This window comes from Prinia subflava, chromosome 9 (genome assembly GCF_021018805.1).
Source record: "Prinia subflava isolate CZ2003 ecotype Zambia chromosome 9, Cam_Psub_1.2, whole genome shotgun sequence".
NCBI classification, from domain to species: Eukaryota; Metazoa; Chordata; class Aves; order Passeriformes; family Cisticolidae; genus Prinia; species Prinia subflava.
In genome coordinates, this window is record NC_086255.1 from 8,161,170 (window position 1) to 8,305,348 (window position 144,179).

At 40.7% G+C, this 144,179-nt stretch overlaps 3 protein-coding genes across 3 annotated transcripts; 1 reads left to right on the plus strand and 2 right to left on the minus strand.

Moving 5' to 3' along the window:
* Positions 1 to 1,108: 1,108 nt before the first annotated feature.
* On the minus strand, positions 1,109 to 22,374 carry CASP7 (caspase 7). The gene is made up of 7 exons (XM_063405291.1): positions 22,265 to 22,374; positions 20,997 to 21,109; positions 6,244 to 6,392; positions 5,277 to 5,405; positions 4,621 to 4,796; positions 3,159 to 3,297; positions 1,109 to 2,630 (listed from the first exon to the last, which is right to left on the minus strand). The coding sequence occupies exons 2-7, from the start codon at positions 21,107 to 21,109 to the stop codon at positions 2,407 to 2,409; spliced, it is 930 nt and encodes a 309-aa protein (XP_063261361.1). The 5' UTR covers positions 22,265 to 22,374; the 3' UTR covers positions 1,109 to 2,406.
* Positions 22,375 to 28,345: 5,971 nt separating this feature from the next.
* Positions 28,346 to 75,868, plus strand: NRAP (nebulin related anchoring protein). The gene is made up of 42 exons (XM_063405292.1): positions 28,346 to 28,571; positions 28,839 to 28,933; positions 29,655 to 29,742; positions 32,091 to 32,195; positions 32,737 to 32,841; positions 33,526 to 33,633; positions 34,479 to 34,583; positions 35,122 to 35,229; positions 36,191 to 36,295; positions 39,045 to 39,149; positions 40,840 to 40,956; positions 42,311 to 42,415; positions 43,389 to 43,496; positions 44,199 to 44,303; positions 46,511 to 46,609; positions 47,125 to 47,229; positions 48,802 to 48,909; positions 49,726 to 49,827; positions 50,315 to 50,512; positions 50,731 to 50,835; positions 53,095 to 53,193; positions 54,219 to 54,323; positions 54,782 to 54,889; positions 55,518 to 55,829; positions 56,861 to 56,965; positions 59,034 to 59,132; positions 60,939 to 61,043; positions 61,414 to 61,521; positions 61,952 to 62,065; positions 63,386 to 63,583; positions 64,921 to 65,025; positions 66,037 to 66,135; positions 66,962 to 67,066; positions 67,428 to 67,535; positions 69,122 to 69,433; positions 70,215 to 70,319; positions 70,985 to 71,083; positions 71,203 to 71,307; positions 72,820 to 72,927; positions 73,591 to 73,902; positions 74,145 to 74,297; positions 75,474 to 75,868. Exons 1-42 carry the CDS (start codon positions 28,500 to 28,502, stop codon positions 75,573 to 75,575), a joined length of 5,214 nt encoding a protein of 1,737 aa, XP_063261362.1. The 5' UTR covers positions 28,346 to 28,499; the 3' UTR covers positions 75,576 to 75,868.
* HABP2 (hyaluronan binding protein 2) lies at positions 75,045 to 118,319 on the minus strand. The gene is made up of 14 exons (XM_063406429.1): positions 117,576 to 118,319; positions 85,931 to 86,075; positions 85,147 to 85,296; positions 83,969 to 84,076; positions 83,434 to 83,550; positions 83,058 to 83,177; positions 82,208 to 82,379; positions 81,703 to 81,791; positions 81,352 to 81,583; positions 80,329 to 80,471; positions 79,843 to 79,977; positions 78,189 to 78,334; positions 77,113 to 77,313; positions 75,045 to 75,533 (listed from the first exon to the last, which is right to left on the minus strand). Exons 1-13 carry the CDS (start codon positions 118,317 to 118,319, stop codon positions 77,137 to 77,139), a joined length of 2,478 nt encoding a protein of 825 aa, XP_063262499.1. The 3' UTR covers positions 75,045 to 75,533; positions 77,113 to 77,136.
* Positions 118,320 to 144,179: the final 25,860 nt, after the last annotated feature.

The following is a 144,179-nucleotide window of genomic DNA, read 5'->3' on the forward strand; positions in this document are numbered from 1 at the left end:
TGCCTATGTCATGACAAGGTAATTTCAGTATTAGTCTTGGCTCTAAGTGAATTTTTGGGATTCTCTCCAGAAACATTCAGTGTATCAACAATGAAAGTGGATTTACACACTAAACCATTTGGCTAATCCTGCAGATGGCAAGGGAATTGCTTTCTGATAGAAAATAGTCATAAATTTGGTCAGGGAAAAAAGCTAAACCACCCTGCAGCTTTGCAATGGCTACTCAGCAACCTGGCTGTGCTCGAGGGAAAGGGTCAAAATTCCCACCCTGAGTGGGTTCCTGCAGGCTCATGGGCTGGCACAGCTCTCACCTATGTCAGTATCACCACTCAGGGCTGGTGGCTGTTGGTACACAATTTTCCTTTGAAATAATATTATTTTTTTCTGGACACGATCTAAAGTAATGCTCATCTAGCAGAGATCCTGGTCCTGACACAAGGGATGTTTTTCTCTCTGTCTTTCACTTCTACTCTGAGTTAATCTTTCCATATTATTTTGCTCTCTGGTGGTGTATTCAGGTATTTTATGCTGATCTTTCTATAGTTCACATATTAGAACTGGCCTGAAGGATAGCTCTGGAGACAGGGGAATATTGTTCACAGAAATTTAAAAACAGGCTAGACCTCAAGCAAATAAACACTAATGAACTATAAAGACACGAAGGAGATCCAGAGAAGTAACAAATACTGCAATTTTGTCTGGCCATCGTAAACCAGGAATATCCTTAATGCCAGAAAATAACTTAAGATGGAGCTATTTGGCACTTTCACATGCACTACTAGAGCACTGTAAAATTTACTGCATAAAGGACAAGATTAAGCACTGGTAGAACATGGTATTTCCAATAAAATACTTCCATTAACTTTGGTTTACTCCAAGAGAGGACGTGGCCTGTCCAACCCAAGTCACCCAATGCCAAATCACTTTTCTAACCTCCTTTCCACTGACACTGTAAACCTCCTCCTGAAAAGATGCCAGAGACCACCTGCATTCTTTAGAGAGAAAGGGACTGGGATATATCTTGGTTGGTTATTTTACCAGATCGAGTGACAAACATGCAGATATACAAAGGAAATTTTTTTAAAAAAGGTCTTTATTGGTGTCATGCTCAGTATGTCAAAGCACCGTTTATTTAATTCAAACAACTGTAAATTTGTCTTATGAAAAAAATATATGTCACATTATGTCACAGTATTTGTAAGAAAATAAACTTAACAATTTGGTAACTTGGCTTTAATACTATGCACTTATTTTCTCAGAAGATTGCAAGGAGTATAGGGTACATTAACTGGAAAAAGCATGAACAACTAATTCTTTATCAGGTTAACCAAATCTTTATACTTACTTTTTGATCTAGCTACCAACTAAAGTGAATATAAAAAGTAGAAAGGTAAACATCACCAACATAACTCTAAAACACAAAATCAAGACCATACAGTAACTAAGAAGGCACTTCTGATTTCTGATTCAAGTAAGCATTTCCAGTTTTGGTAAAACTCCTCACAACTAGAAGTTAAATCTAAAACATACATTTGTTACTGGAACATATAATTCTACCTTTTCAACATTAAATTTTAATGTTTTATTATAAAGCCTTTTCATTAAATTTTTGATGGTTCAAAAGTTTTGAATCAACAAGCAGACATTTTTATTTCTGCAAGCAGATGAACTGCACCACCACCATTTCAGGTTGTTCTCTCAGTCAATTGTCATATGCAAGGCAAAATATCTTTACAATGGCACTTTAATATGTTATCATCCAACTAAAATTTGTCAATCTTTTAAGATTTTGATTGTTCTATTTGTTACATTTCTATAGTGTTCAGGCAAATAATCTAAAAATATTGATTTTTGATACTTTCATCTTATGCTAGAATGATGACCAAGTAAACTGACTTCCAGACTGAGCACAGAGCAACCATTGGCCTTCATTAATATTATTAATTAAAAGGAAATTAATATATTAGACTAAGAAACACCCTTTTAAATAGCTACAAACTGTTTTATTACTGGACATACCCATAGTATGATGGTCTTTGGAAATTCACAAGGAGGGTATGGTTCCACGAGCTAGCAGTAAACAAGAAGGAGTCTGAAGACTTTTTGTTTTTATTCTTAATTTACAATCTGCTTTCTGGGGAAAAACTTCATGGGTTACTGACTCATAACATCTTCAATAGCCATAAATCATGACAGCCACACTAAGGGAAACCAAGATACAATAATTAGTAGCAGCTGTCAGGCTGGCCCACAGCTTCTTTAAAATATTGCATATTGTCCACCCATGAGATACCCCAACTTACACAACACAAAAATCTAGTGTGATTACATTTCTGTTACTAAGAACGTGTTACTCCTGTCTATAATCACATCTCCACCCAAGATGGGCTGCATTGCAATGCACTTTCAGAAGTAAAGCTCCTTGGTGAGCATGGAGACCACGCAGGGGATCTGCTTCTTCTCGCTGAAGCGGGGGTCGTCCGACTGCGATTCGAAATTCGTGGCCACCACGTAGTTGACCCGTGTGAGGATCTGCATGATCTCAAGCTGCTTTCCATGCTCGTTTAGCACAGAGCACAAAGACTGCACAAACCAGGAGCCTCTTCCAGGATTTCTCCAGGAGTAATACCCTGATGGGAAAGACAAGGAGGAAGATACATGGAGTTATTTTTCCTCTTTCGCGTGAAAGGTTCTGGGCAAAGATTAACAATGCACACACAGAAAGCTGAACTCTTAACAGTTGTGTCACATATCCTACTTCATTAAAGTTGAGAATAATGTATATTAGCTCTCCAAACCTCACACTGCTTAAGTACCATTCCACATTTTGGCATTTGGGAATGTGCAAGAAGTAAAATTACACAGGTTTCCTTTCTGAGAATAAGTTTTGTACTGTAACTATTGCTCTTCCTGCCTTCATTACACATTCAACACACCAGGATATGGAAGGGCAGGATTCCCAGAAAACAGAACTGCCTTAGCCATCTGTAATCTCCCTTTCCTCTAGCCCGGGTGGGAGGGCTGGATACTCAATGTACCCTTTGTGTTTTTGTCCATCATTGTACCATGTACCATCAGTGGGGGTCCATCTCCAATCCAGCCACTATGGATGGTGATTTTTCAGACTTCTACCCCCACCCTGACCCTCTCTTCCTTACCTGGCACCGTGGAATAAGCAAACAGAAAATCTGCTTCTACTGGGATTTTGTATCTCGGGTTGGCATCTGTCTCCAGGGTGTCATTGGCAGGTCCAGAGTCAGTTTGTATACCTTCATCAAATTCAGAGCCTCTGCAGGCCTGGAAGCAGAGAATATAAACAGAATGTTTCCAATTGTTCTAACAATCACAATTCATCAAAATTTTTTAAAGGATTCAGTTCTAATCAGTGCTTTGCATGTTTTAAAAGCAGAGATGCAGTTCTGGGGGATAGCTGATTGTTCAGGGATAAAGTTACTAGGTTCCCATTTTAAAAAATACCCATCTTGTAAGTAGATGGAGGCAAAGGTGTTGAGGCTGTGCATCTCAGTTTTTTGTCAATAAGTGCCAAGTCAGTGTTGGTTTATTCTAACCATGATTAATTTTGCCAGTCTAAAGTCATTCTCAGCAATTCAATTATTACTTCATGCCGTGTCCAGTGTGACTTCTGGACAATTTCTTGACAGTGGACTCCACAAGTGGAGACTCTACAGTGTGGGCCACCCTACAGTGTTTGACCACCCACTATAAGTATATTGCATTTTTAATATTTTCCCATTTATCTCTTTGATTCTTAATTTTCTCTTAATCATGGGTTTAGCTAAAGGGTACACTGGGACAATGGTCTGGGTGGGTAATTTTCAGCTCTTGATCAGTAGCTTTGACTGACAGCTCTTGCAAAAGAACAAGTCTGACTGGCTTATATAACAGGGCTGGTTGCCTTTATTAAGATAATTTTAAAGTCTATAAAGTAACCATTTCAAAAGTGTAATTAGAAGAAACATCACTTTAGTAGTATGAAGAGTCTAAAACAGTTTTCACTTTGAGGATGAGGATTAATTGAAGGAATAGCCTAGGGAACACCACATCTGCTGCAACTCTTAGATGTAAATAATACCATGTATTATGTAAAAAAGAGAATTTAGACCCATGATGTGTCAGTTAATGCTGTTTGAAACAGCTGTCTTTAAAATTTTAAGTAATACACAATCAATTACATGCTAATTTAAAAATGCAATATAAATTTTTAGGCTACTAAGGAAAAGAAAAATGTTTATTTTAGCAGTAATTTGTAAAGGTAGCCTTAATTCAAAGAGACCTGGACAGTATTATTCCTACAGAAAATCATGTACTACTGTCCTTAGCTCTGTCTGCACTAAAGTGAGTTTATCTTTCCTCTTCAAAATTCATATATTACCAAGAGAAACCATGTAGGAATGACAATGATAACCTGTGAATCTCGTATATAAATTATCTTTTAAAAACAATAATTTTACCCACAGACAACTTCTGTCAACACATTTTGTCACAAAACCTGCAGCAACATTCAGTAAGTCAAGCTACAGGGTTCTTCTAGGGCAGACAAACAGCAGAGCATGTTCTCCCTGCTGCAGCAGTGGATGCTGTTCACCTTAGGGCCATTACCTGAATGAAAAACAGTTTGGGTTTGCCTATGAGGCTTTTACACTTGTCTCCCCTGAAGAGAGCAGTCAGACTCTTGATGGCCATGGGTCCATCTGTGCCATAGATGAGCCCCTCTTCCCCATGGCTTAGGAGGATACAGGCAAAACAGGCAGCATCACTGTGGTTCTCCTCAGCAGCTGGAAGGCAAACACTTGTGAGTCAAAAGGAAACCATGTTTTAAATGGAATTTATATTTAGCACACATGTTTTTCAGAGGCTAAATATGCACTGAACTACTACTGTCAGGCAAAAGAGGGAGTGGATCATCTTCTACACCTTTTGTGATGAGTACTTGGGAGTACACGGGTGCATCCTTGACTTGACTCTGAGTTTAGCCCACTGGAATCAACAGGCTGAACTCCTTATCTGACAAAGCTCTTCACCTAATACACAGGACAAGTGCTTCACAAGAACACCCTGCATTTCTGAATTGATGTTGGGGGATGAGGTAGGGAGTTAAGCCCAGTCCATTCAGAAAATAAATCTTTCCATACAGAAAATTGCACATGTGGGGCCTAAGCAATCTGCTCTACTTTAACCTGCTGTGAGCAGGATTCAGTGACTTCCAAAGGTCTGCTCCCCTCTAAATTAATTAGTCCACGATTCTGAATTTTTACCTTCCTTCAGAACTTTCTCCATAGCATCGCGGCTTCGGTCATTGTATACATGAACCTCAAACCCTAAGTTTTTAAAACTCTTAGCAAGATCTCCAGCATCTTTGTCAGTGCCATTGCGTGTGCCCATCCCTGCCAGAAAACAAAAAACATGGTTGACTGCAAGTTATACCACTCAAAATGATGCACGTGTTCAAAGGCAAATGTTTAAGATTGTAATTGATAAACTTAATGTCTCAGTGATATGCTTTTAAAACAATCTTCTAGCAGCACTGAGAACAAACTGTGAGGTTTTGAAAATAATGGTACGTTCAGTGTTAACACATATCTTATCCTGAAAAATGCAACACAGGACCTCTAAGGACGATCCATCTCCTTTTGGTTATGCAGTGCAACACAGGCACAAAGCAGCCCACAGAAAACCTGTTGGAAAGTGTCCCTATTATAGCCACTGAAAGGAACTGATGCAGAATCTGGGGAAAACAGCTTACTGTGTTTGCCAAGTGTACAGGAAAAATCCTACAAGCCTGAATATAACACAAGTATCTGTCTGCCTTGAAACCACAGGTGGTCTGGAAAGTTAAATGCGGGAGTGTGAACACAGCCCACCTACAGCTATTAGCTTTTGTAGCTCGTAGCTGTAGCTCAGGAACAGAGAATTTATAACATGGGCTGCAGATGCCAAAGTTCAAATTTTAACAACATATTTTTAAACTCTGGAACAAAGGTTTAGTTTGAAGTTGGTGTAGCCAGGAGACATGGTCTTTGAGACAAATACTGAAAAGATGTCGAAAAGAGCCACTCTAACATAAGTATTAGAGAACAGGAAAAGTTTTAGCAACAACTATTTATCAAAAAAGATAAAAACATTCATTAAAATTCCATGTCCTAAAAATAGAATACTTACTGATTAAAGAAAGTATAAAAATTCTATGGTCTGTAAAGAGCACCATCAAAGAAAGAACATTACCTGTTTTGTCTTCAAAATTTTTGTTGTTTATAATAATACATTTGCCAACTTTCTTGTAATCCATATTATACTGGAATGTGGGTGTAACAATTCGGTACTGATTACTGAGAGAGGGCTTTGGCTGCTCTTCTTCTCCATTCTTCCTTTTTCTAGGTGAACCAAATGAAATTATTGTTAGTGACCAGTCACATGCATGGCCTATTTACCGTAATTCAAACCATTTGTGCAGCCCTGCCCAACGTTTTTCCTTCTCTAATATTTGTTTTCTTCATTTACATTTCGGATCAAGGCATGAAATCTTGTGATTTCCACGAAGTGATTATTGTGTGTGGATGGATTCTGATAGGGTGAAATAATCTGGAGTGAACTGCAGCCAACAGCAGGACACACAGATCCTGACCCAGAGATAAAACAAATGGCCTGCATGAAGTGAGGCTGGCAGTAGCCTTTTGCAAACTGTTTCTGGACATATTTTATTATATATAAGTAATTAATGTAAGGACAGATAGATTTGCCTTAATAGCTATTCCAGGAACATGAAGATATGCAGTTTACCCAACTATGTGATGAGATTTGTTTACAGAATCCCCATCATCCCTAAATTCTGTGCAGATTGAGACTAAGCATTAGGTAGTTTATACTGATAAAGGTTACAGATTTGAACAAGTCATGTGTTAATTTGGTCTGCCAACCAGCAGCCTGAACCTTTGCAGAAACCCAAGCACACTTCAATGTAATCACTGATACCTCAACTTCATGTCCAATAAGAAAAACCAAATCAAACCATTATAATAATTATGTTAACGGATTATATTAATAAATCTTCTCTGGTTATATGACCGTGTACTGATCTTTTTGCTATGTACAAGAGTCTTACATTGGATTAGAAAGAGATGCCAAGGGATGGCACAGACACTGCTCACAGATTTAATCTAAATAAAGCATTAACCCCAAATCAATTAGAGCCAGCATGCACACCTGAAGTACAAGTATGAGGAACTCAGCAGTACTTGCTTTTAGAGGGGGACTTTTTTAGTCCAAGCAGGTGGCTTCAAGTGTGGTTAAGATTTCCTCAAGAAGAACTGAAGTAAGAGCCCATAAAGAGTCTGATTCAACCTCAGAATTATAAGCAAGCTTTGGAGCTGGTCCACTTAAAAAACAATGCTCAGGAAAGGGCAGAAGAAGTTATTAGCACCTCTCTTATTTGTTCCTGCATCCAGCTTCCAGTGGTATTTATTGCTGATGTCTGAGAGGAAAATATAAACTACTTTCACAGCACAAAGAACTCTATAATACAGTTTGGTTAAAAAAAAAATAGTTTTTTCCTATAATCTCAATTAATTTAAGTACTTTCACTATTCTCATTCTGACATCTTCCTAAAGAATTATTAATTTATTTGCTTCAATAATAACCTGTAGACATGAGATTGCTATGAATTGAGTAAATGTTGTTTAGGTAATCTATTTTCTTACCTGCTTGATTTAACAATGGTTGTCTTTCAGATTTAAGTGTCCTCTTTTTTATCACTAAAGGACAAGACTAATTGGAATCTATAATAAACCTTCTTTAAATGATTCATCATGTATAAATGCTACTGCAATTCAATTTCAAAACAGCTTCTTCTTATCTTTGAGTGCCGTCATGTTCCATTATAAAGGGCCAAATTAAATAGCTGCACCTGGCAGGCTTTCATTATACTCTCTTTACATGTGACCATCTTAATATCATGTCCTCTTGTAGACCTCCCTTAGAGACTGAAAAACAAGATATTGAACCCTATCTACTTGAGAACTATGTCTGGAAATACAGGGGGTTTTTTTCCTGCAAATTGAAGTATGGATATTCTCCTTGCATATGCTTCTTGAGGGCTCTGGAAGCAATAATTAAACATGCTTTGCCTCAAGAAAAGATTTTAACCAATTCTTAACTAGTTATTTTAAAGAATTAATCAGAGCTGTATGATGCTGATATTACATTTGACTTTCAAAGAGATCTTGGATTCTTAATTTAACCTAAAATTCCCCCTGCTCCTCCATCACTAGACAGTTCTTTGTCAAAAAGCGAAAAAGAAATTTCAGAACAACAAATAACCACCCAGGTTCATGAAGAGGCATTTCCTCAGCCCACAGATTCCAGTTTCTACAGATTTATCTGGCTTCAGTGATTTCCTGAAAAAGTTTTTCAGACAACAGTGGCTGTTACAGACAATATTATATTTTCAAGGGGATTGTGCATGCATTTCTGTTCATGTCTAACCCATGAACAGCTGCCAACACTCAGGGATGGACCCATTTGAGCAGGATCACGTTTGAACTGCCTGCTCTTCTGAAATGCTGGAAGTGACCTAATCCAGCCCAGAAATGAGGCAGCCACATTAGCCTCAAAAAGCCTCGCTGGAAACAGCAGCAAGGGTTAAGTGGCACAGCAATGTAGCCACGCAAGTTCTCTGAAACCACTTCACTCCCAAGTTCAATAGTTTGCACTCATTCATGCAGAAACACTCGTGAGTTTAAGGGATGTAATTCCTGCTGCTGGAATTCTCACAAGCAGCCAGAAGCTCTGTGCCAGTCAAAAAGCCACGAGGCAAAAGCCACGGACAAGCCTTGGCAGCACATTGCCCCATTCCTTTACAGAGGACACTGTGGTTTTATTCTAATGATTCCTCCCAAGCCAAACAGGTTAATGAGATACTAAAAAAAACACAGCACGGTTACGCCTATCACTTCTTTACTGGCAGACAATAAAAAGTTCCAGAAATCTTCTGGCATCAGTCCAAACTGAATGAATAAGGGAGCAAAGGCTGTGGATTATGCTTAGCCCGGACCTGCAGTCCGGACAGAAATTGTTTTTTGAAGATTCTGGTTCCTGTGCCAACATAGCACAATATGGGACCTCCCTGACTGGACTACACTAACATTTAATGTCCAACTTTTCAGATTCAACAAGCTAAATCAGACCTTGTAATGATAACTAATAAAGTTATAAATCAGTAATAATCAGGCCTCAAGGGAAATCTGTCAGTGACAGGCTGGCTTAATCTTTTTATCTGAACTTTGAACTGGATACCTGCTAATATAAATGTTTACTGCTGTTCTTAGTAAGCTTTCTAATTACTGTATTTTCTAAAAGGGTTTCCACAGATTAGTTATATGGAGTTATAAAATGTTTTAAACTATGTGCCCTCTGCTTGATTTCTTTCTGCTTCTCTGACATCTAGTGTCTTTAATTTCCCTCTTTTAGGATTCAAACTTGTCTGGACTAAACAGAAAGTTGAATTTCATGACTGTTTACTCATTCTTCAGGTCTCAATTAGAGCTGTGCCATTATTCCTTACACAGAAATATTCTCCCCATTATTGCTGTCACGTATTTCATGTTCTCTCCCTTTAGTCAAAAGTTCAGCAAAACTGAAACTCCACTCTGGCACTCTCATGTAGCTTGCACATTTTCACCCTCACCATCTCTAAATCCAGGCTTTAGGCTTGCCAAAAGAATCTTTGGGAAGGTGATTTCATCAAGTCTAGGCTCAGCCAGTATCAACCCTGTGAAAATCATTATTATCAACTTCTCACTTCTCAAATATAAAAATAAAGTTATCTATTCTGTTTATCATTTTGTAACTGAACTTTTAAATAGTAGGAGTCAGGTGTTTTATCAGCATGAGTGGCTAAAATTCTGCCAAAGTCCATGAAGATACCTCACTTGCATGAGGAGTGGACTTGATCATCTAAAGGACTGCTACTTATTACAACAAATCTTCTCTTATACTTGGAATAAATTATTGTTTCAATGTGATTCAAGATTTAAGGATAAAAATGTCACCAACAACATTTAACTATACCTAATGATGACTTAGAAAAAATAAAGCAATGTCTCTTAGTAGCTGTGATTTTCTTTCCTTTGACTTCCTTTCTACTGGCACCTTCCTCAATTCCTGCTGCTGCCATATATTAGCAACATAATAAGAATCCACGTGCAGGACAAAGGCTTCCTCGAGGCCCTGTCTTTATTAATCTAATATTCACCTACTCCTCTGCCTAGATATTTAAGTGACTGCTCTTTTCCAGGGAGAGTTGTTCAAAAACACTAAAACTGATATTACAGAGGGATATCTAGGTAAAAAAAAAAAAAAAAAAGCTATAGATATAGTCCCCTTGTCCCCTTCTTTCCCAGGAAAATTAGGGTCTTTTGTTGCTGTGCTGAGTAACTGTAAGCAGATTAAAAATTCTACAATTCTATACTATTTAATTTTAGGGAGCTGACATTCAGAGTTGAGTGGAAAAGGCCACACTGATTCCATTCATTTCTATTTGAAGTAAACCCACAAAAGGAGAGAACTGTGTCTTACTCTGCTCTATGCAGTTCAGTAAACTTTGCCTTTCCTTGATAAGGAATATCTCAAAACATTAAGACAGTTTTACTCTGGCTTCCTTCTTTTATACAATATGCAATATAATCTTTGAATAACCGATAACATGTTTCTGTTAAAAAAAAAATTTTTCCCTTAAAAACATGGTGTCTTTGGAAAACACATCACTTCAGGATTCCTTCTGGAGTCCAAATGCTTTTTTGGCATTGGTGAATACTAGTGAATTTTATTCTAGTTTCTGTCACATTCTCAGCCTTTCTGTTGAGTCTAGGCAAGATTACAGCAGTGGACATTACAAATATTCTCAGGTAATCCATTGACACCCACCAGAACTTTCATACACTGAAGTGGTGTGAGATGCAAGGTGTCTTAAATTGCAATGCTCTTTAATCTATTACAAACAACTGAGAAGTCTCCCTTAGGACTTTTGGCATTTGGGGACCTCTTTACAGGCTTCATTTGAACAGGTTTCCCATTGATTACATAACTGTGGAATGCATGGGACATTACATGAGTTCTAAGGCCTCTAAAGAAACTCACATAGCTTATATTGCTGATTTATTTTTGTGCAGTTTGTGTGGCTCTATGTTGCTCTTTCTGTCTAAAAACCCCACTCCTTCCATTGTTGCATGCACAGTATAAATTATATTTGTGACTACTGCTCATCACAAATGCTGCTTGCTCTCCTGGGGGAAAATCGTGGACTGGACTTATTTATTTAAAAAGATTGTGAAAGGATAGACAGAAAACAATGAAAATGCAAACAAGATCGTGTTTGAATTCACAAGGCATCTCTAAACTACGTGTAGTAAATCTGAGTGTGCTGGAGATCAATTTAGTTATTAATAAAAAAAAACTGAACAGGAAACAGAATTTATCAATTTATCAAGGGTCAATATTTTGTTCTATGTTTCTACCTTAGCCTCAATAATTGGTGGTCTGATGTGGGTCTGATACCTCCATAATTCATATATGATGCTTTCTGATGATCATGCATTAAGATCTCTTACTTCTACACAACCTCCTCTTCAAATTACCAGTTTTAATACTTTTATTCAGCTTTAATACCTTTATCCAGTCTAATTTCACTGTATTTAATACACCTCTAATTACTGCACACTCTCCCCACTTTGAATTTTTTTTTTAATCTTGAACCCTGTTTGCAATCTCAAGCCAAAGACACTTGTTAAACCTGACTAGAGTCTTTTAGATCTTAAATTCTCTAAGCCAGACTCTTTGCTCTTTGTCAGAAATGTTTTGGCAGTGTCACACAGATTTAGAACTGCATGCAAATAACAGATTATCCCGTTGCCTTTTTCCATTAATATTGCATCAGGTTGGCAGAACAGCAACATTTCTGGACAAGAAGAATGTGTCACTACTTGAATTGTCTTTTATAAAAATGAATATTCCTTTACTGTTAAAAATCAGAAAGCATAAATTATGTGGGATAAAGACTAAACCACAAGGTCTTGACCAAATACTAAAACTCTATTCCAGTGCATTTGAAAGTGCATACTCAGGCTTGAAAATTATGTGCTAGTAGAGAAACCGAAAGAAAAAGCTTAATAGTTGAAATAAAAGTCTCCTGAGGAAAAAGGGGCAATACTAATTGTATAGGAGGAAGTTCAAGTAAGCATTGCATACTTTCAGTTTGCCTATTACAAATGTTAGCTAAGGACTGCTGACTCTGATAGATGAGCACCAACAAAATCACCAGTCCTTAGAAGGTTATTTTAAAACATATTCCAGATAGATGAAAAAAATTCTAATATTGAAGTCAGGATATTTTCCACACAATAAAAAGTCTTCATTTAGTAGAGAGAAGAAAAGTGGTCCTACAAAACTGCACACAGAAGTGCCCCCAAAAGCATTTAAAGATTATTTCACCTACATTGCTTACCATAGCACACAGATGTCTTACACAAAAGGCATGAAAACTGACAGCTGCAATTTAGATTAGCAAACATAAACAACACAACACCACACACACATATACACACACACAAAACAGTGTTCCAGGATTTCTGTTCCCTGTCAGGATCTTGTTCCATCTGTTAAAGAAATTCAAAATCTCAGTGAAACACGCTAAACTGATAATACTGGAGTCTGAAGTTCCTATTTATTGATGATTCATAAAGTCTGTGCTGCCCTTGCCTATTTATAAATTGCTTTGCTGAAATGTCTAAACACTGAAAGTCGTTTTTGGGAATGGGTGGAATAAAGGGAAATGGCCAGTGTGCTTCCTGGAACACCACAGGCCCAGTGAACACACTCCACTTTCCTCCTGGGAGCAACAGGACTGCTCAGGTAACAAAATAATGACTGTAAATGTTCTCAAGAACAGGGCCATAGGAATTAATCAGCCTTCAGTTTCTTTTTGAACTTCCCATTAGTTCATGGCTTCTTAAGGGCATCTTTGGAATCAGATTCTCAGCTGACTCAACAAAGCCAGTTTGAAAGGCAGCAAAGGTAAAGCTTTTTCCTTGAATGAACCTCAAGTTAGGAACCTACCAGGACAGTACCTCTTGTTCATTTGGGAACTCATGTCATAGGCCCTTCAAATAATTGTAAACACAGTAATTTTGAACAGAAAATATTGCTGTAGCAGTATCAAAAGAAAGGACTTAAGTAAATGAGATTATTTCCTTGAACTTATCAAGATAATAACTAGAGCTGGGAAGGACCTAAGCTATCATTAAAAAAATTCTTTCCAAGACTGGACTGAGTTCATTCATCCAAAAAACCAATATCATACTACAAACATACTTTTGTTCTTGATATGACATATGTAACAGATTTCACAGAAAATTTGCAAAATACACCACTTCAATTTATTTAAAGAAATCCTGGCATTTCCCTAAATTCCCTAATATCACATCCAAGAGTACAACACAGAATAAAATATATTTATTAAGACCATATGCTAGCTATGCTTTGCCCAATTAACTTGATGAAAGGTATTAAACAAACCAAAATGAGTGGTGCTTCTGCTGTTGAATAACTTCAGGAAAGTAACTCCGTAACTCTAGGTCTTAGTTTTAGCATTACAAAATGAAGTCTAAACAAACTTATTTCATAAAGCAATTGCATATCACGTGGCTTCTTTCCAGGGGGAGAGTAATGCAAAAAGTGATGCCCCATGTTCCAACCAACTGAGCCAATCTCAGTGTCAATCCTGTGCCCTGTGCTCTGGGGTGACCCTGCTCCAGCAGGGAGCTTGGACCAGATGAGCCACTCTGGTCCCTCCCAACCTGACCCACTCTGGGATTCTGTCCAGCAAAGCAGAGAATAATTTCAAAATGCGTGTTTTGTACATCTGTGCAATGTTTATGTCCAGAGAGTGTGGGTTAGCTTACTGGCAGGTGCCTCCTGGAAAGAAAATGCATGAAACAAAGCCATTCTTACTGTAAAGTTATTGTTTACACTCTTATTGTAAACCTCCACTATGGAGGGTTACAGTGGATCTCAGTCCAGAAACAAAATCCTAACTTTGATTACTGCACATTAGTTCCCCTGGCAAGAGAAAACTGCTAGTGCCTCTGTATGACTATTCAACATCAACTGAAACATGGAATACGTTTTAAATACCTCATTATAAGACATTTTTCAGACCTTAAACTACTCTCTAGCTTTTTTGTTCCATTTCAGTTTCAGATCCATCTCCAGCTAGGAGACAGAATCTTCTCTAAAAACCTGCAAAATTGAGAAACTCAGTCCAAGACAACTCACAGTATAATGTAGGAGTTGAGCTGTTTGAAAGAACAAGCCTCAGATTATAACTTCTGGCATTCTTTGTAAATGTCTTTTGAAGTTCTGACAGTTAATCTAAATATGCCTTCCTGGTTTTTTTTTTAAGTATGTGTTAGTGATGGCCTTAACTAATTCAAATCAAAACCATGACTGCAATTTAATTTATTATACACAAATGAAGCAGATCAAGTGCATTGGGACTATGCTGCACTCTGGACTCTAAGCCAGCTGCACTCTGGACAAAAAGTTTCAGCAGACTAGTATCTAACATTGTCCACATGTCACAAGAGTTAAAAGAAGACAAAAATCAAAAGAAAAGAAACAGGTAGCAGGGCTCTAGTTTTGTGCACTTAATATTTTAGGGTCACTTACAACCCACATGACAATTTTGTGATGTGATGCCTGCAAACAGAGTTCTAAACTCTCAATCATCACTTTGTAATTGAGATTCAACTTCCCAATTAGCTGCATGGTATCTGCCATGCAGGCCTCACAATACTGGATGCAATATAATAGCCAAAAAGCATTCAAAAGGTAAATTTTTACAAATAAAGAATTTTGCTTGCTGAAAGGCCTTCTGCTCATTTCTAGAAAACCTGCACATCCATACCTTCTGTGGGTGTTCTGGAAACTGAAATCCTGCATGATCATACCCTAGGCAGTGTAATGTACATAGGCAACTGAAAATTATATGAAAAAAAGAGATGAAGCTTCTTTTACCTTTCATAAGTACTAACAGAAATTAACAGGTACATATGGATTGCTTGAAAAATGACTCAAAATAAAGCAAGTCCTCCAAACACTAACGTTCAGAGAACACTCTGGAAAGGATTAGCAATTACAAAATGCCAGTGGAGCTATGATGAGCTAAACGAAACTGTTTTGGGGTATAAACTCATGATTTTTCCCACCAGGTGGCAGAGAAGGAAGGAGGTGAATAACATTCTACAGTACCTTGGCTCATCATCAAACAGCACTCCACACTGCATCTGCAAACAGCTTCAGGCTGTCCTCAGGAGCCAGTCTGGTGTGGTGTGGCAGTGCTAGGAGCCCACCATGCTCGGGCTCACACTGCAGGGAGGAGGATGGATGCTCTGTGTGCCAGGCTGTGTCAGCAGTGGGTCACGCTGGACTGTTCTGTGGGGCCATTCACACCCCGGGGACATCACCCTGCAGCTGAGGTCATGCAGGCTGAGCCACCTCTGCTGACAGGCACAAAACAGCTCCCAGCACTCATCCTACCTCTGCTCCTATGTAAGAGTGCAGGAAAATACATTCTGAGATGGAGGTGGGACAGCAGACTTCACTTACGTCCCTCATCCTTCTGTCAAAAGCTAATCCACCACGACTGCAATGAATATTCCCAGCAAAATTATGCAAATTATCATGCATAGTTTACAAAGCCTCTCTGGACTTTAATTAATAGAACTACTTCCTACATATTTACCCTCAAACAGTTTTGGTTTATTGTAAATTTGGCTTAAATTTGTTTGGATTGCTCTGAGAGCTTAAATGTCACACTACAAAATAGCTGTCCTCCAAATTCTGTGTGATACAGCCCAGAGTTTGCTGCAATGAAGGAAATAAATTATTACACTAAAAAGTAATTAGGATACTTGACTGTGATTACTTCAGATACAGTTCCTGGATAATCCAGTGTTTGCTATACTTCACATTAAAAAGTCTCTAAGGAGACTGGAAACAAATATTGACTGTGAATCAATGAGTTTTTGTAATACAGACTAGAAACCATTTCGAGATACTTGGGCTTTTCCTATGAGGTAAATTACATCCAGTAAGCATCCAAGGGAAAGTACACGCACTGAGCACAGTTTCCACTCATTGTTAAATACTCCTGCATTGTCCTCCAGAAGCTGAGCTCCAGATCTAACACAAATTGCTTTAATAAAACAACAACAAACAACAAAAAACCCCCAAAACACACACACACACACCCACCAACCTCCCAAACAAACAAACAAACCCAAACCAAAACCACCTCTAACTTAAAAAAAGAGTAATAAAAAATGAAATATCCCTGTTGATCCTTGTTACAATCTCTTAACTGTCTCTGTAGGAACTTTTCCAGGCCATAAATTACTTCTGAAATCAAAATTAAAATTATATTGTGATAGACTTTGGAGCTGTGACAGTAAAAGGAAAGATCATCACCCATTTACAGGACAAACTAAGGCACACTGTGACTTCCTTAGAGACATTAAAGAAACATGAGGCTGAAACAGGAGGTCAGCTCAGACATCTGAGTTGCAGCCCAGAACATAACTTCAGATAATGATTCATCAGCTGTTATTTGCTTTAAAGTAGCCTGCTATTTTTAGTCTAGCTAAGGATAAAAGAGATACTTTTCTTAGCAATATTTACTTTGAAAGGTCTATAATGTTCTGACACTGAAGAATGTGTAACATAATGGACAACTCTGGAAAACATATACATCTGCATCACTGTGAAGCTGTTCTTCATAGAAGTTCTACCTGAAAAGCAGCTTCTTTTACAAATCAATATAAAAATAAGCTGCTGGTAATCCCCATACAGGCACTTATGAGCTGGACCTGATGATCCTTGTGGGTCCCTTCCAGTTCAGAATGAATGTGATACTGTGAAAAGTGGATGGAAAATAGATCCCCAAAAACCACAAGAACAACAAAAAAACTTAGCTGCAACAAAGACAAGTTTCTATACCTCTTACAACTCCAGATCTGAGGTTCAGCTGAGGATGAATCTCAAAAATTAATATTTATTCTCTGAAGGACAGGGTTATTTATGTTGAGAAATATGACTGTACTGAGACAAGGGCCATGAGGTTAAAATAGACAGCCTGTGGTAACATCTTTGCTTCCCCACTTTGATGTCCTGCTACCCAAGTAAACACTGTACACATGAAAAGAAAAGGTATATATCCATGAATTTTCTTCATCTAAGTACTAATTTACAAACCTGCTAGATATCTTAACAATATAACTATCACAAACATTGAACTGCAGAAGGCGAGATGCACACTGGCATTTCCAGGAAAAGTTCAACTTACTCAAAAGTCTCAAACTTTAAAGTGGTGTGGCTTGACAGAAATAAATATCTTACAGATATTTTGGATTTGCAGTGTTAAACAGCTAAAATATTCTTGGTGACCACAAAACCTCTCAGATTACTCAGTGGGATTTTCTTACAATCCATTTCATGTCCTTGTATTGAGGGCACTATAGAATCTCACACTTTAATTTGTAACTAAGTATTTGTAAAGATTTTTAAATAGATATTTGCATTGTGTTTTCTGTTTCGAGATGAGAAGGGGAATATTGACTGTAAAATGAGGCAGTAGGGCTGAAGCAGATAAAAGTAACCAGAAAACAAATGGTTCTAGACAATTAAATTAAGATAAAACTGGTACCTAGATACTACTAATAACAAAATTCTTCTGCATTGTTTCTTCACTGAAGCCCACGAGCAGTCAGGATTTTTGACAGTGCAAATGCAAATCTACCAAACCTTGGGAATTTCTGGATGCAGAAATTTTTTTTTTCAAAAAACCCCCTCAACTTGAATTGGATTACACGAAATCTTAGCTCTACTTAACACAGTGCAACTGCAATTTCATTCCATTTCATGTTACATTAGCTTTCCCGGACACTAAAATGCATTTGCTGCTATCAATCTATCAATAAAACACAAAAGATACCAAATGAGGATACTGAATCATCCTGTAGAGAAGCAAGACTTTAATTAAAGCCTTGAAAATGTAAAAGGAGCACACATAGCATAGTAAAAACCCCCAAATTTGTATTTGGAAAAATCGGGAGAATCTGGGAAAAATTCTATTAGTTAGCTTAAAAAAAAAATACACATTTGAAATCCTTAGCTGAATCTTTCTTTAAACACGTTTTAAACTTTTTTTGGTGCACAGCCTTGCCAGAATGTGTCCTGATATTTTTGCTTTCTGAAACGTAACTTTTTGCTCAAGTGCAACACAGTCTATTTCTGGTTCTTTTCACAGTACACAAAATTTATACCCTCGTGCCATCTAGTGGCTAAAAAAAACCCCTGGAACCAAACACGGCTGGCAGATTTAATCCAAAATTTCTTCCAACTCTTTTCCCCACTGGACAGTTTTTCTCACCAACATTAGCCAAGTATTAGTGCTTTTCCAAAGAGAAGGGAATATGTGGAAGATAATTCCCCTAAATTGTTGAGATGTCAGAAGAATCTGCTCATCCTGGCTTGTTCTCGTGGCCTCCTTGGTAAAGCAGCCTCACAGACTTCTCAGAGAGAAATATGCTGTAGTGAGTAAGATTTTAATTTACTTCTAGTTATTGCTCTGACAGGGTAGATCTGCAGTCTGAGAGTGGTAAATTGAAGCTGTGAAGCTACTGGAAACAGCTGGTCTTTCTGTACAGCTTTGAATTTAGCTTCTCGATGCTCCGCTCTCTCAAATTAAAATTAATGTGCTTATTTAACATCACAAGTTACTTGTGTTCCTACTGAACTTACATATGTTAAGCAACAGTACATGAAATGCAGTGAAGAATTTAATTGAGAGTACTGCAAAACAGGTAAAGACTGGATTGATCAAACAAACAAAAAAAGGGACAATAAAATTGTAGTCACTCTAAAGCTTTCTAGACACCTTATTTAAGATACATTCCTTCATGCTGCCAAAATGAAACTTTGGCAATCAGGACAGAGAGCCACACTGGTTCAAATAAAAGTACATCTAGCCTGGGGCTAGAAATGAGTCTGAAGAAAGCAAACAAAAGAAAATGGAAACAGAATATATTCTAGCAGAGACCTGGCTTAGGAACATCTTCACCAAAGCTGTTAACATCTGGAATTTTCTTCCACACATACATCTGATCTCTTCAGAAGTTAACTTAAATCCTGACATCAGCATATGCCCTGGCTTTAAGTTCTACAGTGACATTCTGCTCTATGTTAAAATTTACACCTTAACACTTGTTATAAACCAACTACATGAAATTTTCACTGGATGTCCCCTGGATTCCCTGCGAGGCACAAAGAATGATCATTCTCTCTTCACTTTCTCCTTTATTACAATCACAGTTTTAGATCAGATCCCATCTTCATTTATGCTCTCACATTCCTCTCCTATCTTCCTTCAGGCCAAAGAGTTTTAGCTTCTGTAGGACAAAGACCTTGTTACCATGCTTGGATTTTTAAGACCTTAATTCTCAAGCACCTCATTCCTCTTTAAGCGGCCACTACTTTCTTCAAGAAACTCTGATAGATTTCTCAAATGTATTTTTTGTACAAAATCTAAGTTGGATCCTCTCAATTACCTCCTATTTAATCTGAGCAATTTTTTACTTCTGAAGAAAAATGTTGCAAATTGAATCTTCAAGGAGTTCCCAAAAGATGAATGCCTCAAACTGATGAATAGCCAAATTATTTGAAAAAAATTCTTATGGAAAAAAGTCATAGAAATGCTGATTATTGCCTTTTCTTTGGAAATTATTAACTTTGAGTTGCACAATTTAATAATAGTATTAGCATATCACCTCTTATAAAGAAGACCAAATCAAATATCAAAACACACATTTTATAAAGTTGAAAAGAAACCTTTGAAAAATATTTGACAGGACTTAGAAACAAATGTTACATTTGTCTATTTGTTAAAATTAATAATACACGTACATATCATGAAACATATTTGAGGAATGATAAAATGAGACAGAGAAATACAGTGATTTGCTTAACAGCACATCAGAAGTCTTCTAAGACCAAAGCATCTTCCCTCACAAATTTGTCACCCCTATTAAACTCACAGAATGAACAGCAAAAATAGAAGTATGTTAGCCATGAATTATACTGCTCACTTTAATGTAAATTTCCAATAGCAAAAATAATCAAAACCTCTCTGTAAATGCATTAGACTTCACATTAAGCATCTCTTGCAAAATCTCACTAAACACAATGTGAAGTAGCCATTTGCTGACATTTATAAACTTTGCATGTTCATTTTTCATCTTTTGCATTTCCAATCACATTTATCCAGTGTTTTCAGGAGTACAGATGAGCAGTAAATAGTTCCTGCTTCCCACTGATTTAATGAAAGTAAGCTTATGCTTCAGTGAGACTACTATGCTTTAAAATGAAAGGCTTTTCATGTGTTCTGTAAGGGGATGCATCTCTAGACTTGGTGAGGCTTCTTTGTGCTCCAACCTAGATAGCACATCCAGGCTTTAAAGTGACTTAGACAGCCAGCAGGGGATTCCAGTGATGCTGGAGATTAGCTGAGCTGAGTGCAGGAAAATAGATAATTAATGGCATATTCAATTCCCAGCTCCACCAAAGGTCAGTGTTTAAGATGTGGGGCTATAATTGATGCTAAATGAACTTGGTGGTCTCTTAGCTGCCAAATAAAACTTACAGGAGATATTACAGGTTTCTCTGTAGGGAGATGCTATAAAGAAATGCTTTAGGGTACAGACCAGATACATTAAATTCACACAATATAAACCACCCTTCTATCCAGGCCACCAATAACATTATGGACATGGCAAGCTGAACACCAAATCAAACCTTTTTATGTTTCTTTGATTCAAAGGGTACCATGGCAGCTGATAGAACAACAAGAACAGGAGAACAAGTAGGAGCTTACCTTCCAAAAAGTGAGAACCTGCTGCTTCTGTCTGGCCTTGCATCAACCACATCACAGCCATCCTCATCGCCTGCCTCTGCAGCAGGGACATCACCATGCTGATCCTCCATCATCTACAAATAAAAGTACAAGAGTGCAAGTGTCCCTCAGTGAGCACTGACATTTAGGAAATACTTCTGAGAACCAGATTGTTTATGGTCTGGTTTACAGAAGATACATGTGAGAGTTTTAGGCAGTTTTATTATATAATACTTCCTCAAGAAGGAGTGGCTACAGATTCTGGTCCTGAATTGTTGTGGTGTTGCACGTGTTCAGCCATCTCTATTTTCTTGTGGCAGTTACCAAAAGGAACTCGTTTAATACCACTCTCAAAAACGCAGATCACAGGAAAATTAAAAATAATTTTATGGAGAAAGATCATAGAATCATAGGATACAATCATAAAATAGAATCAGAATATTCTGAGCTGTAAGGGACCCCCTGGGATCATTAAAGTCCAACACCTGGCCTACACAGGGTAGTCCCAAGCATCCCACCATGTCCCTGAGTGTGCTGTCCACATCAAAGAAGTAATTCCCAGAAAAGTTTTCCATGGTCTGGAAAGAAGTGTGTTGGGATGGAAACAAGGGCTCCTGTGTTTTCATTTGCATATACACAGCCAAATGTGTGTAAGTGAAAGAGCCCTGTGCATTTTAATTTAATCATTAAGCAGTTGGGAAACTTCAATAAGAAAGGACAGCACAAGGATCTGCATCAGCTCAGCAGAGAGAAGGGACCTTCACTCAGGGTGGGAGGCACTGAAACACCCGGTCTCTGGTTCCAGATTTTCATCAGGAAAGCAGCAGCGATTCCTGCCCCTTCCCCATGGTTAGGCAGATTAAATTTGCTTTTACCATCCCTTTACTGAGAAGAGCACACGTTTACATGGAAAACCACGGCGGACACCGGGCAGCAGCTCAGGGGCCAGCAGTGGCTCACGGCTGCACCGCCCGGCCGGGGATCAGCGGGGCGCTGGCAGGGCTTTGGGAGCCCCCGAGGGCAGGAACAGCTCCCAAAACCGGGTCTAGGCTCGGCTTTGGCAAACACACACACACACACACGGAGGGAGCAGGCCGCAGGGCCGAGGGGACGCGCCAGGGAAGCGGGGGATGCCAGGGAAGGATCCGCAGCAAGGAACGCGCAAGGAGGGAGGAGAGCGGGGCAGGAGAGCGGGCAGGGGCCGGGGGAGGCAGGGGCAGGGGAAGGGCTGCGGAGGGCCCGGGGCTTGCCTTGGTCCTGGGTCCGGCCGGGCGGGAGCGAAAGTGAAACTTAAAGTGAAACTCAGAGCGAAAGAGGCGGGCGGTGCTCCCGGGGCGGGGCGGGCTCCCCTGGCGTGTCCCCGTCCCATCCCTGACCCCATCCCGGACCCCATCCCTGTCTCTGTCCTTGTCCCATCCCTGACTCCATCCCGGACCGCATCCCCGACCCCATCCCTGTCCACGTTCCATCCCTGACTTCATCCCTGTCTCTGTCCCTGTCCCCATCCCTGACCCTTGTCCCTATCCCCATCCCGGTCCGTCCCTCCCAGCAGAGGTCTCTGGCACAGCCCCCGGACCCTCCTCGCTCCCCAGGCAATGACAGCCACATCACAACGAAACCCAAATCCCCACTTTTTAACCACTTTTTAATAGCTGTGCTCCGGCACACCCCCGCCAAAGAAGAGCTGAAAGTTTCATGGTGACACGAGATTGTCTAGATCTAAGGAAATTTTTCCCCTTATATAAACTTCAGTGGCATTTCCTTATCCTCCCAATTATTCTGCGTGTTGCATCTCTGCTAATTACGATGTCCCACAGCGTGGCAGTAGCGTCAGGCCCAGCAGTCCAGCACAGGGACTGAAGATTGGCACAGTCTTGCTAATTACTCCTGGATGCAGGCTCCGATCCTGCAAAATCACACACCTACCCAGCAGTGCGTGGTGTTTAACATTCACTACCTGAAGAGATTTACATCAAAGAGACATTTTTCAGAGTAACTGCCTCCTAATTGGCACAAAACACAGGCATGGTAACAAACAAGCCTTTGCCTCCCCACAGGTCAGTGCCTGGGTGTGATGGAGGAGCTCTTGGTGTGTGTGCACGCTGCTGCTGCCACTGCTCCCTGCTTCCTGGGGTTGTGCCTGTGGATCCTGGCTGGAGGCTTAGCCAAAGTTTTCTCCTGAAAATCAAACCAAAAGAATCCCATGGCTCCTCTCATGCCATCTGTCAGCTGCTTCTTTTCAAGGAGACAGCGTCGCTCCCAAATCCATAATGGATCACCATGGACTGCCGAGACACTGGAAATGTACAGATCAATTATCTTATAAACATTTATCAGGAGAGGAGAGGAGAGGAGAGGAGAGGAGAGGAGAGGAGAGGAGAGGAGAGGAGAGGAGAGGAGAGGAGAGGAGAGGAGAGGAGAGGAGAGGAGAGGAGAGGAGAGGAGAGGAGAGGAGAGGAGAGGAGAGGAGAGGAGAGGAGAGGAGAGGAGAGGAGAGGAGAGGAGAGGAGAGGAGAGGAGAGGAGAGGAGAGGAGAGGAGAGGAGAGGAGAGGAGAGGAGAGGAGAGGAGAGGAGAGGAGACTGTAATCATCAGCAGTGACTGGCAGTGCTACCAGTTCTGAAACTCAAATCAATCCAAATATGCTTTTCTGATGATGCCTAAGGATGTTACCCAGGAAATACAGGAACTGTTGTTTTCTATATATTGATGAAAATGTTTACCCATTGCAATCTGATCACCACAGCCAAATTAGCAGACCTAGAAATGGCTTTTTTCTCAACATTATTGTATTGCTATCAAAAAAGTGGTCTGACAATGCTTGCCAATTTTCAGGAGTTTGCTATTAGAATTGATTATGGGGAGTTTCTGACTCAAACATTTGATGAAACTTCTATTTCTATTTTCTTTTCACACTGGTTGCTGGCATTCACAAAGAGAAAGTTTGATTCCTCAGTGTGCTGCAATACCTTTCTTAAATACATGTTAATTTTAATGCTTTACAAGGTTCTAGACTTCTTTTTCAGAAAATCTTGCTAGTTTTCAATATGGAGTAAGGGGAAAATTAGAAATATCGTAGAAATAGAAGGAAGTATCTTGTTTCAGGTGATTGTCACCTAGGAAAGGGTCAGGAAGGAAAAAAATTCCCATGTGGAATATGGCACAGCTGGCTGCATACATTAGTGGGCAGGGGGAAGAACCAGCCATGTGATTCCTACAGCATCACCACTCCTCTCCTTTGCCCTGGAGACTCACTCTCCTCCTTAAAAACATCAATAATGGAGCCTTTGACTGGATATTTGCATGGGGGAAAAAAAGGTGTGCATGCAGCTGCAGGATGGAAATGGGGCATGCCTTTGGGAAACTGAAATGTGGATGGCAACTGAGAAGAACCTGTCTGGAAAATAACTGTGTCCTGTGTTCTGCACTACATCTGTGAAAACAAGGGTGGGGTTTTGTGAGACCTGGGGGCAGGTGTGGAGGATTTGAATAATTCACAATGTGTTCCCTTCTAAACAACAGTTGTTAGATTTTCGTGTATTTTGCAAGAAAGGATAGGTGGTTTTGATATGCTGTGAGGAATATGGGGGTAGGGCAGAGTGATTAGGTGACACCACAACTTTCTAGAATTCTGTAGAATAATGCACCTCAGTCAGCTTGATACATGTGTTTTGTTGGGGTTTCTCTGTAATCAGGCAGAGATGGTCTGTTGCACATGCCATATTTTATGAGTTTTAAACTTGAGTCTTATTTGGGTTATGATACACAACAAATGGGCATTTTTGGACACTGGTGGTAATGCGAGCTCCGTTCTACATGCTTTTCACACTTCAAGCTTTTAGCTTAGATTGTAGCACATCCTCACCAGTTCTTTCTCTGCTCCATAACAGTGATATCTTCTTGGCCCCTTGGTTCTTTTTTAGACTTCTCTCTTACTTTATCTCACTCTTTTAGAAGCATTTGCAAAACCCCTACACTCTCAGGTTTTCCTGGCAACGAGGGGAAAGTGCAAGCATAAACACTTTAATAATGAAATATAAACAGTTATTGATTGGTTTCCAAAACAGCAAATATGGAAAAAGGAACTGCACAAGTTTGGAAGGTGGTTCCTTAGAAGATTTTATTCAAGTCTTGGGAGATTTTGGTGCTGATAAATCTTTTCCAGTTTTCTTTCAATATTTTTCCAAGCTGCATTTGCTACTAGGCTAAATTTGATTAGCATGGAGAGACTGTATGAGGCCAAAGGTCCTGAGCCCAGGTAACTAATTAACCACAGGGTTCAGAGAAGGTGAACATAGACAGGGCTGGCTGGGTGCTTGAAATTTTACAGTCAGCTTTTACCAGTGCATAAAACTCCCATTTTTTGTAGTGAACCAGCACCTTTGGGGTTCTTTTACAAACAGAGGGTTGCCATAATTTGTGCTGTTTGGTTTCCTGTTCTTCATGTGGTTGGAAGGGCTCAGCTTCAGCTCAGAGTGACAGAGGAGTTGACCCTGACTTGAATGTCTCTTAAGAGGTTACTTTGTGTAACTAATATGTGCTTTTCTGTAATCAGATTGAGGATGCAGGCATGCTTCAAGTTTTCTGTGCAGTTAATTCAACGAATTTAAGGAGGCTAGAGAGGTAACAATGTTTCTTCCCACTAATTTGCACTTTCAAGGTGCTGTCTCCTTGTACTTTATGTGTAACCACAGTACTTTTAAACCACATTGATTAAGGTTCTACTGTTAAGTAAAGCCTTTTAAGATTTTCATTGATATCAAAATCTTTTATGAGGCCTTTACTAAAGGAGGAAAAAACCACAATGAGCTTTTAACTGAAGAGAAAATGTCTTGCTAAGATTTGTCAAGATAACAAACTTGCAATGGTTTTGTGATTTAATTCCTTGCATGATCAAAATGCAGGGCATACTCTGTAATGAGACCATTCAATGTTTGTTTTTTAATAAACTCCCTTTTCTGTTAGCAGCTTGGCTTTAATCCAGGCTGGTGAAGAAAAGGACAGTTTTGGGTTCTCAAAAACAGTAAAATCTTTAAGAGACTCCAGCAGAACTGGTGTACAATGGGTGTGAGGGGAGCAGTGTGGCTGGGAAAGACAGTAGCTGTAGAGGACACTTCTCTTGAACATGCTGTGACTTGGGAGAAGCAGGAGAACTTGGAAAATACATTTGCTGACTTCCAGCCAAGCTGGCAGTACCTACAAAAAAAACCCCAAAAGCCCACAACCCAACAGGCTTTGTATATCTTGAAATGAAGTAGGGTTTATCTGTGAAATAAAGGGCTTTATCTGTCTGAGAGGCCTCTTGGGAGGAACACAGGGTCTCATTCCCTTCAGGCACATCTGTGTGCTCTGTGGGTTCACAGTGCATGTGGACAGCATGATGGAGCATGCTGGAGTCCTCTCCAGATGATCCGTGTTCAGGTGACTCCTGGATGGATTATTTGATCTGTAATTGCCAAATCTTTATGGTTTTGTGTGGTTCAGGGATGTCCTGCTTTCACCACCTCTCTGAACTCATTTCAGGAGGGACTTAAGGCGCAGGAGCAGGTCATGCACCCTTATTCTTGTTAAAGTGTGAGGCAAAGGCTCCAGCATGGCTTCAGACAGCATGGAGACAACCAAGACTGTCTAGAAAATACACAGTGTGGTGACTCTGGGAGTGGATGGACACAAAGAGGTGACAACTGGAAGTGTGCCAAGTGCTAAATAAGGGGGGCACATCCTGGCCACTGTGACCCTAATGTAAGTCACTTACATAAACAGAATGGCAATCTGGGACAAGATGCAAAGCTGTGTGAGAAGGGAACTGGAAGCCTTCCAAACTATTTTGGTTCACAGGTGTGAGCGGGATAAATATTATTGTGATGTAACTTGGTCGACATAAATCTCTCTTGATCCCAAAAAGAATAACGTGAAGTAACTCAGCAGTTGTTTTAATATAAGAAATTATGTTCTGGGGACACTTTTAAAATATGAAAATTCATCTGTTTATATGCTGATATTAGTTACTTTGAAAGGCCTTAAATGTTTTCAGCACTTTGTACCACTGCTCTTCAGATTAGAGACTCTATTTTCAGCACACCAGTTGCTGACAGAACTTTGTGCCAGTACATTGTCAGCATTCAGTAAAAGTAGCAATAATAAGTTAAGCAGAACTGCATATCTCAATAGAGAGATGAATAGGAGGCTCTCTTAGCATACCCAGAAGGTTTAGACAGAAATTATTTTGATGGAATTGTCTGCAATTTATAGAAAAGGGAAGTGCTTAGCAATATCCCAGGACTGCTGCAGGCAGTGGACCAGATGCACGGATGACTGAGTAGACTTTTACTCAGATTGAGATAACTCTTAGCTGTGTCTCAGGGTTATGGAGCTCTGCAGCTGGAGGTGTTATGACTGAGTGAGACATAAATCTTAAATCCTGACCATTTGTAGCTGGTAGAAATTAATAGCTTCTTTTGTTCAGAGCAGACTTCACAACCCTAATAGCTTGCTTGAATACTAATATCAGACATTCCTTATCATTTTCTGGTGAAGGAATTTTTATACTCTGATCTATTCCAGCCTACTCGTGGTGAACACTGTTAAATGGCTGCTTTGTTCATTCTATTCAAAAGTAAATGGTTCCTTTCTGAAGTTTTTCCTGTAGGAGAGAGAAGTTTGGATTGCTACCATCATGTTTGGAACTCTTTGAGATAAGAGGCTCTGCCTGTTTCACAGTGCATCCTCCTACACCTGGAGATGAAGTGACAGGTGGAACAAACAGGAAGATGTGAGAAAAAGAGTGTGCTCTGCTCTGCTGACATAATATACAAGGTGATACTGAGCTGGCATCAAGGGAAAAAATTAATGACTTGTCTGTGACCATGGCAGTGAACTTCAGAATCCACACAGGGGCCAGAAAGCCTCAAACTCATCTCTGGCCTGGATCTCTGGTGGTACCTCCTGCTATGAGGCTGCTCCTAAATACACAATACTCCCCCCATGAGGTCACTTGTTTATCAGGGTGAGGAGAAACTAGTGGTACATTGCTGCTGCTGTATTAAAGGTTGTATTGCAGGTTTCTTCCCAAATTTGCCCTAAACCAGGACAATACTTTTCTCTTCATCCTGAGCTTATGACAGCAAAACTGAAATACAAAATGATCAGGCTCTAACATTCACATGGATGTGATTTGTTTCTGTGAGTTCATTCTTCTATTTAGAGAAAGATATTGCTGCCCTCCCTTCTGCACTGACACAGTTGCCAAAATAACCGCTCTTACTAACTGGCAGCTTTAAAAGCCAGCCTGCAGCTGACTTTGAAACAGAAGGTCAGCAAAGGGAGCAACAGACTTCAATTCAGAGCTTTAATGGGAGCCATTGACCACAGCAAAAGGCCTTGACTGGAGTGTCTAGAGTGTGCTTTGCACAGGCCAAAAAGTCACTTTCATACTCTTTGAACCTTTTGTATAAACCTATATATTTTTTACTCTGTGGATTTCAAGATGAATGTGCAGCCGTGTGCTAGATGTGGCTATGGGGTTTACCCTGCTGAGAAGATTAACTGTATAGATCAGGTCAGTTCTCTTTCTTTATCATTTTGGACTATAATAAATGTACAGATTGGCACTTCTAACACTGTGCAAATCTCTCAGTTCCAAAAGTTCTGTGCTTATAACTGGGTTCACAACTGAAATGAATTAATAACATGTATATATTTCAAGAAAAAAATAGTCAAATTCATTAAATGAATGTCAAGGATCAATAGTGAGATTTTAAACTTAGCAGAATAATAATGAAATACAAATCTTGTCTGTTTGGTTTCTCTTTTGTGGCATTTCCAGACATGGCATAAAGCCTGTTTTCACTGTGAAGTGTGCAAGATGATGTTAACAGTAAACAACTTTGTAAGCTATGAGAAAAAGCCTTACTGTCAAGCGTAAGTGTGCTTCCTTTTTGTTCTTTTTGTCCTTTTTCCCTTTTTTTTTAAAAGGAAAGGTTTATTTTGGCTAGTCAATTTCATATAATGGAAGATCACCATTTGGATTCAGTCTATCCCATGTGTGATGTGAAATTAGGAACTGTCAGTGCCTTCATGCATATCTTTGGATTTATCTGAATCACAAATGATGGGAAGCTCTTTTTACCACACATAAAGCTTCCTCATTTGGCCAGTGTGTTCAAAGATATCAAATTAAATTCCATTTATGTATTGTGAGAATAAAATAAAACCAACCACAAAATTCAGTGCTTTCCAAATCAGTGGTTAAGGGTTAACAAGGTTGAGCTAATCATAAGGAAAATGTATAAAATGCAGATTTGGAGTTGGCTTGTTCTAGGAAGTTTTTATTTTATAATGATCAATTCCTGTCAAATTTGTCAGCAGAAAAAGGAGAGATGACAGTTGTTTTTTATTCTATTATTCTCTTTTGTTATTAGAAACACAGCATTGATATGATGATCATTAAAATTAATTTTGCTCTAGGCACCTACTCCCTACAATAATAACTTGAATGTAATCTAAGCTCTCTCTGTGAGTGGGGGAAAAGTTGTGTAGAGAGGGGTGGAGGCTGGTATTGTGTTTTGAGTACTTGAACAGAACCTTTCTGGTGGGCTGTTGGGTACATTCCTAATATCCTTTTACGCGTTCCCTTTTCTAGGCACAATCCAAAAAACAATGCATTCACAAGTGTATTTGAGACACCAATAAATATGAATGCAAAAAAACTGTCAGAAGTGGTAAGTGAGGTAAGAAGCTTGAGGGTCAAATGTGTTTGTTCTACATTTTGATAACACATTTATGCCTCTTGTTTCGTAAGTACAAATATGTGCTTTTTACTTACCTTCCTGTGTTCTTTTAGATCAGTAAGATCTCAGCTGGCTTTGAATCATAATTTTTTTCAATGTGAAAGAAATCTTAGATCTGGATTTGCTTCTGCTTTCGGAAGCAAAAATTGATGGGAGCTGCTCACCTGTGTATCTGATAATCTATACAGAAGCACAGCTCACCCAAACTGCCCGGAGCTGTGTAAACTCAGCGGATAAGCAGGGTTGCACAACCCCTGGAAGGAACAACAGAACTCATCAGAAACTGCTGGGAGGCAACAGATGAATGATAACCGGGTGGGAGGCAGGCAGCAGCTCCCATAAACGCTTTGTGGTGTGTTCCCGCGGTGGGGACAGCCGGGTCCGGGGGTTTTGCGGGTTTGGCCGGAGGTTTGGGGACAGCCCCGGTCCGGGAGTTTTGAGGGTTTGGCCGGAGGTTTTGGGGACAGCCCCGGTCCGGGAGTTTTGCGGGTTTGGCCGGAGGTTTTGGGGACAGCCCGGTCCGGGGGTTTTGCGGGTTTGGCCGGAGGTTTGGGGACAGCCCCGGTCCGGGGGTTTTGCGGGTTTGGCCGGAGGTTTGGGACGGGCGCTGCTGTTCCCCCGCGGCCGCCGGGGGCGCTCGGGGCCGCCGCTCCCGGCGCCGTCCCCGCGGTCCGCGCTGGCTCTTCCGGCACAGCCTCAAACCCGCACCCCTGAGGATCGATCGGGTGAAACACGAAAATACGGGAACCACCAGCCAGCGATGGCCATCTCACTGTTCCGCATAACGCTGTTTCCTTGAGCGCCACGTCTTTCTGTATTCCGCAATAACCTTACTCATTGTGAATATATTTCACAGGCAAAGCAATGTGCTTTGGTGTGATTAGCCATCGCTAAAATCAACAGAGAAATTTGCATTTCTTAGATTATGACATGCTAAATTCATTCTGATGTCCTGTATTAGCTGTAAAATCTTGGTGCACATGAATAGCCTTAGTCAGACACTGTGTCATTCATCATTTTGTACAGCATTCTTATGCCTCAGTTTTTGCAGTATCATGGGCTGTAACTATTTCAGCAATGACTATCTCACTTACTTTAAACTGTGTGTGACAGATCTGCTCAGGAATGAGTTTGGGATTACTGCAGGTTCTATTTCTGGTTTAGGCAGTGATATGAGACTGATACTTCCAGTGCATGTGAGTACACAAGCCAGAGAAATTATAGCTCAAAGATCACTTTCCCTTGTTTTATACACCTTAAAGACCTTCTGTCCTTTTCAATCACACAATGAGGTTCTGTTCCAGAGAGAAAATTGCTAAAGGTAGTAAAGAAGCTGATTCTGCAGTACCTGCTTAAAGGGGAGTACTTTTGTAAAAATAGTACTTTTGTAAAAATACTTTTGAGAGCAGGAATATTTTTCCCTAGTAGATGTATAAAATAATGATAACTTGGGAAAAGGCTTCACTTGCTATTATAGAATTCTATTGTTTAATATTCAAGTTTATTTCTAATGCAGAAAATAGACTGTTTCTTCAATCCCAACACCATGTTCTCACATAAGTCTTATGTTGAGACATCAACTGGAATGCAGAGATAAAAATTAGGTCTCTCTCTACAGAATTCCTGTATTAGCAGGTAAATGATTCAGCTCTCTGCACCTCTGTGCCTTATTTGTAAATGGGAATAATGGTACATGTGCTCAGTAACATTTCTGTCCAGTCAGTTTAAATTTCCTACTCTGGGTTTTTACAGCTGAGGAGTGATTGTATAACAGAGCTGTGATTTCAGTTGGATTTCTACATGCTATCATGATAAAAGTAGCAGTAGGAACATAATGACCCAGGACTAAATACAGTAGTCACTTACAGATGCACAGTTAGGATATGAGACCTGGTGGACACTGTGCAGGGAAATAGGAGAGTAGAATATTGCTCAGTTGGTAATAGTTTTTTCATCTAATGCATTGGCACATCCTGCTTAAAATTTCTTAGGGATTTCAATTCTCAGAGATTATTTCCCCCAAAGTATTATCTAAGGAGCAAATTATTATTTCAGAGTGTCATGCCAGTTTTCAGGTGTAATATGCTGCTCCTTTAGAGATGTGCAGCTCCTACACTGGCAGAAATCTTAGGCAGAAGCTGGGAGTGGACTAGAAAGCAGAGTTTTGGCCTTAAGGCTAAATGTGATCATCCCCTGAGTTGTCTCCCCTCTTATTCTTCTCCAAAGGGGGTGTGTGTTAATATGTACAAAGAAACTACTAAAATAGTTATGATCTTTTTTTTTTTTAGATAAAATACCAGGAAGAGAGTGAACAATTCAAATCAGTCTTTCAGTGGGACGTAAGGTCCAGAGAAATTGAAAATGTCTATAAAGCCCAACAAATGGCTACCCAGGTAAGAAATATCCCTCGAGTCTCCAAGCCAGCAGCCTGCAGGACACCAAGGATTGGCCCTGGCTGTCCTGATTGTTAGGGGTTTAACCATGACATTTCAATGCTAAAAAACCCACAACTCTTTGCTTCTCATTTGGCTAAACTTTTGAGGTGAAACAGCTCAATTATAGCTTAGGATAGAAGAATCTGAGGGTGAGGAAGGAAGTGTGTCTACAGTCAGCTGTTGGGGCTGCTGCATGCACAGCCATACTCTATGTGTCTCCTCTCTACTGGCACTGGAGCTTCACAGCAGGTGATCTGATTCCCAGGAGGTGTTATTTGAGTTTCACTCCAGGATCTGAGATCCTGTCATCTTGATGTCAGTTCTTGCTGTACAAGTTCTGCCTTGGCACTCTGAAGGGATGTGGAATGTAGGCCTTGTGCTGCACAATTTCACTTCCACAGTACTGTGTGCTTCCTTTTTTTTTTTTTCCTGTCAGATCAGCTGTTTGAGTGTTAAAAGCAGGGTGAAGATAGGTAGTCATTTCGTTCCTGTTTTGTAGAATGCTTACTATGCTGCCTACGAGGAAGGAAAGTCGTGGTACCCAGGAACAATCCCAGATCCTGAGATGGTCAAGATAACACAGGCACAGAAGGCTCTGACTGATGTAAGTGGACTGATGTTTGGCTTTATTTTCATGGTCTATCATATTCTGAAGACTTACAAATGCATCAAAGTCAGTCTTTGGTAAGATGTCACCTCTAGGCTTTGCAGGAAGAATATCCCGAGGGTCTGTCACACTCTGTTCTTTGTGAAGATGTTGCCAAAGGAGAGACTGACATGTTTATTTCTGTCAATAACAATACTTAGCCATGCAAGCAATTAAAGTCACGTAAGAGTTGTATTGCCATCATACATTTATGTATTTATGTAACTCAGGAGCACTTCAACTGCTGACCAGACTGAGGTGATCTGATCTAGCAGGCAGTGCTCTTCCTCTCAGTAGAGCAGAACTCATGATGGAAAATGTGTCACATTTTCCACAGACCAGACTTTTCACTGACTGAATTTCCACGACTGATGACAATCACTTCTGAATTATGACTGTGTCCATACAAGGGGTTAATGACCTAATCAACACAGGCAATTAACAGTGGATAATTGACACAAATGAGAAATGTTTTCCGTTGTATGTAGGAAACAGCTGTAACTAACAAACTTACAAAGTGTAAGTCCTTCAATTTGTTTACTTTTAAATAAAGTGATACATACCTTTAGGAAGCAGGCATGAAAAGAGGAATCACATTAAAGCACAGTGGATTCTTCTCTAATAAACAAATTCATCTTCTAGTTTCAATATACAGAGGAATATGAGCCACGAAGAGGCAAAGGCAGCTTCCCTGCAATGATCACTCCAGGTTATCAGGTTGCTAAGAGAGCCACCCAGCTAAGCAGTGATGTAAGTCACAGGGGTTTTAAATTATGTTTTACACTTCTGAATTTGGAGAATCCTGGGCTCAGGCCATTCACTTGAGATGTTAGATTCTATGGTGAATATTTGTTATACTGTTACAAAGTGAGAAAATGTTAACGTGATGCAGAAAACAGGGTTAATAAACTATTTGGCCTGGGAAGACAATCATATAGAGTAAATGACAATGTAGATATTTCCTGGAAAATGTAGCAACTTTTGCCATAATTTATCACAACCTGAAAAACATTGTGATTCTGAATGTTCCTTTACTGAAATTTCCTCACTGAAATGCTCCTTTAATTCATTACCTTTGCTTTCACATTAGGGCTTTGTTCATCTATGTATTTACATTTGACATTTTTCACTTTATTATTTGACATCAAATAGCTGTAATATTGAAATTAATTCATATACAATCTGCTTTAAATTTACGCACAGAAAATTGTTTATTTATAAAAAGAACCATTCACATGAAAATGATAAGTAAAAATCCCATAAACATGATTTTAAAGTATTGCATTGTTTCCTGCAGATACTATTTACATTGTCATTGCAGTATGATCTTGGGACATTAACGGCTATTCTCATGGTATTTTAATCAAATGTATGGCTCATATAAATCCAGTGAAAATTTGAATATCTGGGTCCATTTCTGTCTGTTTCTGGTATTCACTTAAAGGAAGTTGGGCTTAAATATATGGATAGCCTGACTGTGGGGAGTGCAGAGTTGCTCATTTTCTCTTGAAGCCTTTCTCTTCTCATTTTCTGATAGGAAATAGACTTTTGCTGCTTGTTGTTTGTAATATGGATATATATTTTTTCCTCTTCAGGTGGAATATAAGCGTGGACATGAAGAGAGAGTTTCAAAGTTCACCTCTGTTGTAGACACTCCAGATATACTTCATGCAAAGGCTGGAGCACATCTTGCAAGTGATGTAAGTAAAACAAAATAGATTGATCTGCTTTCGGCTCTGCAAGTGGTTCCTAGGGTATCTATACATTACTTGAAAATAGGAACACAAAGAAAAATAAAAATTAATGTTTTAAAGGCAGACTTGTTTTACCATTAACCATTTAATACTTAGAGTTACAAAGACCGCATTCAATTTGAGGCCATTTTAGGCTGTCAGAACAGAAGCTGGGGAACCAGTCTGTTCCTCACCCAGCAATTGGCTGCCATAAAAATAAAGAAAAACCTGCCTGACTCTAATGTAAATAGAGCAGGCATCTTGCAGACACCTTGAGTATTTTCTTTAAACAAATCTTTTCATTCCATACACTGAACGAAACAAAGGGGCCATGCAGAAGGTGTGGGATTGTGTAGTTAAAGACCAAATTGCAAAGATTCAGACTTCATGGTTCATCTTCCTTTTGGCAGACGACAGCCTGACTTTGCAGCTTTAAAGATTGATTATGTGTGCAATCAAGACACATTTCCTCTAATTGCTCCTGAACTGTCTTGAATTTTTACAGCTGAAATACACAGAAGACTTTGAAGAACGGAAGGGAAAAGGCAGCTTTCCTGCTATGATCACTCCAGCTTATCAAATAGCCAAGAGAGCAAATGAATTAGCCAGTGATGTAAGTGTCCACAGCAAAGTCTCTTTTGGGAAAGAAAATGTTAAACTGTCTCATAATTTTTTTTACTGGCAGATATTCCATGAGCATGGCATACTTACCTTCATTGGCTTTCTGTTCCTTTCCAAACATAACAAAACCACAACACCCCCCTACTCTTTAATAAGCACCATAAAAGGTCATCAGTATCCCTTCAAAATATACAGTTAATTGTGCTTTGTTATTGGAAACTGAAAGAAAAGCTCTTTTTGTTGGAGAAGATAAAGCATGGAAGAACATATAACTCAAAGGAAGTGAATTTAAAACATTATTAAGAGTCATTGAGGAAAATAAGAGATCCGTAATTTTGAAGGTAAAAGCGAGTGACTCTAAAACAATTACATGTTTTTGTTTGCCTTTGATCTGTGGAAAACCCTTCACTTTTGTCAGCAAACACACATGGTGATTAAAGGGCAGCATCAGGTTACAGGCATTGTTTTGACTTCAGCAAATGTAGTGCAAATCTTGGTCTAAACTTGAAGGTTGATTGCCTAAAATTCCCTTTATCACTGGGGATAAAGCATCTTTCAGAAACTACCCCATTTATTGATGGAATTCAGGTGACCCTGTGGTAAAAAATGCTCTGTGGTCACCGTGTATTTGCATTACAATCAATTCTATTTTTTTAAACTGCTGGGGCATCAGGGATTAGCCACTGTTAAACTGGTGGTGCTGAACACACTGAACCAATGGTCTGGGTTGAAATGGCAAGTCCCATGTTCCTAGTGCATTATTAAAAAATACACCACTAGTTCTGTGTTTATATCTTCAAGTGGCATATTTGACTTGAGCAGCTTGGTGGCGATGGGGATTTTGACAATCCTTTATTGACAACATGTGCATGTCATTGGTTGTTATTTATTGTGCAGCATCTGTGTACCAGACTAAACTCACCCGGATTATTCGTTTCCTTTTTTCCTGTTAGGTAAAGTATCATCAAAGATATGAAAAAGAGATCAAGGGGAAAGCCAGCCATACAGCTGGAGCAGATGTTGCTCTTGCAAGAGAAAATGTAGATCAATATGGACAGGTATGCGACATCTGAGAGTTAGCCATGCTGATGTTGATCATTACCACAGCTGATTGCTCAAAGCTTTAGAAACTAGTGACACCTCTTTTCACTTTGTTTTCCTGTGGGAGAAAACAAGGTCTCAGGGGAAAGGATGGTGTGCAAACAGCACTGTGCTCCTGAAGTGCAGTGTATCTGTCACTGGCACCTAAAGATGTGACTGCGAGGTGGCTGCACTGCCACTGCCTGACCCTTTTGGTAGGGCCATTCCTAAAGACTGACCTTGGCGAATTTTATCTGTGTGATGTACACACTGTACATTTCTATTGTGGTGTTGTTATGCATCACACTGAAATGTGTTTACTCAAGGAAATATTCCCATTCCATGAACACGGTTCAGTCAGGAGAAAAGCGAAAGTGATGTGAAATGGTAGTGAAATGGCAGAAAGTTGACAGATAGGTAGGTGCCTTTTCCCTGAGGGGTGTTTTCACAAATCTTAGGAACTTTGCAGCTCTAAACATTTGTTAACAGAACTGAATGTCTTAGATACACAATCTTTTAGATTCCACCTCCTCTACAAAAGGGGTATTCTAAGCCTGACAAGCTGTAGTTTGTATTTGTGGAACCAAACAGGCTTTAGTCCTGTTTTGGTCAGTGGCATTCCTTTTGCTTGTGTTTCATTTTGAAGGGAATACAATTGGTTTTGTGGTTGCTCAAAATGCACCCGAAGTTCTATTCCAATTAGGTTAGGGAAATAGCACAGCTAAATAGAACTGAATGCAGCTAAATGGAATTTGAAAGGAATTGAACAGCGGAGTTGTATAAAGAAAATTATATGGTTAATCTTAGGGGGTTTTGTCCTGGTCCTCAGTAGGTCCATATAACTTGGAGAAATGAAGAACAGGAACTGTATTTCCTAAAACCTTTGGTATTTTACATTTCTTCATTTCTGTCCAAATCTACATTTAGTATTCTATGGAAAGCAAACCATCCTTGAAGAATATGAGTTTGGAATTGTAGCAATGAGTCTTCAATTAGTTCTGTCTTTTGAACTGCTACAACTTTTAATAGGAATAAACAAATAAAATGAATTTGAAAAAGCCCTAATTACATTTCCAAGCATTAGAATGCTTCTGTTTTAGAATTAATTTAAGTTTTCTTTCTTTGAAAGTATCTTTGAAACTTCAATCATGGACTTCAAATTCGATTTTAGTTTTAATCTTTACAGATTGGATACTGATATCATTAGTCAAATAACACAGAGTCACAGAAATTAATGGGTATTTCTGAGTAAATTGTGACTTAACATGGGTAAAGGGATTAGATTTCTAACTGTTGAGATCATCAACAATGAATTGAGTGTGCATTAGACAGATATATATAGATATACATATATAAATGTACATATTTATATATATAACATGAGAAAAATTAAGGAATCTTACCATAAAATTCCTGTGCTGAACATCTATTTTGTTCATGTTTAACAACTTTAAGAGTTACTAAAATAGTTTTCTGAAACTTTGAAATATGCACAATAGTAGAAATTATATTAAAATATATTTAAGAAAGAAGCAAAAGATGGGTTGGTCTGGAGGATTCAAACTCATTAATTGTATTTTAAGAAACTAACTCAGCTGATTAATCAACTATATCTTTTTTCTATGCCTGTTTGTAGAATAATTTAATGCCATTGTGACTATGGCATCATATTTTTCACAAACTTGTGGCATGAGCTATTTTAAAATGTGACATTGATGGTGCATAAAATGACCTACAATGGATGGTTTTGCATTGAGAACACACAAAAGAGATATCCCAGATATTTGTAGTCCTTCCTGTCTGCTCTCTATGGCATTCTTGACATGCATTCTATTCATGGCACTTCTATTTTCACTCCAACTCCCTCTTTACTACCAAAGATTTACAAAATATTGCAGAGAAGACACATTACACTATATCTCACTTGTTTGTGTTCTTGTTTGTACTCCATATTCTCCCCAGATCTTGTCTTAGAAGGCTTTGGGATGATTATTGTCCATTACAATCTGAAAAAAACCTCCTGTATTTTGCTGTTTAACTATCTAAATGGCTTTCAAATTGTCAAATATTTACACATAAACTTATCCATAGATGGATTTAAGGGTGTTATTTCCACAACAATTGGGTTTTTTTAATCAGACAAATGGAATTCTGTGATTTTGTTCACTAAGGAGTTTGGCATTTTGAAATCTAGGTATCTCTGCTTCATTTATTAATCCCTCTGCAAAGGACATCACTGCACTAAAGAACTATTATTTTTGGTCAATTATCATGTGAAAAATGGCCATGGAAAGATCAAACAGCTTCTGTAACACCAGAAAGGAAGGCTGATCCTATGTTAAACTTGTTAACTTTAAGCAAGTCTCCTGGCTAAACAAACCAATATCTATTTTTGTAAAATTCCAGGGAAACATGTATTGGAAAATAGAGAGGCAAGCAGATATCTCTGTAAGAAGTGAGGTGAGATCAGAAGGGTGTATGTCATTGTGCACTTGAATGCTATCCTGACCACAGCTAATCAGCTACCTAAATTTCTTTTCGTAGGCAGCTTCAGAGGCATAGGTAACTTAACAGATCAATTTATTCTTATATTTTGGTCATTTTTTCATTAAAAAAAATCACTGAAGCCATGAACCTGTCTACTAACAAGGACTGTGGGGCTTTGTAAAGTAACCCATGGCCCCACCTGCTCAAGTGTGATGAGTAAATACTCTGAATTTTCTTCAGGGATATATGGATGAGTTTGAGGAACGCAGAGGGAAAGGAAGCTTTCCTGCTATGATCACTCCAGCTTATCAAAATGCCAAGAAAGCAAATGAATTGGCAAGTGATGTAAGTATGAAACCTGAATCAATACAATTCATAAACAATTAAAACCAGCAGTTTGTCAGAGCAATGCCTGGGAGGAGAATGCTAAAACTGCACTTGAGAAGTAAACAAAAGTGACATTTCTCTGCGTTGCTGGGAACTGGGTGGCTCAGGGGATTAATAACATCCATTAACAGAAGGGGGCACAGCTCCAACTTGCATGAGGGAGGAGATGGATGTAGCAACTAATGGGGATCCCTACTGTTAGGTTAACCCTCCTGGCAAATCTGCACCTGTATTATTAATGAAGCCTTCAACTGCCTTAATCATCCTGTGGACTACTGTGGTATTCCCAGTAGTGAATAAATGGAGGATGAATGAACTGTACTGGGTTTGATATTTTGATGTATCCTGCCTCTAGCACAAAGCAAGTCATATGGAGGAAAAGAAGCATAGAGTATGCCATTGTCACTTCACAAAATGGGCTTATTTCTGGGCTGTGATTTTTGGTTTTGGGTGTCAAACTAAAGAACTGGCAAAGAGGTGGTGGTGTGTGATTCCTCCATCCAGCCCATTAGAGGGCCTCAGCCCCATTTGGGGAGACCATTTCTGGCAGTGACAAGAAATGGCTCAGTCTGCAGGTCAGTGCCCTGTGGCTGCTCTGAAGGGTTCCTGTGAGTGACAACTTTTGTAGTGTGGACACCTGTCCCCAGTGGGGCTGTCTGAGCTGATGAGCTCAGTCTGTCTTCTGGGCAGCTAACAGATGGTTGAGTGCTTCAGCTTGTGTTAGTCTGGACTAGACAGGAGCAATAAACTGGAGTGAAAGGGTCAGTCATGTTCTGTTACCTGAGCTTACCACTGAGAGAATATAAAACACTTCAAATCCTCTGTGACCAAACCCAGTTTGATGAGAAACTCAGTGATCCCCCGTTGGAACATGAAACATTTAACCTTTCTAGATAAAGACCACAGTTTCATAGGTTTCGAAAGTGCTAATGGTCAGTAGTTTCCTCATTAATTTATAATACATAGAGTAGGATTGGTTCATGGCAATGAACCTTACCAACGTGCCTTATGGTTTCAAAGGCTGAGGAAATGTGTGAAGATGTGGAAAATAAAAACAAAACACTTCACATTTCAGTTCATGTAAAATAATTCATAAAAGCTCAAATACTACGTATTTTTACCCATCCAAGTCCAATTTACATCAATAACCTGATGTCTAAATTAAATTTAAAAATCCCTTATTTCAATCTTGATTTCGTGGAGAAATATTGTGTCCCTTAGACACACTAAAAATACAAAAAGATACGGCTTCTCTAAAAAGCTGGGTTTTACAAAAGAAAAAGTTTGCAGAGCCCTTGATGACCATCTGTAATTCTCTGACTAAAATTACATACTGAGGATTAACTTCATTAATAGAAGAGCACACAAGCTCCAGCCAAGGATCTGCTGGTAATCTGTTCAAGCTGTGAACAACAACCAGTGCTGTTTGGCCTGTGTCGAAAAATTACAAAAACTGCTACCTAGTAAAATGTCTTGAGAGGGACTGTGAAGGGCTGTGGGGCTTTATTTGGGTTATTCAAAGTAGTAAATACCATTTACTTATCAAAGCAAGCACAGGAAAGGTATTATCCTGGCTCATGAAGCCAGTCTAAGTAGTAAGGATGAAAAGGTGCACATCTATTTTATAATTCTCGCTGCTTCTTTTCAGATAAAATACAAGAAAGATCTTTCCAAGATGAAAGGTGCAGCTCACTTTCACTCCCTAACAGCTGAAGACAACTTGGTCCTTAAACAAGCCCAAAGTGTTAACAAGCTTGTCAGCGAGGTAAGGGCTTGAATCGATCTCTTAACAAGTTTGGGAGCAGCTCATACAAACATTTGTGTTTGATGGGTGAGGACTGCAAGTTGAAAAAGTGTTGTTGTTCTTACTTCATTGTACATAACAAAAATCATCTGCATGTAGCACAGCAGCTGGAGGGAAAAGCTCAAGAACAGATCTTCAGGTGCTGCGTTCTGGCCCTTCCTGTCATCTCTGTGGAAGTGTGGGAAATTAACCCCAGCAGAGTGATTCTATTCTGACCACATGAAGAATCAAAATCTGAAAAAAAACCCCACCCCAAACCTGAATTGTGCTTTTAATATGATATTAAGATATAATGCATTAGGATGAATTGGATGTGTACCTTAGAGTGTCTTAAAGTGTATTCTAATAATCAAAAAAATAAGAACAGAGAAAATTTATCCCATTCTGCTTATGCAGATTTCTGTTTTCTTCCATCATGTGAAAGACTGTGAGTCAATGATAATTGATTCTTTTTCTGCTTGGTAAGGGAAGATTGCAAGAGAATTCTCAGTAGATTCTGAATTATTAATTTATTTATAGTGTCATATCAGCTATAAAACTATTAATAAATGTGAGTTTCTAGAACTTCCCCATGGCAGTTTAAAAACTTATACTCTTGAGATGTCAAAGTATAAAACCTTCAATAATGAAAAACCCCTGGAAGTAGGGCTGGAAGGGGCCTCCTGGGCCAATGATTCCTGGCTCCTGCTGCTTCGACACAGCATCTTATAATCCTCCTATTCCAATTTCTAGCCCACATGTATTCCTGTCCACTTTATTAGCACTGTGTTTTGTGCTAGCATTGCCCTTTAGTTTAAAAAGTTCTTCTCCCTGCGTGGTTACTTTTCTCAGAGGTTTACAAATACACCATTTTCTTCTCTCTGCCTTTGATTTCCCCGACTGAGCAAGCTGAGTTCTTCTCATCTCTCAGTCTTTCACTGCAGCTGTTACAGGCTGAGTACATGTTCCTTAAACAGGAATGACTGTAAGAGTAAAAAGCTCTTGCTGAGGTCTTGCTGGAATCTGGTACATGACACATTTGCTCCACACTCACCTTAGAATTTCTTTGTATATCATTTTTTTAATGTTTTTCCTCCTGTAGTGCACTGTCTTGTACACTTTGCAGAGGATGAAATTGCATATTTTTTGCCTATAAAATGAGAATTGAGTAAATGAAAATTCTCTCCATATTAATTTTCATCATATGCCACCTGATGAAAGCCATGTATCAAAATCTCTGAACAGTGGGTCTGCCTAATAAAAAGTGTGTGAAGGAGCTTGATAAAGCAGATTAGGGTTTTACCATAGCTTCCCATTGTGCATTTTTGTCACTAAGGTGGAGTACAAGAAGGATCTTGGAAACAACAAAGGCTACAGCATGAACTACTGTGACACTCCACAATTCAAGAATATGAGCAAGATCTCAAAATTCACCAGTGATGTAAGTTTTCAGTACCTCGTGTGTGGCTTGCTTGCCCTGGTAGCTGCTGGAATCACAGGTCATCTCTGTGTGTTTGTTTCAGATAAATATGTGCTGGAAACGTGATTATAACTGATTTTAGCCTGGTTTTGTGCAATACTTATCCTAGTGTGTCCTGATGTATAGCTGGGGCTCATTTAATTAGGATTATGACAAGAACTAGTATGGTATTTGGAAGAGAGGTTCCTTACCATGTACTGCTGATGTGCAGAAGTAGCAGTTAGTTGTTACTCTTGTCTGTCATAATTATTACTTATTTCACTGTGCATGTCCCTTTCCAGACTGGACAGGTAGGCAGAAGGTACTGCACCAGAGTTCATGCCAGAGAGGAACATAATTACTGTGTGCAAATAATCAGTGTTAATAATGATATCTCTTGTTCCTCATGAAATACAATTTTGTTTCATGCTGCCTCTTACCATTCTCTGAAATCCCAGAGGAGGAAATATTTTGCCATGCAGCTGAGATGGTCAAATGATCAATTTTTCTTGTCAAATCCCCCACGCTGGGAATGGCAAAAGATGCACCAAAACAATCCAATTTTGTCCATTTCTTAATGTCTGAATATTGTCTCCCTGAGACTTTGTTCTAGTAGTTATTTCTGATGAAATGCAGATGTATCTCCTTTGTGTGGCACTCAGGTGATGTAAAGAGCAAGTAAATGATACCTTGTAGAACAAGAAGCTCATGGAGGGTTTTAGCTTTTATTTTTTAAAGTACCAAGGCTGCTGTGGACTAATGAGTTCTTGTATTGGAGAAATACTAGTAGACCAGAGCTGTAACAATTTGTCTCCCTATAGTAAAATAGGGAAACTCTGAAAAGCTGAAACTCTTCAGTAGAAAAGTTGAATATATTTGCTCAGAATTTTTTAATTTTTTTTTTTTTTTTTTTTTTTTTTTTTTTTTTTTTTTTTTTTTTTTTTTTTTTGTACAGCTTAAATACAAAGAAACCTACCAGAATGAAATGAAAGGTCACTATGTGGGCATTGGCATGGACAAGAGGATGCTCCATGCCATGAAAGTTGGCAGCTTGGCAAGCAATGTGAGTCCCTTTTAATCACACTTTTATGGTTGTTGCCTGCTTGTCTTTCAGTTTTTCTACAATTAAGTTGATAGAAAACTTCAGATCAGACTGTACTGGGGATCTGATGGGTTGATAAGTTGAGAAGAGGGGAAATTCTGGAAACCCTTTTGTACTGTTTTATGGCTCACTGTGTGGAAGAAGTTAAAATAAGAAATTTCAGTGATCTGGCAACATACTGAGATCCTTCAGTTTTCTTTGACATCAGTAGGATGTTGAAAGTTGTTTGCCACCTCCCCCAGGGTCAGACCTTTGCTGGAAAAAACAGTCTTTAATGAAGATTTCTGGATTCCAATTTAATTTACTGGGTTAGTCAAGAAGCTATTTCATTACATACCATACCTTCAAGTACATTATTTACAAATCTGTAAGAAGCTTGAGAACTAAGCAGGAAGATAAAAGAGATGTGTCATAGGTGGAAGTTAAGTTAATGCTCCCACTGTTGGCATTGGATTAATTGAGAAGCTGAAAAAGAATCAATTAGTGGCTAAACTATGCAAATAATTTCATTTTCTTTGTCACTCATGACATTGAACTTACTTTGTTTCTTGTATTTAATATTAATATTATTGTTTCTCCTTTCCTCTTGACTGATAATTATTCAAACAAATGACAGCTAAGAAAAAAAAGAATGATTTTTTTTTTGTTCTCCTTGTGTTTCAGATAGCCTATAAGTCTGATTACAAACATGATGGTGTTGACTACAATTACCCAGCTACTCTCACTCCCTCATACCAGACAACAAGAAAGCTGGTCCCTTTGAAAGATGTAAATAATTTTATGGTTTTGTTTTTGTTTTTTTGTTTTTTCCCTATGACTTGCATAGCTCATCACCTCTCTGTAGGAGGGATTGTGACAGATTGCATGTGTCAAATGATGGTTTAATGACAGGAGCAAACAGCCACTGCTAGCAAAATTAAAGCAAGAAAGTGCAGTGGAAGAGGTCTCAGAGCAGGAGAAAGTGCTGCCATGCCCTGTCATTGCTTCAGCTCAGCACAGATTGTGGAGAGGTGTGAAATCAGGGATTTCTGTGGAAGAGGAGCCCCCTGTGCCTGGGCTTGAGCTGCTGGTGGAGCAAGGAGAGGAGTTTTGTGTGCTGCTGTGGCTGTGTGTGTCCTTCAGGCAAATGAGGGGTGGCAGTCTGTGCACCCTGTGAAACTTTCACCTCTCACAAGCATTAAAACTTGACTGATCTCTTCTACCACTGGCAGCTCACCCTGTGCCTCAGTTGGGAGCACAGTCACCAGGCATTGCTTATAAAATCAGGAGGAGAGCAGCAGCTCTGCAGGGCATTTCTGACTTCCTGGAGCACATACATCCCGTATTTACATTGAAATGGCAATAAACCAGGAGAAATATGCCATAAGAGGTCAATAACATTATGTGAGATTTATCTGGTCCTAAACACCTCTTCCAGGACAAGGATGGTAGCATGAAGAGCTAGAATTGGGAACCCCAATCTTTTTGAGTAAATGTTGGGTAAACTTCAACTCTGAGATGAACTATTGCCTCTACAACAGTAATTTCAGCTTTGCCTTTGTAAAAGCTGAAAACAGCAAAATTCAGTGTTTGATTGCTTACTGTGTGAGAGAGATGTGTTCTTAAAAAGTTCAAAGTAAGCATAAATTCATGTTCAAAATGTGAAAAACATTTCAGCAGTTCCAGTGGCTCTACAGTTGATAGCATCAGGGTGTGAAACACGTAATTCCATTGTCCACAGAGACTGCACCAGTCCTGATCTAGGATTTTGGATTAGTCCCAGGACTTGTGTGCTCCCAAATAACCAACATGCTTACTCTGAACTCTTTTAGGAATACAACTCTCTCATACACTGAGCAATCACAAGTAGCAATAAATACACAGTTTCAGCGGAAAAGAAATGATCCCTTTGCATGGAATTAAAATTCTTTCAGTCTCTGAGGAATGCACTCAAATGCACTTCAAGTACCTTGATCACTTTGCACCTGTGAGATAATTCAGGCCTTTTTTCCTAACTTTAATCATTCTGGCAAAATGAGGAAGTTTGTGTGAGGATACAGGAGATAAGAAGGTTTGCATTGAAATAGTTTCAGTGACTCAAAGTCTCCAGAAATATGCTCTACTTTACTGGAAAGAAATGTTCTTAAGAAACTAGTTTTATGAATGTGATTTGCAGTGTTTGCAAAGTGGTGATTAACTACAGTGAATATTAATGAGGGCCTACAGAGAATAATAATTGTGGTTTGCAGTATAGCAATGAGTCCTTTTGCAACAACAGGTTTGAAAGGAAGCTTCATATGATTTTTTTTATCATGCATAATTTGGGGCTTTAATGTATTTATTTTATAACTTATTGTTGTTGCTACCATATTAATGTGTTAGCAATTTAGTGGGTTCCAGTCCTCTTGATGGCTGACATTAAAATGACTTTTTTTGTACTATAAGTATGTATTTTTCTTTTCTCAACATCCACACAAAACTCTGACCACAGGGAAATTCTGTGGTTAATTTATTACATTAAAACTCAATAAAGACCAAATATAAGAGAGTTCATTTGCTCTACCCAGTGGTACACTGGACAAATCTCTTCATAGACAGTTACAATAATTCTTGGCTGATAAACATAAAAATGGACAAAGAGTTGGTTAAAAATATGAGCTTTATAGCAATGATTTGGGGGATTTTATTGCAATGATTTGCAGCTGGTGCTGCATATTTGTAAGAATTTGTTGGTTTACAGGAAGGAATTATAAGTGAAGTAATTTTCAGAGTGGGATAAAAACTGTGAAACTTTCAGAGCACTAACTCAGATCTCATCCAAGAGATCCTGGCATTTTTTCTCAGCTCTATTTATTATGGTTTAAGGAATATTTTATCCAGAGTATTAGTTAGCAAAACTTAATCTATGCAGTCTCACATTTTCCAGTCTGACCATTTCTTCCTTTACTGAATCTTTTTTTTTTTTTTTTTTTTTTTTTAATTTTATTGTATATTAGGTAAACTACAGGCAAAGCATAGACAAGTTGAAGTACAGCTCTGTTGCCAGCACTCCACAAATTGCTCAAGCCAAAATAAATGCGCAGCAGCTCAGTGATGTAAGTTCTGCCATCGTTAGCCACCATTGTTTGTTAGAATGATGAGATAATTTAATTTCACAGCATTTGTGGCTTTATGTGTTTTATTCTTGACAGTTCTTCAGCAGATTCATAGCCAAACCAAGAATACATATTGAATGAAATCATTTTCAAAAATGTGGCAAGCAAACCAGTAGATCTAAAATTTGTCTCCACCTTTAAGATTTGTATCAGTGTGCTTTTTTAAGAAATTATTTTCTGTGTGTTTATTAAGGCAAGGTTTTAAATTGTATCTTTTGTACTTAAAGATAATCAGTAGCTCTTTTATTTACAGAATAAGTTTCTACTTTCAATGCTTTCAATTACCTTCATACTTGCATCACATATTCCTATGAGTATATTTATAATTTATGGCACAAATAACCTGAAATTTAACAACAATCAATCAGTCTAATTATATTAAGAGTATATTAAGGTTATATTTTTATTAAGTTAAAAATAACTGAGCTTCTTGCCAACTTTTTCAACAAATGCAGTTGAACTACCGAGCCCAGTATGAGAAGACAAAAACAAATTACACTCTACCTCAGGATGTACCACTGCTAGTGAAAGCAAAAGCCAATGCTGAATTATACAGTGAGGTAAGTCAAGCCTTGGGGAAATACTGGCATTTATGATGCTCTTAATAGACTGGAATTAATATAAAGATAATGACGCTCCTTCTGGAAGATTTAGCCTTTATCATTTGGCTTTGTACTAAACAACACGAAACATGGAGCCCAGAATAGACAGAGATCTGATTTCAAGGACAGTGAAACCTCTAGAATTTTTTTCCAAGATATGTTCAGATTAATTTCTTTAAATCAGTAAATAAGTATTCACTTCACAAAACTGACTGCTTCTGATGTGACATTTATATGAAGAACCAGAACATTTTCACAGTTTTAGTAATTCAAAGTCCACTGAAGTCAATGGAAAGAAAGAGGGACTTCAGCCAACTTGGATCAAGCCCACTGTTGCTCCATTCATAATTCCTGGAAATAAATAGTGATTCACTTAGAATCTTGTGGGTTAAAACCAAGTGCATGCAGGAAAAGCTGAATTTCTATTTAATTTTTAAAGTATTTTCCAGGCCTCTATTGTCATAGATAGTTTTGGAGAAAAAAAACCCCAAGACAAAGGAGTGCAAAATGAGGGAAAAAACCTCCAGATACTACTGGTGTGACTTCTATTTTTTAACCAGTTTCACGATTTTTCATGGATTTGAGTTGTCATTACTGCAAGTTTTTTGTGCCTTGTGCTTTTCCTGTAAGTTTTATTTGAGTTGCATTGGCAGAGTGTTGTGGAGGATCATTCTCTGCGACTGTACTGTGTTGGGATGCATGCTCATTGTTAAATACTGGTAAAATATAAACATGCAAAAAGCCAAATCTGGAAACTGGGGCTTCATGAAAACCTTCTGCCTTCATTAGGTGCATGCATGGTATGGATGAAGGCATATTTGATCTTCCTTTAGTGGAATTTCAAGTGAAGTCTTCTAAAAGAGCTTAAAAAATGATTACTGTGAGTTCCACTAACATTCAGAAGTTAGGGATGTGATTCCCATGGATTTCACTGGTGTTTGTGAGGTAGTGTGGCTCATGAGTGTGCTTTTGAGGACAACCTCATGGTCACAAGGGCTGCTTCACTGACTTCTGTTTCACACCATGGGGTTACCTCAGTGCACACAGGCTGGATTCCTTTTGAATCCTCTCCAGGAGCTCCTGTAAAGAGCTGCATCTTCCAATTCAGTGCATGGGATTGACTGGTTAAAGTTTGGGGGTGAGAAAGAAAAATCCTGCAATGGGTGGTGTGTTGTCTGGTTCTTAGCACTAGCTCTTCTGCCTATAGATCACCTCCTATAGAGCTATACTATTTGCATAGGTAGACATAACCAGAGGCAATTTTGAAAAACTCTCCATATCTATCTGAAACTGAGAATTATTGGTGGATTTTCTGGGACATTAAGTGCCTGTGAACTCCAAGAATAAAATTTTGACTCAATACTAGACAATTATTTAGCTCAAAATGACAATGAACTGTGACTTAAGAAGGTCCCAGTTTGTGGACTGAGCATATTTATGCCTCTGTTTTTCTCTGAGTAATTTCCACATTTGTTTGAAAATCCTGGGTGTTTATGTGTTGGTGACATGTTGCTGTCTTTCCTTTCTCAGATTAAGTACAAAGAAGGCTGGGAGAAGAGTAAGGGCCAGGGCTTTGAAATGAAACTTGATTCTCTGCCTTTACTTGCTGCCAAAGCTTCAAGGGATCTCGCCAGTGATGTACGTTACATTTAGTAACCTGGGAATTATTCTTTATATAAGTAGCTATAGCACAGGGAAATAAAGCATAGCTTCATCTGGATTTTTAAATCCTGCATGTGGCTGTCCATCTTTCTCCATGGCTCACGAACAGTTGGAAACTTTCTCGGAGTCTGCTGTGAAATTTAACTCTCCAAAAATTAGTTTTTAAAGATGATGTATACAGAGTAAAGCAAAATGTACACAATCAACCCATAGTAAAATTCAGTGTTTTGAATTGTTTATAGCCTCAAAAATAGTATTATCGTCTACTACAAAGAGAATACATATTTCTTTAGTCTGCTTCCTTAACATAAACACATGTATATAAAAAAAAATTCCAAGCAAAATCTTTCTAAACAACTTAGATCAAGATTTTTAACCTATGGAGAGGCAGAAAAGGGACATACTTTTCCTGCAACTGAGAAATGTTCAGCAGGGGTGGGGATTCTAAAATTCCACCTCATTAAAAAAATCAAGACTTTAATTCCTTGCTTGGATTGATTTCTTATCTTTGCCTCTAAGAGCAGATATTTTAGCTAATCAGAAGAATTCAAGTTTGTAAGCATATTCACCTCAGAGGGCTAAGCCTTAAAGAATGAGGTTAAAGACCTCATAAATGAGACTGACCTTGCATCTTTGGAATATCTGAGAAAATCTGGGAAATTTGAAGTGACCATGAGAGAATCAGATTAAGCTCTTCTAAGTTTTGACCATCCAAATAACCAGCTAGAAACATATTGCTTATCTCATGGGTAATTGGAGATATTCTTAGATGTACCTTGGCTTTTTGGACAGATAAAATATAAAGAAGAATATGAAAAAACAAAAGGAAAAACAACTGAAACCAAGGATTCAAGACTTTTGCACTCTCTGAAGGTGGCCAAGATGAGTAGTGAGGTAAATTATTTCTCTTACTCAAAAGGTGTTTTTCATAATTAGGAAACTTTCAGCAACACTATGTGATCTACCATTGTTGCTGCTCTACTGGAAAAAAATTTTGGAAGAATTTAACAAAATTGGTTTCCTTCACCATCTGTTAATCTGCAATGATTGCACAACAGGGGATTTGGGGCAATGGTGTCCTTATTTTGGGGCAGGAAAAGAACATCCTGTTGAAACCTCAATATGAATAAAATATCATTATATTAAAACCTCAATATAAACACAGAACTTTCAAGTCTGTAAGGGTATGCTTGAAAATAAGATGTTCTGTAATAGAGAAAATGTCTCTAGAATCTAGAAAATTTATCCTGGCATCTGTTTAGTCCCTTATAGGACTTGATTGCTACCTGATGTGTTTGGGTTTTTTTTTTTTTTGCCTAATCTGTGTAAGGACCCCAACAAGAGGGGTGACTTCAGATAGTTTTGTAAAATCTATTTCTAGATTGCCTACAAAAAAGGTTTTGAGGAGAGCAAGGCCCATTTCCATCTGCCCATGGATATGATCAACCTGAGGCATGCTAAGAAAGCCCAGGCTCTGGCCAGTGACTTGGATTACAGAACGAGGCTCCACGAGTACACAGTGCTGCCAGAAGATATGAGGACCAAGTGGGCAAAGAAGGCCTATGACCTCCAGAGTGATGTAAGATGATGTACACTCATCTTAACTGTTCAAAACAGTACAAGAAATTATAATGTTTTCCATTTGATGTTAATTCTTGTCTCATATGAACACTGTCTGATTGTACTATGGCTTTTAAAAATGTTTTCGCAATGGCTTTGAAACTGGAAAGGGTGCACATGTTCACTTGCAAATATATACATGTTCCTTGTGCTAATGAATGTAATTTTCCTCTGCAGCTCCAATACAGGGCAGATCTGACATGGATGAAAGGAGCTGGATGTATCACAGAAGGAAGTCTCAATATACAACAAGCCAAAAAGGCAGGAGATTTGGTCAGTGAGGTAAGCAAAGTTCTCAGGTCTGTTGTTTATTCAAAGGTTCATGCACATTTATTCCATTACATCATGTGGAATAGGTAAGGGATTCCTCACAAGGAATATTTGAGAAATGGAAAAACTGATGGGCATAATTCAGTTATTCTATAGTTTAGAAGATCCTGGGTTTTCCCTTTATATAATTATCAAAATAATCTGAGGTAGAAATCCCTGTAGTTGCGCTTCCACCTCTTTTCATTATTTTGTCCATTTTGCACTCAGTATTGAATTTCCATTGAGTTTCCTGTGCTGCATGAAGTCCAGAGAGGCTTTAAGGAGCAGTATTGAAAAATTAGACATTTGTTAGCCATAGTTGAAAATTTCCTTGCTCCTTGGCAAGCTGGGGCTGTGACTTTACTGGCAGCTTCAGCTTTTCCTGCTTTTCATTGCTTTTGCTTTAATTCTTGGCTTTGCACTGCCTTTAACCTTATGATAGTAAACTTCCTCAGCTTCTTAGCTATGGTTGAGCAGCCTCACTAGTGCTAGGAAAACTAGATAACAGAGAGAAGAATAAATTAGGGGAAGTTTGACAAGAAGGATAAAATCCCACTTAGTTCTGGAAGGAGGAACAGAAGCCAGTTAGTTACTGGCGATCACACTATCTGACACCTTGGGTCTCTGACATCCTCTCACTACTCCTACAAGGGAAAAACACGTCTTAGAAACAAAAGAAGAGCAGCTACCTCAGATCTGGTGTCTTGCTATGGGTGGGCTGACATCTGCTTCTGGGGTGTGCTGTGGTAGTAATCACTTCCACAACAATTTAATCCATAATGATCTGCCTTTTCAATCCAGTCCTGTGCAGGGCCACGAGACAGCTGACAGTCACTTTAACTGGAGGCTGGTGGATATTATTTTAGAGATCTCTGCTGCCATACAAAGCCTGGTATTTTGTCATTTCTTTGCAGGATGTCACTACATTGTGTTCCATGCAATGTGACAAAACATGCTGTTTTTAATCTGCCTCCCTCCCTTCCAGGTTTCTAAAATAAAGCGATGAGCACCTCTTTGAAGTGCTGCGTGCTTTTTTAACTTCTGTTTTGTGTTCCCCTAGCAGAGACACTGTGTAAACTGATCTGTTCACCCATCAGTTCAAACAGAAGAATTTTTTTTCTCCTGAAATGCCAGATAATGAAAAAAATGCATTTACACCCTTTCTAGGTGGAATGTCCCACTTCATGACTGAACTGATAGAATAAGAATTCAATTAAATTCTTACATTGTACAAGAAGTGTTAGCTTGGTCTCCCCTGTCACACTGTGGTCTTGAAACAGAGTCCTGTCTCAAAGAAAGAAAGGATGGTTAGCTCTCTCTCAAATCAGTGGTGCCAAAGTTTGAGGCAAAGACTTTAATTTAAAACAGGCCTGTTCTAAAGCCTTATGAAGTCAATTAAAGTTTTCCATTCACTTCAGTGTGTTTCAGATGTAAAACAAAATGTGAAATGGAATGAAACTGTGGACAGTCTTATTTACCAAACTAAAAATATGCACATTTGTCTATGCACAATTGTCCATTCAAATGGATTTTGTATAAATGCTGGCACCAGAGGATGAAGAAAGAACAGTATTTTTTCCCATATCTGAGACTTGATCCTTATGGAGGCCTCTCACAACTGTTCATCCCAGAAAGGCTTGACTGCAACGTCTATGCCTAGCTCTGTGTTGAAAAGAGGAAGGTTTTGAGAGGATGAGGAAGATTTTGAATCCAAGTTACTTTCCGGACTCTGAAATTGCTCGCTCTAATTTAATTATCATCTTAATAACTTAAAAATGTCTCTGTAACAAATGTTCGGTGATTTGAACCACCCCTGCATGTGCTTGAGAAGTCTCTTGTAAGGAAATGAGATGTAACATTGACTGTGTGACTTATCAGCTCTCTTGGGCCCTGATATGTCATACCCAGGTTGTGAACACCACTCACTGGTTGGTGTGCAACCTAGGTCCTGTAAGATATGTAGACACCACATCTGGCACCAAAGATACTCATGCCTGCAGTGTCAGCAGCAGTGCATTTGGCACACACTTGTGCACTGCCCTCCTCACCTCAAAATATCAGCAGGGGGTAGCACTTGGAAGCTTATCTTGTTGAAACCTGTGCTAAAACTGTCTTGGGAATTTACAGGGCACTTCTGGCTCTATCACTCATGTATTTTTTAAAAGTGATACCTTTTTGGGGGAGGGCAAGTACTGTAGAAAGTTTTGTGTAACTTGCTTTAATTTGCTGTAGAAAAAGTACAGGCAGAAGGCTGATGCTCTGAAGTTCACCAGTGTGGCTGACAGTTCTCAGATCAAGCATGCCAAGAAAAGCCAGGAACTTCAAAGTGATGTGAGTCCTTGAATGAATTTGTCTCTTTGCAAGCAGCTTAGGCATGATGTGGTCATTCCTGACATATGTACACCAGTGTAATGGTAAGAGACCCCAGTCATGAAGCTTTTCAACATATAATGCTTCTTCAGATTCATTCTAAGGGGTTGTATTTGTTTATTTGATTAATTCCCTCCTTGAATTCTTTGGACTAGAACAACAGCAACAAAAATCAAGCACCTTTGGGAATGGGCTCCAGACTCTTGCTACTTATCTCTTGTGTGCTGGGCAAGCTGCCTTTCTGTGTGTGCTGAAATCAGAACAGTAACCATAGTTTTAGAGCTTTATAGTAGGCACTTCTTTTCCTGTGGGATGCAAGAAACGTAACACTTTGTGAAATGGGGCATATTTTCATAGTTTTTCAACAGCTTCTCCAAGAGCTTCATGGGCTAAAACAGAGCAGTTCACTTCCTTGCCGTTGTAGCCCTGGGATATAAAATGGGGATGATTTCTACTCGGATCATAAAAAGTCCTTGATGTTTCCATTCAAAGTTGTAATGTTAGTCCTCACTGGAGTATTGTGTCAGCAATTACATTTAGGTCACAAATGATCTCAGCAGATTCAATTGCTTGGTGTTCTTCATTTCATGCATAGAATTCTCTGTGTCCCATTAAAGACTTTCATTCTACCCAAGAAGTAGCTGCAGTTTAACGTTGGGTGAAATATGTTCTTGCATGCATTTTATATAGAGTATGAATTGCTGTCAGCTTTATAGCTAGATAAGTAGCTAACTTTGGGAAATAAAATTAAAGTGTCCTGATATATGTGCTGTTTCACAGCTTCCTTGAAATTTAACCGTAAATAGTTTGGTCAACCTGACTCTGTAGGTCAGTTTAAACTTCATATTTAACACAACAGTTCAAGATGCTAAAGAATAACTTTCCCAAATAAGTTAACCCTTACAAATCCTTGAATATTTGGGGTGTTTTAACCAGTATTCCTTCAACATTAAGGCTTGTTGACCTGCTTTGCTTCCTGTGGACAGGTTGCCTATAGGTCAGGGAAGGAGCAGTTTCTTCATCAGTACACCATCAGCAAAGATGATCCTGTCTTCATGCTGGCCAAAGCAAATGCTGCCAATATCAGTGAGGTACTGTGTGATTCCCTCACTCCTGTCAATAGTTACAGCTGCTGTGAAATACTTGTTCTGTAGGTAAAAGCTATGTTCTCTCTCAGAGAGGGTCCTCAAGTTTTAGGTATAAAAAACTTGAAATTGAATTCCATGCTCCTAATAAACAGTAGTCACATCTGCTGTTCTGAAGACTTGCCACATCTAGAGTTTGAAGCTGTGCATTTTTCACATGCTTCCAGGTGAGTGGCACACTGACAGTTTCAGTGGAACCAGTGAGATATTTGGGTTATTGCAGTAACCACAGTGTCCATAGTTACAGGATGTAAAGGAAGACACCAGGATCTGAGCTGTAGCCATAAGGGTTCTGGGCATGGAGTGTAGGAGGGACTCATTACTCGAGAGCTTTCACTGTGACTATAGAACAAACAGAATGGATTGATACTAATAAAGAAACTGTGCTGTTGTCATCTCTTTAGAAACTCTACAGGAGTAGCTGGGAGAAGCAGAAGGAAAAAGGATTTGTGCTTCGTTTGGATGCTTTGTCATTCTTGACAGCTAAGGCAAAGAGGGATCTGGCAAGTGATGTGAGTATGGACTCCATCAGCCTTCTTTTTTCTAGGACAGCTGACAGTCCAGGTTGCTGCTAGTGTTGGGGATGTGTCACATATGTCTCAGTGCCCTGAGCCACCCTCACTCGATTCATGCTAAGGAGCGATGGAGGAGTTGTCTGGGTGATTGGCATTCTGTAATTAGTCAGAAGGTTTGCTCTGAGCAATTCAGAGCTTTTCCCCACATGCCTGACTGTGTTTTCCTATTCTCATTGTGACCCAAGGGTGAATTTTAGTACTCAAAATGAAGTGGAAATCTCCTGTGAAGCATCATAACTTAATATGTCTATTCCTGGCCAGAAAATTCCTGAAAGAACCTTCTGACCTCTGTGCCTGAAGAATGTTGTTTTTCCTAGAGAGAACCAAAAAGAAAATATTTCCTTCTTATGCATTTTTGTGAACATATTATTATCAAGAAAGGGCTTATCCTTTATAGACACTAATTTCTAAGGCATTCCAGTTCTCTTTTGCAAATGATCCTCTTACTTGCTTGTATTGAGGACCCAGCATGCCACACCACTGACAGACCATTGCTTTACTCCCAGCAGAGCTGTCAGTTTGGCAGCTTAAATCATTTACTCTTGGTCTATTTTCCTCTTCACAGGTTAAATATAAGGAAGGTTATGAGAAGATGAAGGGTAAGCTCATTGGAGTAAAAGCTGTGGAGGAGGATTCGCAGATGGCTCATTCCCTGCAGATGTCAAAGCTGCAGAGTGACCTGGAGTACAAGAAGTCCTTTGAGGGCACAAAGAGTCAGTTCCAGATCCCCATGGATATGGTTAACCTTGTTCATGCCAAAAAGGCTCAGAGTCTGGCCACAGATATAGGATACAAGACATCTCTCCATCAGTACACAGCCCTGCCTACTGACAGAAAAGTGGCATGGGCCAAGTGGGCCTACGGATTGCAAAGTGATGTAAGTCCAGAGTGTAGAGATTTCAATACCCTCTCATCCAGCCCTTCCTCACTTAGGGCTGACTTTCTTCAGACATTTATGCTTGTAATGCCATGACATCTTTATGCCCCTAATTTTTCAGCTATTAAAGAATGAATATTAACAGTAAATATTAACCACTTATTTCCCCATATTTAAGTGGTGCAGTGTTTTTGAGGAGGGTTATAACTCTGTTCATGAGCATGGCTTCTTCAAAGCCTACTTCAAATGCTAATAAAACACTAGGATTCCTATATGATGTACATTTATTTTTGTTTCCTAATGTGCAGGGAGGTTAAATAATGTATGGTGATAAAATTGGTGATAAAATTCCATATGGAGACCACATGTTCAGCTGTAACCATCGTATGAACTGTCTGATACTGTGAACAGTTGTTAGACTTTCCATTCTGAGGATGTAAGTCAGAACTTTTCAAGGAGACTGAGATAGAAATGTGTACAGGCCTTTTTGAGGTATGACTGCTGAAACCTTTGTGACATTTTTGAGAAACCTGACTTACAGCCAAGCATTTGAAATTCAGTAGTGTTGGTAGGAGAGATTTAGTGAGGAAAGTGAGAAGTGCTCCTGTACTCTTGTTCCTTAAAGATACATGGAAAAAGAAACAAAACAAAATGCTTTCTCTCCAGTGAAAAAAAGAATATGGTTTGGGAAATGCTATGCATCATTTTCTTTTTATTGCAAGTCATGGATGATCTCTTAAAGAGTGCTCTATATAAAATACAACTAAGAGTAAAAATTGGAAACAACAGTAAGGTGCAGACCACTTTTAAAAATGACCTTGCAAGGCATATTGCACAGTGCTAGTGAGTCCTTATACTTCTATTTCTTTCTATATTTTTTTCTTTTTGCTTTCCTTGCAACTATGCAGTAGTGAATAAAACAAAAGAAGGCGCTAATTTGACTTCATTGTTGTTCCAGAGATGTCTGAATCCTTTAATGGCATTTTAAGTGTATGAACACCAACAATAGGACATTTTCTTTCCTTTGTCAGAACCGATACAGAGCAGATTTGAACTGGATGAAAGGAGCTGGATGGATAGCCACTGGGTCATTAAATGTGGAACAGGCTAAGAAGGCAGGAGAACTCATTAGTGAGGTGAGATTTCATGACAGCATGTAACAGAATTTGCTGCATAATGTGTGCAAAATGTCTGTATAAAATTAAAATAATTTCCACTCAAAGGGGAAAGAAAAAGGCATACCACATGAAAGCCCTCAAAACCAGGGATAGGACTGGTAATTAGAGGGAAACCAGATACCAAACACATACCAGTAGGAGTCCATATAGCCTTTGCAAAAACAAAGTAGGTGACAAATGATATTATGAATAATAATGGCAATCAAACAGTGCTCAATTGCTACCCACTAGCCCACCTTTTTAATGAAGCAAAACAGGAGAGATGATGAAAAGATGGAGCCACTGGACCCAGAACCTTCTTTTATAACAGATACACGTTTCCTTCGTGCTCATTTTTCATATATATTCACGCTAGCTATTGAAATTCATATAGATATCTCTGTCTGTAGCTATCAGCCCAAGTAGTTTTCATCCTTATTTCTCCCTAAAACCAGTATCACTTACAGGAGAAGGCAGACTCCAGAATACTTGGTGCCTGTCCCATTAGGCCTTCAAATGAGGTTCTGATGGAAATGGTTAAAAGGTTTATAATATTCTGTTTCTGTTATTTCAGAGGTAGTCCTGCTGGCCAAATCTGTTGCTGTAAGAGATTGAATCCTGTGATTTTTCAATAACTATGATGCAGGAATCATGTGTCCATTCAGTCTGTGGCATATCAGAAAATTACAGTCATCGTTTCACGACTGATTGTTAACACTTTTTTTCCCCCCCATGTAATCATTCATTGTGAAGAAGGATGATTTTTTAAGAGACAGTAAATGAGATCCTCAACTAGTATCAAGCAAGGCAGCTTTATAAAAGGCTGGTACAGTAATGCCAGCTGGAATAGTAACTGTGAATCTGTACGGGTATTCCATTTGGATGTTACAGTAGTGAAAACTGCTGAGTTGGAATTTGATCCCCTAGGTTGTTCATCTCAACTTTTTTGTGGGTACTAAGCAATGTTAGATTGCTTTGAGCCTTGTCCCTTCATACATATAGTGACTAGTCCTTCTAATATTGTTAAAAGACAATTGCCAGAATATAATCTCGAGCAATTTTATGCAGAGATGTTCTGGTCAGCCCTGCTTTGACTCCAAATCTGATTAAGACAAGGCATAAACCACTTTTGTTCCCTATTAAACTCAGTAAGATTGCTCACTTTTAAGATATTACTTTTGGAAACCAAAACAGTATTTATAAGCTTATAATACTTTAAAGTGCTTATGTGTTTTACATTGGTATTTTTAGTCTTCAAAGGGTCAAGATGTTGCTTCAAACAAACTTCTGCAGGCCACAGCTCTGTTTAAAGGAAAATGATAATCCATAAGTTTATCCCAGGCATTTGGAAAATTTAATATGTGCTATTTGGAGAAGTGATAAGGGTGTTGATGGATTTAAGACAACTCCTGCAGAAAGGGAAGCTTTTAATGACTTGGCCAAATGGGAAAAGTGTCATTTTTCCATTGAACTGCCTACACCTTAGTTATGTTTATATAACAAGACCAAGAAACTCTCAGAAGCTACTATGAGTCCTTAACAGCAAGCAAAATTAATATCATTATCTAGAAGATACTCCATAACAATTAGGTACAGTGTCAATGACTGCACAGATTTGCTGCAGGTTTAAGGAGGCAACCTAACCCCCTAAACAATAAGTTAAATAGTTGCCATTATTAACACACTACAAATGTCTATCACTTCTTGCTTAAAGGAACTATAAATTAAAAATACAATTGGTCATACTCTGTTTGAAGAAATGTAGAAAAGATTTTTAAGTCCTGAGTTCTGGAGTATTTAGGTAAGCAGAACCTGATTTTGAAATATTTTTCTTATATTTAAAGATTAATATTAATTGGCAAAAGGTTATTGTTAAATTGAAACAAATATTAATCTGAAAGTACCTAAGACATAAAGATGAGGAAAGAGGAATAATAATTATGTTCACAAATTCACTCTAATCTCCAGCAACCTATGATTTTTCTCTTTCAAATAGCATGAAAGAGCAGCACAAAATTCACAGCTTTGATCTTTTTCTGCTCAACAGAAGAAGTACCGTCAGCATCCATATGCTTTGAAGTTTACCAGTATTAAAGACACTCCTGAGATGATCCAGGCTAGAATTAGTTATAACCAGGCTGTGGATGTAAGTTATAATGTATATACATTATGATTATAAGAGTGGTATCCTCTTTGAACGACCTGATTGAAGCACTGGCTTTCTCTCTCTTTCTTTCTCTGAGATTATCCTTGGGAACCATGAAACTTCTGTATTCTGGTGTGGTGCATCCCACAAAGAGCATGTTTCTAACTTGGATTGGGAAAAGATCCCACAGAAATGAATGGGATTTTCAGACATAAAGCACTTTCTGTCCCATTTATTTTCAGAAGTATAATTTAGGAGTAAGACTGACTTTTGACTTTTAAAGAATTTTGGCCCTTTGATATTCATTAAAGAAGATCATGTTTGGGGTTCTTTCCCCTTTTCAAACAGATCTTTCAGATTTCAGTTTCTGCATATTCTTTGGAAACAAAACATAAGGCAGCATGACAAGGAAGGAAAAATAAATTATTTCAAGCTGTCATCCTGCTGAGAGAGAAATCCAGGAGGGGAAACCTTAAAGGGAAGAATTGAGGCTGTTTGGTGTTTAAACATGTTTATTTTTAATAGAAGAGCGATTTAAAAATATTGTAGACTTAACTGGGATAATACAGAAGTGAATAATAAGCAAAAGTCACTCAAAAAAGACAAGTTTCAAACATGAGAGGATGTTTTATTGTGAAAATAGATATTTTTAAAGTGAAGGAGAAGATGAAAGACTTTGTGTAAAACACATGCTATTGTAATACTTTTGGTGTCTGTGCCTTTGGTTTAATTAATAAGATCCAAAAGACTTACATCTCAGGCAGGATAAATATAAGTCATTTTCTTCCACTGAGCCATAGTCAAAATCAGTCTGGTGCTCTACTTCTTCACACTTGGAGTTCTCATTAATTTTCCTCTTATGGAGCTGCAATACAAGTGGGCCCAGCTGCTAAAAAACTGTCAGATAGGTGAAATGGAGGGGTTAATTCTAATTTAGAGTATCTCAAAGTCTCCTGCAGAAATAATAGCCTGGGAAAGGCAAGTCAGGTGCTCCAGACAGGGGTCATATTTAAGGCCAAATAAAGGTGTCTGTCTGTACCCATCTGAAAGTTATGGTGTCAATGTAAGAAGAAAACTGGGCTAGCAAAGAAAAATAATATGAAAAGGAGAACTCAGCCACTGCAGGGGAAGTTGCAGTCCCAGTTAATTGCACAGGACTCCTCTTACCTCTCTGCAGACATCTGAAAGTTATCTGGTCCTGGACCAGCTCTGTGTTCTTCCTCCAAGGGCTGATGGGAGTGGCACACACAGACACCTCTGTGATGGATAAATCACCTTCTGAGGTGTTTAAATCTCTGTTGAGCACCCCTTTGCAACTACCTCTGGAAACAAATTTGGAGTAATTTCACAGATAATTACCATCCCATTTATCAGCTAAAATTGAACACCTTTGGAGAGGTGTTTGGGGATCTTCAACTCCCTGTATTTCTGTGGAATTTCAAAGTGTTAGTGGGCTACTCATTGCTGCACACCCTTAACCACTACTGTTTATTTTTCTTCTTCCCACTCACATATGTTAGAAGTTTTATCAAATTAATATTCAAATATCTGAATTTTAATATACATTGATTTACACACTCAAAACTTCAAGGAGCTCGTCTCTAGCATACTCTAGCTGATAAGTGTATCAGACTCCCAAAACCTTTTGAATCCATTTTGACTGATACAATTACCTGTATTTACTAATGCCTCTGCTGCTTTTCTGTAGTGTTTGCTTTCCGTAAACTTAATTGTTAATGTTTTTGTTTGAACTAATGATTGAACATGTGGAGAGTACTTGCTACTGAAATTCATCTCTGTTTGCAGAGGCTGTACAAGGAGCATGGAGAGAGTATAAAGCATCAGTATACACCAACGACAGATCTTCCTGAAATCCTTCAGGCCAAATTAAATGCTATGAATATCAGTGAGGTATAAACCTGACCTTTAATATTTTAAAGGAAATTGCAAATGTTGCTAGTGCTTTGATATTTGTCCTAAACAGGAAATTGTACTAGATTTCTTTCTCCAGTAAATGATCATTCTATGGTCTAAATGTTTCTGAAATAATGTGAGAAATCAAAATTCTTATCCAACTTCATCTACATTAGAATGATTAAGAATGAACAAACAGTCTTTTGTCTTGCAATAATATCTGTTCTGCATTGAGTTTCATTTGTTTTTGCCCTCTGCATTAGAATAGAACGAAACTCATGTGGTGACACTTCTAAGGTCTCATTAATGCTGCCATGTCAACCCTCTGAACAACAATTCCTCTTTATTTCTGTTCCATATTTCCTAGACTCGTTACAAGGAGTCCTGGAGAAGGATGAAAGATGGTGGCTATCAGCTGAAACTGGATGCCATCCCCTTCCAGGCAGCAAAGGCTTCTGGTGAAATCATCAGTGATGTACGTGAGGGTTCTGCTGATACTGTCCAGTAGAACGTGTCAGTCACTCCAGACTGTGTCTGCCCTCCTGGGTGACTCTTGATAGAAACAGCATGTCCAGCCAGCTCTGCATCTGGGACACATCTGGCCTCAGACTAGTCAGTGGTGCTTTTGGAGGTGCAGCCCCAGTGAGGTGGTGTTGGTAAATAAGCAAAGGCAGGTTTGTGAAAGCAAAGCTGAGCAGTTTACCAGCTGCAGTGACTGGACACTCACAGGGATTGCAGCTGGGCGAGGTCTTCCTCTAACCCACTAAGGCTTTATTCAGATATATTATCTTACTGAATATTGCCAGAATGTGCTGTGTTATGAAAACCCTTTTATTCAGGTTTAACAGCTGGACTAATACTTCTCTTTGCTCCTACCCACATTTCTCTTCCCACTTCCTTTTTAGCACAAATATAAAGAGGCATTTCAGAAAATGAAAGGGCAGATGGCTGGCTCGTGTGGCCTGGATGGTGACATTCGTATTGCTCACTCAGTCCATGCAACATCTCTGCAGAGTGATGTAAGTGCAAGGAAGAAGATGGGGGCACTCTTGACTTGGTTTCCTAACTGTGCATAGTTCCTCAAGCAAGATGCACGTAGCTGTGGACTAGCTGTGGAACAGCTTACTTATTTAAAACTTAGGCTTTCTGTCCCACTTTCCTGACATTTTAATATAATCATGATATTATATTCTTGCCATTCTTCTACGTTATTTACAGTAAAATTAATTTGACAGTAAAAGAAGCCTGTGTTCTAGCACTCTCCTCTGCTTCATACCACTGCTGCCTATCACAGAATATTTTACTCTGTAAAAGCATCACTCAGGGGCAGGTCTAATTGAGAATTAACACTGATCTTTGTGCAGAAGTAAATTGAATTAGTTACACAGTGTTTATTTTCAATTTATTGTTTTTCTGAAAGACCAAAGGATGTATCAGTTTATGGAATTTCAAGCTGGACTTTTTTGGTGGGAGAACGGTTCCCACCTGGCCTGGACATGTGCTAACAATCATATTATTTGTTGTTTGTTTGTAAGAATTGTAACTCTTCAGTGCATTTTGAAGAATGTGGCTTGATCCAGAAGGCAGTGAAATATATGGGAGTGTGTTCATGGTTCTCAGAAATGCTGGTCTTGTAGTGATGGCAGGCTTAGACAAACAGGTTAGGGTGTCTAAAGAATTCATCCATCTGTCAGGTTACTCTAAGTCATTTGATGACCACCAGCAACTCTGGATTTTAATTTTTCCGATGAACAGCCTGAACATCTCAAATTTACATAATCTGATTGGGAAATGTTATATGAAAAAAGTTCTTTGAAGATTTCTGCACCTTTCTTTTTCTGTAGACAAAAATTGAAAAAAAACCAACCCAGCAGTAAATATTAGTCTAAAATTATGGAACTAAACTGGCCAAATCAACAAATATTTTTACCTGAGGGTTTGTTCTAACTCTAATATAAATAAGGCTGCTTGCATATTTTACTCAGACAGCAGCTGCCCCTTTTTGTGGCACTTTCTAAAAATGCAGTGAATTAGGACTTTTCTTGCCAGTTTGGTTAATTTTATAGATTCAATGTATCAAATTTTAACAAATAACTAAATAAAGTCATAGTCTCAGTGTTGGAGTCTTAATGGAATATAATATAGATGAATAGGCTGCCAAATATTCTAATTATAATTATTGATCTTTCACAGTATGGTTAAACAAGTTAGGGAAGTTGTTTTAAAAAGAATAATTTGTACTGCAAAATGGAAGAAATATGAGGAACGTCTCTTCTGATCAAAACCCAGATTTTAATTACTTTGCTGTATATCTATGTGATCCGTTTCTCGTTTGATAGGTGAAATATAGGCAAGGTTTTGAGGAGACGAGGTCTCACTTCCACCTGCCCCTGGATATGATGCCCTTGGTCCACGCCAGGAGGGCGCAGGCGCTGGTGAGTGAGCAGGAGTACCGGCAGCTGCTGCGCCACTACACGGCCCTGGCTGACGACGTGAGGCTGCGCTGTGCCAGGAACGCCTACAAACTGCAGAGTGAGGTAACTGCAAAGGGTCCCAAGGATATTCCCCTGATGGTTCTGCTGGAAGAAAGTTCTGCTCCATATCCAGCATGTGTTTGAGCAGCAGCTGAGCAATAAAGTGGCTGTTCCCCCTTGATTACGTGTAGGAATGAGACATTTATCTTACCGGGCAGTGGAACAATGTGTGTGATCACACTGCTCTGAGAGATAAAGTCTAGTAGTCTTTGGTGATTGGGTAGAGAAGGGTTTGCAAGTGAGGATGATTGGACAGTTGGTAAAAATGCCCTTTTTAAGGTCTTTCTAACAATGCAAATGTTTTATCAACTGGTATTCACAACTTGCTTCGGATCTGGGTGAAATTTCATGTGTGCTTTCACAAGCAAGATTTGATTTGTAAGACACTAACCAGCTCCAGCCCAAGGCACATCCACTGAAATTCTAAGGTTAAGCTTAATTCCCTATTTAGTCTTGAGTAAAATTAACTAAATAATGCCTTGCAAATCTGTAGGCAGAGCCTTGAGCAAGGGCTTTTCATAGATCACATTATCCCTGCAGACCTCAGGAGGGGCTGTATCTTAAAAACATACCTGGCCACAAAATGCTACTGTATATCACCTTAGCACTTTCATCCAACAGACTTAGAAATGCCAGTTGTGTTGCCCTAATTTGGGTGAAACACACATAATCAGAGATTCTGAGGCAGGTTTCCATCCATCCTACTCGTCATCCTTCTCGTTATCAAATGAAATAATATTGTTGTGATGTATTTATCAGGAACCTATTGGTAATTTTTGAAAAATTAGTATTTACAGGGAGGCCCTGCTAGGTTTGGTGGTCTGGAAAATATTTTAATGAAGTGTATGCAGTGGTTCAGTGCTATTTTTTCTTAGTGTTCCTTGTTTATATTATGACCATTCAGAAGCATTAAAATCAAGGCTAGTTTGTCTGCAGTTTCTCTTACTTAAAAGAGAAAGAAAAAACATATTTTCTTATAAATTGGTCTTATTTTATGTATATTTATAAATCAATAATATCTACCTGTGATTTATGCGTTATAGATGAAGAAAATTCATGTACCTAGAAAAGGTTTTTTCAAGGGTACAGACGGAAGACAGGACTTGATGCAGCATTTAGTGTTCAGGAGGCTCAGTACTTCTCAGAATCCTGCATTTGTGCTGTAGATCTGTCAGGGCTGTATTCACACAGACATTCAGAAACACAAGATCTTAGGGCAATGTGTACAAACTCTCTGTGGCAGATACTAATTTTAATGGATTTATTGTATATTTTTGGGTGAATAAATGTAGGGCATCTCAAATGCAAACTCGTAATTACTTCTGCTTGGTTTTCCTTAGAATTTATATCGGTCTGACATGAACTTTATGCGAGGCGTTGGATGTATTACCCCGGGGGCCCTGGAGATTGAAGGAAAGAAGAAAGCTTCTGAACTCATCAGCGAGGTAACAAAAGAGGGGTTTGATTTCTCCACTACGAACAAGAGTTTGCCAGATGTCTTTCTATTAGACTGGGCTGGCAAAGTGACTCACTGGATAATGCCAGGCTCCCTCCCCTTACGTTTGATCACTCCACTCGTGTCCTAACTGCAGATGGCTGAACCTGATGGAGTTTTAGGCTTTGCAAACTTTCCTAACTTATTTTTCAAATCCTTTCTCCCGTGATTCAGACCCAGGAGGTGGTTATTTTATGTTATTTATTTAGGAATTTAAATGGGCTTTTTCAACGAAAAATAAAAATGTGCCTCTCTGTAATGAGTACCTTGTACTATTTCTCCAAAATTAGAATGAGCTGTGCAGTGCCCAGAATATTAGAGGGTCTTAATCTCTACTGCTTTACAATCTGTCTGTTTTTCACCTGCTGCTTTTGTGTGCTCTTGTTTTTCTCCCTCTGTAACTGGACTTTTATTTCATCTGTCATGTTCTCTTCGTACAGTCTCTCCTAGTTTCAAATGGGGTTTTTTGCCCATGTTCACATGGATGTGAAATGAGACAAAGTAGGAGTTGTGTTCTAGGGAACAAATCCCTGCTTGCAGTGATCTTGCAGTTGTTTTGTTCACAATTCTGATATCAGATCACAGGCCAAGAGAAACCTTTTTTCTTCACAAAAAATACGGTGGCCTTGTCCAGCTCTTCTCTCTAGACTGGATTGTCTTTGCTGTAATTCTACTTACCCTGGGTTAATGACACCAAGGGATGAAATAACCTCATTATTGTTTTCAGCATATTCAGCACAGCAGCACTTTCACATCTTATTCCTTATTTACTTTTCATTTCCCCTGTGAGACTTGAATCCACCTGACTTAGAATAGCAAAAGGTAAATTAGTCTAAGGATTAATAGACAACTAGAGTTTTAAGCACAAGAAGCCATACTAGACCACTGGAATTGGAAAATCTCCCTTATCTGACAGGGCAATTTACTTACCCTGCTCATTTTTCTTTGTCTGTGAACTCAGAGTAAATATCGTCAGCAGCCACATTCCTTCAAGTACACATCGGTGACAGACTCTCCTGGCCTCCTTCATGCAAAATTCAGCAATATGATTGCTAATGAGGTAGGCTCTCCTAACGTGAATCAGAAAACACGCTTTTCAAAATGCAGCAAGCTGGGAGTGGGGAACTGGGAAAGAGACAACCCTGTTCTGAAGGCAAAATGTATCAAAAAAAGTGAAAGCATCACTGATTTGTGCTTTTTCACAGTTAGATCACTGTGGTTTTGGTTTGTTTCCATACATTTAGTACCATTTTCAATTGAAACTCTTCCAAAAAGCTCACACAGTATCCATACAATAGAGTTCCATTATCAAGTTTTTTGCATGAAACAGAGATTCAAAAATCAGGACTGTGGAATGTTCTAGAGGGAGCTCATTTGCATAGTATGATCCACCTTTGAGGGCTCCTCGAAGAGCGTTTTCTTTTTTAGAAAAGAATCACTTTTCTAAATTCTGAAGAATCGAGACGAAACCTGCAGAAAAATTATTAAAATCATATACAATAACTTGAAGAAAAAAAATCAAGCTAGAAAATATGACCAGTCCACCAGAAATGCTTGCCTTTTTATTTCACATACATTCATAATGCTCTTGACATTCTTAGGTCTACTTTTGCAGTGCTGGGAACATAACAGTGCACGGCTGAGAATGCAGTGGTTTGGCATCATCACATATTTATAAAAATTAGTGTAAATGTCCTTTATGCCCAGCAAAAGCCCCACATCTTTATGCCCAGAAAAAAACTTTGCAGTTTCAATGATATACTCAGCTAATTTCAAGGATGGCTGAACTACAGTTGTCACAACCATTAACAACTTAAGTACTGCTGTTGTAATATTGAAATAAGAGAGAAAATTAATTTCAGTTGTCTCTTTGATCTCTTTCCTAGCGCCTGTATAAAGCAGCAGGAGAGGACAGTCGGCATCACTACACACCAACCCTGGGTCTGCCAGAGTTTACACGGGCAAGAATAAATGCAGCCAACCTGAGTGATGTAAGAACTTGCTCTGTATTTCCTACATCTTATTTCAGATGCAGGATGAATTGTGCAGTGGCAAGGAAGATGGATAAGCAGAGGAAATTTGAGATCTATTCTATTTATGCTTTCCCTGATATGATTATAATGATATTTATCTCCATTAGCATATATACAGTTGTGAGTAAATTAAATCTACATAAAGAACGAGACATGTTTTGTCTGAGTAGGATTTCCCAAAGATAATTTAAAAAAAATTCCTTTGATTATAAAGGATGAGACTGTAACACAGAATAACAAATGAAAGTTGGTTCCTTTGTTTGTTCCTTTGTGCATTTAAAAGTAAAGCAGCAGTCTACACATGCCTTTCCTACTTTAGGCAAAATACAGAGAATCTTGGCATAATCTACGTGCTCAAGGCTACAAGCTGACAATGGAAGCACTCCCGTTCCAGACTGCCAGGGCCTCCAGAGAAATTGCCAGTGATGTGAGTTGAATGATTCAACCTCCCTTCTTGCCTAATTTCTGTTAACTTCATGTAAAACAATGTCTAAAGCAGATTTTACTGAATTAAAGCAACTCTATAACCGTGTGAGACAAGTGTGAGACAGAATATATTACTTATGAATGAGATTCTTTGTGTGAATTAGGAAAAAAAAGAAGAGGAAGAATTGCTGCTAATCGGGAACCAAGCCAGGTTAAACATCTTCCAGTGGGAAATGGCAAATGAGCTAAAGTATTTGCAAACAGAAAAAAACAGGGGTTCTGCTCTTTTTCAGGCTTTTGGCTCCTCATATTATAAAATGCCCACTAACTCTGTCCACTCTGTTTTGAGCTGACTTTTGGAAGTGTTTAGTGCTTCCAAATTGAAATGAAGTCAGAAAAAGCTGAGGGTTCTTTGAGTCTCCAAAAATCAGGAGTTACCTGGTTAGGAGGTAAAAATCAGTGCAAATTCCTGTAAATATGTATCCCCTTAACTTATAAAATAGAGGAAACAAGCAATCTTTTCTTTATAAATATGCTATAATTTGAATTGTTATATGCAAAACACTCAGACATGGTGGCACCCATTTCTCAGAAAGCCTAAGTTCATTTCTCCTTCACAAGATATTTAATAAATTCTAGGAAGAAGGAAAAAAAATCTACATTTTGTGTAGTATTTAGTTGCATATTTTATCTCTAATGTGATAAAATATTAATATATTTCACATGTGTTTTTTTAATGAAGCAACCATTTCCAGTTATAATTTCTAATATACACTTAACCATATTTTGCAGAGTGTTTTTGGTTACAGCTTCAGATCTGCTCTAGAGGGTACAAGTCCATAATAGAATTACATCCACTTACAACAGATCTGAATTTGGCCCTTCATCTTGGAAGCACTTTATAAACATTAGATGCTGTAATTTAATCCCTGCAACTCTCTTGTGTGGTAGATAAGTGTTATTATCCCATTTCAACTACATTATGAACTCTTCAGGGCCCAGGCCTTCCCTTTAAAGTTCTAAGCACCCTGTTGATGCTGTATAAATAAGCATTATCCTCATCATCACTATTTCACAGAGAGGATAAATGCAAGATCACAGGGAGAGTCATAATCCCAGCTAAGATGAGAATGACGAGTTGCTGGTTCTTATTCTTTCCAGGAAAACTGAATTTACTCTTTAAAATAGCTGGGTGGCATTTGCAAATATGAAGGCTACAGAGTGCACGGTGTTTTGCTTTTGTACAGATTTTTTTCTTATGTCTTTTGTTTGTTTCTTTGACATCTCATTCCTAGCAGAGGGAATGAAATTCCCAGAGATATAATAAAATACCTTATTTGAGGTTAAACATGAACAATGTTTTGGGCATATTCAGAAAATACAATGAGATGCACTTAACTTTAATGTTGCAGCTCCTATTGTATTTAAATTTGAGAGCAATGAGATATTCAAACAATTGCTTTCTAGTGCTACGTACCTACGACTGACTTTACAGAAAACATAGATGTTTCAGTAATTTATCTTATCTGGAATAGCTGGTCTAAGTTTGGCGTATTTTCACTTTTACCCTTTCTCTAAAATTTTTAGTACCAATATAAACACAATTTTGTAATGGAGAGAGGAAAATGCATCGGTGCCAGAAGTGTTCTGGATGACGCCAGGTTGCTGCACTGCTTGCACGCTGCCAAATTACAGAGTGAACAAGAGTACAAGAAGGGATCCCAAGACGTGTGGTCTCAGTTTCATCTGCCCATGGACATGGTCAATCTTGTCCATGCCAGGAAAGCCCAGGCCTTAGCGAGCGATCAAGATTACAGAAAGACACTCCATGAATTTACAGCACTCCCAGAAGACATGAAGATGAAGTGGGCCAAAAGAGCCCACATGCTACAGAGTGAGGTAAAATCTTTCTTTTGGACCCTACCAGAATGCAGTCCTGAGCCTGCCTAGAGAGGGATGGGATAGGACGTGAGGGAGAACCTCAGGGCTCGGCTCTTGCCTTTAGAACCCCAAGTCAGGAGTCCAGGCAAATAGTGATGGTTTTTCCTGATACCCTCACTGCCTAGTAGAGTAATGTACAGCACACATGAGTTAGTTGATTGTCATGTCCTTTTAACATATATGGGAGAACAAAAATGAAAAATGGAAGATTGGATTAAAGTCACACAGTACAACACCATGACACTGCAGTGAAGTCAGAATTGCTGGGATTGCAGGCACTTTGCTGACTTTCACTTTTTATTGGGTCTGCTTGATTTTCTTTATTAGATTAGGAGACAAAAGAAAGCCTTTAATGTGAGTAAGGAAAGAGTAATGTGTCCTCCTAGAAATGGGGTTAACAAGGAACCATGAACCAGATAAAATAATTAGTATTCCTGACTGGAACTCACCTCATAAAATTATTTCAAAAGAGGGTTTTTTATGCCCAGTACAAACAGGTTATTACTTACTGCTTTGAGTCATACTAATTCACTTGTGGGGCCTTCTCTTGTAACTTGCATATGATACATTATTTAATTCCTAGTGGAATGAACAAATGCAAACAGTTTGGCTTTACGATCTGATATGTGCATGGCAAATGAAAAACCTCAAAATGTGAATATGAACCAGGGAGTTTTTAAAAAAAACCTTAATAGCTGTGGATACAAAACTGATAGTTAACGATTTTCAATTTTAACAGCATCGCTATAAATCAGACCTGAACTTCATGAAAGGAGTTGGTTGGATGGCTCTGAGATCTCCGCAGATAGAAAGTGTAAAGAAGGCTGGAGAGCTCATCAGTGAGGTAACTGATAAATCTTTCATGGGATAGCAAGTCTGTAGGAATTGTTTACCATCAAGGCTCCTCGTTACATGACACTTACGAATGTAGCTTATCATTTCCTTTTGATGTGGGAGCCTGTTTATACAAGGTGTAAGTTACCAAGAAGCAGTACGGGAGACGCAGGTCCACTGTGTGACACCTGCTGAATATTTTCCATTCCAAATGAAACACAAGAGTATAAGCAAAACATGTAGCAATAAATAAATGCAGGAAACTCCATTATGAAATTCTAAGCAGGTGGTTATGGAAGTTGTATAGAAAGATACAGCACTGACAACCACACTGAAGGGGCATTTGCCTGCTCAGTATCATGCATTAATGGAGAAAAATTATGAGCTGTCAAAAGTGTAGTGTTCAAAAGCTTTTTGCATGTGAATTTTTAGTGGGAAGTCCTTTGCGCACACACACATAGACACACACACAAGAAAGTTCTGTGCCTGATACAAAGGCATCCCCAGTCCCTAGCTGAAAGAGCAGCTGAGACTAAAGCAGAACAGCAGCTTCAGGAAAGTGTCTTTTATATTATACCCCAGTTATCACACTGTTGGAATTGTCATATATCATTAACAGAAACATCTCGTGGTTTTTTTCCTTTGTTTGTTTTTATTGCCTCCTGCCCCTCTCAGATAAAGTACCGCCAGAAGCCAGAAAGTCTGAAGTTCACTGCTGTGGTTGACTCTCCAAGTTTGATTCATGCCAAAAACAGCTACCTCCAGTGCAATGATGTAGGTTTCATTCTAATGTATAACTGATCTTAACTTTCTGCTGCACCATAGTGCATAAAAGAATTGATGTTGACATTGCTTCCAGTATCCTCTGCACTCAATGACTTTTGGCCCCACAGAGACTGTACAAGGCTGGAGGTTCTGAAGACAGGCACAGGTACACCCTGCCTCCTGATCATCCCGATTTTATCCGAGCCCGCCGGAATGCACTTTACATCAGTGATGTAAGTAAACCTTCCCCTTTGGGGAGCTGACTTGGTAAACTTGTTTGGGAATAAAAACTTTCATGTATGTAGAAGTCAAGTTCTCTGAGCCTGACCAGAACTAAAAGAAGCCAGAGGCAGTGAACAGCCAACATGTTGCTAGGTTTGGGCTGGAGGAATTGGGAAAAGTTTGCTAATTTTCCTTTTGAGCATTCATTTAATTTTCTAGGACAGTAAGCTATTATTAAGGATTTCAAACCTTCATTATAGATATGATTAGTTACAAATAAAAATCTTTTTGGTTTTGTTTGGGTGAGGGAGGAGGAGGAACCCTCTTTTCTAGACTATATATTCTACCTTTTTGAAGAACTTTCTGCAACACCTTTGAACTGATCCCTTAGGCATAGTTGTCATCAATCTGGATGTAACTGAATCAGTGGGCGGAATTAAAGAGAATTTGTTTCCATATTATTTCATACAGAGGAACTCAGTCTATTCCTAATGTCTTGTTCCCTGACTGAATAGCTGTTGTCTTTACCTGTAGGGTCAGAATGACCTTAGTTTGTAAGGAGCTTTGAGATAGGTGAAAGAAACAAGTAGAATTTAAATTTTTGAAGTGATAGAGGAAAATGTAAAAAGGCAGGATTGCACACAAATGAAAGGTCAGCACTGTTAGCAGGCTGTACAGTGATGCTTACGTTGCTGCTGCCCTGGCTGTCTTGCAGGATTTCTGGCATCTCAGTTTACTTTCAAATTGATCACCATCTAGCACTACATCCACCAGTGAAAAAGAGGATTGTATTAAAATGTGGAGGACATTTTGTGCTTCTTTTCATATGGTCACAAACCCCAGAAGGGAGGAATCAAAGACTTACAGAAAGCAAATGAATAAAATCAGAAAGGGACAGCTGAAAGTGTCAACTAAGATACCATGGCTGTATAGTAGGACCTGCAGACTGGAAGCTGTTTTAAGAAAGCTACTAGTGGACGAAGAACCAAATCTAGAGCGATTTCTCTTCAGGATGTAAATGTGATTCACATCCTCAAAGTCACATTAAATATGTTAGAACCGGCTGTTATTCCACATGAGTTAATGAAGCCACATGTGGCTGGGGATAGAGACGAGGATCATTTGAAAGGCTTGAAATAACTGGTATTGAAATTATGATGCCAGGAAACCCAAGACACTGTGAGTGGATGCATCAAAAGAGAGAATAAGGGCAATATCAATGCAATATTGATGTGACTGATGCATCACAGTTTCTAATAGAAATTAAATCACATCAAAAACAACCACATTCAAGTACAAAAGGAAACCCTGGTGGCACTTTTCAGATGAGGCATTTTATCATTATGGTGAGTAGAAAAGAAGCTGAAGTGCTATAGAACTGGATCAAAACCTCAGAGATGGTACTGATGACTCTTGATACAAATAAGCCCAGTAGGATAAAACATTTATTATTGCAGTTATGGGACTGCGTTTAAGAAACTGCAGGGGGAAATAACTGTTTTGTTCTTTTCTTTTCAACACAGAAATTGTATAAAACATCTTGGGAACAGACAAGGGCATCTGGCTATGATTTTAGGATTGACGCCATCCCATTCCAGACAGCAAAGGCTTCAAGAGAGATTGCTAGTGATGTAAGAATTGTTCTATTTCAGACATTTCCCAACCCTCTTCTCATGCTACCCCATCCTGTAAAAATGGGTGAAGTTTGACATGAGTGAACTTTGTTCTGGTGTAGAAAATTGGTGATCCAAAGAAACAAGGTGCTGGTTAAGTGCAAAGATTTCCAGCTAATAGCTACCATTAATAATGTCCAGTACAAGGCTGTTCTGTCTTATGTCTCAAGAGTTTTTCTTGGAAGAAGACATATTATGATTTAATCAAATAAAATAGGTACCAGGCTATGAATAGTTAAAGCATGGTCTAGGATAAAGTGGGTTATCTTTGAACACAGAAGACCACAGCTGGCAAGAAAGCTAAAGGTGGAGGAACTTCATTGGTTGAGCTGTGTATTGTGTGTACCCAAGACTGCAACAGTAGGGGGATCTCTGATTACTTTTGAGAAATGAGCATTTTGGGCCCCCTAAGTCTTTCCACTCCTTTAAAAATGAGCACAAAGGTAATTCTTCTGAAGTGTCTTGTTAGATTAGGAGATGTAGTTTGATATCAAACAAACCCTTGGTCTTTGTGCACTACAGGAAACATGATTGATAGCCAGGGGAGGATAAGTTATTTCATAACAGAATTTGAAGGTAATTTGAATGTGAAAATGAGACTTTACTCTGCATTCCCTGCAGTACAAATACAGAGAAGCCTTCCTGAGAGACAGAGGCCAGCAGATTGGATTCCTCAGTGCAACTGACGATCCCAAAATCAGACATGTCCTCAGAGTGGGGAAACTCCAGAGCGACCTCCAGTACAGGAGTGATTATGCCCTAAACATGGGACAGTTCCAGAGTCACCTCAACCAGCCAGGATTCCTCCATGCCAAGAGAAGCCAGCAGCTTGCAAGCAATGTTAACTACAGGCAGCCCTTGCACCAATACACTTGTGACCCTGAGCAGCTGAATGTGAAACATGCAAAGCAGGCCTACAAGCTGCAGAGTGATGTAAGTGTGGCTGAGCAACATGGTCCTTTCCTGGGCTGGGGGCTGTCTGTGCAATCTCCATTGCAAACCTTACCTGCCAACAAAATCACCTTGAAAGAACCGCAGTCTGCTTGTTGAAAATGAATAATCTGTTTATTATTGACTGCTGCTCCTTTATGTGCTCTCCCTTGAATACCCAGGGCATGCAATTTGGTTAGAGCTCAACAAAATAATACATCTTGGTGCATGTTTCATTCTCTCAGATAAAATACAAGTCTGACTTGAACTGGCTCAGAGGCATTGGCTGGACTCCCCCAGGTTCTCACAAAGTGGAAATGGCAAGAAGAGCTGCTGAGCTGGCATACCTTCGGGAGATGGGATTACTGCGTGCTTCTGCTCAGTACAGACCTGGAGCTGTAAGTAGAGGAAACCATTCCTCTCACAAACCCCAACTGCTCTGCTCCTTACCTGCACACTCCCTGTCTAATACTTCTGAATGCTCCCTGGAGTCTACAATTCTCCCTATTATCTGGACAGTATATGTGCACTTCCCTCATGAAGCTTTGTGCCTTAGTGTACATATTAATTTGAAGGAACCATTGAGGGGAATTCAGCAGTGTCAGCAGTGTCATGTCAGGATGTGTTTTCCCCAACTTGTGGATGATGTCAGATCTCCAAGTGTCCTAGTACCTCTGAGGAAAGCAGAAGCAGAGGTAGAAGTGACTCCCCATGCAACTCCCATTCTCTTTTCCTAGTTTCATCTGGAACCACATGATTGCCATATAATCTCCTCTGGCAGCAGTATAGACAAGCTGAGTGTAGGCTCCTACCAGCACAACATGTGCTGTGGGAGGCTTTGTGCACAGGGGCAATTCTCCAGCCTCCTCTGCCTCTGTCCAGGAAAAGGCTGAAGAGGTTTCAAGCAGGGATCTTCCAGGCTTTCCTTCTGCCTGCCTCTCAGTCTACAGTGTCCCAGCACAAGAGAGCAGAAGACCACACAGGAATCTCATACCCTTTAAAATATTCAATTCAGCTACAATAAAAGAGAAGCACTGCACGTCAAACACTTTGATCATTTAATTATTAACTTTGGTAAGCAGTCAAACAATAATCCAGACCAAGAGAAACAGTACAGACCCATAATTTACATTCCCATCTGAAAAGTTACTCAGGAAATAAGTGAAAACTATGGTTGAGCAAAGGAAGCAATAGAAACTACAGGCAAAACCTTCTTAAATCAAAGGTATGATAATAATCTGATGGTCCAGGGAAACCTACAGGTGTGCAATCCATGTGGAACTCAGGTGTTTGCTGGTTTTCTTTTTATTTAAGGTCCAAAACAGAAACTAGGACTTGAGCACATTTAGTCCTTTGATGTGTGAGGTATCTAGCTTAGATGAACAAGTCCATTTTTTGCACTTCTCCACAGCAGAAATTCGCTCAGTGCAAAACAGTGATTTAGATTTTCTTCTTTTTTCCTTTTTTTGCCAGTTGTGTAATTTTGACTATGAAAATACTGTTATAGAATAGTAGCTAAAACCCTCCCCTATCCACTGGCTGGTTTCACAAATTTTTGGGGTGTGATTTTACAGGACCAGTTGGAGACAGAAGGATCTCAGCAAGTCGGAGTCAACCCTGATGCTTCAGAAATTCTGCAAGTCAAGAGAAGGCAAATGCAGCTGTATCAGAAGTAAACAGAAACATGACATATCATAAATAGATTTTTATCTTGTCTTGCAAATACTGTAGCTTTTCCAGTTTTCTGGGAAAGACAATAGATGGCATTTAAGAATTTTTGTTTTAAAAAGCAATCAAAACGTTGCAATTTATAAGAGATCATTTTATTTTTGTGTGGATATGTTGCGATTTATCACTGAAGCTATTACAGATTCTGCTATTTATTTAAAGCTGTAAATGAAATTAGTACTAGATGACTGGCAGGCTCAGCTTTGTACCATGGATAGAATATGAAATAATTTGTAATGAATAAATCAGGTGACTCTTATTCCATGTCTGTAATTTCTGGAGATTTCTATGTTCCTGGAATATTGGCACTATTGACCTATGAGAGTACAAAGGCACAATTCAGGTGGTTTAAGAGATGAACGAGTCAAAGGCCAGTGGGAGAAAAGTTATGACTGACTTGCCAAAGGCAGGTCTTCTAGCAGACATCAGGGGATCTGTTCTAGACTATCAGGATGTATTCAGGTCACAATTAGTTCTCCAGGTTTTTTTCACACCTTCCAAATAAAAAATCAGAATTGCTCTTTGCAGTAGGGGTAGCTATTGACAGATTAGGTAGCTGCTTAGAGAAGGTTATAAACCCTGGAATTCAAGTGAGAGTGACATTGCTATTTTAAGAAATTGACTCTTCACAAACAAGTCTATTCTTTATATCCTGATTTAATACCAATCCCTTGTTTTTCAAATTTCTGTGCAGAATCATTGGACAAAAGTTACACAGTTTGACAGGTACATCTTATGAGAATCTCTAAATTATCCAGTGGCTTTAGATAGATTTTTTAAAATAACATTTAGTTCTACTAGGTCTCACTGGTTAAGCACATATAAACCATTGTAGCTCTGGAGCATAACATGTAATTATTCTCTAGTCAGGAATAAAGTGGACAATTCTAGTACTGAAAGTTTGTTTGCTTTTTCAATCTGAAATGTCTCACTAATGAAATTTGTAGTTATTTACAGAAATGCTTTTAAAAATAATTGTCATGCCTGATCCTCCCTCCTCAGGAAATTCCAGTGGCTGCAATCTTGCAAACTCAGCCATGTAGTGATTCTTATGTATGTGAAAAATGCTACTGGCTTTAAGAGCACACACCAATGGCTTTGAGATGTCAGGGCCCAATGAGTGCAGAAAGAACACCTTAGACAGGAGCATGAGGGGAAGAGGAAATGTCTGGCAGCAGCTGAGCTGGGAGAACTTTCACAGCTTGAAAAGAAGATCTAGAAACATGATATCAGGGCCTTTGATTTGTTTGGGGAAGAAATGGAGTAGCTTTACTTTCTGATCTGTTTAGCTACAAAAGATGGGCTTATTTCAAAGCCCACAACAGAAGAACTGTCACTGACATTCTAGCTAATGCTCTTGAGGCTATTTTCAAGATGGTGATGAAGGATGCCCCATTTAGGCCACGAGAAAAGTATCAGTAATATTTTTGCTCCAAGATGAGGCATTTAGAGAATTAATAAAAATAGTTAAACTCTCCATCTTACCTTTTGTCATTCCCAAGCTCTCTCCTAATGACGTGACCTTGATGAAGACTGAATTACATCTTTAATCCAGCTGGCAAATTTTGTCACCTGGGTATAAACTCCTGGCTTGTTTTTTAAGCCACATCCCTCACCCCAGCTCACAAGGCCATATACGTAGTAGGAGCCATTTTTTACGCAAGTCAGTGGGCCTCCAGAGTCTCCCTGATGAAGGAAAGCACAAATGTTCAAAGGGTGAAGCAAAACAGTAACCAAAATCAGAATGCTTCTCTCTCATCCCAAGACTTTGAAGCTGTAATGATGTTTTTTTCCTAAGAGTTGTACCATCAGATGCTGCTTAGCCCCTAAGTGGACTTGCAGCTCCGTGACCAGGTCAAATGATACCAGACTTTTTGGATGTAAGTTTTCATTTTTTTCCAGTCTGTGACATAAATCTGACAAGGTCACATGAAATTTCCCAGGCGTGAAAGTACCAGGAATGTGGAGCCTGAACTCAGAAAGATAAAGATGTGATCCCTGGGCATAAATGAAAACTTAAGCTGTCTCACACTCCTCAAAATAGCCTTATTCTGAGTTGGTCTCATTTTTTTTGTTTTATCTCAGGTTTCTCTTGTAAAATATGCTTTACAGTGGTAATTTGCAACTTAGGAAGTGTTGTTCAAACTGTTTCCTACCTTTCAATGGTATAAGTATGAACTTGTTTCACATTTGTGTTAGCTGTAATGAAAACAAACCTCAATACTGACTCCCTGCAAGTACTAGCTCTGATAGTGAAAATCAGATTAGAATTGGCACTCAAGGTAGAGGCCATAACAAAACTGAGGAAAAAAAGAGCAAGTTTTCAGGTTATTATGACAAGCTGCCTCAGAAGCCAAGCTTTTCAGGCTAGTCTCCTGATTCCAAAGATCTGTCTGTAGGTGACAGTGGCAATTTTAGCTCTAGGGATGTACGACTCAATAAAGGCTGTTGAAATGCACTGATGTGAGAACAGATACATATTGCAGCACATTGCCAAAGCTCTGCACAGCCTGGCCATTTAGACAAAAAATTAGTGTTCAAATATAGAAAAAGCAACAGACCTCACAAGAATCGATTCCAGGTTTCCGAAGTTTTCCTGCACAAAACATGCTATCATCCAGTATGTTATCATGTAGTTTGGGTTCATTGCATTTCCTCTGTGAAATCAGCTTGACATTGGCATCTAACAGCTGATGGGATTGGTCATCTATGGGATGTGCACCAAAAAAATGGAGTCACTTTCTTCCCACTCCTGTTACAAATTGTCTTTCAATCAAAATACGAGCCTGCTTGGCAAACAGATGGGATGGGGGAAGAGCAGGGGGATTGCATGTGCTAGCCTGGGAAGGAAAGAACTATCTGGCTGAAATGATAAGTTTCCAGTGAGTTGGAGCCTGAAGTTTCACTCAGGACAGAGTTGTTGCCTGAATACAAGTGAAGTCAGGTATTCAGAATTTGGTTCCAATCAGCTCTCTGTGTAATCCTGCTTTTCTAAGGTGCTGGTTGTCTGCAGCTCCCAGAGGTCCCCATGGGACTTTGAGCTGCTCAGCACTTCTCAGACTGGTACTATTAGATGCTTTAACATGCAAACTAATGAAACAGATGAAAACTGAAAATCATACAATATTTAAGGGCAATGATTAATTACAGTGAATCTAAAGACATAACTTGACATCTAAAGGCAATAGCCTTAGTTTCAAAGTACTACATCTGTAGATAATTAGAGGTGGTTTATAAGTTTGGTTCTGCTTGAGTTTCAGGAAATATTCCATTTCTGCAGTGATTTCCTGAAATGCTAATAATAGTTCTGCTCAAAGAAGGAAACATCTAGTTTGAACACGTACAGGGTACTTGATATTCTTTGTTGGGGGGGAAAAAACTCATAAATTCCCCCTTAACCTTTTTAAGGGAGACTTTTTATTTGGAACTTTTAAAAAAATGTCCATTAAATTCTGAGGTTGGTGCTTTCTGATCAAATGAACACTCTTGTCTTGTGGACTTCAATGGGAGTTATATAAGAAGGGAGAATTCAGTCCTGTGTGTTGTATCAGGCTGTATCAGTCACAAAGCACTAGGACACCTACTGCAGCCTCAGTGACAGGCTTTCCTTCTGCTGCTTTACAGCAACACATCAATCAGAACATGAGAAAATGCATTTTTCACAAAATTGCCATTATCTTTTTTTTAAAGCATAATAATTTCTCCCCTCAGGATTTACGGTGAGCAAGAAAGGTTTTTGGATAGAGCTGGCTGAACTTGAAAAGCTTGGGATTCTTTTATATTTCAGTACATCTGAAGGTCCAGATGCTGCTTCCGAAGTGCTTTATCTGACCCAATGGGCTGGAAAACCATGTGAAAATTCCTGTCTTTCTTGGTCCTGTCTTGAAACACCCAAGCTATACAATAGCTTCCCTTGATATTTCCTTGCTTCTGCAGCTGGCTTCAGATGAAACCATGACATGGAGAGTGGTATGGCAGGCAAAAATGTGCACCAGGCATCTTATCAGAACTCTGACAGGTTTGTTTGATTTAGCAGTTGGAGATTGCTGCTAGTGAGTAATTTGCATGGCATGTTTTAGCTGACCTTATTTTTGAATTCCATGTCTTGGTTTCCCTAGTGCTTAGGTCCTCAATTAGGTCTGGCAATTGCTACTGAAAGTAGCAGCCCATCTTGCCACTGGAGTACCCACCAAAATCCAGTCAGCCCACAAGTACCTGTCTCTGTCTGGCCCCATCCAGAAATGAAGCAGGAAGTCCCAACAGGAAGGAAGAAGTCAGGGAGACATGCTATTTTCACATACTTTGTTTCCACTGCACAGTAACCATCAACAGGCTGCAGTTTAAGAAGTGCTGGAGAGGAGATAAACAATAACAAAAAGTATTTGGAGTTAATTTTGATCCCTAAGCACTGTTAGCAGTGTGTGATGCAACTCCATGCAAAGCTGCATAAACCCAACATTCCATTTGCCCCCCTGTTCTGGATCTGTTCCCATTGTTTGGCTCCTCCTGAGCAGTGACTTCCCCCTGCCCATCACAATTTACATCCCAAGATTCAAGTCTACATCCCTAGATCACAATTTGGCTTGCTTATTTCCAGAGCATAGTCTAAATGAGAATTTTACATTTACTTTAGTGGGAGAGAGGCATTTCAAACAACAAAGGTTGGAGGTGAGCCACGTGAGTATCAAATAAAGGATTTACCAATATCATTGTACAGGACATCACGCTTTTCTCTGTATTCCTCATGTAAAAATATTTGCACTGCATCAAATATTTGCTCATGATCCTCTTTCTTCTTCAGGTTTTGCTTTCCAAGGGCTACTTGGATCTTTTTTTTTGGATTTCTGGGGAAAAAGAATACATTTATATACAAATATTTTTTATCAGTGGTGGTGAAAACCTGTACTTTCTGTAACAAGAAGTCAAGATATTTCTTCCTGTTGTAAAGCTTGTCCAGAATATTTCCTAAAATCATTTTAGGAAGGCTTAGAAAGGAAAGCAGTGGTGTTAGAAAATACATGTACTCTTAACTTGTTGCAGTCATGAAATAAAGAAATAAAGGTGCATGTACCTGATTTTCTTTGCATTTTAGGGCAGAGTAGCAGTGTGCAGACAGTCTATTACTGTGGCAGTGATGATGAGTGGCAGCTCATGTAGCCATGGGAGTAGAGTTGCTTGCCATTGTGTGAGCATATTTATAATCATCTATGTTGAAATGATTTCCAGTGTGTTATTTACCTGTTTCCTAGGGTGGTGGTTTCCAACTGATTCAATACAAAGCCAGATGAAATGTAATATTCTAATCTAGCTGACACAGAAAAAAATTTAAGCTAAGTTAATGTTTTGACTGTTTTGAAGAACTTAATTCTGATGTAATATGCTATGTTGCTTATGGCATCCCAATATCACCTGAGTTTTTAATAGAGTTCTTCTTTTACATATCACAAAATCTTGCTACTTCCCTTTTTATTTCCTCTCACAAAACTTTTTTAGCACATTTTATCTGAGTGAGGCCTAAGCTTGTTATTTCAGCAAGCATAATTTTCAAGTATATAAACATTTTTATGTATGCGTTAATTTTTTTTCTGTCCACATATGTGTTTTCCTTTCAACTTGACTCCCAGCAATCATTTTGATTGCAAATAGTTTGAATACCAAGCTGCCTTGACTAGCCATCCTGATTTTTATACATTTATCTACCCTAATCATAGGACATGCACCTACTCAAGGCAGTGTGCAGCAGTAAGAACCCAGCATGACTTAATTAGCACTCCACCACAGAAATGTTCATTCCCATTTGGAGTCTGTCTCTGCAGAGATGCCATCCAGGGATGTTTTCCAGGTGTAGCTCTGGATCCACCATAGATCTTCTTGAGTGTCCTACGAACTTCAGGTTGTCCACATGTTTGGAATATTTCAGGGGGGTCTGTAGGGGGTTCTGTTGGGGTCTCTTCAGCTGCATTGGAGGAGACAGCAGATGTATAATGCAGAGTTAATATCAGACTGGAAGAGTTAAGCTACAGGGAGTCACCTCCTACTCTAGATCACTTACATCATTTACTTCTAATTCTTTACCTGAGCAGGGTGAAACATCACAGTATTCCCACTCTACTTCCTTATTTTTTCTGACGTAGCACCAGGGCTTTTCATCCTCATCAGGATTCCTGAAGGGAACAGTTGAGAGAATCAGCCAATGGGTATGAGGAAATCTCCATGAAACCAGTGAAGGAGCTCAGGATTCTTAGGGAGAAGCCTCATGCTCCCATATGGGAGATGAACCTCCAAAGACAATATTTCTTAAGATTTGACAAAGAAGATGTTTGAGTGAGGTATTTCTATTTCCATACCTATCTTAGCCATAAGAAAAATGTGGGACTAGTTCAAAACCAAGAGGGCAGCTTCTGTAAGCTTCAGTGTGTTTAGAGAAGGCATCTCTAACATTCTGCTGTTTTATAGGCAGGCAGTGTCTAGAAAGATGTGAGATCTTAACAGCATCAGTTTCTCAACTTTGTGAGCAGTTTGTCCTCAGGGATCTCTTTGATACAGACCTGTACAGTGCTGTGCTTCTTCAAAATATTACCTGCAGAAGTTGTGTTCACCAATGCCATATGAGTCAGCATCCTCCATAAAGGCATTAAAAGGTTGGTCCAAGAGATGGTGGGAATTCCAGTGCAGGCAGGTCTTGCCATTTTCTGCTTGGTTCACTCTTCCTCTGTATGTAGAGGAGTCCTCTTCATAACAATCATACGGTCCTGTAGAAAGACAGTCCTCATATGAAAATGGCTTTTGTGTTGTTCCTCGTTCAGAGCAGTTCCTTCTGCTTCCCCTCCTTGTCCTACATTCACTTTATGGAGGATCAGAAGGACCTACAAGGCCAGGTAATTATGTTCCTTATTGTACACAGGCCAGAAATTAGAATGACGTTCCAATATCTGTCCACCTCCTAGCCTGACTGACTTCAAATGTCACCCATCAGAAGCAGTCTCCTCAGCCTGGGGAGTCACAGGTAACTGGGCAGGCATCTTCACTACATCAGATTTTGACTGTTTAAGCAAAACCCGACATTTCTTCCCTTTGTGACAAATGTGACCTCTGGCAAATGTATGCCCACTTAGATACCAGTGGGACCTTGCCAAAGCACACCTAGAAACCACTTAGATACCAGTGGGACCTTGCCAAAGCACACCTAGAAAACATCAAGATGGGAACTGTTTCAAGCTCCTTTCACCAGCAGTGGCTGCAGAAGTCAGCCTCTTCCTCTGACCTTCTATCCAAGGAGCCTGGTGCCCTGGTGTAGTCAGGCTCTGGGAAAAGTGACAGGAGGTCACCAAAGCCTGCTACAGGAACAGCATCAGATGGTCTGGCTGCAGGAGGAAGCCAGCCCCTGGCCCCCTGGAGGTTCACCCCTCCTCTGAGGGACTGTGACCTACCGATCTCGCAGAATCTCCCTCTGAAAGACTCAGGGCACCTGCAGGTGAATTTTGATCTGTATCTGTTCCGTATGCAGGTGCCTCCATTTTTGCAAGGGTTTGGACTGCACTGCTTGGATGCTGTCAATGTGGAAAACACAGAACAACCTTGTCAATGTGCTGAACACTACACAGCCACTCACATGCCCAATGGCATGGTTTTACCAGTGACTCAACCACCACCCTGCAAATGAATCATAACTCATCACTGGCCAGGCCCATGGATGGGAGCTGCAGCATGTCTAGGGCAGGATCACCCTCTGCAGTGGGTGATTTCCCACTGCAGAGTGGCCATAGTGCTGTCCCCAAAGCCGTTTGTGCCCAGTTGAATGCTCACCAAGCTGGCAGGAGGGTCTCTTGTAGGGAGGCTTGCAGCTGCACTTAAAATAGGGTGGGGTTAATGTAATCAGGCAGTCACCAAAGTGGCAATTCTTCTCCAGACACCTGTCCTCCACTGTGGAAAACACACAAAGTACATCATCAGCATTTGTGTGTGCACAAGAGCTGTGCCCTTGCAGGGACCACTGGAAGATGCCTTCCCTTGATGCTCCAAGAAACTCTCATTTGGCAAATGTGGACTTGGGCTCTCCCTTCTTATTCAGGGCATTTATGCAAAAAAATCTGGGGTACCAATGAGCAGCTCCCCACTGCCCAGCTTGCAGGGCATAGAGGAGCACTCTCTGCACCCTTGAAGTTTATTTTACTGGATGCTCTTTAGACAGACTTTGGCCTGGATGAGGTCCAGGAACTATGGATGTGAATGCTGTGGGCTGTCAGAACACTCAGCTCAGCAAATAGGGGGTTTATAAAGTTGCAACAGTTTGGCATTAACTGCCAAAATAAGGAGTGTAGGTTGGCAAAAGAGCCATTACCTTTTTCACATGTAGTCCCACTGTATGGCTCAGGGCAGCGACAGCTGAAGTCACTTCCTCTGGCTTCACACGTACCACCATTCTTGCAGGGGTTGGAGAAGCACGAGCCTGCAGAGGTAAGGATGGAGATCTTTCAGCCTCTCAGCCTTCATCACCTGCTTTTTCTTCTTGCATTTTGTGGTTGCAGGAGTCTGTCTTCCTGGGCACAGCATCCTATGTAACAGGTGCTGTGCTTATGCACAGGAGTGGTATGAGCTGCTGCAGAGTTTATCCCAAGCTGCAGTATCTCATAGCTGGGTCTGGAGATCCTCTACTCCCCTTGCCCTGTTTCAGATGTGTAATGGGGCAAGTCCCTTCCTGTGATCAGAGGTCGATTTGCCTCTGTGGCATTGCCTCTGGCTGTCTGCCTTCATGCACTGAGTCTGGAGTGATGTAGATTTGGCATTGTCCTGTTTGGAACACAGCATTAAATCTCCCCTGGAAAAGCCATCCACTACCATTAGACTCTACCACATCCTTGGGTTGCCTCAAGGGAGCTGGCACCTGCTGAAAGTCACTTGTGTGCTGCTCCTTACACTGTGCTCAGCATCTCCACTGCTGTACAGGCTGCCAGGAACCTGGTATTTGGTATTTGAGACAGCCAAAAGTCAGCTCTGCTTGCTTTGTATCAGGGGATAACTCAGTGAATGTTAAGGTAACTACACTGCCTCTCCTTTTGAGTCCCCTGAGCAATCTCAAGGATCCTTTCCTGTTCTCCTGAAGTTTGGCAAAGCAAAAAAAGAAAAGGAAACAAAACCCCTGCAACTGATAAAAGAAGAAAAAATAAATAAATAAACCTGCTCTACATTTGATTCCTAGCATAAATACAGAACATATATCCCATGAAAACAGCAATTACATCTTACAGTGACTATAGACAAATAAGCCTGTGCTTTTTTGTAGTAGCAATCACAAATGTTCTGCATGATCAGAATCCATCCTGCAAAACCTGGAGATAAAACACAGGATCCTTACAAGGGAAATACAAAGAAGAACACTGCAAACGATCCTCCTAACTCATCCCTTTGATGCAGGCATTTCCAGAGCAGGCTGGCAGCCAGGCCTGCCATGCTCATGCTTCAAGAACAGGGTTGGGATTTTACCCTTTCCTTGCCTTCCTGCCCACCCCTGAGAGGTACTTTTCATGCCAAAGGTGTCACCTAAAGTTGCCTCGAACCAGCTGATTCCCTCCCAGAGCTCCTGCTGGAGGTTTGTGTCCTGCTCCGGTTCTGTATAGTCGTAGTAGGTCTCATAGTCATCATCCTCATCTGCAGGGAGGGGTGAGAAGAAAGAACAGAGGAATTAAAACTGGAAGGAGACAAGTTATGGAAGAAGTTATTCCTGAGAGGGACGTGACTTTTCCCTTTCAGCTCATCTGGGATGTCACTGCATTTAAAGACCATCTTGAGGACCAAAGATGCTCCTCCTTGGCAGAGGCAGAGCTCACCTGAGCACAGCTGGCCCCAGTGCTGCCCTCGAGGATGCTCCTGAAGGGCGCCGGGGCTGTGGCTGCCCCCTGTGCTGGCAGCCAGGGTGCCCCAGAGGAGACACAGGCCAGGGCTCTCCAGGCACAAGGAGCCCCCTGTGTGGTACCACAGCCAGGGCAGATGCTGAGGCTGGTACCAGCACAAAAAGAGATTCAGATTCCTGTGAGAAGAAGGGATTTCCTTTGTCCAGCTGCTCTGCTGACCATCACCACTGCTGCTGCAGAACGAGGCAGGGCCCTGCTGTGTGAGGGGACACAGAGCCCCATCTCGAGAGCAATCAGGTGGAAAGGAGGGCCCAAGGCACCTGCATGGCTTCGTGAATTCTCACCCACAGAAGAGCCTCCGAGGAGCCAGGACCCAGCCCTGCAGACACGGGCCAGGGAGGAGCCCATGCCTGCCCCTGCCAGCCCCGGGCCTGCAGCAGCAGAGCCCTCACGGAGCCGCGGGGCCGTGGCCTCGCCAGCCGTGCTGGGGCTCGTTTGATTAACGCGGGCCGGCGGCTCCTCGCACAGGTACAGCTCTTGCCACTGGAAGCCACTCCAGTGTTTCAAAGACGAGCTATGGTAATGAGCAAAGCTAAGCTAAGTACAGAGACGTTTTAAAAAGCTCTCCCCTAAGGCCGGACTGATGGCCCCATGGATAATTCTCTGCCTTGAACTGATTATCGACTGCATTATCTTAGTTTTCTCTCCTCATTCATTCACTTGCAGCCTTTATCTTTATTCTTTCTTTGCTTCTGAAAAAAAGAAAGAAATTCCACATTTGTACAATGGGTGTTTTATATTTCATATTAAAATAGAACAGTCTTTTTTTCTTCTTTCTTTTTTTTTTTTTTTCCTACATGCCAACTCTCGTTTCTCACAAAAAAAAAAAAAATAGAGGAAAGTTTCACCTCATTTATTGCTATGTCAAGTCAAGACTCCTTTTCCTCAGCTCATTATTTCCACAGGAGCTGAGTCTCGACTATGTGCAAGTGTTGCAGAAGTGTACGCCTTGCTGAGGAACAGAAGGATCTTGCTGAAAGATAAGGACATTGTCTACACTGAACAAAATTAAATTTAATGTGATGTAGTTAAGGAAGAAAAACAAAAAGGAAGTTTTGCCTGAAATGCAGCCTCCAAGTTCACTTTGTTGGAGAGGAGATTTTGCAAACGACTTGAGGTTGAGGGAACTGTCTGAAGTAGTCTGATTTTATATCCCTTGTTTATTTTCAGAATCTTGGAGGGGCATGCTGGCTTTTATTTCACACATGCTGTCTGAAGGATGGGGTATCCCTTTTTATGGTAAAATATACCTGCTAAAAGTTATAAAGGATGAACAGGGGAGTGACGGCTGTGAAAGCAGACTGCAAACATGCCAGCATGCTTTACAGGGGCTGGTGAGGACTCTTCTGAATCAACAGAGGAAAAACAAGTGCCCTGAATGAGCACAAATAGCTAAGACATTGTTGAATCATCCACCCTGATTTTTAAACCAACTGCTTAGCGTGTGTTGTTAAGAAATGACGCTACTGTCACTTGATTTTTGTTTGACATGATCTCTCAGCAACAGATTAATCATTTATTAAGAACACTTATGTAATTACTTGACATGTTATGAACTATTTTTAAGTTCAGTTCTTCTGTAAACAAGATGGCCAAGACGTAATTCACGTTTTGCAAGACATTTTTTTGGTGGCTCCAAGAGGTTTGGGGGTACAGTCCCCTATGTGCAGTGAGGGGGCAGTTTTGGGAGAGGCTATAGCACACCTGGGGCCAGTTTGGCACCCAGCAGCCCCTCAAAGAGGCCAACTTCAGGTAGCCAGGGCTGAGGTAAAGCAGGCAACCCTGAACAATCCCCTCAATGGCTGGCAATTACTATTTCAAGAAATTTAATGGCCAAGTCATGGAGTTAAGTGTGCATGTGGAAAGGGCTCAGAAGATATCAGCAAACCCTGTTGGGTACCCTGCCCTCATGTGGATATGGGAGTCAGGAAGCTGAGGTTACTGGCTGGGAGACAAGTGAAGGTGATGTAAGAGTGCAACAGATCTGAGGAATGACCAGTGTCCCTGCTTTCCCCATTGCTATCCCTCTTCATGAAACTGAGAAACAGACATAGCTCCTACAGGTCACATGAGTGATGTTTCCCATCACCCAGCTATTCCATGTAGTCTCCGGCTGCATGAAGCAGTGAAAAACAAAGACCAGAAAACCCTCACTGGGGCATATGATATCAAACTAAAAGATGTCTTATTTATCACTGTTTTGACACTAAATAACTATTTGGCTTCTACATCTCTTATTTAAGAAGTGCTCCCATTCCATTTTTTTTAATTATTCATAACAAGCCATAGGTTTAGTAAAGCAAAAACAACACTTTTTTTTATCTGAGCACATAATTAAAGCACAAAGTCTGATACACTGGTTGATTTAAACATATTACTAAATCAGAGCGTTCTTTCTTTGTAAGTGCTGGAAAACCTTAACATGCTTTAAAAAAAGCAGTGATCTGACATTTGTCACTGAAATGTGACTATTACATGAAATTAAATTAGACATCCTGCATGCAAATTTTCAAAGAATAACTTTCCCCTGTGTAGTACAAAAAATCCCCCCATAATTGATAGACAGAGATTGACTTTTAAAGCTTCAAATCAGCTTTGAGGTCTGGGTGATCTTTTAAACTGCACAAGCTTTCATCTGCAGTTTTTCACATTGCCAAGAGCTGTCAATCAAGCAATGGATTTCTGATCAATATCCCCTTGTTCATTAGCTTACACGGGCTCTCTGTTACGGAAAGAACAGATACCCCAATGCCGACAGTCACACTGTTTTCAAAACCTTCCCTGGATCAAGTGATGACTAATGTTCCAAGTGGGAAAGTGATGCATTAGGATGCCATCGGGTGACCTGAATTGCGAGGTAACTTTGTTGGACTGCAGTTGTCAAGATGAGTGATGTGCAGAGTTAAAGTCTATTGCCAACACACATCAAGAGTGCCAGAAAGTACCCAGCATTTATTCAAGCTCTCTGAACCTCTGGATACTGACTGAAATCTGGCCTAATTTAAGCAGGGTGAGTTTTCCTACCACCCCCCTAAATACTTTTTGTCCCCAGCTCTGAGATTATTGCAGTGTTATTTTTATGAGGCTGAAATCCTGACTGTATTTTAAATAATGAGATATTCCCCATTTACTTCTGCAGAGATGAGACCTCACAGTATTTCCTCCCTTCCAAGCAGGCTGTGGCTGGGAGTATCTGCAGCTTCAGAAAGAAGGGAGACCAGCTAACAACAAAGCCAGAAAGCCTTTCAAATAGTTTTGTGGCTGTTACTTAAAAGCAGTTTTGCAGCACTTTTTTCCTCTGAGGAATGGATGTGGGGTGAAGGGGAATGGTGATGGCTGAAGGAGTGGAGACTTTAAGGGGGATGGGGATAAGGGGATTGTAGGAACAGCAGAGGGACAGATGTAAGGGCCATACACCATAAGGCAGGGAATGAATTAAGAAATTGTGAAAGGGATAAGCTACCATCAAAATGTAGATCAACCAGTTTGCACAAGGCTGTGTAAACAGGTGTGTAAACCCTGAATCAAGTACATGACTGTGGCCAAATATTTGCAGAACCCAAATACTGAGCTCAGACACAAAAATGATTTGGAAATTTTTTTTTCTAGACACATGTTGTTAGAACAGCAACATTGATTTGGGCACTGCTGTATGAGTGACAAGAATCCTGGTTTGACCTGAAAGCCCAAGTACCACTGGGCTTTGAACAGGAATGCAGATGAATATGAGTGCATGCTAAAATCCACCTTCTTTTTTTGCAGGAAAATGAGCAAAATTATTGTAATATTTCATTAGATATGCATTATAAACTCAGATCTAAGAGCCATTGAAAACAAGAAAAGAAAGAGCAAGGCTTACCTGCAAAAATATTAAATTTGTCAATAAAACCATAATCTTCCACATGGACCACATAGGCTGTGAAAGGTTATACAAATCCTCACACATCCTACACATCCTCACACAATATTCATCACAGCTTTTCCTTATCAACATCTTAATGTGACACAGCCTTTAACGATTTTTTACTTGCATGGGCTTGTTTTTGAATCTTCTAGCACTTGGGACAAAGCCTTGCAGAAATAAGTTCCACAGTTAGTAGCATGCTGCAAGGGAAAGTCAGCCTTCATTTATTTGAACTTCAGTTTCCATCCCCAATTAGGCTCTTTGCTTATCCTTCTGTGAGGTTTGCAGCCCAGCACCATGACCTCTCCTCCAGACCATGGCCCACCGTGTCACCCAGGGGTCCCCAAAGCACATGAAGGCAGAGAGTGGCACAAAAGTCCTGGTTTGGGGCAGAATTGAGAGTTCCAGGTGTGGTCCAGGAGAACCCTGTGATCATTGGTGCTGCTGCTGTACCTCTGTTTTTGGCTCCAGTGTGTCACAGACCCTCCTGGCTGGGACATGATGCAGCATTGACTCCTGCACTGACACAGCACAAGTGGGGGTCTGAAAACACTCACTATATTACTTGTCCAAAATCAAACAGACTTCCTACGTGATCATAGGCCATATTTTAGGCTCAGCAAGGCTCTCCATGAAGTTAATATAATTCAGCACTGGGCACTAGTGAAGGGTCTTGATGAACCAGGTTGCAAGACTTTCAGTTTTGTGGCAGGCAGAAGTTGAAATGAAGAAACTGAAACCACCTACCTTGCGTCAGGCCAGCCCAGAAGGGAAAAAGGGAATCCTGCATGAGATAATAAAGGTCAGACAGTCATTATCTGGAAAAAACAGAAGCCAGCACAGAGCTTTGCTTACAGTACAAAGATTCTGTTTGCCCCTAGTGCTGGACATCCAGACAAGGCTGCTCCCAGCTTTGGAGTTAAGTGACCTAGATTTTAAGAGCTCTTTGGAAAGAGTAACAAACTGTCAAGAACCCATGGGAGCAGTCTGGATTTTCCAAGCATACGGCCTGAGCTGCTGGGCTGGTCTGATTTGGGACAAACCTGACCTGAATGAGTTAAGTTGTCTCTTTGCTTAGGAGGTGATGGCACATTGGCTATTTGTCCAGTTTCTCTGAGATGCTGACACACTGACAGGCCACACCCCAGCTGGCTGCCAAAGCTGGAGGCTGGGAGATGCCCAGGTACTGCAGAGTGGGTTTTGGGCAGTGCAGCATGGCCCAGAACCTTACACTGCAAGGCTGTCAACAATCTTTGGATGTAGGAGAATATTTCCTACACTCTCCAGGAGGAAATGCCATGTGTCCCACCTCCAACGTGGGGCTCCAGCCTTTCCTGTTTGGCTCATGATCAAGGGCAAGCAACAAAAGGGAACAGAAGACGACGGAAAACAGCTCTTAGCCTTTGAAGAGTGTGAGTGAGGTTTGTCTGAAAGGAAAGGCACTGACTCTACACCAGGACACATCCCCAGCGTGACAATTTCTGTTTGCTTTCCCTCTTGCTCTAAATCCTGGCGGAGGACAGGATTGCCTGCCTGCAGTGAGGATACACATGCTAACAGTGGGTGTAAAGGAGATTTGAAGCTGCTATTCTTCATTCCTCACATAATTTTAGGGAGTAAAATGTATCTCCAAACAATTTAACACACATAGTAAAGACAGCAAACATACACATGCAATTATTATGTGCACCTATGCATTGCTACAGATACAGTAAACTGTAAATATATGCCCTGTTTAGTCACACATTATATATAGAAGAACGACATTCTCTGATAATGCTGGTTGAGACTAAGAACAAATGACTCAGAAGCAATGAATAAGAAACAGGACAAAATAAAAAGCTCAGAATTCACGTTTGTGAATATTATCTGGAATACATAAATGAGCTTTTGCTTCAGGCACGTTTGCGTCCCTCTTGTGTTTGAGCCAGGGAGAACAGACACTCCAGCTCTCCCCTTCCCCACTGACTTTAATGAGAGCAATGTCCCCTGAACTGCTCAGCAGAGCCCCTTCCCAGGTGCATTTGAGTGAGCCACACACATACAGAACTAAATCCTTTGCAGCTGGAAGGACACACAACCTCACACAATTGCCCTCCTGAATGAGTGCGGAGATGATGGTAAATGAGAAGGCTGTAAAAGCTCTGTCCTTGGTGTATATGTTTCTTGAGTGCAGGTACAGCATTCGTCAGATCCTTTGCCAGACCCCAACGGAGACAAGATAAAGCAAAGGTCTAATTGCTCCATTTACAATTAGTAGTAGCGTTCATCCATAAACAACAGACCAAAACAAACCCTGTAAGTGCACTCCTTTCTTATGGAGGAACAGATGAAACAAAGAGCAAGGAAGCAGCACTGGGAGCAGGATGATGCAAGAAACATTTCATCTCGCTCTCCAGCTCTCTGTGCTGCCCTGTTATGCTGGTTGCCTATGGGGTTGGAAAGGGTTTGGGTCTGAAATGTTTGACTTAGTGATTTTGCCCCTGCACTCAGGGCAGCCCTTGGCACCCCAGGGAATGTTGGATTCAGCCCAGGCTGAGTGAGGTGTACTATGCTGTTCTGTGCCTCAGTTTCCCCAGCTGTAGGGTGCAGATGACAGTCTCACAATGCTCATACCTCAAGGAAATAGGAAAGATGAGAGATGCAGCATTGTCCTACATTACTTTCTTTCCCAGGTTATCCACCTGCCGCAACTCCATCCGAACACAGGTAGAGCTGATCACAAAAAGGAAGTAAATAATTGTAAAATAGCAGTAAAATTTATCTTGCAATAAAGTGGTGTCCTCAACAATATGCAAGTTTATAGTATCATCCTTCAGAGCAGGCAATGGCTTGGTGGCTGGTGGCTGAGTCTCAGATTTTGACTCCTGTTTTGGATGAAAGCCTCTGTCTGCTGGCACAGTATAAACAGTACTGGAAACAAAGGCCTCTGGAGCACCCAGCATAGAGAGTCCAGGAGTTAAACACAATCTTTATTGTAAGACTCCTGTATCTCCTTTTGTGCTGCAGCTCTCCCTCCTCGTGTGCCTGTCACAAGCTGCAGCAGCAGAGCCACAGGGGACAAAACCTCTGGCAGAGCTGACTTCTCAGCATGGAGTTTTCTCCTCTGTCCTGAGGTCCCCTGGACCACTCACCAGACCACACTGGGTTTGAAGCATTTTCACCCCCTGCTAGCCAGCAGGGTCAAACTTTAGCTTTTTGACTCATGGTATGAAGCTTGCCATGGTGGTGTGCAGCAGGGGAGGAGGAAGAGCTCCCTCCTTCCCTCCTGTGTGCCGGAGCTCTCTCCAGGAGAGGATGCGGGATGCAGGATGCGGGATGCAGGATGCGGGATGCAGGATGAGACACGGATGGAGGGGAAGGTGTCAGGAGGGGTGCAGGGTGGGTGTGCAGGAGGGAGTGCAGGCAGGGCAGGGGAGGCAGGGCCTCCTGCCTGCAGTGCCGTATTGCTCGTGGCCAGCAGAGGAGGATCTTGTCCTTCCGACGAGGTGCAACTCCGAGCCCAACGAGGAGCAGGATTTGAACAAAAGGAAGGGGGGCGGGGGGAGAAGAAATGAGACTGTGGGGCTGGTTTCACCAAACCTTGCTGCAGCTCGACACCGATATTTTGTGTGCTCTCTCAAGAGGGAATAAAATCACTGGATTCTGTTCATAGCAGTTCTGCAGTGGTGAGGGACAGAGCTGGGAGGATTTGCAGAGAGCAATTTTAAATTTTATTACTTCAGGCTCATAAAAAAGAAACCCTACCAAATTAAAAAAAAAAAAAAAAAAAAAAAAAAAAAAAAAAAAAAAAGCTAGGAGGGACATTTTACGTGGGTGCCAGTGTACTGCTGACTATGGAGCCAAATACATTTATCCTAGAAATAAATTGTGAAAATCAAAATATCCTAATTTCACCTGACCTTTGTTGTCTTTTGTCACCGTAATGACTAGCACTTCACTAAAACTTCATTCCTCCAAAGAACCTTCAAAATTTTGCGGAATAAGTGTTGTACTAATATTAAACATTGCAAATACATGATACACTCAATTTTTCCATTTCGACTCCTTAAGAAAAAGACACTTATGGAATGTAATAGATTTCAAACAGGAATGACAGAACCATGAGCTTTCTTTATCTCAGGATGGAATCCTATGGTTCTTTCGCAGACAAAAATGTCCAGCTAGTCTCTGGCAATTCTTTCTGAATAAACCCAGGAAGATTTGACCCCAAATTCAAGGGAAATTATTTACAGCTGCCAAGGGCATTCTGCAATTGAACTGTTTATTGTGCCTTGGGTACAATGTTACCTCTTACTACAATAAAACCAAATCACTAAAACACAAAAGCAGATGGAGAAAGAGAGCAAAAAAGGTGACAGCCCAGGGTTATGCTGTGAATTTACATGTGTGCAAAACAGACTTCCAGAGAAAACAGTGTAATTACTCAAGCTTGCAGGACACAGTAGCAAGAGATATGAGAATTAGCTCTATACATACGCACACACTGCAACAAAGCACTACAGGAATTGCAGAATTGAACTGCATTGGTAGGAATTGGCTTATTCACTAAATTGCATTAAATCCTGCTAATTCTCCTGCAACTTGTCACAAAGTGGCCTCTGTGGCAGAAAAACAAAGATTATGCTTTCATTTGTTCCTCTGTGCAGCCAGAGCTTTGCAGCCAAGAAGGAGGTGGGATGGAGTTGAACTGGAGAATGAAGATGGATATTTGATCAACTCCCATCCACAAGTGACACAAGCCATGAAGGAGCCACGAGGGCAGACACAGCTACTGCCTCCTCGTAGTGAACCCCTTGATCCTGCTGACAGCTCTCAGTAGGAACCTTTGTCTGGGCTGCTTGCCAAAGGAGGAGGGAATCGACAGTTCTGATGCTCTTACAATCGGCCAGATTTTTGCCTGCAACCATCTTGGATAGTGACAGTCTTTGAACTTCAAGGGAAAGTGGCTTTTCCAGCAATGACATTGTATTTCTCAGCCAAGGCCATGGTTGCACTATAATGAAAGCAGAGCGTATTATCATCTGGAGCACACATGCAACACATGTTGTGTTTTTAGCCTGGGAAACCATTCTCTGGAAGGATTCCACCAAAACCTCTGAGTTCTTCACTTCTCTGGTAACAAGACATCTCCTGCCTCCACACTGAGCTGCAATTTGTGCATCAGAGTAAATGGTGTGCTCCTTATCAACCAGTCCCTGAGTACGCAGAGAAGTTCACACATAAAATCATTATTTTGCTGATTAGTTAGTGGTGAACCTTTCCAGTGGTAGCTCCTGATATAAAACCCACAGGGATCCAGGAAAAAAGCAAGATCCTTCAGAGGTGCTGCTGAAACCAGCTCAGTCCTCTGCTCAGGAGTTATCTGCTCCTGTTTTCCAAGGAATCAAAGTTTCCAAATCAATCTTTGCTCTGTAAGAGGTGCCCTGGTAGCAGCTGGGTGTTTTTAAAGCTCACTGGTGGTTGAAGTGCACTCATGCTCCCAGGTGGAAAGTGGGGTCAGCCTTGGATGCCACAGCACAGGGAAGCTACAAAATGTGTTTCAGGGGGCTGCAGGAGCCAGCTAGTCACACTAACAGGAGTGCCTGTGCTATCAAACGCTCCTGCAGCCAGTACTGGGAATGCAGGTTATACTGCTAGACTTAAAGCTTATGCAAAGTCATTAAGTCCCTTTAGTTACACGGGATATCAACCTGCACGCTGCAGGGCATAAGCTGATTGCCTTCGGGGGTCAGCGAGGAACGCTTCCCTCTCTGAGAGCGCGGTGCAAAATTAGCTGGGGGCGCTCCCAGGGCTTTGTTGCTTTCCTGCTGCATCAGGCAAATTTAGGCGAGCACTGCAGAAGGGTATTACACCTGATGGGCCACAAATCCGGGCAGGCTTGGCAGCATTCACTTCTCTTGGCAGGGATTGGTGTGCAACACGGCAGAGCCCTTGTGTGTGTGGTGCAGCCCTGCAGTGAGGGTGAGGGAAGCAGGAGTGGGATTTCACAACAGGAATGGGTCTGTTGGGGGTTAGAAAAAAATGTCAGACAGAGCTGACTTTGGAGCACCCTAAAATGTTGGTCTCCAAGCACCTGAGGCAAGGAAAGACCTGCACTGCTGGCAACAGTATCCACTGCTTGCTGTGGGCCAAGAAGGAGATAGACCCTTATGATAAGGGTTTCTTTTTTGCTGTTGTTTGATTCTAATGTGATACTTTTATCCTTCCATTTCCACTACTAAGTGTACTTGGTTATTGGATTGGGCAAGGCTTGTGATTTCAAAACACTTTCCATCACAAGGAAGTGGACATCAATTTTTTTGAAGTTCCAAAATATTCAGTGAAGAGCCACCTCTGCTATTCTGACCCTTGCAAGTCTTCCTCCCTGCTGCCAGGGAAGTTGAGTTTGCAGGGATATCTGATACCATGAAAAGGCCTGATCTGGAGACCTGTAGATTTAAAAACAACACATTTTCCTGAGAGCATGTGCTGAATCACTTTAGAGCACTGTTAGGTGGGAGCTGCAGCCTGGTGTAAGGGAAGGGCCATCACTGGAGTGCTGTGGGATCCAACTTCCTATTGTCCTGTTTCAGATCTCTCCAGCCCAACTCAGCACACCATTTAAGCATATCATTAAATCTGAGTGCATTCCAGAAAAGTTGCTGCAGCACAAGTCTGGATAACTGAGGATACACATCTCAATTGCAGCAGAGTTCTTTGGCTTCCTCTTTGACTACTTAAGGGATACTTAACAATACAATGATGTAAATACTTAACAATACCTTGATGGCAGGCACATTTCTACTACAGTATCTTGCTGAGCAGAAGTTAAATGAAAAGTGAGGGGGAAAAAACCTCAACCCAAGAAGACCTGCCATGTCTGAAGACAATCTTTGGTGCAGTTGCATCACATATGCTAAAGAACCAAATTCAGTGCTCACCATGCAGCTTTATGCCTTTTATGGAAATAGTTTGGATTCATGCAGATGGAATTGGTTTCTTTTCAGGTAGTATGAAAGAACTGAATGAAAATTTTTGTCTTAGGATTCATCTCCAAACCTGCCAGATCCATGAATGTCCAAGTATTTTCTTGTTCTATTGTGACTGACTCAGCATGAACTACTGCTTAAACCCAAGTTTGACTTTGGCTATATTTCACCAATAATATTTGTTTCACCAAATATATTGTTAATCAACTTATTACTTATGAAAACTTTTAAAACCAGATTAAAATAAAAATTATGAAGATAGTTCTAGAAAAGGAAGAAAATAGGAATTTAAGGGTGTTTTCCACAGTTTTGGCAAAGTGCAGCATATATTATTTTTTCATTCAAACTATTTCAGTGCAACATTTTGTTCAGGACAAATCATTAAGACAAAAATATCCTCTCATAACTTGTTTGTCATGCAATGGTCACATCATGGCGACTCATTCCCCTCTTTTATTTTTTTTTTCTGGGATCCATGCCAAGTGCTAAGCCAGAAAACCTTGTTATATTAATTATGAAGAAAAAGCATGTTTTATTAAAAACTAGCCTGCTGAATATTCTGTCGTGCTGCTTTTCAGTGACAGCAGAATTGCTTTTGCATTTTAGCAATGTTAATGAATTTTCAGAGGAGGGGGGAGACATACTCTACATTTTCCATAGCAATTTTTAAAGCAAAGTCAGATTAGGACTGTCAAAGCATTGAATCAATCTAACACTAAGAACTAGTTAGAAAAATCTGGGCAAGCCTTCATGTTGTTTGAAACTGACTACATCTTCCTAACTGAACATGAATTAACACGGCCAAATTCATTATGAGCTTATTTGTATTAGATGATGTTCCCACAAAGTCTGTAAAACTGGTATTTAAGTATCCCAGAGCTGATTCCCTCAGTAAGATGCTACATGAACTACAGGACCAAGTGTGACATGGCTTCTGGTGATACACTAAATAATATTTATGCTTCTGATCTAAAATTCCAGACTTCTTAAAAAAATCTATGCCCCATTAAACCCCCTCACTATATATTTTTCCCAAAGATTTCAACTTAAACACATCAACAACTGAATTTTTGCAATGCATTTCAGTAAATATGAACCTGCATACATAGGAAAAGTCACTGAGAAAGCAGATGTTTAAAAGAGCCTCAAATTCCTTCATGAGAGAATCTACTTGATTGCTTGGAAGAACAAAAGAATTTTTTTTTAAACTGACTTTTAACTTTCCTTTGATTACAAGTCATTCTTCCAGTCTTCTTTAAAGAGGAGATGAATAGATGTAGGAGAGTATATCAAGCTCTGCCAGAGCAGAGCTCTGGTCACCCCTAGCTGTGTTGAATATTTTGCCATTAACCTTCCTCCCACGTCAGCGACAACAAAAATTCAGTCATTCAAAATATATGGCTGGGGGAATTTTTACCTTCTACAGAAGAGTTTGCAAAACTGCCAAGGCAGGGCCTAGCTGACCTGCTTATTTCGATATTTAGTCCCTTCAGAAGCAAGACTGGAAATAAGGAAGATTTTATGGTGAGGGTGGTGAGTCACTGGCACAGGTTGCCCAGGGAGATGGTGGATGCCCCATCCATGAAATACTGAAGGCCAGGCTGCATGGAGCTCTGAGCAACCTGGTCTAGTGGAGGATGTCCCTGTCCATGGCAAGGGGGTTAGAATAAGATGAGCTTCAAGGTGTCTTACAACCCAAAACATTCTATGATTTTCAGATGAGTTGCCCATGCTGGAGCCCACGATTTTGGGGTATTTCTCAGTGCCCAGGGCTAGGAGAGGGACCACGCTCCCCACCACAGACCACAGGGGGTGGTGTGGCCACTCAGTGTACCTAGGCTAGCCATTCCTTGACACTGTGGATGTCTGCTCAAAAAAAAAACAACAAAAAACAAAAATAAAAAAAAACCCCATGGGACTTCCCTCTTATGTTGCATTAACTTGGTCACCTCAGTGGCCTGAAACACAGATACAGCAGAGCTGGCACATGGAAAGCAAAGGAGAATAAAAACATACTCACGCCTAAACCTGTGGTCCCTAGGAGAATAACCAGTGGAAGAACCTGAAGTGTCAAAGCACTGTTAACCATCCTCGTTTTTTCTTGAAATTAGCTTCTTCTTCTTCTTGCCTATGCTTTTTCAGACAAGCCACAATCTTTCGAGGCCGAGCTAATTCAGTGCAAATAATTAACCGTGCTTCAAATATTGTTTAATGTTCAACAGATTGCCTTGATCAAATAAATACATCCTGTCCAGATAATCACTACACTGACCAGTGGCAAATGTTTCAAATCAGTAAGTAACAAGGATGGCAACAGCATAAATTAACAACAAAAACAAGCATTTATTTCATATTAGAATTACCTTTCAACTATTATTTTAAATAGGAAAAAAAGTATGACTCATACTTACTTCTCTCCCACCTGAAAAACAGTGAGATCTTGTTACATAATATATGATTTTTAAAAGTAACATAGTGTGTTTGATTATTTTCTAAATTTTAGACATGAGTCAGAATTAATTTTCTCAAGCTTTTGTCCACTTATGTGAGAACCAGGATTTATTTTTTTTTTAAATAAAAAATCTAAATTCATAAGTAACCTCTATTCTCCTGAGGCTGAAACATTTGTAACAACAGTAGAAACTCAGGAAATCGGAGAATTACAGCAAGAATAAACAACCTTCTGTTGCGGAAATGCTGACAAACTTTTGCTTAACAGACATTGTTTGTGCAGCATGTTACAAAAACAAATTAAGTGACCATTCTTTCTCTGAGACAGTTTAGAACCTGAAAAGGAAGAAGGTGATACAAATAGTGCCCACATGCTGAAATACAAGGAAGAAAACAGTGAAATCCCAAGGGCTTCAAAATTTCCCATCCTGAATATGGTGATTTTGTGGTGAAAAAGATAGTTGTGAGTGCTTGATTACAGTGACGTGTGCTGGAATTTGGAGGCCAAAGAACCTTGTTTCTGATGATTCCTTACTCTGGAGTATGAATATTCCTAAAGGAGATTTCAGACACCAAAAAATACACAAAGAATTTTGGTATCCTGACTATGCCACATGTGCATACCTTAAGCAGGTGACTACAGCAATATGTATTTGAGACAGCATGTTGGTGGCCAGCCACAAGTACAAGTTTATGAAATTCCAGATTCTTTAACTAGTTAGAAAGACACCAAGATAAAAGGAGTTAGATAACACACGACTTTATGTAATGTGTCCTTGAGTAAGCTGATTTGCACTGAATTTTAATAGAGCCCTGATTCATCAAATCTCAAACAGAATTAAGGTATGGACTGGATCCTAATAACATCATGCTTTATATCCATGAAAGATAAATTAAAGGATGCAAAACTGCTATTGACAAACATTGATTATATATACTTTGATGGACTTTGAAGTTGTGCCAGATGCGTCTTGTCAGCCTCCGAAGTTTTCTTTTAAATCTCATTGCATAAGGCTTTTACTTTTTAATTATTTTTTCCCTCAGCCTCTTTGATCAAGAAAAAATGTAGATCATATTTGTGTGATGCTATTTCCTATGCATTTTATTTAGATATGCCCTTGTGCACAGCTCATGATATGTAAAAAAATGCTACATGGCACCTAGTGATCTTACCCTGTTATCCTGGGTGCTATTTAATACTTAATTGACCTTCTCAAGCTGCTGAGTGAAATCCTGCCATGTGCAGAGAGCTAGCACAATGCTCATGGTCCTTTTATACCACATAAATCCATGCAAGACACAAGGCTGCTGGTCTCTCTTTGTTGCCAGGAGGATTTTGACCAGGGGATCCATTTTTATTCTGGCTTCTGACAAAGTGGTCCTCATGTCATATCCAATGGGAAGGCAAACCTCCCTGCAACTTCTGGTTTTAGGAGATGGCCTGAAGTTTATATAAGAAATTTAAACAAGTGAAAATCCTTCTTTCACTTTCCTAGATATGGAAGTATTTTGTCAGCAGGGAGATTCAAGAAACTGAAAAGAGGCTTTGGAACAATACTGATATTTCAAAGTAGTGAGCCCACATGCCCATCTTGCTTTCCTTGTCCATCAGGATATGGACAGCCCCTTCTGGGCTTGGGAATGCATAAAGTACATTGCTATGCATGGTAAAGGGCTTCAAGAGTGGTGCAGGACTTAGGTACAGGTGTTTGGGTTTTTTTGGGAATTGATTGTTCCCTACATCTCCAAGCCCATCCTAGTGATCATGGCTTGCATATCAGACGTGAAGCATTTCTCTGTGACAATTTAGGTGTCTTCCAAAAACAAACATGGAGGAAAAAAAAGATAAAAACCATCAAATCTTTTTAAATTGAGAATGAATAGACAAAAACAAAACTTTGAAGTGCTGAATCAGGACTGGGGGTTTCTGCATCACTGCCAATACTACCGTGAAAAAATAATTTCTCTAAATATTCCTTCATTCCCATCACAAGGATATGGTTAGTAACTTCTCTACTTTCACTATGTCCTGTCTGTTTAATTAATAAACTCTTCTGGCTCACTTTTTTCCTGTATTAATGAGCAGCTCCAGGCAAAAGACATGCCCTGTCCTAGCTGTGATGTCTACTATAAAGGAAGGAAAAATAACCTAAAAGACTGTAGTCTCAAATGATTTATTTGGAATTACTACTGAGTATTATACTCTATAATGCTTGAGCAGCTTTGGTTGCCAGAATAAACAGCAGAAACATTACTTTGCCCTTTTTTTCCCCCTTAAAATGGGAATTTCCACTGAAAAAATATTACTCTTGGATATTTTTCTGCCACTGTACAGATCACTTGAATTCTGCTCCTGGAAAGCATTTCAAACCCTTCCTGGCTGATAACTCTTCTCCATTCTCCAACACAAATGAATATTCTGTGTGGGATCTACCTCTATGTGTCTGGTGTATGTGGATTATTATGCTATTAGACACACTAACTGCAGATATAGTTATTAACAGCGGAATAAACAAATCACCACAAATGTGAGAGAAGAGACAAAATTACAAAGACAAAAGTAAGATAAAAACATCTGCTGTGTGACTCTAACAAAAGCAGAAGTTCTAGAAGTACCTGCTGGCATCAGTCCACAGAAGCACAAGCCAGGCCCTTCAAGGGTATGAACATCTTTCTTAAGAGTCAACTGCAATGCCATGGAATGTGCATGGACACTTTGACTTTGGTCTTTTACACTGCTACTGTTTTGTGGCTTTATTAACCCAATAACTCAAAAGCCCTACACGTTTGTGCTTCCTCTTTAGTGTTCCCTCCACTTCCATTAAACACAAGCCCTTTTCTAACTGCAAATGAAAAGGAGAAAGCAGTAGCCCAATTATTCCTCTATACAGAAGGACTGGAGTTGAGAGTATAGAGAATTGACTTTTTACATAAAATCTGGGAAGTGGAGGAGGAGTATTCTCTATGAGAAATTCATCTTGGTGTAGAAAGCCAGCATGAGGTCTAGACATCCCTTAAATCAACATTTTAAGTGTTGTGGTTGCATTTTGCTTCATAATTCTTTCTAGCAGCACATTCCCAGTGATGGTTTCAATTCTTGGGCTCAGATCAAAAGCACACTTAAGAATTTCAGATAATCAAACAAACAAAAAACAGAGTGAGTGCAGACAGCAGAAAGATCTGCTGGATGTGCAAGAGGGCTCATCCCTCGTCCATTCTGCTGTAACCCAGGAGTAACTCATCAAAGGCTTTATGCAAGCTCAAAGCTGGTTCAAAAAGCTGAGCTGGTTGGGGAGAGAGGCAATCCCACCCCAGGGATGCACACCAGGACCAGCAGCCTCTCTCTGACACTGATTTGGTACCAAACTCTTCCTCTGAAGGTGCATAAACACCACCTTGAAGACCAACCTGCCACGGTGGAGCTTTGTCCATGTGCTCAGCCAAAGATTGGCAGACACCTGGCTAAAAGATTTTCTCTCCTCTTCTGGCCTCTTGGGTGTTCTTTTAAATCTTTCCTAGAACAGCTCCAGATATTCTTGTTAGCTGTGCTGCTTTCTGAGCCCATTTCTGTGTCTTGGAGCTGCCTGCTAAAAGCATTAAAATTGTAAAGTGGTGGATGAAGGAAGACAGTTTTGCTTTCAAGCTGAAAAACATGCATCAAAGCCCCTGTAGTAAATTTACAGAGCATTAAAAACAAACAAAATCTGACCGTAGGGTAACATCATTTTAGGAAAGATGCGATGGCCTACCTCAAAGTCTGCATTTAATGTGCACAGCATTCACTTAACCTGCCTAGGCTATAAATCCCAAGGGCCAAATTCTGTCCAACCATCCTAAAAAAGAGATATTTTTAGACAGCAAAGGTAGAGCTAATATAGTCTCTCTGCTCCAGTTACCAAACACCTCCTCCACCCCATTGGTCCTTCTCCAGGCAAAGTAGGGAGTGGGAACGTTAATCTGAGGGAACATGCACAGGCAAATTTGTAATAAAATATGACCCCCATGATATTTTGCTTGCATTTGGAGACAATCACAAATTAGGAAACACCTGAGTTTTAAAAAACCCCAAGACATGCCTCCAGCTTACATCATTAAACAATAATTACTGATTTTTTTTTTTTCTTTCTGTTTGATGTAGTGTTGCTGCTTTAAAGAGGAGTCACACATTATTCATTATTCAGCAAAGGAATCCAACAGGCAATCATACAGTAATACATATACTAAATATCTGTGAATTCTTTGGCAGAATAATTTAATATGCTGTTCAATTAATTGTCTGAATGGCTGAAATAACAGAGACAAGTAAACTCAGGTGCAAAGATGCACGAGTGTCATGAGCACAGCTATGCAGTTCTGACAGAGCCCAAGAATTTTCAGTAAGAACTGTAGAAATACTTCATTCTCCTAAAAGGTTTAGATTTCCTTGTGGAGCACACTAAATAAGTTTATAAAGCAGATTTTAAATTTTCATATATTGTCTAATGGTCATTAGTGCACATGGACAGAATTATTCATCTGAATGGCCAACTGAAAAGTTGTACTTGGTGGCAGACCCTGTCTTAGCTTCTTGTTCTCCTTGTGGAGGTGGTGACATGAGCAGCCTTATGTCAGGTTTTTCTTGGTTTTGTGTTCAACTTGGCTGGCCTGCTGTGATAAGCAGGGCCAATTTGGTTGAACATAAAGATGTTGATTAACTTCAAGCTCAGCTTCCCCAGGTTACAATTCCCCTTTTTGTTTCCTCATCTCAGATCTATACTTTGACCTGGATTTTCTTTCTGAAAAGCTATTTTTTCTGTATACACTGATCCAGTATTCAAGCTCATTTTAAACATAGTTGGAGTCAAACAAGCTTTTTTTTTCTATTTAAGATTCTGAAACTTGTAACAGAAACAGCACAGCATGGTTTGCAATTTTCTCCATGTAGCAGTGGCAACCACAAGTAAAACTGATTGTGGTTTTTATCAGACTTTCTCAGATGAGAAAGTTGTCTCTTGAGCAGAAATGCCAAAAGTGAGCACCAGATCAATAACTGCAGGGGTAAGAATTTGTAAGTTAGTCACCGGAATTGTGAGCAGATCCTAAGGGATTTTGTGCCCCGTTTACACTTAATTCATCCTTACCCTACTCTGAAACCACCATTCTTCCCCCTTGCTCACTACATTCAGCACAGTTTCTCTGCTTCCCTCTGGTCCTCTTTAACCAGCCTTTTTTTGACCAAGCAGCTACCAAATCTCTTTTTTTTTACCTTTTCCAGTCTCCGATTTCTTTTCTCACTGCAGTCAAACCTTGCAGGGTTTAAAGATACACCGATGGAAGGTATGAAGAGGCAGACCCTGTGAATGTGATGGAAGCAAGGTATTTGCAGCCCAGTCTCTGTGCCCACATCACCAGCACAACCTTCAAAGGGCCAGACTGGGAATGGAAAGACCCAGCACCATGAAAAATCAGAGTCTGGGGTTCATAAAGGGAAACACAGACAGGGTCCAGTGAGGCTCCTCTAGTTAACAGCTCACTGGAAAGTCACTGTGGTTTTCCCACTTCAGACTCCTAAAGCAAAAGCTGAGCGTGTTAAAGGTTGAGAAATTTTTATATGAGCCTACCATGACAATGTTTCAGGGTAGCAGCTGTCAAGTTCCTCCTTTCCTAACCCTTGGCAATAACATGAACATCCTGGTTGACAATCTTCCTGTAATGCATCATACTCTTCCAAAAAAGAAGAAAAGAGTCAAGAATCACTAAGCTCCTATGAAATGCTTCACAAGAAGGACATGAGTGAATTCTTTTGGCTGTTGTTAAAAAGAACTTTTTGAGAAAAAGTTGATATTTTGTGTGTCAAGCAGCACTTTTCATACAGTAGGTTTAGACAGGCCCCTAAACTTTCACTGCAAATTTTGAATGTGGAGATGCTGGTATGGGTGGCAGCATGGATCAATGTTTGCATCAAAAGAAATTACACTTATGTTATAATCATTCCTAAGCCAGACATTGAAAAACTGAATAATTTATTGTTAAAACTAATGCAAATCTGCTCCAAAATGGAACTGATTCTTGAACAACCTGATTTCAGCTCTTTAGTGACATGTTGAAGATAGCAAAGCAATATGGTCACATTATTTTAAAGTCTGTGGTCTGTTATAACAGTGCATGATTTTTAAAATCTGTGTTTATTTCCACTTTTCCCTTTGCCGTGGTGCCTCCCTAGCACAAAGGTTTCTCCTCTCTGACATCCTCACTTGTGCACCTGAGTGGGACCACAAAAACCACAAACAACCCCCTTGAGGGAAGGATCTTTCATACCATGTACAGGATGCTTTGGAAAAGAAACTTCAGGCAGGAGAAGAAGCAGGAAAATCCATTTTTCCTGGCTCCTGAAGCTGGTCCTGAACAGATGTCCCTATGTGGGAGCTGCCTAGCTCCTGACATTGCATCCAGCAAGGGGAACTGACAGGCAGACACTGCACATAAATCCGCTTTGCTCTGGACATTTTTGGGTCCATCCTTCCAGCAACTTGCCCCAAATACTGGGTGTTCAAACAAATTCTAGAGGAAGGAAAAAGCATGTCTGAAGTACCCCTGTCCCTTCCTTCTCTGCCCTTCCCTCCCAAAGAAGATGTACCCCCTCCATGGCCCATATTTCCAAACTTTTTGCTTCTTTGAGTGATTTTCATACTCTGAAACAGCATCATTGAATTTTGCTTAGTTAAGGCAAGACAGCTCATGTCAGAAAATGTTTGCTAGATTGGGTCTCATTTTGTAACATTTCCCCTCAAAGGATGATTCAATGATGCATCTTAGAATCAGATTCCAGAGAGGGAACTAAAAGAAACATCAATAAAAAAAGAAACTGTGAGGAAACTAAATATAGAACAGGCCAATATGAATTAAACAACATCCTAGAAATCTTCACACAATAATTGATTTGCTCATTTGTACTTCTTTCTATTCTTTAATCTTTCAGCAGGGCTTCAATCCTCCCCCCATTGCTTTTTTAATATTCTCTGTTCATCTGTTGTCTACAATATTGTTTCTGATCTCTCTCATCCCATCAATCATCTATAAAAAGAGACTAGTCCACACACTCTGGTCTCCAATCCTAATGACTGTAAAGAACTAATCACCTAAACTGAGTGATGTTCATTGTTGTAAGTGTCTCTTTGATTTATTAAACATCTCTGTATAAATTCCTGCATGTTTTGCAAGTTGTTTCCTAGAACCTGTATGAAAGCACTTTGAAATCCTAAAACTGTCTGCTTATGGGGTTTTTGGTTCACCTAATAAATGGATTCTAGTCATGAAAAATGAGCTTTTACGTAACTGAAAGGACCACTCAATTCCAAATTCGGGTCAGAGCCATAGTTTGAGCTTCCTGAATATACAGCAAACTTACAAAGGCCGTTCATATACACTTTATACTAATTTCAAAATACTGTGTGCAATGCTTTGGGATGTCTGCCTGCTGATGGAGAGCCATGGACACTGTGGAAATACTCTTAATGATGGCATTTTCCATAGCTGTCACTTTCACATGCTGCTGCAAGCTCTTCAATTGAGCAAGTGGACTTCCAATTTGATTAATTAAAGCTTAGGAACTGAGTATGTTCACAACCTGTCCTCCCCAAAGCGGTGTTTTCAGCCCCACGCCAGTGGTGTGGGATTCCAGCCCTCAATCAGAGCCTCTTGGACCACACATGGATGGTGAGGCCACTCCACGTCCACCACGGGATCTGACTGTCCCCAAGGCTGGGCATTCTCAAAATGGTGCAAGATCCAGGTTTTGGGAAATGCCTCCCCATCTAACCTGGTCTCGCTTGAAAGGAAAAGAGATACTAAGGACAGGGCAGAATTCAACACGAGCAAGGTATGTCTGAAGATTGTGTGAGGCTTTTGAAAGCACCCAACATGAGGTTCTCGTGAGTTAATTGCCAAAAATAGAAACTAGACAAAGCATTAAATGAGCACAGCTGTTGGTAGAAGCACACTCAGCAGACAAAAGAGAGGACCAGTTTCACCAAAAAACCCTCTCTGTGATTTTCATGCTGTTTCACCAGCACCTTAGGGTGCAGGACAAGAAAGAAAAGATATAAAGTATTTGAATGAGGCCATTCTGGAAAGGATTCTTTGCCAATGAGAAATCCACTCCCCTTTCTCATGCTGGATTTGCACAGAATATTGAGTCCCTGCTAAAAATAAATGCAGGCTCCTTAATGTTCACCCCAGTCTTTACAGCAGTCCCTGGCTAATGAACCAGCCACTGCTACAGGCGGGTGAGTTTCATGCATTGATTGCCTTAGTGCCTCATACTAAGTAAAAAGGACGTTAATAATCTTATTATTACAGAAACATCATGGAAACTCATAAATATAGATTCAACAGTTAACATCATAAATCTGTGAAAACCCTTTTTTCAGCACAGTATGGGCAGAGTTATGCTGTCAGAAAAAAGAAGTGGGGAAAAGTGCGTATAAATTATTCTATAGATTTGCCCACTTTTTGTGTTTACAAAACGTGCACTAATACCTTGCAGATTTTGTGTTCTGTAACCATTAACAAAACAGTCTCCTGCAACCCTCTGGTAAGGGTGCACTGAGCCAGGTTGGTAAATCTTGGTTTGGTAAAAATAGCTCATATGGGTTTCCTTTTCACTGTCACCTTAGCAGAGCGAGTGTTACTCTTAGAATGAGATTTTGTTTCCTTGCATTCCATTTAGCATTCCAAATTTGCTTTCTGCCTATATCTCAGCATCTCCAGCAAACATCAGTGTTTTGTGATTGTTGTCACCTAGAGTAGCCACAGAAAGTGATTAACTTCCCCACAAGTGCCCTTTGAAAGGACTGCAACATAGAAACACAGCAGAAGAGGGGTCTTTTCTCTCTATTTTTTTAAAAGGAAATGTGACAATTATATTTGTGGGGAAAAAAAATGTTTTCTTTCCCCAAATAACTCAAAAACAGCTAGAGATAGAAGAGATTTAGATTTCCTGTTCAAGCAAATATTCGAGGATCTGATTAGTGAAGTTTACAATGTTTCCATTATCTGTACTTTATTTATAGATATATATTTGCTGTAAAAAGTATTTCTATTAATATTAGGTGAAAGGACTCCATTACCCCCTTACAAGCACATAAATAAATAATAGCCATCTGCAATACTGGTGTCAGCATCTTTATTGCAGGTGCTGATTTGGGCTAGATGATTTCCAAACTCTCAGGCAGGAGAGACTCATTTCTATTCTGAGAAGCTTCCATGCAGGGAACTGTCACAAAAATGGACAACTGAAAATTTCCACCTGTGTGAACTCCCTGCACCACAGAAAGGTTTTCAGGGAGAAATGTTTTTAAAGAGCTTCAGAAGTAAAGCACAGGCAGGGAAGGGGCTTTGCATTGTGAGGAAAAGATACCAACAGGAGAGCTGAAAGCTCACAAAGAATTTAGCCCCCAAGCAAGTTTAACCCAAATGTTCACTTAGAGCCATATCAGACCACTCTGCAGTTGGATCACCTAAACTAATATCATAGCCTTAAAATATTTACTGATTTTGGACTTTGTCTACAAATTTAGTAGCAATGGTTTCACTGAGAAATGATCTGTGATTTTTCTCTATACAGCAATACTGGCAATTTCAAATCTATTATCTCACAATCTACCTCAGTCTTAATTTTTTTTTCCGCTCTTGTGAAACAAATACTTTCCAAATCTCTGTGGGATAAATACAGTGATGATTTAATATATTTTACAATCCACTGAGATTTAAATATGTCAGCTTGTCTAGGAATGGATATTATATATTTTACAGCCCTGGTTTGGGAGAAAACATCATGAAGAAAAGAAACAAAGACCTTCTTTTTCTGATTTGTGTGTGCTCTTTGGGTTTTCTTTTATTTTCTTTTGTTTCTCCCAGAAAGATGGTTGCTGCTTGAGAAGCACCAAGCAGTAAAGAAGGCTGAAAGCAGTTAGTCTTGGTGGAGGTGAACTGTACGGTTAGAGGGCAGAAAAGGAGGTCAGAGGTACACATGATCAATACAATATTGCACAGGAATTGCCACAGAGGACACCTCATGCTCACACTTTGTGTGAGCACTTATAAATACCTGTCTGTATCACCAATCCCTGGCTCAGCTGAAAAAGGTTCTGTATCTTTGACGTGAGGCAAGAAGATCTCCATCCCCGCAGTTCTACTGAGATTACTCAGCTGTGAACAGATAACTCGATACAAAGAAGAGGAAGAAAAAGCAAGGAAAAAAGTAGAAGCAGACAATTTCATAGAGCCCAAACCAGACAAGACTCTCTCTGATGACCAAGGGAAAAGCTTTGATAAACGGTAGGGCAGCTCCTCAAATCCAGGTCTCTGAAAGTGGGGGTGGAACACTGCAGGAAATAATATGAGAGTCCCTGCTGTGGGAGTCAAGGGAGACAGGGAAAATAGTTCAGGTAATAAAAAAAATGTTAATATTACAAGAGTGGAATGCATCTGAGTATAATTCCAGACTTTTAAGTTCAGTTTTCAAATCTTGGAGAAAGAAAGAGGCAGCCTGCTGCCATCTCACTAGTTTGTCACATTGGGTTTAAGGTGTGGAATAAATCAAAACTTTTTTTTTTTTTTTTTTGGAACGTGGTACAAAGAAATGCATTAATAATACATGAAAAAAATGTTCATCACGTTGGTGTGCATCAGTGGAAACACTATTTTAAAGAAACTATGAGCAACACATGAAAAGATTTGACCTAGGTTTCACTTCTGATGTGCCAGGGTGGGGGCAAGGTGAGCATTTCTCTTACCTACTGATGTGTTACATCTGTGACTTCCTACTTGGGTAGAGAAGTTGGGTTCCCAAAGCAGGGATGAATTTTTTTTTCCCTACAAGCAAGCAAGGAAGTTTAAATCCTCTGAGCCATCCCCTCTAAGTGCATTCAAGAGGAACAGAGAGAGAAATAAAACAAAACCTCCCAGGTAGCTGCCATGCTTTTTCTTCCTCTGCATACTGAATGTTTAAAAGTCTAAAGACTCTGATTTTTGCTGAGAGCACCAGTGGTATTTGTGCTCAGCTTGGCACTAGTGCAGACGTGGGACACGTGCACATCTTACATCCTGTGCCTTTTTAAATGCTCGTGATTTCCTTCCCTTTAGCTTCCAGATACACACTAAAAAAAAAATTAAAAGTGTACAATTTCTATTTATGGAAGAGCATAGCTGCAATAAATATTTGTTTCTAAGCTAGCCGAAGCTATCACAATCACAGTGTGGGAAAGATCAAAGGGAAGACAAGACAAACACAAAAATGTTCTTTTGATTTGGATTGTGGTAGCACCCAAATGCTCCACACAAAAATGGGGCTTTCTGCAGTCAATGCAGTACAGGCAAAGAGTGGAATTTTCTTGTGTTCTGAATCACCAGCAATTTCAATGAGCAAATTCAACCCAAGGGGGATGGAAACAGATTATTTCTGTTAGTGACCAGAATGAGGAAATGCTCGTTTTGCCAGGGCATGTCTGGTTAACTTGGTTTGCAGGAGCTGTGGCACCCTCTCCCCAGCTGGTGATGACAAGAGCCACTGGGGTTCCACCATCTCTGTGGGGCTCTCTGTCCAAGAGGGAGCCCTTTGGAGCCCTTCAGGAATGCAAGAGCTTTGGTTCCACCAGCTCTTCCATGAGCTCCTCATCCTCTCAGGGCTGGGCAAACATTGTCAGACCAGACAAGTCCCTGCACTTAGTGGCCACTTGGTGGACAGAAAGGGTGAACAATGGATGTGACTATGCTGCCCCACTGACAATCTTGCCCCAGTCTCCAGTGCTTGCTGGAGGACACCCCAGCTGTGCCTGAACCAGCAGAGAGGGAAAGTGAGTGCTCTGCATCCTGCTCTGTATGTCCTGCAGGTGGAGGATACCCATCTGACAGCCCTCACAGGGCTCTTTGCATGCATGTCATTCCTCTTTCCCAACCCACAGCCCCTCCACCACCTCCTCAACCCAGATCTTCAGGTGAAGAGCATGAGAAACAGGAAATTCCCTACTCCAGCAGACAGTCATTGCTCTCCCTATATGCCTTCAGCCTGTTGTCACCATCTTCATTTGTAGTTTTGTGAACTACTTTTAACTTATTTAATAGATTCCCACAATAGGGAAAAAAGGCCCTAAGGAAAGAGAATAAAAGTTGTTACTTTACTAAGACCTTGCCTGGCAAATTTCAACTCAAAAACCCCAGAGAATGCAGAAGAGATTAATGAAAATGCTGAGAATCACCATAATAATTCCAACTACCAGCACCAGTGTCAGCAGGCTCAGCAGGGCCTGTCATTAGAAAGTCCCCTTTTAAATGGGTGTCCCTCCTATTAGTTAAATTATCTACACTGCAGCGAAGAATATTCCAAGGTGACAGAAATCGGAACAGTACAGGCTGCTAAAAATGAAAATCAGATAATTGCTCATAAATTACTTCTGGGGTCTTTCAAGATCTTTCGGTCTTGCTGACTGAAAGGCAAGTCATTTAGAATGCAATAATTAAAATAAAAGCTGCAACATACAGAAAATGTGGTTGGAAGGAAGATATTAAGAGATGTATTGTACCTGCATAAATTATCATCTGGTTTTTGATAGCATCCTGAATTCACTCTTATTCTCCTTAAAATGCAAGTAGAGATGAGAATCTTGACAGGGAGAGCACCTCTGGCTCTGGTCCCCAGTCTCTTCCCTGGGTCTTTGCAGGTATTCCAGCCAGGGGTAAAAGGGGTCTGGATATTATTGTGCTTTCTCCCACTTTCCCCCAGTGCTGTGTCTGTGCAATGCTCAGTGGCACCCACCCCTGGCACCAGGGACCAGCAGACCTTCAAGCGTGGTGCTCAGATCCCCTCCTGACTTCAGCCCCTTCAGAGAAGGGGGACTGCCCTGCTCACATGAGTTGAAAGGAAAACCCCAAATTTCCTCCCTAGGGATGGGACCTCAAGAATTAACTGGGAAATATTTTAAGCAGGCGGCCTTTTCTCCTAATTTGCCACATCTGAGGGTAAGATTAATGTCACTTGGTGTTCACCAAAGCTGTCTCTGTATTATTTTCTTTCAGTAGTTTTAGATGAAAGTTACTGAGAGACGGAAGGGGTGCTCTGATGAGCTGAAGGTCAAGACATTGTCACCTCTTCAGCTGTATTCTCTCTTCTTTTTCTGATCATCCCACACAGCTACCAACTGCTTGGAAAAGGATAGCCAAGCCACTCCAGAAAATGTCTGTTAAAAATCCATTTGGCACTCATTTATTGCTGACCACGTTTGGTCTAAAAACATTAAGAAACTATTTCACCCCTCTTGGCATTTATTGGACTACATGGAGATATTTTTTCAGACTTTACTTGTTGTTTTTTTAAAAGCCAGACTGTATTTTGTTAGTTGCCCAGAGGATTTCATGCATGGGCTACTCTATAAATTAGACTTATTATTCCCCAGTGACAAATGCAGTTTCTTTCTCAGAAGTTCCATAATAGCTCATGTGGGATAAACAGGAGTTTTCTGATAGAGTTAAGTTTCACAATTAAACTGGAGACACTTCCTGCTATAAGGGGTAGATAACCAGATTTTAAATCACCTTTTAATTGCTGAAGACAACAAATTTTCTGCCCATGAGTTACAGCTGGGTAGTGAGAACGGGATGACATCAGTCACCAACTGTGATACTCTGAGATTCCCCAGAGAAAAAAAATTGGTTCCCCCAATCCAATTTATAGCTTGGAGGAGGCAGGGGAAGCTGTAAAATCTACCAGGCTAGCATAACAGGCTGGCACTGTTATCCTGATCTCAGTAAGGCCAAGGACTGTACAAGCAGCTCAAATTCCCTGTGGTGTTCAAGACGAGGCTGGAGAAATTCTGCAGGACAACCACTGCAGCATGGACAACACTGTCTGTTTCTGGGAAGAAAAATACAGGATTTTTATCTTCAGGGCTCTTTGTCTGCACTTTTTGTGAAAAATAAATTAACCCCATGTACATAGAACAAATGTACATATATTACAGGGATCCTTTCATGAATAAAGGATGCCAGGTCACCTAACCTCCATCCAAATGAGTGGCACAGAAAGGGAGAGAGGAGAAATGAAGGTAATTTGATGTTACAGCAGGCAGGAGACAGAGGTTGACACATAGCTGAATCATCCACCAACCCAACCTGCCAGAAAATAGCAAATATCACACAAATTCATGTGATTTTCATCAATCTGTCCCTGACTAGGGCTCTAGCACTGCTGGAATGTTCTCTAGCTGCACCTCAGAGACATTTTGCAGGGGAGGAGTTGCCTCTTGGCACAGCCCCTTCCAGCATTGATGTCATTGCAAGGCTGGACCTCAGCAGAAAGGAAAGGAAAAGGATGATTTTTCCAGTCATGACATCACTTCCCCACAAATAATGCTTTTCCCCAGTCCCATCACCTAAGCCTCCCTTAACACCCGGTGGTTTAATACACGTTCAGAATTTCCATCACAGTGAGTTTTTACCATTCTTTCTGCTTTTTAGGCTCAGGAAATACTTTTTGTAGGATTCAGGGCATGCAGGTGGGAGTGTTCCTGCAGCCTGACCTTTCTCTAATCTGTAATTCTCAGTGGCCATGGTTTCACCTTTACCTAGAAACTTATAGGGAAAACTCTCTTTTGGAACAATGAGCAAAAGGCTGATTAAATACCTGCCTATCACCTTTTGGGATGGTTATCCCTCAGTGGATGCCTGAAATCAGCAGTCAAGAACAAATAGAGAGCTCACACTCCTATTTTATGACTAGATCTCAGCATTGCACTGAAATGAAGCCAGTTATCCTGAGTGGCTCCTGGGCTCTTTGGAGTGGGACACAAAAGGCACCGTGGATCTGGTGCTCAGAGGCACCACTGAGCTGTGGGTCTGCAGCATGTGGGCTCCTCTTGGTCATGTTTGGGGTCAGAGTTCCTGTGCTGAGGGGCCAGGGCTCCCAGCTGAATGCACTGAGATGGGCTCTGTGTTGGCAGGATGTAAGAATTATATGTGTGCAGGCCAGAGGAGATCAGGTTTATTTATTGGCAGGGGAACTTTGAAGTTTCCCTGTGTGGGCATCCACTAGAGAGAAGATGGAGATCAGGCTGCAGGGTTGGTATTTCATAGGTCTCAGTTCCTGCACTGCCAGGTTCACCTGCTCCTCTTATATTTCCCTGTTCCTTTACCACTCGGCTCCTATAAACCTACTGTTGAAAAATATTTACATGAAAAATGTTCTGAAGGGAGAGAGGTTAGCAAAACTGTCAACTGGGCTACAAATATTAAGCAAACCTTTTCCAGTTTCCATGAAGTAATAGATGTCTAATGCTGCTTACTCAGGACTTCTAGCAGGCTGCTGTACTCACAGGAGGGTGCTTTCTTTGCTTATTTTATGCATCAGTTTCATGAGAATATTTGTTTGCTTCTGTGAGTGAAAAACATATATTTTCTGATGGAGATTGCTTGCCTCAATGAAAAACTAAATGTAGATCTTCAGCCTTCAGAACATTAAATTTTTGTGCAATTTAGCTAGCAAATCACAAAATCATAGAATCATAAATACTATGATGGAAGGGGACATTAAGGACCTGGTCCAACCTTGCCTGCCAAAAGCACAGTCTGGACAAGATGCCCCAGCACACTTTCTGAATGAATCTGAAAGTGCCCCAACACTGGAGAATACAAACGTAAAACCACCTACTCTTGAGGAATTTCTTCAAGCTGGAGCAGCTACATCCTCAAAAAGGACTGTGGAAATGTGTTGACATTGAGTGTGAACTCAAATCCTGAACATGTATTAGACCAGGTCTGAGCATTCCATTCACATGCCGTATTTTAGTGGTAGACCTTTACATTGTTCTCTCTCTCCTTGGCCATAACTTTTTTTTCTCCACTAGGAGCAGGATCTCTGCCTTTCCAGATAAGCATCCAGCCTCCTAAACCTCTGTATCTGAGACAGAGGTACTATCTGCCCCAGTAAAACTGGGACTGCTCCTACAGTTCTCCTACAAGGTGTTCCTATATTTTTTTGATCTACACTGCCTCTGCCCAACTGATCAGGGCTCACCCCTGCACGCCCTCACACCTGAATGAACTGGACCGTGTTTTTGGTGAAGAAACAAGGAAGATAGAGGAACGAGTACCTTGCTGTGCTGGCTGACAGAGGACAGAAGGAATAGAGGGAAGAGGGAGGGAGTCAAGCTGCCAAATGCATCTGCAGAGTGTGACATTGGGACAGACAGCACAGAGCGGACAAGTACACGTGGATGGAGCAAATCATGCAGTTTGTTTACTCTGCAGTGATGAAAGAGAAAGGTCAATTTCTATGCACCCTGGCCCATAGGCTGGCATATATGATTTATATATATGTATTTAAAGTCTTCTATATCTCTCTGGCTGAGGCTGCCACTCATTTCTAGTCTTCTAACAAGCAGGCTTTTGAACAGCATTCACGCTCACTTTTTAAGTTTCGAAAGAAGCATCTCTGGCTGTAGAGGCTGCTGCTAATGAGAGATGAGGCAGAGTGAGGAGACAGCACTACTGCAGGTTGTCTCTGTGTTGTGCCATCCTGTGCTGTGTGAGCAGATGACAGCAATGCTCTGCTCTGCTCTGGCTGCAGCATATGGGTCAGAGTCTGTGTTAGCACACAAGTAACCATTAACCTGGCCTTTGCAACCGGCTTCCAAAAACATCTCTGAGCATTCACCTCTTGTTCTGACTGTAACAGCTGCATTCAAGAAAATGTCAGTGAGCAACAAGATAGGGTTCACTAGGACAGGAGTCACAGAAAGGCAAAATCCTGGCAACACAGAATTCACCCCCGTCCAGGCAAATAAAGAAACTCCCTCTCACTGCCTTGTCTGTGCAAAGGGAGCTGCATTTCCACTCATAGTCACAGCAAGGGGCTGCAGCCACGAAGCCCCTCAGCTTTTCCCACCACTGGGCTCACACCTGACATCTGTTGCTCTGGTCTGCAGTGGGAACACCTATTGAAATGGGTCCTCAGCATCTCTTAGCTCTTGGTCCTTTGGGATTTTAGCCACAAAGCAGATGAGTAACTCCTCTCTCCGCATCTTTAGACTCAATGCTAGAGGTACCTGAAATACTGAAGACTGAAAAGAAGGTATCACCGTTTGTACTGAAAGGTACCATTTAATGATTCACAAAATAGAAGACTGAGAACTGAGTGTGCACACTTTTATAACAATAATATAGCAGAGCTGCATGACCAGATGTGCTGGATGGTCCCAGGAGGTTTTGCCTGCTCCCATGACCCCATCTGCTTCCCTTGCCCTTTTCAAAGACCAGATACATTTCTTTTGAACATGGCTGGAAAAGTTGGGAAAGTAGGCATAAGTAGCAGCTGTATCCATGAGCTGTCTCAGTTCCACTGATACATAATTTCCAACCAGTGAGAACCTCACAGAAACATAGAGAGTCACAGTGCCTCTTCTCCTCCTTTTTAATGCAAAAACATCTTTATAGGAAAATTCCACACACTTGGAACATCAGTTCAGTATCAACAGAAGATAAAACCAGTGATTCAACAACATCTTAACAGGAGACTCCCACACCTGTGGAGGGCATCAGAGGAAAAATTCTACCCAGACCTTGTGTGGCTTTGATTTGCTGTGTCCCTGAAAATAAAGTTATGTATGTCTACATAGTCTCATACAGACATACACACACACACACACACACACACACACACACACACAAAAAAAAAAAAAAAAAAAAAAAAAAAAAAAAAAAAAAAAGAAATATGACTCTTGCTCAGTTAAATTTTTTTAAAACCTGCAAGTGCTCTCCACCAGCTGTCTCTTTCTCAGCATGAGGCTTCAGGGGCTGGGCAGAGTACTGCCTAGTGAAATGGATATACTAAACATTGAGCAAAACCCCTTCTCATTTACAGCTCTCCTGCCTTCAGCAGAATTACATCAGGGATCTGTTCCATCTGTGGTACAGAGCTGTGCAATTCATACACCCTTCTCTGCCTTAAAATTCCCAAGCTGCACTGTACAAGCAAGAAAGCAATAAAAGACACGGTGCACAGACAAGGCTTACAGTCTGCACTCAAACTCTGATGCTGTAAAAAATGCCTAGCTGAAACAAAGATCTAAGTTCCACATCATTTATTTAACTTTCAAACATCATATCCTAGGTTTTACAGTGATGGGCACTACAGAAAACACAATGAGAAATAGATGGGTAATTACGGTGCTGGTTTTGACTTTTACCATCATCTAAAACTGTAGTAAAGTCAGAAGACACAGGTTTATGCTTCTTGAGATACATGTTTAAATCGAGTTTATGTCATAAGTGATCTGAATGTAATGGTCACAGCTTGACTCCTAACCAGTCTTAGATAAGTGACTGAGACTCAGAATTAGGCACAATTTTCTGTATCAGAGCACGTGTACTGCACGGTTTGGTACAAATCAGTGTGACTGGCAGCACACTCGGGACTAGGAGAGAACAAGAAACTTAATTTCTGAGAGAAAGTTGTGATGTGTGTGGGATGCTCCCCGGGCAGCTTCCCACAGCCTGGCTGCCCCCGCCCCCGAGCGCTGCAGTGTGAGAGGCACCGCTCGCTCTGGGAGGAGAGGAAGGGGCAGAAAGAAGCAGCTTGCGGGGGAAAAAAAAATATTATGAGAACAAAACAGACATGAAAGCTGTTTTAAATGGCACGTATGTATAGATCACAGGGGAACTTTGAAATGCTCGATTAAGTACTGAAGTAGCCATCACACAGTCCATAACCCCTGGAGCCCCGCGCAGGCAGGTACGGCTCGGGCTGCAGCATCCTTTGATGTCCGGGGACACCAGGAGCGAGGGACCGGCCACAGCGACCGGCCCGGAACGGGGCCAGCGCCCGGCAGTCCCGCCCGCTGGGCAGCGCTGCTTCCCGGGAGGGCTGGAGCCCCTCAGGACTGTCACCCGGCCCCTCAGGGCTGTCACCCGGCCCCGCTGGGCTGTCACCCGGCCCCGCAGGGCTGTCACCCGGCCCCGCAGGGCTGGGACCCGGCTCCGCTGCGCTGTCACCCTGCCCCGCAGGGCTGGCACCCTGCCCCGCAGGGCTGTCACCCGGCCCCGCTGGGCTGTCACCCGGCCCCTCAGGACTGTCACCCGGCCCCGCAGGGCTGTCACCCGGCCCCGCAGGGCTGTCACCCTGCCCCGCAGGGCTGGCACCCGGCCCCGCAGGGCTGTCACCCGGCCACACGGAACCCGCGGGGTGACAGCTCCAGCCTGCACCGCCCCACGGGGACGCTCCATGTCCCGCAGGGCTGCCGGAGGGCGCGGGTGCTGCCAGAAGGTGCGAGGGGTTCCGAGGCGCCCCCCCGGTGGCGGTGTCCCCTCCTGTCCCCGTGTCCCCGCGGCGGGCGAGCCACGAGAGGGCAGTGAAACACCAGCGGAGCTGCGGAGCGCTCGGCTCCTGCCCGAGCGGGGCTCCGGCGGGGCCGCCGCCTTCCCGCTCATTATATCTTTAGATAAAATTCCAGAACAAAGGATCAGCGCCGGGATGTGCTCACTGCCGCACGTTCCCGCTGCCCCTCACCGGGCCTGAAACAAAACCCGCGTGGGGAAATACCCGATAGTGAAAAGCTTTGTGCACCCGCAGCTCGCAAGATGAAATGAGACTTTCTGTTTGCGGTTGTTTGTCAGACTAAAATAATAATTGTATCGAAATTCATTTTTAATTAAACTGTTTGGTGTGCTCGGGGAATCTACACTGGCATGTGTGGAGTGCCCATCATTGCTGTATCAGTGGGCTGTATCTGCACAATCAGTTAAGCTTAGTATATTTTAATTGAAATCCTTTCAGTCTTTCAGCTGTTACTTCCCCCTCCAGATTATCATTCATATTGTAGCTGCATTTCATGCTTATCCTATCCTGAGTGATTAAAAGAATTGTTCTGCCATCATATTTAATGCTTCCCTCACTTTCACAATCACTTTTTATTATAAACTCTTGCTGTTATGAGGGAATTTGGTGCAAGTCAGTTCACACTTTTTTGTTAGCTATAAACCAGATATAAGGAACCCCAGCATTAAAAAAGTGCAGAAGTGAACGACTGTCATTCTTGATAACTGAAAATATGCCAAGATAATATGAAATATTTTTAAAAGTAACTGGAATATGCAAGATGTAAGTACTGAAATAATTTTAGCAAAATATACCCGTAAAATTTCCAGGAGACAACCAAAGATCAAAAAAAGAATGAAAAGAGAGCCTGTTACTGTTCTGTTTTTACACAGCACATTTTATTTTACTTCATGTAAATTAATGTTGTTTTTAATTTTTTGTTGAGCATTCTTAGCTCATCTTACTGTGAAGAAAAAAAGAGGAAAAAGAAAACTAGATTTACAGGTTTCTTGTATGAAAGAAAAATGTTAAAATTGAAATTATTCAAGGCAGAGAGATCTTGATTTGCGTTTCTGCAATAAATCAAAATATTAACTTAGTTAAAAAAATAATTTCTGCAGATAGTTGTATCAATTAATGCACCCTTAGGATTGCATTTTTTTACTGAAACCTCTAAAATGTGTTTTTTAAATCTCTATTTGATATTTTTTGTCTCTCGCCTCACCAGTAAGGCACTATTTTCAGCTTAAGTCTTGGTGCTGAAAGCTGCGATCCTGAACAGCCTGCATTCCCAACCTCTGCTAGAAACAAAAGAGACAGGATGTGGAGGGAAGCTCAGAGAAAGGAACAGCATTGGAGTTTGATTTTACTTCAGTGGGAAGCATGACAAAGTGAGAAGGATTAGTGTGAGCACAGTTTTGGAGGACAGCATCCCACATCCAGTGCTGACAAGGGAGAGGACTTAACCTGAGAATTTGTTCCCACACCTCACAGCCACCAGCCTCAGCAACATCCACACATTCTGCCTGAACGAGGCATTTATTTCAGTTTCTGAGAGCTGAATTCTTACCAGTCATAACAGCATCATTCTGGCACTCAGTGTGGACCTGCAAGGGCCCTGGGAGGGGAGCTGTGCTGAGTAACCTGTGGTCACCTGCTCAACAGGATTACAGGGAACTTTGCCATTTGTATGTCACCATTTAGACCTCAGGAGTTTTTATCTAAACCCAGATAATTTATGTGAGTCTGCCTCTGCCAGTATGGTAAGGGGAAAAAAACTTCATATCTAAGAATATGTAATGCCAGGTGATGGTTTCGTAAGGAAAAAGCAGGTTTTCCTCTCTTGTGCTAAATTTCAGAAAGCTTGTTCCTAGAGATACCTTTTTGTGGCTTACATGCAGGCTCTGGCAAATTTTTTATTGTGCTTCCAAACAGCTGATCTGCATCCACAATGTGTCTCAAAATATAGAAGAAATACTTGCGCAAATGGGGAAAATACTTGCATATATCACAGCAGTATATATTTTATAGGATTCTATGTCTGTTTGTGCATGCATGCATGGAAATTCTGCACACTGCTGGAAATGCACCCCGGTTTAGTTCAGTAAATTCCTGGTTGTACAGACTGAGGGGAGTACAAGGCTTGTCTGGCTCCTGGACAGATGACCGGTCTGTAGCACGCTCTGTGCTTTCCAGCTTCGAATCTCCCGTGGCCCATCAAGTCCTTGCAAATATTTCCTATTGTTCCGTGCAGCATCTCGCGATGCAGGGAGAGCTGATCTGAGCCGTCCCTCCAGCCGGACTGCCCAGCGAGGCAAGCCCAGCATCAGCTCCCTCCTCTGTGCCCTCTTCTCCCCTGCAGCCCTGGGACACACGCAGAGCCATCTCCTGTCCCCTGTGAGCAAACGCCAGCCCAGCAGTGCTCCAGACACACTCTCCTTCCTTGGGGAGGGGGGAAGAAAAATATCTTCAAATTCCCAAGGAAAATTTGACTTCCTCCCCCACGTTCCTTTCTTTTTCCCCCCACTCTTTTAAATGTCAGACTCCTACACAGTTTCTTTGAAAGTTCGAACAGTTAGTGAGATCAGTCTGGAAGCAAAGCAAACCACAGCACATTTCACCTTTTGGAGAACTTTCCAGGAGACAACATGCATTTCAGAGCGGTGACGATTCAGTGTTTAGCTCTCTGGGGTTGGGGTGTAGACCTAAAAATTCAAAACATTTTTTTTGTACATCTGTGTTGAATCAGGGCTTATTTCTAATTAATGTGGCTGAATTTTTAATATTAAATTATTTTCTCTAGTGATCACTTGTATTTAGGGACATCAGATGGAAATGTAGCTCTGCACTAACTTTGTTCACTCTGCTTACAATCCAAGCTGACTGGGTTGGAAGGTTTCTGGTTTTTCCTTCAGCTGTGTTTTGCCTTAGGTACAGCCCGTGAAAACAGAGCAAAGGCTTTTTGACCTACTCGTGGCAATTTCTTTCACTGCACATGAAAGAATGAGCGTCACTGGGAGATGCTCGGGCTGCTGCTCTTTCCCTAGGCCTGTGCTCGATGGGAAGTTCATCTTCTCTCCCTCTCCTGCCTGTGGGAGGCTGGTGCTGGAGCATCTCAGGCTGATGGTATGTGAGGCACAGCTGAGATTGGCTTCCCAGGCAGTAAAGTGCTATGGGAGATACTGGTCTGATTTTGAACCCTGAGCTTTGAAGGGGAGTTTCTTCTGCTCTATCTTGCCCTGAGAACTTAGCCAGAACAATGAGATCACCACATAAGTACTGGCAAAAGTAATGGATGCAGTGCAGTCACCCCAGCACAATTTGTGGGGGGCCCATAAGCAGCCAAACACAGGGCATAAATAAAGGGAGACAGAGGAGAGAAACAGGTTTGAGAGTCTTTACTGCACCTGGTAACAAGAGTAGCTGGTGTTTCCATGTCCCCCACTCCACAGAGCAGCATTAGTCTGGAGCTGAACCAGCAGTTAGTGGTCTACCAAAATCATCTCTGGTGAGCACTGGTTTTGTGTGTGTGTCATCACCCCAGCAGCCAGGAGGGTCCCTGACATTTTGGGGATGCATAGGTGGACACTGCTGTGCTAAGGAAGGAGACCTAATGAGCAGCAGTGGATCTGAGGGCCCAGATAATGATGCATGGCTGAGGCAGACAAGGCTGCTGGCTTGCACATCATACGGGCTGTGGGGAGTGCACAGCATGATGCTCCAAGCACTGTTTTCTAACTGCTAAATCTGGGTTAGCCTGTTTATACCACATCCAGAAACCAGCAGGATACTGTCCAGGCAGCAGGCAGGGCAGCAGGCTCACACTCCACACCAGGAAAGAGAGAGGGCAGCAAATGTGTGTCCAGGGGAGTGCACAGGGCAGGAAAAGGTCCTGCCTCCCAAGACAAGTGAAACCACCCAATTTACAACTGAAGAGGGCTCGGCAGTGGTTTGGATTGCCCAGGCCTTGTCACTGCATGCTGTGACTCCTATTCCCCTGGGTCAGGGGGATCTCAGCAGCTGGCAGGGAAAGCAGGGTGAGGGGACAGGAGCACCACTGCCCTTCTATGGGACCTTCACAGCCAGGGTGGCTGTAGCTGGGTTTCATGACACATTTTTTTAGATGTGCTGTGCCTAGGTGAATTGTGCTCATACTAAGTTGTGGTTGGGCAGCTGAGGGTACAGGTGGGGGCTGGCAGCAGAGGGGCAGCATGCTAGAGAGGAAAGCTGCATCCTGGCAGAACCACTGGGATTGCCTGGGACGGTGGGAGATGTGTAACAGGGACCTAAACCACATCTGCACAACACTGCTGATCAAGATATACCACAAGTCATCTCTGGCAGCTCTGTTTGCCTGGAGATGGCAGCTGAGTCCACCTCCACAGTATTTTCAGACTGCTTCATGTCTGCTGTTTGTATGCACTGAGGTAATGAAGACTTCTAATTTTTTATTTTTTTTTTAAGGAATTCACTATAAACCTCAACAACCTACAAAATATTGTGATTTCTCTCTCTGGGGCCACTGGGTTTACCCACCCCATGTCAGATTTTATCCCCCATCATCATCCACCAGGCAAGAGGAACAGCCAAGGACAGACACCCTTTTTGTAGCCCCCAAGCCTAATGCTGTGACAGCCTCATATGTTGCCTTGACTCCTAGCTCTCCAACCAGAATCCCCTCAGCTCTGAATTAAAGAGATGACAGAAGCACTAAAAGGAAGGTTCCTTCCGTAACAGCTGTGACTTCAGAATAAGTGTTCTCTTCTCAATATTAGCAACACAGAAACACTCTTGTTACCAAGCTCAACTCTCTGTACAGTCTGTGTATAACCTTTTAAACAGCTTTTGCTGTAAAACACAAGTCTGTGTTTGCTGTAACAGGAGCGTTTCATTCCTCACAGTAGAATAAAAGAGTTTGCTGAAAGAGAAAGGGCATTGCAAGTCTCTGCTTTGTGTTCTGAATTCTTTTCCAGCATCTTCCTTTTAATACATCGCAAAAGGGGGGACAGAAGAAAAAAAACACATTAAAAAAAAAAAGTGTTTTAGAGTGTTCTCCCAAGAAATATCACACACTGAATTGAAACACCTTATCTACAAGGAGGTCCTGGTGGCAAGTGTAGAAGCAACACAGGAAAAAAATCAATACAGCCTGCAGAGATTAAAAACACACTGGAAAAACATAAGGAAAATGTAACAATTAATGCCAGTTGTACATATAATACGTGAAAACAAAGCAGAGAGGCATTAGTCTCTACACACAGATCTATTGGATAGGTAATGCTTTCATCTCAACTTGAAAATGGAAGCTTTATTAGACTGCTTCCCATCAGGAGGCATCATACCAAGAACAGTGTAAGGCTCTAACTAGCTGAAAGCCTCTTCCCCCCACACCTTCCATCCCAATCACTTTGCATACCCGTGAAATTCAAATGGCTCAACCTCAGACTGAGGTGGTGCCAAACCAGAGTTCAGATTCAGCAGCCTGCATGAAACCACCCACTCCCCCTCCAGTGGAAGACATGAAGCAGCTGGCCAAGATGCCTTGCAATAGGTGGGTGTTTTTTGTCTGCAATTTAAGAAGCCCCTCCATGATGATGCAGCTAGAGATTGTCATATCATCACATTCTATCATGCGGTAGCAGCTATTAATATGTATTAATATGTATTCAAGCTTGACTTGAATAAAATGTCCTACACAAGTTTCAGGTGTGGGGGGGTTTGGCTCAGGCACAAAAATCAGGAAGATATTTAAGGTGTGGCTCAGCTGAATGATTCCTCAAAATTCTCTCCAGCAGCTTTTCATTCCTACAATAATTAGACCAAATTTTATAATTTAACCTAGTATCTTGAGTGCAAACGCCAAGAAAAGGCATTTAACATCTCTTTCTCTTAATATTAAAATACACTCCTAATGTTAAAATATGCCTTGAAGTCTAAGTAGAATATTTGCATTCTCAGTTTTCTGGATCAGGAACAATAAAGAAGAACATCCTGCTTCTTATAACACTTAATCATAACATAAATTTCAATAAAACTATACAAGACTCACAGCAGGACTATAGATAAGGGTAAGCATCAGATAGGTGACAATACTGGAAAAATACCACTTTAACCTTCCTTCTGCTGCCTTCACATCAAAATAAATCAAGGCTTACAAGTTTACTTTTAAACCCCAGCATAAATAAACTAATGGTTTACTCATCCCCTTTCTGACACCAGCGAGTAGGGAGGAGGTACAGGGTCACACAAGTGTTGGTGGGTTGGGCCTGGTGCTACTTCAAGGTAGTAAAAGAGCTAAGCTGACTAAACCATCTGAGAATCCTCCCTGTGAAGGAACTTTAGGTACTACAAGGCCAAAAAACATCCAGGCCTCTAGCTGATGTTTTGCACAATTTACATCCAAATACTCCCACCATACTCTCAGCATAGCACAGAGGTCAGCAAAGTAGCAGCACCTTAATGGAAGTCTGTGCTGGCCAGGCACAAACAGGAAGAGGCAAAGAGAGAGATTTCATGGAGTTGGGAGCTCTGTTTCACAGAGATTTCATAAACGGCTCTCGGAGCTAAGCTTGCTTTTTGTGGCAGGGGCACCTCCTGCTCTGGCCAGGCTCCCATTTTAGCATCGTATAAATCCAAACGGATAAAGAACATACTTGGGCACTGGTGTTCCCACTCCAGACAGGCTGCTTGCCAGCATGGATAAACAAAAGTACTTTTCATTTATTAGTTACTAGTTTTCATTCAAACCCCCAGAGTGCTGATTCTTTTACTTTGGACCACATCCCATGCTTCCACTGAAGCCAGTTTAAGATTTTCCTGACCACATTGAGAGCAGATTCGTTTGGAAACCATTTGAAGGGCTCAGCTCTGCCATTCTCACACAAGAAGGTGTAAAGCAACTTCAACAGGTAACTCCTGAGAATGACTTTGCACGAGCCAAATCCGCGAGGTTTTAATGAGCCTTGGATAAGACCGATAGCTTTTCTCAATAATGCTGTCCACCCTCAGCAATAAGCAATAAACATTCCCAACATCCCACGAGGCAAGAAGTCAGAGCTGGGCCTACTTTAAGACATATAAACTGCAGAAAAGCTATTAAGGCTTCATAGCCAGCCAGTGATCCAACCAATGCTTGGAGTGCAGAAAGTCCTGGCTTTTAATGCACATATGAACCTGTTAGTGCTAAGGTTCAACTTTTTCCTGTCAGTCGTCTTGAGTGTTTACTAAATCCAGATGGCCTGAGGAAATAAATGAGATTAAAAAGAGTCTGTTTCATTCTCACACTTCTCAAAGCCCTCTGCAAAAGTATTGTGCTGCTACAGATAACACATGTACGTGAAGGCAAAGGTGCAACTGTTACAGACGTGCTCGGACTTCTTTTACCTGGTCCTCAGCAGAGCCTAAAAGGCCTTTAACACTTCCACACCCACAGAGAAAAGGAACATGACATTCTGCTTTTGTTCCTATTGACAAATGCTGCTTATTCTCTGGTTTTCCAGAGAAACTGTGTAACATTTTCACTGGCCTCCCCACAAGTCCTTGGTGGCATTTCCAAAATGGGAATGGTGGGAGATCCTAACCTCTTTGGGAGATACAGGAAGGACACACATGGGACACGGGCTCTGTGGTGATGGAGAGGTGGCAAATGGAAGCACTTGAGCTCTGAGAATCCCTGCCCACACCAGAGGCAAACAACCCATGGGTTTGGCCAGTCTAGAACTAAAGAAAAAGGCAGAGAGGGCAAAATCTTTCACATGTAAATGGGTGTTAAGAAAGAGGAATGAGTAACAACACTCTGTGTTCCATAGAGACATAAAGATATGTTGAGTCTGGGCCACCAGCCCCCTGGAGCAGCAGGAAGCTGTAGTGTGCCCTTGATGGAGCTGTTATGGAAGATATCAGAAGGGATTTAGGAGTGGCTCAATCCCATCTGAGTGAGGAAGAAGGATTAAACAGGCTCCTGAGACTGCACCACAGAGGATGTACAGGGATGAAAGGAGCCCAGCTGCCCTTTATATGGGGTGCTGCAGGAGAAGTGAGCAGCCCCAGTCTGTAAACCAACACCTGGCTGTGCTCCACACTGGCCCACAGGAGAATGTCATTCATGGATGTCCTTCAGCAGAGAGCTGATCACACAGGATTGAGCGCTGCTGTGCTCCAGGGCACAGCAGAATGGGATGCATAAACACCAGGAAGGCACCCAGGGTGCTGGGAGAAGTGAGGAAGAGGACACAATCAACTCATTTCATCTCCTACATGACGTTTGTGGGCATGGGCTGGACAAGGTCATCTTTGTATGAAAGATTGGTGAGATCTTGATTTTTCCCTTTTAATAGCTACTCTTTACTAGTAAGTCCTTCTCAGATCTCCTTACCTATGACTCTCATCTTTCTTCATTTTAATCTGATGAAACATTTCTCTTTGTGTGAGAAAAAGGCATCAGGTGGAGAGTTTCACACAGGATGAGAGGAGGGAATCGTGCTTGGGGTAAGGGGTTGTGGCTCGGGGAAGCCCAGATCACTGCTACCAGAGACTGGGATGGGTCTCCTGCTTGCTCCCCACTTCAGCTCTCTGCCTGCAAGTGAAAGATAACAGAGTTCTTTTCTTTCAGCCATTTGTCTGGGAAGATTTGGGGTTAGTGCACATCCAGCAAGAGGTGGCCCAAGCCTCAGCAGAGATGCCGGCACTTTACCATTGTACAAACAATAGCACCTCTGAGAAGCAAGCCCTTGCTTTGTATATTTACTTCGTTTCTTGTTCAAGCTTTGTTAGGGAACCAAGGCACTTAGGCTGGTTACTAAAATAAAGAAGTGCTATAAAAAGAGATCAGCTCTTGCAAGGAAATCCAAGCTGCAGAAACATGAACAAAGATCCATTGAAAGGCAGTGTTAAATAAATACAAATTAATTTTGCATAGTTCCAAAGTCCTTCAGTCAATAAACGCCCATTCTCATTATTATTCAATAACATTTAGCTAATATATTTGGATTTGCAAGGCAAACATTTTCAAACATTTTTCTAAATTAGCACAAATCTTCTGCTTCGTTTTTTCTTCATCTACTGTCAGCGGAGCAAATAATCAGAGAACAAATAGTACTCCATTTATAAATTCCTCTTGCCAAAGACTCGACCTCTAGAGACTTGACTTCACATATGCTTTTCTGTAGAATTTAACAAAATTAGTCAAGCGCGATTTGTTGCGTGTTTGTCTCTTTTCAAAAGCTCAGAAATGTCTAGCTCCGGTGATTAAAGGAAGAAGGGAGATTTTACTACTAATATTTAAGTGGAAGGATATTAGAATGCAAGAAATATTTATTAACCTCCACCTGTAGGTAAATGCTTATAAAATTTCATCTTCTGTCAAGGTTGAGGTCATTCCCGCTTACTGCCACAAAGTCAAAGAATAGGGAACAAATCCTCAGATACCACTGCATCTTCCTGGCTGGGCTGTAGGTAGGATAGGCCAAATATTAAATTTCACAACAGAATAATGCACAAAGCACCTGCACGATACGGCCCTGCCCTGAGGCACAGACAAGCCAAGATGATTATGTGTTATCAAAAGCTCGTCCTTTCCCTCTTTCTTATTAGAGCCAGAGGAAGGTACCCTGGCTGAACCATTTGCTGGTTGGGTGGAGGAAGGAGGCATCTGCATTTCAGTAGGGTACTTGTCTGGCTGACAGAAACTGGAGAGTTACTTGTTATAACACTGTGTACTTCAGTTGCCACAGCCCTACAGTGTGTCTCTTCTTACTGCCAGGGCACTCTCTTGTCATTTGGAGGCCTTAAAGCTTGTGAGTCCCCTCATATGGGCTCAAGCACCTTGGGAGAGGAGGAGCAACGGAGGCCATGGCCAGCTTCTTGAACATGGTTGTACTTTCATTTTTACCAATCAGCCTTTCTGGTCTTGAGTGAAAACAAATGGAGGATTTGGAGATTGAAGGTAATCTGATTTCTGAAAGACAGCTATGATCTGTGATAAACATGCTACCTGGGTTCGTGTCAAGTCAGCAACATCAGAGAATTGCACTGTTGCCACCCCTGTAAAAACAAAAAGATAGAAACTGGCAGTCCTGCTGTGTTCACTTAGGAGGGGCTGTCCCAGCCATCACACACTGGCCGAAGTCAGCAGAGCAATGAGGAGAACATCTGGGAAAAGTCCTGAATGTCAACATCCAGCAAGTGGCAGACACTTAACAAGTGAAAGAACTATTTGGTTCAATGGAAGAGAGATTTTTGTGTAGAAAACCAGAAGAGATTTTTTGTGTAGAAAATTCATTCCTGTTACAGATCTGGCCTTCTCTACGCTGTGTTCATGGTCCTATCAGGAACTCTGTATAAATAAGGACTACTCCCCAAACCAACCAGACTGACATTTGCAGCCATGCTGGCTCTAATGTGCCACAACTAAACCAAACAAGATTCAGCCACTGCTTTGGCATTTCCAAAAGAGAAGGCCACCACGGAAGCATAGTTAGCCTCTCTTTTTATTAGCCTTTGACCTGGTGCTAAAAGGAGCTCCTGCTGAAGTTTGATGACACCCTGTATGAGTGAACCCTCTGAATTTCCCTGGAACTGGAATCACCACAATGGACACCAGCTCTGTTCACCATCAGATTAGCACCCAGGGGGACCATACTCCATTTTTCTCTATGAAACTCTAAAATGCTTCATTCAAACCAGCATTAACACTTGTATTGGGTGGAACCAGTGTCTGAAAACAGTATCCAAGAAAATATCTGCAGTCAGTTGATATGATTGAGGCAGAACAGATACTAAAATCTCCTCTGGAGGCTCATCTTAGGACCAATCACTTAGTACCAGGTGCCTCACTATGTCTTTCTCTCTTCATTTCCATTTCTTCCATTTTCCCATCTACTCATCTCTTCTTACTTTCTTATGCCCTGCTTTTTCCCCTGCCCCTTCTTTTTGTGTTACTTTTCCATCACCACCTTTCAACATTCAGCTTATTGTCTTCCAGTTCCACTCAGGGAAAAATTAAAGTTCATGAACAGCATGCCTACAGGCTCCTTCAAATATGGCTTATCTCAAGTGGTCCATTTACCCCTCGGCCATTAAACAATACCTTCAGAAACACAGCAAGTTCATTCTCTGAAAGATATATGAGGCAAGGATAGAGATACTGCCTGCTTCGTGCATGTGCACATTTATGGGCAGTAAACTCAACAGGGAAGGCTGCCCTGTGGGTAAGTTTACCACGGCAGGGTAAAAATGGCAATCAGCTTTGCTTTTTGCACTTTTTCCCTTGCTATGCCTGACTATGTCTTTGGACTGCACAGTTTTCAACAATGGTATCTATAGGTGACTATCTCACCACTCCTTCATTTGACATCCACCCTTCTGTCTTTACAGAAGAGTTTTTAGTTTCCCAAAATTTTATAAAGAAACAACCCCTCCCCTTCTCAAAACATGTGGAGAAAAGAGATTTCTTGTTCTTCTCACTAGGCAGTGCTGAGCTGCTGAAGGGGCAAACTGTCGGGGTCAGCATTACCCAGGCTGTAACAACCAAAAAAATGTCTTTTTTTTGCACTTTGAGACAAGCAAACTTCACCAAATATTAAAATCAGCAGAGGCTTAGTCAGCTGCTCACAAGGAGTTAAACTTGCTGGGAGTAATTACTAAGCACTTTCCAAAATAAACAAATAATAAAAATAAAGAGAGAAAAAGTTTTTCTGTCCTAATCTACTGTGTTATCTCTATGTTTGCCCAGAAAACTTCTGAATTTTGATAATGTGAAAAATAATTTCTTTGTCCTTATGGACAAAAAACCTTTTTCAGCTTATTGTACACTGGAAAAATCTTGACTGTAAGGTGCTTTGTAATTTAGTTCTGATATACACCTTGGCTAACAGGTGTAATTAAAAACCCATTATAATCATCCAAGAAGCAAATCAGAGCAGTCCCAAGAGAAGCTGAGCTGTGAGAGCCTCTATTTATAAAATCATATTAATGTAGTCTTATCTCTACACTGAAAAAAACATCTGTTTAACATACTGTAAACAAAAATATTAACATTCCCTGGCCTTTTTGTCAGAATGACTTATGACGGGATCTGCCACATATGCAATTAAGGTGTAGCAGAAGAACTGCCTAATTTCTAAGGAAACAACTACAAAAACATTGTATGTTTGCTCCTAGTTGATACTTTCAGCTCAGGAGTGAGAAAACAAGGACTGACATGGGGGGAGCAGGGGGGATTTAAGAGAGGCTTGGTCAACAATGTGCAGCCTCTTTGTTTTTATGTCTCACCCCAGGTATAATAGAGGTGGCAACGTTCTTTTTTTCTATGATTTTGTCTTCAGATTGCAGGAAAAATAGATGTTGCCTCAAGTGTTAATGAGCTCAAATTAAAAATAAACCAAAGACAAAAAAAGCACAAACAAACCACCACCAGCACCATAACAGAGTAATAAGCAGATTTGCATAATCCACTCTCTCCCATGCATTTATAGATAACCACATCTTATATGCAGAAGATGAGTTGCAGTTTGTGCTACCACAAGGATAAAAATGGGAATATAAGCACTTTATGGTTTAAGAAGTTCAACTAAAATAGCACAATGAGACCAACAGAAATTGGCCATCAGCCATTGTCAGTGTCAGTTGAGGAAAGTCAATCATGAAGTCAAATCTTTTCCATGGCCCCTGTGAAATCAAGCTCCCCACCAATACAGTGAATCTAAAACTGATGGATACATGGTAAGCTGAGTGCCAGGACCAGGATGGACATTGATGAGTGGTTCTGCACTCAGATGCTGCTCTCCCTGGGAGCAGGACAACTCCAAACCACACCACAGAATGGCAAAACCCAAGGTGCTCCACATAACAGTGGGAAACCCACCAGCATCAGCAAAGATTTCCTGAGGAGCTTCAAGGACCAGCTTGAAATATCACACCTGAATTCTTGTATTTATCAATAACCAGAATAAGGACAAGAGCTGGAAATGCTCTGAGCAGGCAGAGTCTGGAGCTCAGCACTGCCCACGCAGTCACAGGCAGGGGTAGCTGGAGCTCTGCTGGGAACCTGGGCACCCTGGATTACCCCCTGCTTTATACCAGCCTGGGCCAGCTGCCATCCAAACCTGGTATGTAGGCCTTTCTTCCAGCCTCTGTGTAGTGATTATCATCCTCTTGGCTTCATTTTTGTCCCTTTGTTAGTTCACAGAGTCCCACTGCAACTACACTGCTAGAGTGAATCAGCCTCTCTTTAGGGATAAAGCTCTATTTCCCTAGTTTATTGTGGCCAGGCTTTTATAAGGGTGGATATTAAATACGTCAATAATTATATTTTTGAGGAAACAGATAATTGCCTATAATTAAATGTTTATAAAGCATGTGACGCAGATGAGCAGCATCCCAAGAACTGAGGAAATTAGATCAGAAATTTTTTCACAACAAGCACAAGGAACTGAGACTTCCTACACTGCCTGGTTTGTTTACTTCCACTTTTCACATGGAGAAAGCATCAGGTTGTCTGTAAGGTTTCTGCTTTCCAGAGATAGGTATTTGTTTTTGGTATGTTAACATGCCAATATGCAAATAGGGAGCCTCATGTGCAGAATCCAGAACAAAACAATCAAATGGCACTTTTGGCTCCTTTAGAAGCGCCCATATATGGTGTATGTGTAAAGCACACAATTGCCTGCCTGGGAAAAAAGGTGTCCTTGAACTCCAGGTTTCAAAGTCATGAAATGCTAAATTACTGGATTTACATTATCACTAAATTATCATTATACACCATCACTAAGTGAAAAATTGCTGGAAAGGGAAAGAAAACCAACACAGGCTGAGGCAGTAACACGCACAGGTTCCCTGGAAAAATGTCCAGCTGTCTCTTTCCCCAAACCTGAAGGCAGTAGGTGTTGCTGTGCTATCAAAGGTCTTCACAAACACCTTGCTATGTGCACTCCAAGCCATGGCCAAAACTCTGTGGCTGCTGAAGTCAATGAATAATTTCTGACACACAAAATGGCAACAGGATCCTGTCCTGTGTGACAAACCTGTTCTAATGGTCCCCTGGGCAGGCGTGTGTGGTTAACTTTCTGCTCTTGTTGTGAACTGGTACAAAGGGTATTTTAATTCACACAGAAGCGATTGATGATTATTGTGTCCAGGGGTACCATGGCTGAGCAGCAGAATTACCTGCTGCATGTTCATTTCCAAGTGGATAAGTTGACAAACAGATGGTATGTGGCTTGCTTGGGATGACATGATTATAGTTAACAGCAAAATATACCTGGTTAAGAGAAATCACAGGACAATCCAGTTTTCAAGAGCTGTTCTTCCTTTGAAAACACTTCCAACTGACTCCAGCTGCATAGCTGAGCCATTTCTCCGCTCTTCTCAATAGCACAGTTGAGTAAAAAGGGAAGGATTTCCTCTGATGTTCACTTGAGCCAAAAAACCAAAACAACCTCAGAGCCGAATTTACCACTCTTCCATAATCACCACGTATCAGAAGGGACTGTCTGAGATCACAACTGACACACAAAGAAATTAATTTGGTGTTGACACTTCACGGTGCTTTGAGATTGTAAATCAGAGGCTGCTTGGCAGGTAACAAACACCACCTTCCTTAAACACAAGAACACAGCAGCTGAGGAGACCTTTCTGAGTCATCAGGCACAGTCCCCCACTATCATGGATTGCAGCAGCTAATATCCCTGTTTCCTTAATAACCCTCATTATCACAGCAGCTAAGCATCTGGCAAAGAGCACAACGCTGGCACTGTCTCCCCACAATGATCTGAGCCTGTGTGCGTGCTAAGAGGGAAGAGATATGATTTGTACATTTTGATAGACCTGTGAACTTCTGAAAACAGACAACAGTCACTTAGAGCCCTATGGAAACCTGGGCAGGAAAGACCTTTGAAATATTCCTCAGACAAAAACAGATATAAAACAAATCATTCTATCCCACTGTATACCTGGAAGAACCACATTATATTTGGGCAACACATTCCTTCCATGCAAAATTTAGTCCCAGACATTAAAAAGAACAAATAAATCTTTCTAGTTTTAAAAAGTCTGTGTACTCAGCTTAGACAGGCACACAGCAGTGTCAAGTGAAGTGTGTATTCCCTGTGATAATAAATCTCATAATGGGAATCAAAGCCAAGTTGAACTGCATGTTAGGCATTAAGTGTGTCCCAAACTGCTCATCTTGCTAAACCTTCATAATAAAATAACATTACAGTCTCTATAATTACATGGTACAATGATGCCACAGGAGTAAAGCCTAAAGAAAGGCTTAATTTTCCAGGCTTTGCAACAAGTGTGAATTGGTGTGGGGCTTAAAAGGCATTCAGAGTCTGGACCCAAGCCTGGGTGCAAATAGGACTGCCATATGTGACATAGACCAGGCAAATGATGTGAGTTCATGCTCAGAGTCACCAGGCAAGCTCCAGGAAGAGAAGGTCCCAAAGCCACCCTGATTTATTGATACTGCCTGTTGCTCCTCCGGTGCTGTTTCTGACACATCTGAACAGAGGGACCTGGAAAGGTTTGGGGATTTTTTTGCACCGTTGCTTCAGACAAACCATGAAACCATGGCAGCTGAAACAAGGAAATGGGGAAAGATGTCAAAAATGCAAACAGTACTTATAATAGTAACCTCCATTCCTGTGGAGAAAGGCTGTCCACGCTGAACTGCTTCAGCACAAAGCAGACCATCTCCTGGAAGGGCTCCTCTTTGTAGGGTCTGCACAGGCACCCTGGAAGACCTTGGGTGAGATTCACAGCTTTCAGATTGTTAAAGTTTGGGTCAATCAGTCCTCTTGCTCAGCTTTTCCACTACCCTTTCATGGAACTTGTAATCCATGGGATACTCTACTGTTGTGAAGTCAATAAAAATGATGAAATATCATCCCAAAGTTCATGGAACAAATTGTTTGGGAACAAGTGCAGCCAGAAGTACTAGAATGATAATTTCAATATCTGAATAAGAGAACATTCTGGGGATTATGGCAACATCTAATTTTTCTTCTTCTGGTGACCTGAAATATTTCATTTTGAATCAAGCCATGCCAAAACCAGAAGAAATATAGATCAGTGTTACATCGGGCCGAAATAAAATTACATTTAGACTCTGCAGAGAGCCAGCATTTAGAAGAAAAGCAAGTTTTATTTCAATCACTTCGATTTTGTAATGCCATAACCTTCCCATTAAAATTATCTTCAGAATCCTCTGCCAAGCCCTGCAACTGTGTTATTAGAGCTTTATGACTGACTATTAGAGTTTTAGACAGTTCTGCAGATTTTTACTTACATTATACTCATGGATCAGATGTGCCCCTCGATCCACTCCAGAGTTGTATCAGTGAGAAGTATTACCAGTTATTTACAGACAGGTAAGGCCCATAAGGGTCACCTAAACAGCAGTGGGGAGTGAAGAGGTTGAGTTCTCCCACAAAACTCTGTCCAGCACCAGGCATAGGGTGATAGGTCACTCATGGGGTACCCAGAGCCATGTGGGAGCTGCATCCAGGTGTCTGCACAGCCTCCTCACAAACTCCAGCTGGGCCAGTGAAACTACTCATTATAACATCTCTACAAATGCTTTTGTATCATAGGATGACTCTCCCTACAGACTTCCCTGATACACTCTTCCCTTTGTCACTCTTCAGGTGCTTTTGGCAAACACTAGTGAAAAACAGACTCTTGAGGTGTGGGGTTAATTGTTCTCCCTTTTCTGTGCACATAAATATTCTGCAGGCTGAGAGTTGCTATTTCCAGAAATACACAAATCAAGTGAAAGTTTCATATCCCCAACTCATGGATAATTTCAGAGCCTGAATCATCTGGTTTGCAGCAATTAAAACAAAGGGCACTTGTTCTAACGCATTGTTTTCACACTAGAAAGCACAGTCTGCCTTCAGCTGTCTTTACCAACTAGGAATTCAAGAAGAAAGCAGCTATTAAAGTTTCCTCTACCCAGTTTAAATGTGGCACAACACACATTCCTGGCCAACTTTTCAGACTAAACATCTTAGTAAATTCTTCCTGACAATAGTTAGTGACAAGCATGTCAAAACCAACAAACTCAGTCACATACAAGGCTTATCAATAATTTAGGCTTTTCCCCCCACGAGAGACTGTGTGTTTTGCAATAATGAAATATATGATTTTAAAAATAAATAATAGGCTGTTGTCAGGCCGATTGTAGCTAGAAGTTATGAATTTGATTGATTGAACATTTGAGTTCATTCTCTCTAGCAAGATCAAAGCGAAACTCTTCCATTTGCCCAAGGCCACTTGCAATTTATTTAGAGATTGTGTTCATATCCCAGCAGGTAGCAATATTGGACTGAGGTACACAGAAAATCAGCTCTTTGAGGTTTTTTCTGAGTCCAAGGGATGCAACAAATGAGATTTTTTTTTAGTTCATTAAATCATTAACCACTTAATCACTAAAAAACACATCAGTTGCATTTTCCCTTAGCTAGGTATAACAAGGAAGCAGTCACGGTATAGAAAACCTCTGTTTTAACATTGATGCCTTTGTCAAATATGACAAGTCTGTAGTTTTTATTTGTATGGTTATTTTCCACCTCCCCCCTTCTGGCTTAGTTATCATGGCAGAAGGAAATGACACCCAAAAGGGACAGGAGTACGAATAGCAATGGCAAATCCTTTCAAGAGCAACATGGAAAATAACACACGTGCATGAAAGCACACAGAGCATGTTTGTATAGCAGATATTGCAAGCACCCTAGTGCGAAAGAGCTCCAAACAAATCAACCCAGACCAATGTGAAACCTTCAGCCACCCTGAGACACAGCCAAGATCAGCTGTTTCCCCCACTCTCCAGAGAACATTCACATGCTGGCTATAGAGCTTTGCAAGGTTCTCTCGCCAAAGAAAAAAAAAAAAAGAATCATTCTTTAGCTGTTCTGTATCCGTCCTACACAAGATTTGGGGATTAGCAGCATTAAAAGGAACAAAACCCAAACCCAAGCTAGCAGTGTGAGTGCAGGCGGCCGGGCAGCAGCTCAGCAGCTCGTTGGCAGCGATGCACGTACATGGAAATCACCAGGCAGCACGGAGCCAGCAGCCCAGAGAGCCTGCACAGACAGAAAGATAAGGATGGGCTGGGAGCAGGCAAGGAGGACTCTCAGGAGTGCTGTGAACCCACCTGGGAACAGAGAGAAGGAAGCACAGCAGGTCCAAGCTGGGTGATCAGGGTGCAGGGTGCGCGGCTCCAGTCGCGCGCTTGTGGCCATCGCACCTTCTGCCAGTGGGCAAGACCTGTACCTCCAGGCAAGTGGATGAAAGACATCTCTTGGTCTGGTGACAACTTGGATGAGGCCTAAACTCAAGACTCTGGTGAAGTGCAGCTTCAAAGGGCTTTGTCTCCAACTGGTGAAAGCTCAGGCTGGGAGCAGACCCACCCATCCATGGGTCAACGAGCAGCAGTGCCGGGGTCTTCTCCAGAGGGGCTGGCACTATCATGCTAAAAACAAAGGCAATGGGAGTCTTGTACTTTCTCTGCAAGAGTGCTCCTTGGATCTCTGAACCCCAGCTAACAGAAGCAGAAACCAGGAATTAGGGATCCAAGATGCTCCCTTTTTTTAAGAAAAAAAATTAAAGGTCTACTTGTACAAGTTATGTCATGGTAAGAGCTGAGAACAGAACCAAGCAGCCCAAATCCTCCTGTTCTCCTGCTCATTAAGGAGAATTAAATTATTCTATTTGAAGAAAAACACAATTAGAAGCACACTCAGACCCAGTAATACTTCTTGCAGATGTGCTGCTTCATACTGGGGGAAAACACGGCACTGAGGGTTGTCAGGGAAAAGTGAGAGCTATCATCTGCTCATGTTACCTGAAAAAGAGAAAGAGAAGAAAAAACTGAGAAAACACAGCAGGATCAGAGGGGTTTCTCACATATAATACCTTCAGTCTAAGCATAGAGGTAAAGAATAAAGAGTGAGTGCTTTCTCAAAAACCCCTAAATTTCATTAAATTTTCCCATAATAGACTACTACCATAAGTGGCCAACAGCCCAGCTAAGTAACTCTCCAAGACAGACATACAAGACATTTATCGAAGAATACCCAGGCTGTACCCAATGAACAGCTCTTCACAGTGATCACCAGTCACTAGAGGGCATTTATGTCCATGAAGATGTCAGACCCAATTTTTTCACCAAAGGTATGATTAGTTAATGGGGTTTGACTGTTCCTAGAGATCAGCTAAACAGCTGAACATGACCATGGGTGTGCAAACAGATAAGCACAATTAGCAGAGTTCTTCACAGTTTATCAGAAATGTTGACAGCAAGTCACAAGATCAAGCCTGGCTCATTTTCTTTGTGGTACAGCCACAGGACAGAAAATATAAAGTGCTTCAGGGTCCCAAGGAAGAAATAGTGAAGATTCAGGTCCCTCAGGATGGAGGGATAAGAGCAGAGATTCAATCTGCCTAAAAAACTGACCTGAAGGAGTGACCAGATTCTCATTCAGAACTGGGAGAATGGAAAGAGTATTTTGGATCTCAGCAGGTACAATATGGTCAATCTGGGTATCTCCTCAGGTAGGAACTTAATCAGGAGCTTACATGGATGTTTCATAGTGTCATAACTTGGATGTAAATGCTTCCTGTATGAATCAGATTTTATTTAATAAGAAACTAGAAAAATAAATCTGCAGGTAAACCAAATCAAAGCTGAAGAACTGCCTTGAATACCATAAAGGAGACATGAGAGAAACATATGAAAGTTATTACTTTTTAAAATTTTATTTCTACTATATCCAATCTTAAAGAATTTTTTTCATAAATGCCAGTGCCCAGGTGATTAAAATAAGAAATAAAAATAGACCAATGGTATTCTCTAGAACTTATGAAGACACTAGATATGTTTACAATAATTGATGGAAAGCTGGATAATAACATTATTTTGCAATTAAAAACCTCCTCTCTAAACACTGTCTACCCACCATTGAGATAGATCTGTTTGGTCCTAAACACTTTTCTGATTGCAATGGCAGGTTGCCAAAAGGTGTGAAACACAGACTGATCTGTTCTAACACAGAAAATGAATTGAGTATTTTAAGTTGGAGCCTAAGACACAGAACTGCAGGGATTATTTCAGAAAGTGAGCCTTAAGTTTATAGGCAGAGCAGGTGTTATCCTTTAAAGAGAGGAAAACTATTACCTTGGCCTGACAGAGTGTGATGGAGTGGCTGAGAACATTGCTATGGAAGACTCCAGCATTTTTGCCTTTTGTGCTGGAGATACAATTGTTTAGGTTAACAGAAACATTAAACAAAATGTTCTGGATATACCAGCAGACTTGAATCAATGGTTTAAATCAGCTTTCACTTTTCTCAAACTTGCTCATCCATTATTTGTTCAACCATGACTAAATATTCCATGTAGTGAGAAAAAAACTAAACACTGAATATTGGAGCAAATCTGAGGAAAAAAATCCTGTAGCCTTCAAAATCACTTGCTACTTCATGAACAAAATAATTAAAGTCTTGCTAATGACAAAGGATCAATATCATTGCAGTCTTGCTGGTCTAAAAATAAAGGCAAGACAGAAGGAGTGAGGAAGGGGTTATCTTATATAAAGCCAAATGGTTTTGCCTCTCCTTGTAGCCCTTGCTTACATGTATTTTGATAATTGTGGCTAGAGCATGGAAGGTAAAGTTCACCATTTGTACAGATGATGACAAAACATGAGACAGATTAACAGCAATATTTCTTCTTTCACCAGTTTTCTAGCTGGTTTACTCCCACAAACTCTGCCTCATCATTAACACAATGTGATCTTCCCCAAATGGATATTTCTGCTCCCTTTCAATCCAGCTTTCTGCACCTATCCCATGGCCAAGACAAAGGAAAGAAAGTTTGGGGATTTTTTATTGTCTTAAAAAAAACTCCACTGCAGAGAACAGAAAGTTTCGCCATCATCTAAGAACAGCTGAAACTACAGAAAAGCTGATCAGCATTCAGTGTCCGAGAAGGTGCAAGCAAGTGTGAAACAGAACTTAAATCAATGAGACACAACTTCAATCCAGGAAAAAAATTGCAAGCTTAAGGCCTGGTGGAAGTTCCTGTTTCCAAAGATAATTGGAAGTTTTGTAACTGAGAAAAAAAAAGAGAAAAAAGAAAGAAAAGTCACATTGCACATCAATGAGGTGGAAGAAAGTTCTGGTTATCTACATTGGCAGGGAAATGGTAATTAATGAAAATCACTCACATTCTCTGGCCACTGCCAGCAATGGTTGACAAGCTAAAATTGGCACATAATGATAGGCTGAAAAATGCTGCATGTATTGGCAGCTCTTCTTTTTCCTTGTGGTATCCTCCAACTGCAGAATTTATTTTTAGTTTGTTTAGAGATTTTGGATTCCTCCACAGGTCTCTTGTTCTTGCTTTTAGTACAGCATAGTGGGGTCCTAGCATAAGTTCCCAGACATTTAAGAAAATAAAGAATAAACCAGTTGTAGCTGTAGCAGGAGGTCTAATCCAGAGTAGCCATTTGTGTTTATCATGTGGCAACAGCTGGACTTGTTTAAGCATATTCATCTCAAGCATGGTGAGAAAACTCAGAGCTGGCCCCACAAAGAAATTGAGTCCTGGACTTGCAACTTCAAAATTCATAACCATCTTATGAAGGCAGAAATCCAGAATTAAGCCTGAAGGGAGCCATAACCAACTGAAAGTATGAACCACAAAATTCAGGGCTGCATCACAAAGCAGTGGCAAGTGTTAAGGAAAGATATGGGAGTCCTGTGTAATACCAATAAGGTGCAGCCAGAATTTCAGAAGAATGCTTCACCTGAGAACTACTGAAGCAGGAGCTTCTTACCAGGCTTGTTTACCCTTCCCATCCTCAGATTCGGTATTTTTCCTGTTCTTACCCCACATATCAGTATAACTTGTTCTCCATGTCACACAGGACCTGCAGGCTCCTCCTAAGAGCACTTGCTGATGTGATAGTGAAAAATTTCATCAGCTGTTCCAAACCAGAGCCACAAATACAACATCCTTTAAGAAAGCTCTGTATGTGTAACAGAGCCAAATTTACCCCTTCACATCCATAAAATGCCCTGGAACATCCAGAGTAAGGCTTTAGGGAAGTTGACAGAGCAATAATTAAAGCTGACTGCTCCTATTTCAGCTGAAGACACCCTGACCTTCAGTTCAGGCACCGAAAAGCTGATAGTCAGAGCATACCTGGATGGGTGCTGTGCTGACTGAGAAGCTGCAGCAGAGCCCAGAGTGGAATTCCAGGGTTTTCCTTGCACCACGTTGTGCAGTGTGAAGGAAAGCCACCGTGCTTGTGCTGGGGACCTGAAAGGTCAGTGACAAATCACCACGTAGGATACGGATCCTGTCTCTCCACTTTTGTTTTGTTTTCCCAAGCACACTGAAAAGAAATCAGTGAACCTACAAATGTGCTGCTCTGACCTCTCACATTGTTCCCTTGGGCTCAGACACCAGTGCTGCTATGAAGCAGCTCCAAGCTGGCATGGCATTGTGGCATTGACATGCAAATGAGCAAAGCTAATGGAATATCTTCCAGTCCTTATGAATCCTTGATGTTGATATTTTCTTTTTACTTTTTACTTTTTTTTTCTTTTCTTTTTTTTTTTTTTATGTGGTTTGGGGTTTTTTATAGGTTTTATTTACCTTTTTATGCTTTCATAGTCTCCCAGAATAACTTACATGTATTCCTGCTTCAACTGCTACTTTTTTTTTTCCCAGCAGACTTAGAGCCTTAGTATGTGTTTGTTTATAAATACATATAGATGTGTGTAAATTCAGCTTACTTTAGGAACAGGAATATTTTAAGCATTTCAACTACAAGAAAAAACATATGATGATTCTTTGAAATTCCTCAGTGTAAAACAACTGCAGCTGCCCCTGTCTTGCTCTAAAATCATCAGAAAATCTGAGACCTAACACCCAGCAATGATTATTCAGCTTGCATGAACTGGCAGCCTGTGCACCATCCAGAAGGAAAAAAAATATAATACATTTCCCCCTTCCTCTTTTGGTTCATTAGGGATGAGCCAAAAACTCAGCAAGTAAAACTTGACTGAAATTTTTACTGCAAAACTGTTCCAGAAATGTACTTTTTGCATAGTTTAATTTGGTTTAGATCCCCCAGAGCCAAAAGCAACTCCCCCGACCCCTTCTAGCAGCTTTCTAAATGAAAAACACTGAAGTCTTCAGGGGGCTTAACTTGCAATAAAGGTACAGAGCAGGCTTTACCCAATCTTCCAAGAGCCCAAATCCAAAGCTCTGGCTGATGTCTGAGAAGACACCGAGGTTGTGTGCACAGTTTACCTTGGAGGTGCACGTGGGGCAGCTGCACCTTTTGTGTACAGGAGAAGGGGAACACATTCATCTACTATGGTGAGACAAAAAAACTTGAGCATATTTTTTCCCCCTGCATTAGACATCAGGGGACATTGCTAACAATGAAAGCAGTGGCAAAGCTCTTCTGCTCAAAAGCTCACTGGTTTCAGACACCGTAGAGATGTAGGTTACTGTAAAAGGTGCTGGATGCTGTTTGTGCTGTTTCAAAGAGAAATGACATTTGTACCCTCCCAGGTGCTTGCTGAGTGCCATTTCTACTTTCTTCTACCAATTCCTCCCCGAATTGTAACTTTTTTACATTTGTTTCAATTATCAAAGGTGAAACTTAACAAACAGTAATGAACCCCAGGCCAGTTTTCTCATGTGATCTACCACTTTGTGCAAAGACAAGAAAGAATTTTTAGAATTTGACCAGCAAAAGGACCTCAGTACTAAGACATGCATTTTAAGGTTTCTCTGTGTGGTTTTTTTAGTTGTTGTTGTTGTTTGTTAGTTTGGTTTGCTTTCTTTTTTTTTTTTTTTTTTGGCTTTTTTTGGCTTTTTTTTTTTTTATTTGGAGGGGTTTTTTAATAGGTATAGCAATAGATATTAAAGCACTCAGAATAGCTGAAAATTCTAACGTTGCTTAATAATAGCATTTATTTTAACATCCTTTGCTATATATAGGATCTTGAGGTTCATGTCCAGAGGGAGGGTTTGTTTTGTTTGAACCACAGAGCTGTGGTGCAGTGGTCCAGACAGCCCTAATTTTATTTAGCTTACAAAAAAAGAGGAGACAAAGTGTTTACATCTCCAAGTATCTCAATAAACCCATGGATTATTGCTAATACCAGACCTCTGTGAATCTCACTCCAGGCCCAGTGTTGCCATTGATTACAGTGAGGTTTTCAACAAGCTGCCAGCCCATGGATCCTCCAGAGGATGAGAACAGACAAAAATAAGTGGGTGGGGTAAAGAGGAAGGGGATGTTTCAGTTCAGAGGATGCTCCACTAACCATAAATTGGCTTGAAAGAACAGGAACATAAACAACACACCACCCTTGGCACTGAGCAAGTCAGCAAACAAAAATACCCCGGGACTTTTTGTAATGGTGCCTGATAAATATCAAAATGGTCCTAGATTTCATTTAAATGTTCAAACTGAATTTGGATCTGAAAACAAAGGATAAACATATTTCTTCTGACATTTAGTGATGCCTGATGACATGCAATTTCATTGCTTTTTCTTTATGATGTAATTTTTGTAAGTGATACCACTTGTCATCAAACGTCATAAAAGCCAGACTTGCCTCAGCCCATCAGTATTTATTGTTCTCTTCCAGCAGAGCCTGTTTCGAGTTTGGGGAGCATGGCTTTAATTGTTTAACGGAAGAGTTAAGTCCAGCCCTCCCTAGAATAAAACACCAGGCTGAGCTGGATCTGCTGACATGATGCAATTGAGATCTTCAGGCAGCTGGGGCAGCAAATGCCCTTTAAAGTAAAAAAAAAAAAAAAAAAAAAAAAAAAAAAAAAAAAAAAAAAAGAGGGGAGAGATGGGGATCCAGCTGGATGCTGGATTAGGAACAGAATGCTGAGCTGTTTGCTTCTGGGTCACTCATTCCTGGGCTGGAGCAGCCACCACCTCCTGCCACTGCAGGGTCCCTGGGCCCCCACAGACCAGGGACAGGTGTCCCCAGCACTCCACGTGGCATTAATTAATGCCATGGTTCTCTGGAGAAGCCAGGAGAGAGCAGTGGTAAAAAAACCCTGTCCTGAAGGGTGAGTTTGAGACAGACCAGTCTGAGCCCCTGCTATGCCTGCCCTCATCAAGGAGACACATCCAGCAGTACCTGGAAAGACTTCTGCTCCTTCTGCCTCTACTTTGATCCTCAAATCCTATATATTATGGGAACACGGGGAACAAAACCAACAAACATTCCCCCAAATTCCACACCCTCTCTTCTCTAATACTTCTTCCAGTGTTGTCCAAACCTTACATGTTACAGGAAATTGTTGCACATCCCTCAGAGGCACTGTGAAGGACTCTTATTTTGAGGGACATCCTAACCCATGGACATCCATAGTACCAGCCTCTCACAGACCCATCCCGACTGTTTATTCTCTCCTTTCAGGAGATTCCCAAGTCTCCATGCCCCTCTTCTGTTGTCAAAGAGAAGAAGTTTAACTTCATGGGTGTTTCAGGTCCAACAGGCAGAAAAACCTTTGGCTATGTACAGCCACTAAAGCACAAAAATGAACAGGAAAGACCCTTTTAAGAGTTGGGGACTGGAGCAGTGAAAGTTTGACAAGGAGAGGGATGCAACAAAGACAGAAAAGATGACATTTTTGGAAGAAGTGAGCCTCTCTAGAGAGCTGCATAAAATTCACTGGAGCAGCTGAAAGCAAGGAATAAAATTCACCTGACTTATCAGGAGAACATTGTTCACAAAACCTTGATAATCTGGCTTTTAAAGCACACAGACTAACTCACATATGTGGAGGCTCTTCTGATTGCTTGCCACATTTCCTGTCACTGAGTGAAGTTTGGGGGTTTTTGTTTTTTGTTTCTTTGTTTGTTGCTTCTTTATAATTTTTTTTTTTTTGGTTTGGGTTTTTTTTGTCCACACAGCTGGCAGAGG

Coding starts and splice junctions, on each gene's coding strand:
- CASP7 (XM_063405291.1), bottom strand. CDS start 21,109: ATGATGGAGGATCAGCATGGTGATGTCCCTGCTGCAGAGGCAGGCGAT. Junction 5,406..6,243: donor AAATTTTGAAGACAAAACAG/GTAATGTTCTTT, acceptor GTTTTCTGGCAG/GGATGGGCACACGCAATGGC. Junction 3,298..4,620: donor CCAAACTGTTTTTCATTCAG/GTAATGGCCCTA, acceptor CTCTGCTTCCAG/GCCTGCAGAGGCTCTGAATT.
- NRAP (XM_063405292.1), top strand. CDS start 28,500: ATGAATGTGCAGCCGTGTGCTAGATGTGGCTATGGGGTTTACCCTGCT. Junction 40,957..42,310: donor TTAACAAGCTTGTCAGCGAG/GTAAGGGCTTGA, acceptor TTTGTCACTAAG/GTGGAGTACAAGAAGGATCT. Junction 43,497..44,198: donor TTGGCAGCTTGGCAAGCAAT/GTGAGTCCCTTT, acceptor CTTGTGTTTCAG/ATAGCCTATAAGTCTGATTA.
- HABP2 (XM_063406429.1), bottom strand. CDS start 118,319: ATGAGCGGGAAGGCGGCGGCCCCGCCGGAGCCCCGCTCGGGCAGGAGC. Junction 81,792..82,207: donor GGTGAACACAACTTCTGCAG/GTAATATTTTGA, acceptor TGTTCCCTTCAG/GAATCCTGATGAGGATGAAA. Junction 81,584..81,702: donor TGATGTTTCACCCTGCTCAG/GTAAAGAATTAG, acceptor CCTCCAATGCAG/CTGAAGAGACCCCAACAGAA.